The 140,771-nt window shown below is 42.8% G+C and overlaps 2 protein-coding genes, 1 long non-coding RNA gene and 1 other non-coding gene across 4 annotated transcripts in view; 1 reads left to right on the plus strand and 3 right to left on the minus strand.

Moving 5' to 3' along the window:
* Nucleotides 1-27,253: 27,253 nt before the first annotated feature.
* On the minus strand, nt 27,254-57,981 carry LOC119147658. Its single transcript, XR_005104102.1, has 4 exons — nt 57,870-57,981; nt 39,035-39,211; nt 37,560-37,761; nt 27,254-33,978 (listed from the first exon to the last, which is right to left on the minus strand). It is a non-coding gene; the product is annotated as an uncharacterized LOC119147658 (long non-coding RNA).
* Nucleotides 57,982-60,074: 2,093 nt separating this feature from the next.
* On the plus strand, nt 60,075-60,148 carry TRNAN-GUU. Its single transcript has one exon. It is a non-coding gene; the product is annotated as a tRNA-Asn (tRNA).
* Nucleotides 60,149-64,522: 4,374 nt separating this feature from the next.
* Nucleotides 64,523-80,199, minus strand: RAB18 (RAB18, member RAS oncogene family). Its single transcript, XM_037385218.1, has 7 exons — nt 80,035-80,199; nt 77,252-77,307; nt 71,431-71,492; nt 69,391-69,463; nt 67,397-67,515; nt 67,251-67,317; nt 64,523-65,772 (listed from the first exon to the last, which is right to left on the minus strand). The coding sequence occupies exons 1-7, from the start codon at nt 80,100-80,102 to the stop codon at nt 65,594-65,596; spliced, it is 624 nt and encodes a 207-aa protein (XP_037241115.1). The 5' UTR covers nt 80,103-80,199; the 3' UTR covers nt 64,523-65,593.
* A 51,469-nt stretch (nt 80,200-131,668) lies between these two features.
* LOC119147831 (hybrid PKS-NRPS synthetase pytA-like) overlaps nt 131,669-140,771 on the minus strand; it is a 13,304-nt gene continuing 4,201 nt past the window's right edge. Inside the window, exons 3-6 of the mRNA XM_037387272.1 lie at nt 140,602-140,762; nt 138,037-138,240; nt 137,752-137,933; nt 131,669-137,458 (exon numbers count right to left, since the gene is read on the minus strand). Coding sequence (XP_037243169.1) covers nt 131,876-137,458; nt 137,752-137,933; nt 138,037-138,240; nt 140,602-140,762 — 6,130 coding nt within the window. The 3' untranslated portion in view covers nt 131,669-131,875. The remainder of the gene's footprint in view (nt 137,459-137,751; nt 137,934-138,036; nt 138,241-140,601; nt 140,763-140,771) is intronic.

Here is a 140,771-nt window from a genome sequence, read left to right on the forward strand (position 1 = left end):
GGAAAGACTTTGGTCATTTAGGGCTCTTTATGAGTACAGGCTACATTTGTCTGTGGTGCCATGTATCTATACACTGGCTGTGGAGCCTTAGTGGAGAAGGAGATGCAATCAGCCCATCTAGAAGTTCAGCGCTCATAGCAACGAGAGCCCAGTGCAGCTGGGCTCCTAACTTCTGTGCCTCAGGAATGTTCTCCAGGTATACAGGAGGAGTGATAACTAAGGTTTTGGTGGGCAGTTGGCACTTTCAGGATTTATGTCCTGCTTATCTGTGACGTAATTATACCACTGTAATATCTGTGGCCATCCAACATGTCTGTGGAGGTCTGGATATTCAGTTGATATGCGAGTTCCTGAGGGAATATGTACAGCCTGACTTTCGCTGTTGGGAATGCATAGAAACACCCTCATCCTAATGATGCTGAGCTTCTTGGCATCTACTCTGCACCCAAGTCTGACATGGAAAAAACAACTCATTCTGCTCCTACCTACTCTGTCACATCATTTGCAAGAGCTGAGCACTCCCAACCTCATAAACCACTGAGAGTAAGGGGAGTTCCAATTGTGCCAAGCTCTTAGTAGTTAGTTAGAATATACGTTGGGATCAGGACTACAGTCTCCTCTACAACAGCTACAACAGAGCTATAGTTCTCACTTTGTGGCTTCATTTTATTAGTTGGTGGCCTGATGTATAAATATGTGCACCAGGTGAAGCAGTTCCACCAGGGAGACTGAGAGCAAGTCCTGGGACAACACATGGACCATTTTGAGGACATTTGTTAACTTTGTGGCTTAAGTTTTGATTTGGAGTTTGGCAAAGAATGGCAGCTAAACTTGGATGTCCGCATGCAAGTGCATGAAGTAACGGCTGCAGTGTGGGTTAGAAGGAGAAGATAGGGAAGGCAGGTTGATAGCACCTCTGTACTATGCAAGGAAGAATAGATTTAGCTTAGACCAGAGGAAGGGCTGTGTGGGCTTAAACCTGTTTCTTCATTGTCGCTTTACCCAGCTAGTTTTTCATTACGTGCCCTGGCTTTGATGAATTATGTTTTTATCCACCTAAACTATCCATCAGTGGAGATCCACAACACCAAATGTGAGATACTATTACAGGAAGCAGCCTTGATTATAAAAATGAGTGGGATCTCTGATAATCGTGACCTTCCAGAACTCACCATACTCTTAATGCCCAGAAAGTCCTTCTTTGTACCCACTGCGACATCCCCAGCAGTGGGAGAGAGGGTAGGACTCATTCTACGTTAGTCAAAATGGGACCTGCACCAGGGAAAGGAATTTCTGGCTGCCCTGGGAACGCTCTGAAGCAGCAGGGAGGTGCCTTCTCTCCCTGTTTCACCACAGTGAGCAAATACTGGCATCAGGAATCACTCAGTGCCAGTCAGGGCTGATGGGTAGCACGCCAGCAGGGTCCACTGCACCCTGCCTACCAAGGCACTGCCGAGCTGCGGGGCTGCAGCCACCCAGCTCAGACCCTCCTTCAGGAATCCATCCAGAGGTTTTCAGGCTCAGCGGTGCCTGTTTCTTTTGGTCTTGAGGAAGCTCTGGGCCATAATCTCCTGCATGGCTTCCAAGGGCTGGAGGAGACAGGTGTATCTATTGCTAAGTCCCCTGTGTGGGGTGGAAAATGAGATTATGACTAGTCATCCAGCCTCCCAAAGCTGCAGTAGATCTCCTACAAATTGAGCTCCAGCAGGGTTATACAAGTCTTACTCATAATTTGCACATTCAAAAGAGCGCTGAGGACCTCAGAGCAGCCCTGGCAGAGCCAGGATCTTGGTAATGCCAGGAGAGAAAAGCAGTTAAACCAGCAAAGCTTGTCAGTGCTCCCTGGGCTGGGTGCTGTTGCAGATGCCCACTTGCTGTGTGGCAAAGGGAAGGGTGCAGCTGTCTTCCATCACGGCTGATTTTCTCACACCTATGGATGTTTTTCGCTGTGAAATCTTACGTTCTGCTATGAAGCCTTCAACTCTGTTGTGCTTCCACTCAGTCCTTAGTGTTTTCTTAAACCCTCACCTCTTACTTGCAGGAAAATGGGACCTAAACTTGGCACAGACTGAGGACAGCAGACCCTCCAGTAGTCCACCAGACCCTCCAGTAGTCCACAAGCAGTGGGCACCAATTCAGTGGTCACCAATTCAGTGGTCATAGTGACAAGTTCAAGCATGACAGACCCCTGATTTATTCCTGTTACTATGAACAATCTGACACTTAGACAATCAGAAAGAACCTCAAAGGGATCCAGGCTCCTAACTGAACACATCCGAGCATTGCTGAAGGTCTGAGGGCCAAAGCATGTTTCCACAGCCAAGTGCAGGCAGTTGCATACCTGTACTGAGCCAGCTGGACAGAAACGTGGCCTGGTTCAGAAACTGGGTAACGAAGTTTGGAGTCAAGCCTGAGCTGCCACATCAAGGTCCCCAGCAGAGCACCACTGGACGTAGCACCGTGTTAATATATCTGTGCAGCTTTTGGACCATGGCTTGTTCTATGCCTTCACTTCCCACAGCAACGGCCTCAAATTTCTCTGGGCTTCGGAGCAGCATTGCAAAGAGGACAATAATAGTCCTCTGCACAGCTGAGCTGTTGTTTGTACAGGGACACTTGACAGCTGGGTGAGCTGTGATGAAATACCTCCCTAGTTAGCTAGGGCAGGAGAGTGAGATGAAGCATGATGCAAAGGGCTGAATTGCCTGAGAGCACCGCTTTGACAAGCTGCAAGGGACGCTACAGGAATCCAGTCTGATGAGTTCATGTTGTACGAGTCGGTTTGCCAGTGTCTGGGTGTGCTTGATCCCCATTAGCAGCAGAATTGAGACCCAAACGCACAGCTTTCACAGTGCTGGGTTGCTGAGCCAGTGTTTAGTTTTGGACCCCATCTTGAAACTCCTCTTGTTTAACAAGAAGGGAGGAGGTTGGCTAAAATACAAGTACCTTGTGAAAAAAAAGAAGAGGGGAAAAAAAAACCAAGTGGAAAAAGAGACATGAATGCCTAATGCAACAGAAAAAAAAAAAACAAAAACCCAACCCAAACCTCCTTAATGTTGCTGTTATGTCAGCTTGGGTTATTGGCAGTGGAAGTGGTTATTGGCAGCGGAAGTTAGACCTGGCTCGAGGCTAATATAACTCATGCACCTGACTTTTTAAAAGGAGTTGAGATCTGGTTTCTTTATGGATGGGCTTTTTTTCATTTGTGGTGTTGGTCCCTTCTTCAAGTTTCCTTCACTTTCCTTTCAGCCTGTTTTGGACTTGATTCTCCTTCTGTCTTTCTTGCATGAACAGTCTCTTGTTATATGCAGACAGCAATGGGATCCTTCATGCCAAAGCTCACTCTTCTGGGTTTGCAGTTTCTAGGGCCATATAGATGAAGGACGTATGATTCAACAAGCTGGTGTTCAGTGACAAAGTCTGGTATCTCCCTTCTTCCAGCTCAGGGCCAGTGAACATATGAAATCTCAAGAGCGTGCAATAGAGGCTCTTCAACCAGCAAGCTCCACCATCTATCACTTCACTCCTAACTACTACTGCTTTTGGCTATCTTAACTCCCCAAAGGACTGTCAATTTAACCATAACTACCTAAGAACTGCCAAGTCTCATTTTATGAGCTGCTGTTGAGAGTTTAGCTATTTAAGGCTGATTTTAAACAATTTTTATTGGCACTTCGTGGCATGTGCCTGATTTACAGTGCTGTAAATAACCACAAATTAGGGAAATTTCTTTCTTTACGGTAAAGGCACATTATCTTGAGCACAAGAAAGGTAGTTTGTTGGTGAAGAACTGGAGTGCAGGCTCTTTCCTGCCACACGTTTCCTGTGTGAGCCCAGGCAAGCCTTGTCCTGGGTTTGGTCCGTGCAGAGTTGCTGGCTGTCTCCCCTGGGGACACTCTAAGCACCAGGGAATGTGGAATAAGGATCCCATCTATGGGATGTCTCTCACTGCTCGGTTGCTACTGTGATGCTCTGAAGGTAGGAAAGAGCAGTGCTGTTTTGTAAGTGGTACTCTCAGTTTAATGCACTTAAAGAACTGTAGGTATCTGATGTCGTGTAATCAAAATTGCATTTCAGAGCAGGCATGACCTTTTGCAGTACTTCATCTCTTCACAGACTGCAGCAGGAGAATAAGCTACTACAAGAAACCAGATGCGCAAACCTGACAAGGCTAAAGTCAGGGAAGACAAACCGCTCTCTTGAGAAACAAGACATTAGGTACTATACCAAGAAGAGACCTCGTGGGCTCAGGCCACCACTGCCTACCTTCCTTTGTAACATCAAATGAGGCTCACACTGAAGCACCTAGAAAACCTCATCCTAGGAAGTGGTAAACATGTCTTTCCAGGTTATAAAAGAATTCTTGCAGTCCAGGAATTTGTGGATGTAGAAGTTCAGGTGTAAGATAAGATGCTTCACTGAGGACCATCCCTGTGACTTGGGGACATTCAATAAAGCTGTCTGATCTTCCTTATATGAACTGGTTTGAGGGTGAGAATCTTCACTCAAAGGGGTTTTAAGCTACTTTTTCGCACCCTTTGTAGCCTTTGCCAGCCAGACCTGAAAACAGGAATGTGCTTATCATGTTCAGAAAAAATCCAGAAGTCATGCAGCAAAAGTCAACCCTGCCAGAGGACAGCAGATCTACAGACACCTTACTGGAGGCTTCAGTGCCTTCACTGCACTGCACCGATGGATTCCTCTTCAACAGTAAATTCACATTTGATGTCTTCACATACAGAGAGAAGTGAAGCCAGCCTTCTCTTCACAGGGAGGAGTGAGGGTGTATAACTGAAATACATGGCTAAGCACTTTGGGCAGCACTTGAAATGTGAATCTAACTTTGGGGATCTTGTGAAATGGCCACAAAATATGTGGCCAGATTTTAAAATGTTCCAAGTACTCAATGGCAGCCAGTGTAGTCGTGAAAAGTGGTCAGCAGTGTTTCAGCTAGATCTTTGCAAATAAAATGCCAGGTCAGCAAAATGGAAACATTTTGTGGAACAGGACAACTGTGTTTAATATCTTTGGATTTCTTTTAAGAAAGCTTGGAGATCATCAAACCCCAAAATTTCTTTCTTTTTTTTTTTTAATGAAGAAGTCTAGTTTTCCAGATTAATTTTTTTTTGTCTTGAAATGTAAGATAATTATAGTAAAAAAGGTTGAAATCGAAGCCAAAATATAAATCATTGAAACTTATCAAAACATTGAGGTTACCAAATTATGTTTACTGTGATTTTTAAAATGTTCCTTTGGCCATTCATATTCATTTGTTTATATATTTACACTTCCCAACCCATTTTAAAACAAGAAGGTTTTAACATCTCAAAAATTTCCACAGGATGGAAAAATACACACACACACCCCCCACAGTTGCATGGAAGAATTTTTAATGCTCAATGTTTTGAAAATGAGAGCAATTTTGCATGGTGATCTGTGAATATAAAAGTCTGTATTTCAGTACTTGATTTTGAGAGTACTAGTTTTTATGCTGAATCATTTCAGCAAGCACGATGCTGCTTTTGCTGTAGGTCACCTTTGTATCAGTGTCCCGTTGCCTTCAAAAAACCAGGGTTTAAGGGAAACAGAGACTTTTGCTTCTCTCGGGGATGATGAAAAGAATTTGCATTTGGCTGGAAAATTAAGACAGTGAGCAGAGCATTTGCTATTACTCCTCATCCTTGGAGAGCAGACACCTGCTGTGGTAATGGAGGAACCTATGTGATGTTAGTTCATGCCTGTTGATTACAAATAATGGAGAAAGCAAGAGAAGGCAGGGGTGTCAGACTGAAGTTGGAATCCCCACCACTTAAAAAGAGACCGCAACAGCAATAAGAAATGCATGTCTCAGTGGTCAGTGTAATGGCAACCAGAAAACTCAAGAGTGGTCCAAGATTTGCTGCAACACTTCACTGGCAGTGAAACCATGTGCAAAAAAAATGTGACAGAAACCCAAACAGCCAAGTGTCTCTACATGCTTCAGGATGTAGAGCAAAGAAAATCTTAGTCATTTCCAGTCCTTTAAACCCCTGACTACACTCCTGAAGCTGACATCTGCTGAGAAGGGTGCCAGTAGGTGGGCAGCAGAACGGTCTTGAGAGCAACCTGCCCAGGCTGGTGTAACCCCATCAGGCCATGTCCAGGGCCAAACCGGAGGAGGCTCTGTCTGGAAAGTCTGGTGCTTTTGTCACTTTGAAGTATGTAAAGTGTTACACAGTTACAAGTTATATTTACTCACTGTCTCTCACCTTTTAAATATAAGCTTTCCTTTATGGTCTTAGTTCCCAGAAAAGCACATTTCTGTTACTGCTACCTCAAACAAGGCTACTTGCAATAAAAGTGTTTTCTGTGTATGCATTTCTATATAATGCAGTCAGTATCAACCATCTTCTAAGAAGCTTCAATCAGATTCCCTTTCAGGAACAAAAATACAAGAAGGTTGCAATTTTTTTGCAATTTCCTAATAGGCAGCTGAGGTGGGAACTCTATACCCAATTTATAACATGAAATATTCCCTGTATCTGTTTCACAAGGACATGTACCAGCATAAGAGTGGGATTTGGTGGAACCTGGATTTACAACTGGAAATTAAATACAGGCATATGGAAACATTATTATGTAAACTAATACTTAGCTACTTCTTGCTGTGTTCCCTCAACAGCAACAAAATGGTAGCATGGAAACCAAATGCCAAGTGTAATTTTTTAAACCTGTTCTATGAGAATGAGAAGAAAAACAGTCCCATGCAGAACCAGGAAGGACTTGTTACTTTTTCATCTGTGAAGTCTTAAATGTCACAGCCCCTAGGCTGAATTCTCCTTTCATCAAAACCAATGGAGCTTTGATATTGGTTTCCACTTGAGCATGAAAGATCCCAGAGACTCCGTTTTTCACCTCTTACTGAGAACCCTGGCAACATATCTCGATGTCTTTCTTTCATTTGTTTTGGTGGCTCCCATTGCTGAGGTCAGAAGTACACCTCAGAGAAGCTGTAGCTCAGAGACACACTGAGGAGCGAGCCTTCAGGTGCTGGTGATTCAGCATCGCTCTAGCCTGAGGCACTGCTTCACTAACCCAGACAGGAGGGCAAATCACAGGCAAAGTGCTCTAAGACACAAAGTCCCCTGCATCTGTGTTTCACCCACTTCTTCAGTCCCTGCAGGTCAGCCAGGACACCACCACTTGAGGCTCACCTGCACCCAGATCCTGCCTACACCTTCTCTGCAACAGCAGGTCAGTAAGAGACATGGCTGCTCTTGATCCTGTAGGGCAAGGTAAGCAGCCCCATATCTGGCTGTTTTCACTGTACAAGGGTGCCCACTGCTTCTCCAAAACAGGTTCCACCCATCCACACAGGGGACATACTGGAGAAGTCCAGATGGTTGGCTGACATCTCTGGGAACTGCAGGAACAGCCAGTTGAGCTGTGCATAATCACCTGAAAGACAGCAAGGTACTAAAAGTAACAGTCAGCACAGGCTTCTTATAAACAAATCACATAAACCAATTTAATTTCTTTCTGTGACAGTACAGCGAACTGTCAGTATGGAAGACTTGCAATGCATCAGACAGCTACTGGGAATCTAGTTAGGCTTTTAGCGACATCTTACATGAAATTCTCATAAATAAGCAGAGGAAATATTGTGGCACCATCAAGACTGTATAAAAGAAGTTGAAACTCAGAGAAGTTACTAGAGACTCATTGTCAAAATGGAAGTATTCATCAAGGGCTTTCACAGAGTCTGTCCTCGGCTGTTTGTATTTTCACCAGTATTTCATCAATATTTTCATCAATAGCTTGGCTAAAGGAATAAAGGAGAGGTTCCCCAGCTGTGCCATATGTACTATTAGTTTTATACAAAGGGTTCCTGGGGGGCATGTAGTCCAGCAAAGGCTTCTGGCTGCTGCCACCAGTGCGTGCTCCCTCTTCATGGTGGTCTTGAGCAGAAAAAAAGCGCATCTGCTGAAATGCATAATCTTGTCACATTTCTTGTTGTCAGCTTGGTGCCCCTTACAAGTACCTCGGCAGCCAGGGTTAGAATTTAAGATTACCTGATACACTGGTGAAATGGCCTGTAAAATAACAGAATTAATCAACTGTATTGCAAGGACCTGCGAACAAAAGTGATGAACTGCATAGGGCGTGGGGAGGTAGCTGGTTCCGCAGGAGCAGATGATAGCTGTTCACAAGGTGAAGATGATCCAATCCTGCTATTGTGAAAAAAGAAATGACACACTGTGTTGTACATTTAGGTGTTGGTTGGGCTATATGACATGTAACTAATTCTTCTGCTTTGCTGAGCTGTGTTGGGGTTGCACTTACAAAAAAATAGGGACCAACTGGAGGCACCCACAGTTACCAGATTAGGAGCAAGCATGAACTGGAAAGAACTGACTGATCTGGGGTTATTGAGTGTAGAGAAGATAACAATCTTCAGGTATATGTGGCCAGCAAAAGGGAATAATCTGTTCTCTGTACCATAGTACAGTTGAGTAATAATGGGGTTTAACTGCAGCAAAGGAGATGGTAGGTGAGTTACTGGGTAGAACATGCCAACAGCAGAAGGGGGATCAGATGGGGAAGCACTGGAATACATTGCTTGTGTGGGTGGTAAACCCCCCATCACTGAAGATTTTTTTAAGAACAAGTTAGGGAGATATTAATCAGGAATTAAATAGGTGTAACTGATCCTACTTTGGGGCAGGATGGCCTCTTCAGGTCGCTTCCCCATCCTTATTTTCCATTTCAGCAGTCTGTCTTATAATCATGGCATGTAGGTCTGTTGCTCAGTAGATGGTTAAAAGAAGGAATAGCAGCTGGTTTACTCCTTCAGTTTTAGGAAGTGTGTTTACATTTCAGGTGAAAGAGTGGAGAGGAAGGACAGTGTGTTCTGATCCCACCAGCCAGCCAGTGGAGGAGACTGGGCAGCCATCCACTGGAGGCTGTTTAACTTTCCCAGCCTTTCAGAGCCTAACATAAAGGACAAAGGTGGCTCCCAGATGGAAGACAACAGACCTGAAAAACATGGAAACTGACAAAGAGGGATGTACATTTAACATGAAAGTTAGAATTGCCAGAAGAAGAAAGCAAGGAAATTTCCAGTTAGGTGCAATGGAACAACTCCTGAAGGATCAGTAAGTGCTTTTGGCCTCCACAGAAAATACTTGGGCAGAAACCCTCCAGAAGGTATGTTTGTTTTGAGCAGAACCTGGAGTTCCCGCACCAAGCTTTCTGGAGGCTGCATTGCAGGGTTAGCCTATATTCCCTCTAGTCAATGTCATGGGAGACTGAACATTTTCACTGTGTTCTGGAGCCTGACACAGGCAGACAGACCACAAAGAAAAACACAGGAACAGATCCTATAAGCTGCTTCAAGTAACACTTGCTCCAGAGCCTCTGGTGAATGCTGAGAAATTCTAGTTTCACAAAAGATGCCAACAGGGGAAGAAATTATTTCACAGTTTGCCTCAAGCTTCAAAAGGGGTTGCTGAACATGTTAACTGACACGCTGTTTGACAGGCTGGTTTGTGGTCAATGACGCCAACTAACAGGAAAACAAACGCCTGTAGTTCGAGTGGGGATTCACACTCTGCGCCACAAAGCCAAGGAAATTGCTGCTGGTGGATCCCCAGAGCTGCTCTATGAGAGCACGCAGGCCAGCAGGATGTGTAAAAAAACATCAGGAATGTTCCTTATGTGACAAGACGGATCATTCAGAAGCAAGGCTCTGCTGGGAGTGAAAAGACTTGGTATATTGACTCAAAGGGACAGTTTGAATATGTTTCTAGGTATGAGCAGCTCACTACGGAAAGAAACTGGTGGATAGGGAAATGGGGAGGCGGGAGTAGGAGGCAAAGCGAAGTCAAGCTATGCACAAAGATGGAGATCGAGCCAGAAATTGAAAGGGGGGAAAGTAAACCAGAATTTAAGAGTCTTGCATACATTCATTATGATAAGATTTTTTTTCATTTTTTTTGCAAGCACCGGCAATTCCATTAGCCACATATACACAATCACTTTTGATACAAAAGAGACAAGAATTTTATTACCGTTGTATCAGATCCAGTCACTATAGCAAATTCAATCCCCTTTCTTTGCCAGCTACATGATTCACAAGGTGTTTGCTGCAAAGGCTGATGATCCGACTGTTTGTGTGTGCCGAATGAGCTATTCTTGATGTGAAGGACTTGCATAAGTGGTCAGAAACGTTCGGGAGGATGATGAAACCTGAAACAGATCCAAGCGCAGCATGATAGAAATAGGCTTTGGCTCTCGAAGTAGGAAAGAGGAATATCACAGATACTGCTAATGGGATCTGGTTATTAAGCTAGACTACCGGTCATGGAGGATGGAAATCAGTCAAATGCCTTAGATCTGAAAGATCTGACCAACATGGGACATTACCTGTTAGTGAACATGGATTCCTCCCTCTGACTCCACCTGGTGCCAAGGATTAAAGAGACCCTGATTGTGACTTGCCAGTATTTCAGTGAGACTACGAGTTTAGTTGTTTATTTAGGCCAACATCCATTTTCTTGTATTAAGATTCTGCTCCTTTAACAAGAGTTGCAAAAAACAACTTGTGACAGCATACTTACTTATGGAAATGGTAGAAATGTCTCGTGAGATCCTCACAGGAGCAATTGTGTGATACTGATACTGTTGTCTGTCTCTTGGCACCAGAGTTTTACCAAATGGCTTTTGAGAGGTCTGCCTGGAAAATATAGTATTCGCTCCATAGTCAGAATGAAAGAGCATGAGAGGTCAAGAATCTGTAGCTGGTCCTTTAAGAAACTACAGTCTGGGCATATGTAATGACAAGATTTTTCTCTATTTCTTAGAACTGCTGGACCACCTATTTTTCAAATTACCAGCAAAAGCAACACAGCAGTAGATGTTCCAGTTCCTGACAATTATTATTAATAATTATTTAATTTCTTTCTTCAAACTACTGAATTAAAGTGCAGACTTTGGTCCTCAGTTAATTGCAGGTCAGAATTAACTCTGCCTTTTAGTTACCAAGGGACAATGTAAAGCCCTAAGCCACCACAATACATTCGTCTACAATTTTCTCCCTCCCCCCTCACACTTCCCAATACATCTTTGCCACTTTGTAGATAAAGCTTTTCCAGAGATGGGTTGACTTTTACAGAGCCTGGCTCAATAGGGCACAGGGCTGAATGATGACTTCTTTGTGACAATGTTTACTACTCAAGAAGAATAAGTTACTAAATAAGAACAATCTCATAGGGTTTAAGCACACTTTGATCTTGATTTACCGAGGCACGGGCTGTGCCATACATTTCCATTGAGTGGGATCTGTATTTTTTGGATGGGGGGGTGGTGGGGGGTGCGGTGACACACTTCAAAGGCAAAAGGCTATGAACATGTGGATAAGAAGATTTGTATTTTGAGTGCTGCTGAGTATTTGTGTAGACAAAAAAGATGTTGCTTTTGAGATAACACTGGAGCTGCACAGAGAGACTGAAAAGATAAAAACCAGCAGTGAATGGAGCCCTGAAATGCAAATCCAAACCCACAACCGGCGTTCACAATCCAGCTGAGAGAGGCTTTTTATTTACTTTTCCATGCCATCGAGTGCAACAATTAATGTACTCCTGATACATAAATACATACACACATGACATTAAGTAATATCCTGCTGATTTGCAATGCTCCCCAGGCCTCACCCCCTCCCTACTGGCACCCCCCACCCCCCACCCCCCAGCCAGCCCTCTTCTGCTCTGCAGTGGCACAGCCCTAGGGTACGTAACTGAGAAACCTCTGCTTCAGACAAGGGAGAAAGCTTCATGAATCACTAAACAACACTTCTCAGGTGGGAAAAGCACATTCTTTGTTCCTCTACGTGGAATTAGAAAAATATGTGTAGAAGTAAAGCCCTGAAAGCCCCGGGGGAGCAATTGCTCTCTTTCTTTTTTGGTTTTGTTGAGCTTGTGAGTTTTGGGGTGGTTTAATTAAAGGTCTTAAAATTCTTTAACACTAACATTGAAATGCTTCATATTTTTCCCCCTGTACTTGCAGAGTTTCCGTCCTCCCCTCTCTCTTGTGTCATTTTTACTCTGCAATAAAACAATTGAATTACACGCTGGTACATAAATATTGGCAGATTTTTAGGCTTGCTGGTTTTTTTTACTCAGCCTATTGGGCAAACAGCCTAGAAAGGCTAAGTTATTTGCCAGAGTCTGAATTTCTGGCAAACAGTGCAGATCCACTACAAATCTCAAATCATATTTCAGGAATGCCGTGCTTCTACCGCACCTTTCCAACTCTTCTCTCTGTGCACTAATGACTATTATGGGGAAATGCGTTCCAGAAATGTGAAAATCAATGTAGTGGGAAATGTACCAAAACCACCTTTCCACTTATACAATCTCAGTTGTCCAAGAAACACAATTAATTAGTGTTATTGAGCTGTTTAGCTCCCCAATAAAAGCTTTTTGAGTGATTATATGAAGAACCATTGGTATGGGAGACTTCATACTGAAGTAATTAATGGAAGTTGATTATATTCTGACAAGTTAAACACAGGTTTGTTTGATATTACACACACATGGAAAACACATGCGCTATTGAGCTCAGTACCTAGGAGTTTAGATTAATGGTGTTGATGAATTATGTGGAGATTATATACTTTGCAGACATATAATGGACCTGATTTTGAAAAGCAGGCTCTCATTTTGCTCCTGCAATTTTGAGGGTGTGAATAATTGCAGGTGATTTTCTAGCAGCTAGACATCTCGCTGCCTGGTTGAATTCCTTCGGGCAGAGGTCATGCCTGGTTTTCCATGAGGCACCAGAAGGCACCAGGACAGTGCGTGCAGACACTGAAAAACAAACCTACACTTGTGCTGCACGCTGGGGCCACAGTGACCAGCAAGGAAAACTGGTTCAATGCACAGCTGTGACAGCTGAGGCGGGACTTTCAAGAAATCTACTAAGTTCAGGGGCATGTGGTGAACTTGAGTCTCAAGCCCAAGAGGGGAAGGAGGAAGCTGTCATTAGGCTTTCCCCTGCTGCCAGGCACAGGCTGGCAACTGAGCTGGCACCTAGCCCTGAGACCAGCTGCTGAAGCAGTCTCTGTGTGACATTAGTCAGGTTCAGCCCAATACCTGAGCTTACCACTTGGTGTCTTTCTCTTGACGCTCTATCTAAAGGCAACTGAATGACACTAAGATGAGGACAGAGGTAGTAACTGATGTCAGGCTTTAAGAGTTGCAGGAAATAGCCAGGAGGTAGAAGGCCAGGTTCAAATGAATGGCTTGATCCAGGGAATGCACTCAGAGTTTGGGTTTAGCTGCACTAGCCTGCCACGTAGAGCAACCTGCGCAGAGCAGTGAAGCCCAGATCTGATGTCTTCTGCAGGAACACACAGGGGTGCCATAGCCAGTATTACAGGGCATTAACTGAGTGCTCAGAGCACTGTCTGGGCTTGCTTCCTCTGGATTTTCCTAGGAATGTGCCCAGAAGGAGCTGGGACTGCAGATACCTCAAATCTAAGCTACGAAGTCAGGATGACTGCAAGCTGCGGAGAGCAGCCTGGCTTTCACAGCACTCCTGGGACTGTCTTCTGGATGGGTCCATGAACCAGCCCAGATCTGGGTGAGCATCGCCTCCCAAGAGCAGATCCTGCTGAGCCCTGTGGGCATGATTCAGTTCAAGACATCAAATCTGGGAGTCAAAATGAAGGTTTCCATGTGAGCCAGGCACTTAAACTCACATTGACATGATGGAGATTTCATCAAAATTGTCCGTGGAGCCTGCAGAGGGATTCTGCTCCCCCTAAAGCACAACTTTCTTGCTGAGCTGCTATACCTCTCTACCTCACACACTTGTGGACACTTACCGTCAGAAACCCCCATTTAGGTGGCAGTCACCAAGTGAAACCCTGCCCATAGAGATGCATAACAGCTACACCACAGCAGCAGGAGGCTGTTCCCAGCACCACTGTCATCACAGCCAGACACTGACTGCTCTGCCCACCCCTCTACTGTCCCTTGGATGGGACAGCACCCTGTAGCAGCAAATTGTCAGTGTAGAGGAATGAAGCTGGGTTAATTAGCATTGATAATATACAACTGTGGGTTGGCTTCAGGGGCGGAGGGTTGGCTGATTTAGATGAGGTGCAGGTGTGGCTGGTTAAATTAAGTGGTTGAGAGCCAATGAAGAGAGAGCAGCCGAGGAAGAAGGAAGAGGAAAGAGAACACACGCCCTGGATGAGGTGAGGAGGCGGCAGCAGAGGGACTATATGAAAGAGTGTGCTGGTATGAGATGGTAAAAGACCCTGTTGCAGCTTGATAATTTGGAGAGTGCTGCAACAGTCAGTGCTGCCCAGCTTGAACCAACAAGCAGGAGCCCTCTGAGGACTGCTGGCTGCAGAATCAAGGGATAATATTAACACCAAGGGCAAGGCAGGAAGGAGCAGACAGCCTTCCTCCTGGGATTAGCACATCTTCCTCCAAATTTTAGTGTGTTCAGAGCTAGAATATGTTTTCAGCTCAGCCATTTCAGGTCACCCAGGCTGAGAAATGAGTTAAGAAGATGCATCGTACTCCATATTCAGTGATTGTGCCCAGAGACTTGCTTGGGGTATGCTACATAGAGACAGAAAAAGAAAGATATGCAGTTCTAGCTTAGATCTTAAAGGCATGTGAGGAACAAATATGAGGCACCAGCATGTGCCTGTGGATGTACAGTAAGTGGAAAGCTAAAGAGGGCCACACAGCTCCACTCTCGGTGTTTGCAGTCTCTGAATCCAGCACTTGGCTCTCTGTCTGTGTGTCATTAAATGTTGACCACTACCATGGTCTATAAAAAAATATAGAGCATGCATTAATCGTTACAAAAATGAGATCACAAATGTGGACCCCTAAAGAGGCTGCAGCCCCAACTAGTCAAGATCCAGGTCTATCTGAGATGGTTTATGTTGGCATGTACCCCAGACAATGAGAAAAGCTGTGTGGCAAACACCCCACCATTGGTGATTGTCCACTCTTCAGTGGAGATTTCAGCATCCTCTCCACCTTGCCTGATCCTGGGGAGTCCTAGAGTATGGGAACAATGTGGTAGGCAGGGCACAGAGGGGCAGCAAGGGGTGGAAGGGAGTCAGTGAGAGGTGACCATTGATGATGCTTAGAGATGTCAAAAGGTCTTGGTCTTGCTGAACGTGGTACCCTATGGATGCCCTGGACAGTGCGGATGTGTGGAGAAACTGAGTCCCAGAGGGCCATGGCGAAGGACAAGCTGCTCTAGCTTTGTCCCTCCACATGGAAGCAGAAGACCTAACACAACAGCACTGGTGTGGGTGCTGGACAGTTTATTTGGCTGTATAAATACCTAACCCCTTCCTAACACTGCTGCTGCTCTAATTGCTCACCTAGCTGTAACCTTACAAGAAAGACAGAATTAGGGTCTAATTCTGCAATTATCTGCTGCCTCCAGGAAAAAGCAATCATTGTTGGAAAGGGCTTTTAAGTCTTCCCCCCATGCTGGCTGTCTGCTGGAGGCAGTGGATAATCCCAGAAGCAAGCCCCGAACATCGCTGTGCTGGCGGAGAGGAAGCAGCCTTTTCTGAGGAAGGGGAAAGACCTGGCTTCAGCTGCTCCTTCTTAATTAGCTGCTGCAGGTGGGGAGTTGTGCAAGACCCTCACATTGCTTTTATAACTATCACATCTTTATGTGGCTGAACTGTTTTTTTCCACTGTAACTCGGCCATTTTTGGAAGAGAAATATTTTGGGTCACATTATCAATTTTCCCCCCATGGAAAGCTTATAAAAATTAATCTATAAGCAAATTGATGTGAGGAAAAAAGTTAGCAGAAATGTTTTCAAATGGACAATCTTCAAAGGATTTGAGCTCATTCCATTTGAATTACAAAGTCAGAGCTTTGGTCCAGCCACTCTCTGGTTCCCTACCTCTCTTCCCCACCCATGCTGCTTTGCATCACACACTTGAACAGGTCCCCAGTGAGTACTTTTTTCCTAATGATTGAATTTAGCATTGGCAGAAGTACCTTGATAGGCTGTTTTTGAGGCTGAAGACTCCATTTTCTGTCCCCAGTAGGTATAAGAAGCTGCTGAGCTGCCTTTCTGATGGCAATGTGCTAATCCGTCTCAGACAGGTAGAGGAGGGTACTCCTTCCCCCAAAATTTCACATTACTGTGACTTTCGTTAATGGTCCCAAGACAGCTCTCAGCTAGGGCAGTGGTTTGTCTGTGGACATCAATCTAACCGGACTAGACTAAGGCCACCGTGAAGATACCTCTTTTATAGTAATCTTGTGCCCTTTTAGTTAGGGCTAAAGCAAATTAATGACTCTGAGTCTCAATGGCTGATAATAACCTACAAAACCAGAACCCTGCCTTTTCTTTAAAGTAAGATGCCAACTGCACACCCAGGCAAGCACTGAGGTTGTCCTCAGGACAAGTCAGGGAGGGCTGTAAGAGCCACTGTCCCTTTGGGTTAAATACAAGAAACTAAACCTTTCAAGATGTTTTGTGGAACCGGAACAAAGTGGCCTCCACGCAGAGTCATGCATACCTGTATAAATAATATAAAGAAATTACCTCTATTTACAGGTCTCATGTCTTACCGGTTATTGGTTTTGTGTGTTTATGGAAAAAAAGCAGAGCAGATCAGAGAAGCCAAGGACAAGGCCTAAACAAACATTAAGATTATGGTTCCGAAAACAAAGGCAGAGCAGGGGAAAAGAGAGATTTTGGCTAAGCTGATTAAAAGACAATTGTAGTGGAAAACCAGCTCCTAATTCCTCCTGTGTCTGGGGACGCTGCACATTGCACATTCCTTGTAGACAGACAACCGTATTAAGGAAGCCTGACTCTATCATCACCTTCATGTCCTAATCTACACAGCCCACAGCATTCTGAATTTTGGAGAGCAACCTGAAATATTAGTGTCTATGTCAGGACCAAGAGCCAGGCATCAGGAGAAGAAACCGAGGAGCTGTATGTGCAGAGGGTCAAGAGAGAGAGGGTAATGGAGATGTCACCAAAATCAACCACGGTGGAAGCAAATCTGAAAGCCAAGTGGGAAGCAAGGGGCTCGCCAGCTACATATGATGTGCAGCTGCATCCTGCAGAGCCTGCAGGTAGCCAAAGTCTTTGCTCTACATCCATCCCTCCTCCATCTTACCCTCTGCAGCGCTCCTGCCTCCCGCTCTCCCTCTCCACTCACAGCTCCTCTTGACTCAGTGTTATCCGCATTGCCAGCGTGGTGCTGGGAAAGGGCTGGGACAACTCTCAGCACATCTGAGCTCCTTCAATCCTCTCCAGCACAAAGGTCTCCCTTGACCTACAGCCAGCAGTGCAAGGCATCATTAAAGCAGAAAGCATCAAATAAGGAAGGAAGAAGCGTCCAGGAGTCTCTTGATAATGGTGGAGAGATGACTTGTAGGTGGAGACAAAATGGCCTTTGGAGCAACAGCTATGCAGTGTCTAGCCAGACCGGGAAGCCCCATAGCTGGAAGCAGAGATCTGTCTGCTCTGAACAAGGAGGATTTCCACGGAGCCAGGGAGATTCAAAGGTGTCTCAACAACCTGAAACCTGCTAATAGATGTGAGCAGCAGCAAGGAATGACAGATCTCGGAAGCTGTGTTGAGAAAGCAATGAAAGGGGCAGAGGTCAGAGCAGCCTTCGCTCAGCCACCTGGCTGCACAAGTGGGTTAGCCAAATGACCTCAGTAAAACTATTTTCTACTCCATTCGTAACCCTCAGAGGCCAGTCAGGGAGAGGAGAGATTGTCCAGTTCAAAAAATGCAAAAATTGATTTCTTTGAGGAAAAACTCCCTGACAGGCTTCTTGGCTCTGCTCAGCATCTCACCCAAGCGAGTGGCTAGGAAGAGGAATAGGAGCGGTTTCCAGCAGCCAGCCTCCACACGCCAGCTCTGTCTGTGCTACAGAGCAGCCCACAACAGACAACCGAGCGCTCCAAGTTTGCAGGAGCTGTTGAGATGTGGCGCACAGGCGGCCATCAGGCAGAAAGAGCCAGATCAGGGAATTAACAGCAAGGGGAAAGCTGAATCCTCTGGCCTGGCTGATGACCAGGCAAGACCTGTTCTTGGCATAATCTGGTGCAAACAAGGACTCCCAGGATAAATGGGCAGTGGAACAATTTATACACATTTAGCTGGACTTCAACTTGCAGGGCCAGATCAGTGAAAGGAAATCAGATACCCCAACGGCTTGGGGAATTTGCCCTACCATTTGAGTTTTTCTCTGCAGCAGCCAACCAGGAAAGGAAGCAGCTGCTAGAGAGAAAGATGGACATTAATTGCCATGAGCCCCATAGGCACAGATATATCCAATGGAAAAGGTGACTCTAGTCTGGTCTGTGGCATTTTTGAACAATTAGAAAAAGTGATGGATTTGATTTGTAAAACAAGACAAGTTGGCAATAATGCAAAAACTAAAGAAAGCAGTTAAGTGCTGGTACAGTGAAAAAGTTTGCTATAAAACGTCAACTTGCTATAATAGGAGGCTGGGCCAGAACAAAACATCACAAGAGCCTAGTAAAAAGCCTCTTTCCCAGCCTGAGAATTGCAAGGACATCATGTTAGTGAAGCCCAGAGGTACACAAATGAGGCCCCAGATTTTTGTTTAGATCCTCGCAGCTGAACAACAGAAGGAGGAGACTGGCTACAAATCATCTGCTGGTATCTGTGAAATGCATGGAAAAAGTGGACACTGCCTCAAGGATAACCATTAATAGAGCAGACATGCTAAAAACAGTAAGGAGCAGACTGTCCAAAAGTTAACCAACTAATTGGTCTCAAATGGAGACAGTGACAGGGAAATGTGCATTCGTCCAACAGTTGGGAAAGTTGGGTTTGCAAATTGGACATCTGGAATTTGAGCTAGATTTCTGGATAGGGGAGATAGTGGATGAGCTAATAAACAGTTTGGATTTCATTATGCCTAACAGCTAAGTAAGTGCCAGGAAACCATGTCTTACAGACCCTGCTTGTGAAAATTCTTTACAAATATGTGGCGCAGGTGAGCAAAATGATTTGTAGACAACTGGTTTGCAGAGAACGGGGAACAGCACCATCATAAAGTGACATGCCATGGGAGATTTCCAGCCAAAGAAATCACTTCCCAGAGGCTGAAACTTGTTTTGAGACCTAGGATCTTAAAGGGATTTTAGCTGTTCAAGTATTAGTATATTGGAAGCAGGAATCTGTTCCCCCTTGTCTGCTAGGCATTTCTGACAAGGAGCAAATAATGAGGGGAAAAAGAGTATGAGGGCCAGAAAGCACGACAAACTAAAAAGATGTAGTAAATATACAGAAGAAAACTAGTAGGGAAAGAACAGTGGAGATAAATTCGGGAGCTTGGTATTTGGTGCTGAGGATGGCTTACAAACATTTGCTGCTCAGGTTCCTGGAGTTGTCCTCCCTCTCATTGCCAAAGCAGCACAGGACCAAAATACTGGAAGATGGCCATGGAGCAGCCACTTCACTGCTTAACTGAAACCAAGTGCAGGAGATATTCTGGGCAGCTAGGAATTTCAGAAAGGCAAGACTGAGCTCTCGCATCACCTTGGTCTTCACTGGTCATTCAGAGCAAGGACAGTGCCACATCCTGTTCAAGGCTGTGAGGACCATTGCAGCCTAGTTTTCCCACTCTGGATCTGACAAAAAGTTGTGGACCTCAGTAGAGAAATCTGCTTCACGGTGACAGAATGAAGCCCTCAGTGGCCACTGAATACAGCTGCTTACCCCTGCCACAGGACAAGGGGTTACATCTCAAGCACAGCCCTGCAGAGGCACAGTCAAGTTGCTTTTAAGCATCTCCACATGACAGTGGTGCATCTGTCTTATGGATGTCCCAGCTCACCCTGGCAGCAGTGACAGGCTCTGAGGGAGCCATCTCTGGCCCCTTGGCGGGGCAGTTCTGATGCACACATCAAAAGCCATTCCCCCTACCTGATGGGTTCACAGATGGTCTGAGACAAGCTTAAGTATGCCAGGCTGCGATAAAACTCCAAAGAAAGAGTACTTCCTAATAAAAAAGCACCTTGCTTTGAGCAGATGAGAGTGAAGGAGGAATTTCTGCTGACGCTGACAGTGGAGCTGTCCAGAAACAGCAGCTCCTCCTGGGTGTGCAGGATCAGGGAGGAGTTAATTTCCTAACAAGAGGTTTACTTCTAAGTTTGTAGATACTGCACAACACTGGCTTGGGTGAGATTGTGGCATAAAACCGTTGCAATGGTCACCAGAACACAATTTAACATTTGTGGCATTACAAAGGCTTTAATGACCATTCACAGTTTGCTTTTCTGGGTTTTAAAATGCATCTCATTTAGGAAAAGGATGCCAACGGACACTGAACTTGTAGTTCTGAGACAGTATTGCTACAGCAACATCAAGGATCTGAAAGCATCCTGATTGCAGCAAAAGTTTCATGTCTCTGAGATGTTTTATTGTATTGCTGAAGCACAACTCAGGGTAAAATTTTATTTATATATCTTCACTACTGCTTGGATGGGAATAAAATCACTGGATTAGCAAAATGAAAATACTCATGAAAGAGTTGCACAATTAAGTAATAATTTATTACTTAACAACAATACTTAAATTATGGTTACAATAGATATGATTTTTTCTTTTTTTTCTAGAACATACTCTTTAGACAACCATCATTGTAGTCTCATGACATTGGTGAGAAAGTAGCAAAGGTGCTTTTATGGATTTGTGCTGGTTTGGGTCAGGAGAGTTTGTTTTCTTCACAGTAGCTGGTACGGGGCTGTGCTTTGGATCTGTGCTGAGAGCAGCGCTGATAACGCGGGGCTGTTCTCGTTCCTGCCGAGCAGGGCTTGCGCAGCCCCAAGGGCTTTTCTGCCTCTCACCCCCCACCAGCGAGCGGGCTGGGGGGGCACAGGGGGCTGGGAGGGGGCACAGCCGGGACAGCTGACCCCAGCTGACCAGAGGGACATTCTGTACCACATGGCATCATGCTCAGCATGTAAAGCTGGGGGAAGGGGGGGACATTCGGAGTGATGGTGTTTGTCTTCCCCAGTAACCAGTACATGCTCTGGAGCCCAGGTTCCCTGGAGAAGGCTGAACACCTGCCTGCCCATGGGAAACGGTGAGTGAATGCCTTGTTTTGCTTTGCTTGCACTCTCAGCTTTTGCTTTACCTATTAAACTGTCTTCATCTCGACCCATGAGCTGTCTCACTTTTTGGTTTCTCTCCCTCATCACACCAGAGGGGAGTAAGCGGGCGGCTGTGTGGTGCTTAGCTGCTGGCCGGGGTTAAACCATGACAGGATTAAATGTAGCTGCTGCCTTTCAGCTGGAAGGAGATAAGTCCTTTTGTGGAACTCAACATCAACAACCTCCATATGAAACATGGACATTGCTACACATGGGTATATGGAAAGACAAGTCTCTCTTGGTCTTGTTTTGTGAAACTTGAATGTCTGAATTAGGGACAGAAAGTAACAGAAGAGAATCTTGACCCAACAAGCTTGGTGAAAGCTTAAAAAGAAAGAAATTCTTTGGCCAAGTGTCCTGCAAAAAGGAGAAGGATCTGTGAGCAGAATGCTGACCACTTGCTGTTCAATTCCTCCTGTGTTGAGGAGAAAAAACTTCTGGTGATCACTCTGAATAAAGAGGCTAGCCTCAAAACCATATTATTTAGTGAGCAATTTCCTTAACAGAACCTACCTACAGGACTATGAGTTGTGACCATGCAGGTCAAAAAGGTAATACTCTTATTTTTTTCTTAAACCTTCTGCGAGTATCATTAACATACATGAACTTCCCATGTATGTATTCAGCAGACTTATTTATAACACTGTCTTTAAAAGACCCCTTCACCTATAAACTCAATGTCAGATTCCCTCAAACCAATTAATCTACATTATAAAATTAACCGGTTGCTGATAGAACTAGCAGTCACTTTTTTTCCATCAAAAAGAACTGTCAGACCCTGTTTTCTGTAGCACTAACAGAGGCAAGGCAGGAACTTGTCCTTTTTCAAAATGAGGTGACACGCATCTGTGTCCTAGCAGTAACCATGTTGTCTAGAAATTCTTTCAAGCCATTGAAATTCTTTCAATAAACTCTTTTAGCCATATTTTATTTCCAGCTTCACTCCCTTCCCCTGTAACAAAACACCGAATGTCAGAGTTGCTTCAAAAAAAATCAAGTACAAAGTTACATATTACCATTACCATGAGAACTACAGTTGTGTGCTGTAAGATGTGGCAAGCTCGAACCGAAACAAAAGGACTCTCTCTCCATGGCATATTCATTATTCTCCCCTACTGAGTAATTGTATCACCTGCCCTCTACGGATTCTTTATGCTTCAACAGAGATGCAATTTCTGGCCAGAGCAACTTCAATATAGAGTCTTAGCTTCCATGGATGTGTAATCATTTACACCTGTGCAAAGTAGATGTAAACTCACTTTGCACTCACTTTACATAGGTGCAAATGACTGCACAAGGTGAGAAGCAGTGGAGAATCAAGCCCATAATGACTGCAAAGTGCTTAAGCAGGGTATGATGGAGAACAACAGAGGCACATGGGATACAGTGATCAGGAGGCCAGCAAATGTCAGCAGCAGTTTGGGAGTCTATTTTCCCTCCTTGTGCGAGAAGCATCTATTATTAGCAATGGAAGTCATGCATGTGTGCCCAGAGGGTAATAAATCAGCCGCTGTGTGAATGCTGCAAGCCCACCTGCTCCAGGTTGTCTGGCACTGCTATAAGGGTCAGGCTGCAGCAGGGAACTCGCACTGCCACCCGGGCTGGAAGATGCTGAGTGGCTGTGTGCTTATGAGACCAGTTTATGTGGAGAATCAGGCTAAACCTAGGGGCTCTGGCTTGGTTGAGGGCATGTTTCTTGTAGTAAGTCAAACAAGTTATCCAAAACCCTAGCTTGATCGCTGCTGAAATAGTACAGGTGCTCCTAGCCCTTTTTGTTATATTGCCTCCTAAAACTGCCCGAGAGCCGGGGAGCACAAAAGCCCTCCAAGGAAACTTTACTTTTTATGAGCTGTTGGATAGGACAGAGTAGATAGATCTAAAATTAATCTGCTGTCCTTTGTCAGAGCTCTCCAGCCATAAGGTCAAAGGCAGTAATTACCATGATGGGCTATTTGGGGGAGGTTGGAGGAGAAGGGAGAGAAATTTTTTCATGCTGACTTTTTTAGCCTGAAGATTAGGGTTTATATGACATCTTTGCTTGGTAGTCTGAAAAAGACCTTCTGAAATATGTTCCTCTTAGTCTTACACCTGCCAGCTTTCTTCACTCTTCTCTCCCTAACCTACTAATAGCGATGGTAAATGCATCCAGAGAAATACAGTTGCTATAAAGTACTGAAGTTTCTGTGTAGCGTGACATAAAATTACTGAATCTGAAATAAAGTATGTGTGTCCTTTTTCCAAGGGACTTTTAAAATGTGCCTCTGGATATATGTGAAAATATAAAAGACTGCTTACAAAAAATTAAAGCGGAAAGCGTACGCTCATGAAGGAAAACTGCTTCATTTGTTACAGCTATCTTTTCAAGGCAAAGCAATCATACCCTGTGCATGGCAGGCTGGAAATCTACGTGTCCCCACTGATTTTGCTGTGTTTGCAGTACCTGGTGTGGGGGAGGGCTGGCCATCAGTGCAGAAGTGTTTTCTCATGGCTACAGAGTTCTGCGGAGTTGGCACCGAAGTGAAGTCCAACATTCATTCACATCCCATGACAGTCAGGCTAAATCTGATTCACAAGCAAGATGATGACAGCTAGGACAAGGGATCATTTTTAGTTGTAAAACAAGCAATTTTGAGCACATGATTGTGGCAAATAATCCAAACAGTTTCTTATTTAATGAAAGCACTTACCAATGACAGCATCAAAGACATGGTGTCAAGGGAGGGTGGGTGAAGCCTGGTACTGACCTGTTGTGGGCCCCTATGGGCTGGGAAAATCAGACTTTAGAAAGGCAGGACTGTCTCAGTACTTGCATTAACAATAGAGTGAAAGAAGCCTTTCTTTTCAGTAACAGGCTTTGAGCAAAGGACTTTTACCCTCTGTTCCTGTTTTCCTAGTACGTTATGAAAGGTGTATTTACTCCACATCAGGTACCCCCAGTGGTTTCCTCTGTAATGGGCTTTTAGGTGACTTTTCAGCATGAGCTACAATTAACAGAAAGTACATGTTCTCTGTAGGTAGCGCATGAGCACAAGGGCTGTCCTGGGACCTCCTTCCCTCGAGAGCAGTGCCAGGCAGCACTGCCTGCGCTGGCCTTCCAATGGGGTAGCACATGGGGCCAAGAGCGAGCCCCCCCCCGGCTCTGGTACTGTGCTCCTTGAGCTTGGCAGCAGGATCCCACCGTGCCACCTCTCCCACAGGCATTGCGCATGCTGCAGCCAAAGTCATAGATACGCTGCACCGGTGGGAGGACAGAGGGGAGCAGGCTCAGCTTCCCCATGACTGTTCCGCTGCGCTGCAGGATGTGGCTGGTACCTGTGGTATGGTACAAAGCCACCACTTAAGGGTAGAGCAGCTGCTCAGAAGGGAGCTGCAAAAAGCTGAAGTTCCTTCAGCCACTCTTCCTGCCTCATCTTCCTCTTTGCCTGCAGTCCTGGATGTAGCATACCTCACAGCTGCCGCAAGCGTGTGTTTCTTTGTAGCACAGGAACAACTTTGGTTGAATCTTTGGTACCTGGTTGCGTTGAAATCCCTGGAGGCAGCTGGTATAGGTTGTGGGCTACTTCGCCGTACTTGGCACTCATGGTAGGATCCCTTCCTCATCTTCTTAGTGGCAGCTGGCCTCTGGTACCTGCTGTAGTGCCCTACTAGTCATAGTCATGGTCAATGGTGTGCACACTCTTCAGCTTCTCTGAAGGATAGTGAAATACTGTGACTAGATCCTTGTAGATTTATTCATTTATCTCACGGGTCTACCCAAATGTCATTAACTATAAAGGCAGGCTTACAGCAGTCTGGTACCATCAGCATCTTCTACTGCTGCTGCCATGAAACCATTTTCTTCCTCTTCTATCCAGCTGCCATAAAATCCATTTGATATTTGCTGAAGGTGTATTTAAGGTACTAAAATACACTTCCATTTAAGTGTTTGGGTATTTTTCCTTTGGAACAGTTATCTAGAGCTGTGGTGGATTCTTTATTACCTTATGTTTTTCAAATCTAAAGCCAAAAAAGGTTTAAATAGCTAAGTCTAGAAAAGATTATCTTGAAAACAGTCCCTTATTAAGAGATGACCCTTATAGTGTCTAAGTCCCCTCTTCAGCCCCCACTTATTTTTTTGATACCCCAGGGAACTTGTGTTCGGAACCATCTTAGGCCAGCAGTCCTACCCAAAACTACTTAGGACACAGGGCTTGAGGCTTTTCTCTTCCTAAGTTCCCAGAGGATTCAGTTTGCTCTCAGAGCATATCCACAACCTAGATCGTGCTTTAGTAGAAAACCATAGAAAGTCCTTTCCTTAAAATGTGTCCAGTGATATGACCCCTGATGCTGCTACCTAACCCAGCGGTTTGAGCATTTTGCTGGGGACTAGAGGACCTCACTTCAATGCCATCACTGGCTGGAGGGGTTTAGACACAGTCTCCTGTGAGCATTCAGGGCTATCTAGCAGTGCTGTGTCACTCTGCTGGGAGGATTGCTCTTTTGCTGAAATGGAGCAACTCTTGTGAAAGGAAGGTAGGGATGGGGGTCTGGGAAGGAAATATGGAGAAAGGGAGGAGAGAATGGGGGCACAAGACAGGGAGCAACTCTGGGAGAAGAAAGGTCAGGTCCTGTCCCTGGCAGTTCCTTGCGAGGGAAGGATGGGAAGCCCATGTGTCCTCCTTCCAGGAAAGTGTCCCAATCAGTGCCAGCAGCCTGCTCCTTCCCTGCAGGACAACAAATGTCACAGGATATGCCAGCTACAGAGCCCTGTGAGGTTTCTCATGCCTGGGCATATCTGACAGCCTCTTCTGAGCATCCCACACCACCAGGAATCTGCTCACTGCAGCTGCCTTCTGCAGTGTAATGTCGTTATTTACTTTATCATTCATGCACTTGTGTACATTCCTCACATTTTAACTATGGAAGCAGAACAAATTGAGCATGTTAACCTTCCTTCCCTCCCTCCTGTCATCCAACTTGCTTTTACAGTTTTTTTCCCCCACTCTTGAAGGCTGCTATAGAGTGTTAACAGATCAGTCTTCAAGTGTTTCCATTTACATCTTTTTCCCCAGTTATAGACTTAGCAATCTGTAGGGGAAGCATCCAGCATGCTCTTAAAGCACAGTGCAGTGGAGAGTATTGCTTCTGTGACCAACTACTATGTAGGAACAGATCTGCTTAGTCTGGAGTCATCAACATTGATTGTGATGAGCACACACAAGCTACCATGTACCTGTGCTGTCTATGCCTGCAAGAATCAGGGAGTGCCTGTCCAAGATTTTGTATTGCTCTGTCGTGCCTCCTGCCCTCCTTCACTCTGCTCTGGAGAGCCACTGGGCACGAACAAACAGCCTTTTCTTTCTTGATGGGTTCCTTGTGTCTATGTGCCAATGCTATGTTTTCAGATTACAACTTCTGAAATGCCCTTGTAAGCCTGAAGCTGAGCAAATCAAATGGACACCATTAAACTCTAATGTGCCTATAAGTCAAAAGGCCACCTCTTTTTCACAGATCTCTTCTCTGTCTTAAAATACGTTTTTTTTACAAACAGGTGCATACAAGCATGTATGGGTGCAAAGGCAAGTACACAGCCATTACAAAGGCTGTACAGATCAGCACATCTGGTCCTCAGCTTGCCTGCCCCACCATCTGGTTGCACTTGCACTGCCTGGTTCTGGTCCTGCCTGTGGCTCAGGCAGGTCTGAAAATGTTGGCCTTTACGGTTTTTTACTGAAACCACTGTTGAAGTCCAGCAATCACTGACATCCAGTGGCGGCCGAGGATAATTACAAATGTTTATTTTCTGAGTCTTGTTTGTTACCTGGGGAAACCCAAGTTAAGATGAAGGTTTGTTTTTGAGCTCTACAAAAGGAGGATAAGTCAACTGAAACACAGCATTGCATTCGTCAGAGAGGAGAGGGCAGCTGCCTGAAAACCGCTATTGGAAAGCATCTCTGTGTTCCCTGTGTGAAGGGGCTCTGAGTCTGACTGTGCTGCTGTATAGTTCGGGAGTAGCCCCAGATGGCAAACCGAGTTCTGCCTTTTGGAAACTGCTGTGAGACTAGACCTGAAGTTTCCTGCCCCAAGCAGTTTGGAGTGGGATAAAATTAAGACTTCAACAACAGTGACCCCACTATGTTGGTCTAATAAAAGCACTGTGCTGCAGGGTGAGCCCTTCATGCCCCCCCAGTAAGGCTCAAATGTCAATTAAATCCTCTGGTAAGTGATCCTGCCTGAAGAAAACAACATCAAAGTTCCAGTTTTGTCTTAATTCCATTCACCACAGGTAATTAACAATTTCATTATGTTTGGAGGGGGATGGGAGGGCATTGTGTACCTTTTTTATCACTGTGCAAATACTACTTGTTCCTAAATGCTTGTATAGTCTTATCTTTTTGCTGCATGAAACTGTATGGGCTATGGTACAACTGCTGAAAGAGTTACCTAGGTGTTTGGGATTTTTATTTTTTTCTATGCAGTCACTCTCTAAAGTGTCTGACTGCATTTAGGGACTGCTAAGGAATAATAGTAAAGAAAAAAGGTCAAATCCCCATAGAAAGCATAGAGATAAAGTCTCTAGATAGCACAGCCTGTCCTAATTACTACAGGAAATGTCACTTTGTCAGTGAAAGCATAATTATGAAACTGAAACTCTTTCCAGGATACTTTGATAATTTTTTCCCCTTTTGAGGGGAGCAAGGGGATAAAACCAAAAGAAAAAGTTATCTAACTTTCATTTTTGTTTCTGAAATTCTTTCAAGAGTATTGGAGCAGGAGGTGAATTTTGACAAGCCTAAAATACTTGAAGTGCAGCAAACCTTAATGGTTGCTGACACCACCATAATTTAAACTTTGGACCTTTGTAATCAGTTTGCACAGAATGCCGTGTAAGCAATCTGAGTTCATTCCAGCACTTTCTGAATGCAAGACTTCATCTATCTCTTCCCCTTCAGCCTCCAGTCCTTTTGGTACTGTCTCTATTCCTCCTGATACCCCTCGCAGAGAGAATATTCCTCCAACTTTTTTGGCAGTCACCATGGGTCCCTTCACATTGACAGGTACTTCGGTAGTAACTCTTGAAGTTTTGGCCATAAACAACACCCCATGTTCACCTAAAGCATTAGCTATAGAAGAGATGTTCTCTGCTGCAAGGGGTTCAGAGTGAAGGATGTACTCAACAGAGCGGGGACCCATAGCTCATGTTAAGGTCTGGCTGGGGATTGAAGCTCCTTTGGTTCAGCTGTCCTGGTCTATGTGCGATGCTGCCCTTAGCAGCAGAGAAAGCTGGAAAAGGAAAGGCAGCAGCACATCCTGAAGTGGCAGATTTAAATGTAATGAAAAGGAGGAATTTCACTTCCTTGCCTTGAGTTTCATAGGTGTTGGTTTGTGCCTTCTGACCATGTGGGTAGGGATAGCTTTCTGTTTTGCACTGTATGGAGGGCCAAACCGAAGAGCCATGGCTGAAAAAGTTGGAGAAAGTGACAGCCCCTCCCTTGCAATGCATGAGACCACCCTCCGTGGATCATCTTGGTTGAGAGCGCTGGGATGTGAGCAAGGGCTCTCGTCTTCCCCTGCTCTGCCTCACTGACAGTGAGAGCCATTTCGTCCTCATGGAGAGTGTTAGGAGAAAATTACAAAGAACCAGGACATGCTCAAGAAGCTGAAGGAGCTGAACTTACTCTAGGGCTGATACAAGTCTCCATGCAGCATCACTAATGAAGGATTGCTCTGCCCACAACTGGGGAGAAAGCCAGAACCTCTTTTCTGATACTGAAATAAAGCAGTCCCCTTTCAGACCAGTCAGGAAAGTAATTGTTCATTCCTCAGGTCGAGCAGCACATATGCAATCTCTTTGTTAAGTAGCTTTCTGAATTTTTGCTCCTTGGCTCTCGCAGTCACAGCCTGTGTGATTGCCAGCCCTGAACGCTGGCCAGGAATCCCCACTCCCAGCGCAGAAGGGGCTCACACAGCACACGGCACTTACAGCACAGACAAAGCTATAAATGGGCCACCGGTTACAGCCACTGGAGAAGATGGAGGGGGTGAAGTTCACGCTTCCCAAATACAGCTTCTAAAATTCAGCACAGGTCCTCTGGTTACAAAGCACATAGAAACTTTTATTATAAGAGAAAACCAGCATGTGGAAGAGGAAGGGGAGCCTTGGTGGCTACTGCTGGCAAAGGTAGAGGCAAGATGGATGAGGCGGGGAACACTTTCTTACAAAATAACTATCAGCCACAATGTCAGCATGCTTTAGGTGAACATGCCCAGGCAGAAAGCCCAGCAGTGAGAAAAAACAGGGTAACTAGTTCAGATAGAAGGGTATTAAATTTTGGCAAGATACAACCAAAGTCAGACCTCTTTGCAGTATTGAAATAACCTTGTTACGGCCTTGAACACCAGCCTTCAGAGCGGGTGGACTGGAGCGTGCTGTGAGGGAGACTGGGTAACAGATGGCTTAGGATACCTGTCCCTCTTCTACATGGTCAGATCTGCAAGGTGGTAGTCTGTTTCTAGGATCCGGAAGTGTGGTTTAGGTAACCAAAATCTGGTTCCTACCTAACCTACAGCCTGCAAAGTCACCATCTATCTGTGTAGTTTTGATATAAACCACCACCATGCCAGCAAAATAGCATTTTATACTGGTTTGTACAGGCATAAGGGCTTCGTGGACTTAGGCTGAGAAGAAATGAAAGGTAAGAAGTCCTTCTCCCATATCATTATCGGTGTGTTGAGAGTCCTGGACTGGAGGCAGGCAAATGGCATTGCTCAATTCATTTCCATTAGAAAATGAATGTGCTTCCACATTCCTGGACAGCAAATGACAAGAGGCGTTGGCTCGTAAGGAGCTAGTCTGCAATTTTATCATGATTGGCTGAAGGACTTGGAAATAAGAAGTGCTTTTCTGCATGGGTCCTACTGAAACATGAGCCTGGAAGCTTGTCCAGCCAGCAGCCGAGATTCACACCTTTCTTTCTGTACCTGTATTTCTTGGTCCCTCCAAGGGTGGGTAGCTTTAAGGTTGGAGAAGGCCTTGGATGAGCTGAGGGGATCTGGCTGAAAGCAAATCATGGTATCAGGGTTAGGAAACAGGTAACCTTTGTTGCTGATGCTGTACTCTGATCACACGCGTGACCTCACTGTTGTGTGCTGAGCATCCCAGGCCAGTGGCTAAGGTACCAGGCTGCCAGGCATCACATTCAGGACGGGCAGAAGGGGCCAGAGACAATTTTTCTGCATGTTCTTCTTCCTAACTTAATGTATGACTGGTTCCTATTTTCTGTGACCGCAAGAACACCTGCTCAGGTTTACAGCATCTATAACTTTGGGGACATCTAAAAATTACTTCCTCAGAATGAAAAGATGGTTATTTCACAATTTATGTAGAATCAGAAAAAGTGAGCCTGCAAGATCCTTGATCCAGAACACCAGTTTTGAGGCTGTTTACCTACTCCGGGGAAGAAATGTGTTTAAGTCCTGGGTTTTTCTCAAATGAAGGGTTCTAAAGTCTTTGCCTCCTTTACTGAGCAAGAGAAGACCTGCTTACTGGCTAGTGACTGTTGTGAAAAGATTGATGGAGAGACACTTAGCTTGCAGCTTAGCTTCTGGATTTTAATCTTTCATAGAATCATAGAATTGTTTTGGATAGAAAAAAGCGTTAAGATCTTTGAGTCCAACCGTTAACCTAGCACCACCCTCTCTCCTTCAGGACTCCCATGGACACTGTAGCAACCGAATAATTTTGTCCTTGGATAATTTTCCTATAACTGAGAGCCTGCATTTCAGCTCACCCATGCCCTGCCCGCTCCTGCCTACTGCTGCAGTGGCCTGTGGGCAGAACCAGCCGCCATCCCAGGCAGGGCCTGCTGCGCCTGCCCCATGGAGCCCCCGCACAAGGATACTCCACGAAGCAGAAGGTACAGGCGGTTTTCTTCACTTTGTCCAGCCCCATGATGACCTTCTTGATGTCAACACTCTCGCCAAAGAGCTAGTGGATCTGCTCCTCTGCTGTGTAGAAGGAGAGGTTCCCCATGCACAGTGTGCAGCTCTTCCTCCGCAGCTGCTCCCGGTCGTAGTGCGTCCCCTGGCAGCGTTGGTTAATCCTTAACACAAAGCAGAACAGCTCTAGTGACAGATGATGAACATGAGAGTGAGCAAACCCCAGCACTTCTGGCAGCCAGGCCCTTGTTTGGGATTTGCCACACAGAGGAGCAACTTGAACTTTCCTCCTCCATCTGTTAAACAAGTATTATGCCCTGCTGGGCTCTTCTGGAATACAGCTGCCTCTCTCTGACCAGAAATTTTGTCATGGCTCTGAGAAGACACCCCATGCAGTCAGTATTTTCCTCTTGCTCTGTCCTGGCACTGCTAGTCTGGATGAGCAGTTTTTGCACATCAGGACTCAGTAGCAGAGAACATTCCATTCTGCTGTCCTGATCAGGACCACAAAACCGGAATGATAATTAAAAAAAATTGCTTTGGCTCAGACCCAAAGTTTCAATAGTTTTTGAATTTTCAGCAAACCAGGAACCCTGCCCCTGACTGAATGAGTCATCGTATTTCACTACATGTTTTTTAAAAATGCACGATTGGTTTGCCCACAGACCCATGCACCCTTCGCAGTGTAGTGGATGGTATCTCTCCTGCACCAGACTCCAGAGAAGCAGCCAGGTGGCTTCTGTGTGGAGGGGAAGTGGGACTTTACATCCCTACGCCTAACTCAGAACAGGGTTTCCAACAAAAGCAGGTCTGTGCGCAGTGCACCCTAGCCACGTGCCGTGGGATCAGTGGGGGCAGAGCACTTCCAGTGTCATGCCCTTGTACTTGACATATATCATCACATATCTGTTGGAAAAGGAAGAATAAGTTGGGTTTGCCATTCCCAGGCTCTTGGGTGGTTGTTTGGTTAGACAAACCAGCACACCAGCTAGCACAACTTTAATGTCCTCAGTTCCCTCTGGATGAAATTTACCTTGGAAAAGTAGAAAAATGATCTCATCACTTCCAAAATTTTCACTTCATATTGCTAATTCTTTGGGACTGGCAAACTGCTGTGTTGCTGTTTCTCTCTCTCTCTTTTTTTTCCCCCCCCCCCCCTTCTTTTTAGCAAATAAATGGGGGCTGTACTGTAGGGGGAATCCATCAGCCTACTATTTATGACTACACACAAGGCTGGGGTAAGATAGACTTGGAGGACAAGCAGTGAGAAAGACCATCTCCACAGACACACATTAATGGAGAATGTGCGTATATGTGACTGAAGGCAGGCTTTCTGGGGTTTTTATCTTCTTTCTGACCCTACTCAGTGCCTTATATTAAGCTGTGCTTGGGAGGAGGGAAAGAAAGCAAAAGGATCCTCCATCTAAGGTTTGGGGTTGGGAGGCAGCTTGGGAGTTCTGCAGACTAGAGCTCTGTGGGGTGACTGGAGCAGCATTCGAGCGGTCTTGCGTGCTCAACTTCTTCAGCATACTAACCTGTGTCCACTGGCTAGTCTTTATGAAGCATTTAATTCTGTAGTTTTAAAGCTGTTGAAAAAGCAAAGGAAAGATTTATAACAACATTTACTAACTCTAGGCCAACTGGTTTGGCACAGGAAAGAACTATGTTTTTCAGAACAGCTTTTCAACATTCCACTGTTAGCTAAAATGTATGAAAATTACAGTTTTGAAATGACCAGATGTTTTTACCGAGAAGAAATAGATGACCTGAAAGGGGAAGATGAGGCCTGAACTTGGGCTTCTATGCTACAACTGTCAACTTTTCAGCTAATGGATGACCTACTACGATCTAAAACTACTAAATTTGTGTGATTAATGCTGCTAAATTGCAGACACAGTGTATTTATAATTTTCTCCGTCAGCTTGATACCATTTGTGCAGCATCACTATAAAAGGTGAAGGAGAGAAAAGGTGATTAATCTGGTGTCCTTGTGCAGAGCAGTATGGCATAGCTCTCCTCAAAGCAGAAGTGAAATAAACTAATGGTTTAATCTGTTTCATTTCCAGCTCTATTTTTTTTTTTAATCAAGAGCAGCAGATCCTTTCCCTGCTGTCTGCTTTTCTAGACAGAAACTGAGGCTAGAAACTTTCCTGCTCTCAGTTTCAAATTGCTCACTGCAACATGACCATCCAGTACTTTATTCATGTGACTTATCAAGAGCATGGGGATCTTATTTTGGCCACCCATAACAGTCTAATTGGACTGGCCTGTGTTAAAAATCTGTGCTGGATCGATAGGATGTTTCAAATGCTTTTCTGATTGCTGTTGAGCAGTTACCAGTCAAATGAGATTAAGAACAAAGAGAAGGACTCTGGAGAGAGATGTGATCGTGTTGGGTTGCAATCCACCTCCTCTACTTTATAGCCATTGCTTAAGGTGCCCAAAAAATCCCTGTAACAGAAAAGCTCTTCTCTTTTCTTCTCCTCCGTAGCAGACATCTGTTAAGGGGGGAATTAAATGAAGCTGAAGATAGTGGAGGAATTATTGAATCTATAATTACTGCTGTGCAGTCATTCTCCAGTAAAAAGGAGCCAGTTCCCTTGCAAGGCCCAGCTGGCTGCCTCCACGTCCAGTTACCAGGGGTCCTAGCGTTGCCACCATTGCACTATAGGTGAGAGCAGGAGCACCCAGCAGCTCCCTTACCACCCCCTCAAGAGGTCCTGGCCCCACAAGGTGCAGCTCACCCCATTCCAAGTGACAGCAGGAGAAGCCAGGGGCAGTCAGCATTGTGGGGATCAAGCCCAGAAAAGCTGCTGCTTCTACTGCTGAAAAAGTATCATCAGCCGGCTCTGCTCCTCTTCCAAGAGACCTGACAAAAAAGTTATTTAAAAATCTGTTTAAAATTACGTATTCTCTGCTTTAGGGTTTGCTAAGCTCATTATAGAAGTGGAATGAAATTCCACAGCACGTTTAACATTTTTATTGTTCTTATTTTCTGAGCTTTTCCAAGCTAATAGAGAATGACTGATCCCACTGGTGATCCAAGAGGGATGAGGTGTAGGAATCGCAGCAGGCTGAGCACCATAGCAATACTGTGACTACCAGTTTGGCTACTTCATTGTGCAGGCTGATCCAAGGAGGGATTAAGAGGATTTTGTTTTCCATTTTTTAAGGTGAATGGGCTGAGACGAAAGCCTTTTACTGCATTTCTGAACAAGTCAGGGTATTTAGAAAAACAGTAAAAATGGACTGCACCAGAGCTGGACTTTGAGCGATATAAAATCATTTGCCATAGGAGATTGACTGTATGCAACCACCCAGCTTCCCCACTTTGATCCTTTAGTGGTCACTGATGACCTCCCACCTTCCTCCGTTCCTTACAGCCTTCTGCAGGGAGCCACCCGGCCGCTGTCTGGCAAGTAATGGGAAAAATGCAGCCCTGGAACATCTGATTGCCAGGATGTATTAAAGTCTGAGGGGTGTGTGGTTGCTCAAATCAAATACAAATCAAACATAAGCCACAGCTTAAATTTAAGTTGACCTTCACCTTCTGACAGGTTTGAAAATGATTGATTGTTTTTCATTTACTCCCCACCCCTGCCTCTCCATACAGATTCCTAATTAAGGGCAGAAGCAAAGGGAACAACTAATTGTTATCACCAGTTTGGATTTCCAGACTAAGAAACCTCAGTTCAGGGAAATGTTGTCCAAATGTTATGCTAAACTGACCCACGGCCAGGAATTTTCAACACTGTGCTCATTGCTAATCTATATGCATCAAATCATGCACATTTTTCCCTTTTAGCACCTACCACTTGTGCCTGAAGACCATTCAGCTCTTGACAAAAGCTCCTGCCGAAAAGTTGGTATTTATCTTTTCCACTAGCCAAAGGCGTGCAGGAGAGGAGACAGCAATCCTCATGTTTAATGACTGATATCTCATACTGGATTGTGGACTTCTAGTACCTGCCACCACCGCCAGCTGGAGGACATTTTTGCAAAACCAAGTCCTCAGTACCTCAAAGGTATTAGCTTTTGTGACCCTTTGACGGCTACTGCTACCTTATTTAGATAACTTCATCCATATATCTACTGTTTGAGACACATTTTTTCTATGCAATTTAAGCAATGCAACTATAAAGCTCTTAATTGGGCATAGTTACACAGAAATTGAGTAACAAGGCTGTACAAATGGCTGGCAATGCCAAACACACTTTTGGCTAAGCAGGTGCTCAATTTGGCTGATTGCAAAGGGAAAATGAGCCCTTTGATTTGGATCAAGTGAAACAGTGTCCAATTTGTAATTAAACATCTAGTGCAACTCCTGGCAATTTCCATGGTAGCACAAGCACATGTGGAAGGGAAGGTTCATCAGCTGGCTCCCAGAAGGCAGGAGAAGGTAGGGTTGTCATCTTTTTCTCCCTTCCCGTCTGTAGCCCAGCAGTCATCTCAGCTGGCTTGTGTTATAAAAGACACAACTGCAAATCTTGCCTGTCTAATTTGGAGGGCTCCAGAGGGTTACCCCAACTTTTAGCTTCTCTCACAAGTAATACCAGACATCTATACCAAGCAATTATTTTATATACTTTCCCTTTAGGTCATCTTGCAGCAGGCAATTTCTCCTGTCTGTGGCCCAGCCTGGGAATCACTCCAGTCCTAGCACATAGGGATTCTCAACAGGCCAACACATTGAAGTAGCGTTTCTGCCTTAGGCCCTAGCAGCAACAACCTGGGCCAATAAATCTTCTGTCCTTTACAGATGCAAAACAATCCAGAAAAACCTGTACAAAATCTTATCTCAGAGTAGGTCATCACTAGGTTGATAATCAGATGTATTAAAGACCATTTTTATGCTCAATTGTACTCATCAGAAATCTACCAGATTAAAAAAAAATGGAAAGTTCTTTTTAATATGTAGATGGGAAAGGTGTCAGAAAGACAATAGATACTGCCAGCAATTACATGTAAGAATTTGGAAGCACATTACACCTCTAAATCAAGCATGTCTATTACTATTCACACACATAACAGTGCCTGAGTTTTTAATTAGAGATCATAAATCATTATGTAGCCAAAGTAATAAAGTACATGCAAGCTACTAACCTAGAGACAGCATGACTATGCCAGTCCTAATTGTCAGGTATAGTTTACATCTTTGCAAAATTTGGGGAAAACAGACTGTGAAAACTGGATTTCCACAAGTAGAAGAAATTTCTTCTATCAGATGAGATCAGTCATAGAGCTGGATCCCATATGTGCATTTGTGTGTGTATCCCCACATACAAACATTTATACAGATATACATGCATGTGAACATACATACAAGTTCCTAAGACCAAGAAAGGTATTTTTTTTAATTTTGACACTTTTTAAAGCTAATTCAGATTTTTCTCTAACTGATGCAATGCATAAGAAACAAAGCAGTTTACATCATTATCAGGATAATCCATTACCCTTCAACGTTTTAAACTATCCATAGTTTTAAAAAACATTTAGCAAATTATGAGTGAAACACTTAAATTTAGCCTGTTGTTCAGTACACCTAGAAGCTAACATTTAGTAATACCAATATCATGCAAATGAATTACAAAGGAAAATATAACATAGTCAGATTAGTCTGTGTGAATGAGATCACATTTATAAAAACACATTCATATAATATATATAGTTAAAAGACTATATACAAAGAAATCTCAATAAATTGTGTCCAAAACTAAATCTTTTTCATGTATTCTTTGGAACAACCATACAAACTTCAGCTGTGAGCTTGATCTCAGCCAACAGAAGAGATTTGTTGATACTCTAGGGTAGCCAGTTTTCACAGTTCTCATTTTCAAACTTCTGCAAAGTGATAAATCACACCTGCAATTTCTACTTATTTGCTGTATTTCAAAATTACTTGGTTCAAAAATCCTTGTGAAGTGATAACAACGGTAGCTTGTCATTAGTTTAGATTACAATTTTGGTGGAGAGCGTTTCTGTTTGGGTGCTTTAGAGGATCACTGCTTTTAATTGTATGCATGATAAGTAAAATCGACCAAATCCACAATCGACTGGGATCGTCCTGAAGACAGAAGACGTTCCTCCACCGGCCAGTAGAAGGTCCAGGATATTTCTGGGCAGACTGTAAAGTTAATTATAACGTTAGAGGTAATACCCTAACATTTAAGTGGTTGGGCTCTGTAAAACATGCAATAATTACACCCATTCTCAATATGAATTTTAATCCTTTAGAATATTTTTTAAATACATAGATGTGTGTCTGCTGGTTTCAGTTTCCCTGTTCTGTATGTGAAGCCCTCAGCTGAGATTTTGAGGCGAGAGGTTCACTCCATCCCCTATTGAGTTCTTTCTTTCTGACCAAAGGACAAAATGCCCGCCCCTCCCAAAGCGCCGAAGGCTTGACTTCAAGGCCAGAACCCTGCAAGCGGTGTGTTTGCTGTTAACCACCTTCTCTTGGGTCTCCGTGTTGCTTTGACGCCGGCTGCGGGAGAGGGGACCGGGACCGCCATCAATCCGCGCTCTCCTGGTGCTGTCCAAGGTGACACCGCCAGCTGCCCCCGGGGCTGTCCCAGGGCACCGCACCGGCAAAACCCTCCGGGGTTCGGGGGACTGCAGTATCAAAGTCACGACTGCAACCTGCTCCTCAGTTCTAAAGGCGAGATGACACGTACAGATCAAAGTGCTGCCTTCTGAATCTTAACAGGCCCCCTCAAAACAACCCCAAACAAACAAAGGTAAACATCTGTGTTTGGAAAAACTTACGTCATTTTGGCCGTTGTCTAATCACAGTAGGTTAAAATGCATTCGGCACTATTTTAAGTTTCTTTAAACTTCCCAGAAACATATCTCTCTGCTGCCTCAGTAAACCTGGCAGCTTTGAAAGCACAGTCAAAATTACAGGGACACAGAAGTTGCATTTTTAACAGAGACTGCATGCAGCCACAGAGATCTATTTGGCAGGGAGGGAGAAAAAGAGATCTGTGTGTATGCTCGCATACACCTCCACTGTTTCAGGCAACGTATAATTTCCCTTGTGAATAGCTATAAAGTTATTGTAGCATTAAAGCTGGATAGACCTACAGTAATGGTATTTCCTGACATTTCCAAATGTTAAAAGGTCAACAAAAACAGTACGTATGGAAACAATCTCTTGTCATTACATTCTATAGCATGAATTAAATAAACATTTCCTCTTTTTTCTCCCTTCTCCTGTCATTCAATGTAAAAATCTAAACTATGACATCAAAACAGCATGAAACCAGTAAGAGCTTTAATTAAAGAAGAATTCAATAAAAGCAATCTATTCTGTTTCAGTCAGATCCACTTTTTCTTCACTTACTGACAAGTTAATGAAATTCCAGCAGTAACCACTGACAAAAATGTGAATCTGTCCAGAGAAAGTCTTTCTCAAAAGGAAGCTTCTAGTAGCCAGAGCCACCCACCCCTAACCAGTAAACATACTGGTGTCCCCCAAGGCAGCAATATTTACTGCTTTTGCTTTATGTATTGTGCAAGACCACAGCTCCCAGTGAAGCAGTAAGGTAGGCCAGCCATTGCCTTGTATGTGCCAACAAGCCCATCAACAATAACTTTTCAACTGCTTTTGAAATCAGACTAGAATCCAGTTTCTCCAGACATCAGCCTTAATCCGGATAGATCACACATTAACAGAGAGCTCAGCACTGGGATGCTCAGTGTAGCTGGGCGCTGCCCACAAGCAATGTCACAGCCTGCTTATCCGGCCCAGCAGAGAAATGCGGCTGTTTTTGCAGCATGGATCTGAGACTCCAGCTCTGCACAATGGTTGCCCTTTCTTGATAGCTTCTTGTATCGTCGGACAGCACAGGTTACGTTTTCAGTGTGTTAAGCTATTTCAGTTAAGCACAACAGGGCTGAAACAGCAAAATTGTGACTCGCCTGACCTGATACTGTGGCCCTCGGTCATCTTGCAGGCTGGAACAAGGCAAACAACCGGACTGTTGACAGCAGTGCTCACCCCCAAAGCCATGGCACTGCAAAGTTCCCTTAATCTGGGTGAAAAAGAGTACCCTTCTGCATGATGAGACTGAAGGACTTTGGACAGAAGACAACCACTGCAGCTGCAAGAGAAGTGGAGATACGCATTGGCTAGTGAGAGTGAGGGACTGACCTGGTGCAACACCCTGAAAACCCTGCTTCATTCAGAAGCATATAGACATAATGTGCAGCCTGTGCGAAGAATTACAACAATAAGAAAGGGTGAGGGAAAACATATTTTTATGAAAGCTCCTCAGCTTGGGCCACTGATATCACTATTGCTTGGGTTTGCTGAAGTCTGGGGTGGAAGAGCCAGCCCTCCTCTGGGGCAGTTACAAAAGCCACTTAGCTCCTTTATGGATCCATGTAGAGAAACCCACCCCATCACTTCTCTATTGTTTTGGACTTCCATCACCAACCCTTTAAAACCCTGTTCTGGTTTTTCCTATCCCAGTTTTCCATCTTTCACTCTTGATTGACATTGACCCATTTGAAAATGATGACAATATTCAGGAAAACACATGAGGAACACTTGCATTACGTGCAGGTACTCAGTCCCATGAATGAGGCCACCAACAGAATTCAGAGCAGTGATCTACGCTGAGAACGGTGAGGCAAGGGCCCCAGGACCATCAGTGCCATGTTGCAATGACATCTGACAACAAACATCACCCAGAAGGATGCGATTGCCTGACAAAGAGGCAATAGCAAACCAAACCTCGCGTCAAAGAATCACTACTACAAGAGTCCTAAAAAGTAGGTCTGAGGGAGCAGGCAGTTCTGCCAAAGTCAGTGAGTGAGAAAGGCTTGGAGATATCTTCTGCTGCCAATTCCTGAAAGAGTTTCCTGGGCTTTCTCTGTGTTTAAATAAATAAATCAGACTGCACCCAGGATGCTCCTCATTCCATCACTAATTTCTTCTGCAGGGAATAACCTGGTAGAGCCAAAGCCAAAACGGAGATTTCTAAATGGCACCACCATCTCTGTGCTGTCCAAAGTGTGCCCCACCCCCACCTCCACTCCCGCCGCTCAGGCAGTACAACCCCACCAATAAGTTATAATCAAAAAATAATATCCAGCTGTGCCTGTTGAGAAATACCTCAAGTGCTGTTGCTCACCTTGGGTTCTGTTGGGAGGCCAGTTTACTGTAGGCACCTCAGAGCTTTGGGTGTAGATCACCAACCACGTCTGGAGAAGAGCCTATTCAATACTGAAATTCTAGTCTGATCTCATGTTTTGTATGGCTGCGACAATAACTCCACTTGTGGCTCTCTGCTTTCACCATTAGTGCTGCTTCTCTTGTCCCACATCTGAAGTGGGGCCTGCAAACTATACTCCTCCTAAACAGAAGTTATCTGCCATGCTGGCTTTGGCACTTCTTGGCCTTCTAGACATCTGGTAAGTTATATTCAAATTGTTTTCCATACACAGAAAATGCACAAACCCATACAGCGGTTGCATCACGCAGTGTTACCTCTCTCCCTCCCTGTTCTAGGGTATTCTCCTTCTGGAGGAAAAATCACCCTTGCAAACATCTGGAATAAGGCAATCTTCCTACTTAGACCCACTGCTTCAGCTGCACAGTAGCACACATCTGATCTACGTGTGGAGGATGACACTTCCGCACCTTTCACCAGACATGTAGCCTCACATATGTTATGGAAAAAGGCAACAGCCTGGTAATAGTGCAGAGCATAAACTGCTAGTTAGATCTTCAAACACACCCAATATTCTTCGGTTTAGATGAAGACACATGAGGCTCTGAGGACAGATTAGGGTCAACTACAGGAAGTTCCATCCCAAATGTTCTTTCCAGGACCTGGACCCGGTATGAATACGGTAGGAAAAGCCTCCCTAATAAGTCAAACTCTTTCTTCTTTCACTAAATAAAACAAACATTTTTCTAACCTGTATTGTTTCTGGCTCTGCTCACTGCTCAGCTCCTTACTACAGCTTACTTCAAAATTCCTTGCTGGGTGTTTGGCAAAGCAAGTATGATCTATAGCGTGACCTTGCAATTCAGTGCACTGCTGTCATTCTGTATAATGCACCGTAAAGCATAGCTTTTATTGGAAATGAAACTGCATAAATAAACACTCTTAATTTCATGTGAAGTAAAACATTTTGCATTACAAACGTGCAGATTCAGGTTGGGATAAATTAGTTACTAGAGAGCCAAAAATCAAGCAGCAATGTGCCTTTATTATTTTGATCCTTTTAAAATGTAGACAGTGTCTAGTAATTTTGTTTCAGTTTTGTAGTCTTTCATTAGGAGGAAGATTTCTTTGCACACTATAGAGAGCTGAATGGGATTAAACCCTTCTCTGGTGCTCTCTTCATCCACATGAGCTTCAACCTTCTGCTCCACCACGATGACTATAAACAGTCACTGGTTGCATGAAGTAAGGAAAAAGCATAGTGAATCCAGTTTTGCAAACCTGATCAAAGACGAGCCGAGCTTTAGTTATCTAAGTGGAATCTCTCTGTCTCTACCATAGTATCTTAACTTGTCTTAAATATACTGACAGCTTGTGGAAAAAACATCTAGTTAATGCATGCACTCTAACACATACTTTAATTTTGTGGTTTTTCAGTCCGTTATTAATTAAGCCATCACTATTTGTTCAGAATTTAAGGCTGACTGCCTCCAGTGCTCTTAAAAAGCATAAAGGCAAAAATCATAGGCATCAGTCTTGCATACAGCACAAGAGGTGACAGTAACAATTATGTGTCTGGAAGGAGACACCCCAACCAGGCTGCAGACGGTTAGCTAATCTTATTCCAATGTGTCATTTTGAGAGAAAATAAACCTGCCCTGGTCATTAGCTATGTAAAATGCTTGGATCATTAGGCTAATTCTGGCAGTATTTTGCTGGTTGGGTTGGTTTTTTGGTAATATACTCACAGTTATTCAGTTAAATACCTGTGCCAGAACTTTCATCCACAGAAAATGCTGCTCCTCCCTTCTAAGCACCTTGGTACTTTGCTGAACAGGTCGCAGTGTCACAACTGACACCCCTCAGAGAGCCAGCACCAGCCACTCAACCTGCTCTCAACTGCAGACCAGCCCCAGGGAGCTTGTTTGCTCCAGAAAATATACCCCAAAACAAAAATAAGAGAGAACATAATGAAAAACAGAGCTATAGGATAGCAAATGCAGCTGCTTTTTCCTTCCTCCAATACTTCAAGGCCATCCCTGCAATATGGATTTCATTAATGGCTCAGAGACAGCACTGCAGAATTACAAGTTCAAGATGTTATTGGAAAAGCCACCCCATGACATTTTTATGTTGGTTTTTTGGTGTGGTTTTTTTCTTTAAATGTGATCTTTAAAACCAACTTTTAAAAAAGCAATTATTTGGTGCATTTTAATACTGCCAGCTATTGGGCTGGAAGTGAGTATACGCATACGCACATAACCAACAGCAAAGACTTTCTGTGCAGCCTTCCCGCAAAATAGAAGGGGAGAAAAAAAAGTATGAGATGTAAGCTAGGTTTGAGCAGCAGAGTACAGCTCTTGAGTTTGCTCAACTGAAAGGTCTCTGGATCTGTCAGTCACTTCATCTGTGATTATACATAGATTGATGGAGCTCCATTCCTCTGTTCATAGTTTCCTACTAAATCACACATACAATTATTTCACAGTGCCATCATATTTGAAAGTCAGCTACTATAAACAATAAAGCATAATGCTGTCAGGCAGCCTCATGTTAGTAAACTATTAAGCCACAACTTTTTCACTGAGAAATATATGGATTTCATGTTAAAGAAAGTTTTCAACTCATCCAATTATCAGTGTTTCACATATATATAAAGCAATTAAATAAAACCACAGTGGAAACATGACATTGAAGTTCTGAAACAAGCTGTAAGACACTAATTAGTGCTTGAGCTGCAGTACAGCCAGTCTCGCTTCTGACTTGGCAGCCAAATAGCTGCCACCCTCATCATGGCTGAGGCTGGCTGTGGTGGCAGAAGTGGGGCTTCCGCATGGCACCAGCACCAGGCTCAACCCCTCCCTTGAACCATACAGCCTCAGCTGTCACTGTGCCCCCCCGCATACCCAGTGCTCCAGAACAACCAGATCGCCATAATTCAAACAGGTGTTTTTTCATGCCTGGCAAAAAAAAAAAAAAAAAAAAAAAAAAATTACAGTGCCTGAATTTGTCACAAAGAAAACTCCTTGGTGTGTAGTAGGATACTATATCCTCAGCCAGGCACAGTCTGCCACAGCCCAGCTGTCCTCAGCCTCGCTGAGGCTGCCCAGCTTCTCTCATTGAGCGTGCAGGAAAGCACAAACAGAGCTGGCTGAACCTAACGGGCCCCTAAAGAGCTGTTCATAAAGCAACACTACTGGACACATCACCTGAAATGGAAAACAACAGGAAATGTTTCAAATTATGTGATGCACTGCTGCACTCTGGGACAAAATAACATCCCGTGTTTTGCCTGCTGAGACAGGAGAGACCTGCCCAATAAATGCAGGCTGTCCAATCACTTGCAGTGCATCTAGAAAGCTATAAAAGACAGCTAAGAGGCTTCTACTCCAGAATATATTTATATATAAATGCTCTACACTTTATATACTCTATACATATGTGCCATAACAGGTTTCCTTGGTCATTTGTGATGAACCATCCTCAGCTGTCCCAGTACTGCCTATTAAAGAGAACACTGAATATTTAAAATCTGCTTAAGTCTTCTCACACACCACTGGTGTAAGAATATTAAACTCATCCTTTCAGTCTTGTATTATGTATTCTTCGCCAGATTATTTTTTAATATTTTATTTTTTGTGTGTATGCACAAATCCCAAGGCATATGTGCAAATTAGGATTCCTGTCCCATGTCATTCTGGGCACATGTCTCGTTTACATGCTCATTTAAAAATGTGAGTCTTGTCATTTCAATCTGCTACAGTAATTTAGCTCTAACGCGGAACTGGTGCCAGGGTTTTGAAGGGTTATTTTTCCTCTCCGTGGACAAACTGCTATACTGAAGTGGTTACATTCCTATTTAATGGCATGAAGCCACTTAAAAGAGTTAACCTTCTTTATGCAAATGTTAACAATTTTCTGGTAAAACCATTCCACTTAAAATAAAATAGAAAACCAACTGGTGCTGTTGCAGAAATACACAGGTACTCTGAACCACAGCATGATGGCAGAGAGTGCTCTTCAGCTCACATCTATGTCACAGCAAAATGCTGGGCATAAGCTCCAAAATAACCAGATTGCTCTGGATATGTTTGCAAGTAAAATGAGTTTACTATTAGCTCCATGTAATTATGTCTCACAGCATTCCCAATTCTTTTCCCTTTGCATAGCGTTACAGAAAGCAACACAGGAACTCATCATGCACCATGGATGGCTAAAAGAGCATCAGCAGCAGTCTCAAAGACAGGTAGACAGCTCTGAGGCCAAAGCAGAGGCCCAAAGCATACCAGAGGGTAAGAAATGTGCTGGCAACTGGGTGCCACGTCTGGAAGATGTATAACTTCATCTTGCAGATGCTGAGCTGAGTGGCCAGAGCAGTTGTCTTCAATTATGGTGAGAGCCAAAGGGTGGAGAGAAACAAAGAGGGTAACAAGAACTAGATGCTGTTCTGCCAGCTCCTGAAAGATTATATGTTTATTCATTTTGTTAGTTACCAAAACACCGAGTGTTTTCAAGAGAAATCTAGACTTTGTATATGTCTGTGTGCAATACAAGTGCACAAACTAATCAGCGTCCAAGACGGTAGTTAGCTGTAGCGGATGCCAACAATACTGATGTTTATTATTTATAATACCCTCTTGGTCAAAATCCAGGAACCTGGCACATGTACTGAGGCATTCTGAATTTCCCCAAAATTATCATCATGAGTAACTTGGAGATTATTATCTGCAGAGCACCCAAGTATGTGCTTTGTAGCACACACTGTCCTTGTCCTAAATGCTAATACTCCTATTCTAAATACCACTTGTCAGAAGAGAGGACATTTGGGCAGGGAAGGTTTAGGGTCAGAAATGACATGATTTATGGCAGAAATATCATAATTCTGCTCAGTAGACATTGGCACTTCTTCAGGAAATATTGATTAGATGGTGAAAAGCATAGCTTGCTCCTTTGTGGAACAATTCACTCTAGCTGGGCTCTTCACACTGAAATATATTATATATGAAGCAAATGACAGGCAGAAAACTCAGACTCAGAGAAGACTGTCAACTCACCCACACCCTCACTGTCTCCCACTTGCAGCACTGCCTTAGGCCATGTAAACATCCCTTTGAGGCACAGGCACTGCAGCTACAAATGAAAAAATAGACCGGTTTTAGCTCTAGGCCTGTGAGTCTCCACATCCAATGCCATTCACAGCTCCCTTTCTCCACTGCCTCAGGTTTAAGTGTAACTTACTCCCAAGACTGTGCCTCTCCCTGTTGGTAGATCTGTCACAGGGCACCATCCCTCCCTTCCTCCTGTCCATCACCTGGTTTAGGTCTGAGCCACCGTTGCAGAGATGCTCTGCCACCGCCGTGCTCCTCTGTGTAGCATTCTCAGGCCACCTGCTGCTCAAAACATACCTATGAGTCACACCAAAACAAAGCTGTACCAGCCCATATGATTTGTTTTACCATGCAAGGGCAAGTTCCACTGCCGGCACTCAAGCGTCTTGTGATTAGTGTTTTTTCCCTTTACTGTATCAGGTCTGGTTTAAGTTGTAGATATTAGTAGTTGACACTGCCCTGTTACTTATACTCTAAATCACCTTGAAAACACTGGGTGGCATTAAATAACAAAGTAAGTATGTGCAATAAAATAAATGCATTGTATATACTAGAAGGATAACATTCTTTAAATGGCTGGAATCTCAAATGAAGCATGAATAAGGAGCAGCGTAACACCTTTGAAGAGGGTGAATCTGAACCAGCTAAATTATGGGTTCTCAGCTTTTCAGTATGTAAGAAATCTGTAATTTTATTTGTCATAACTTACAACAGGCCTTGAATATTTTTATCCTTCCTTAACTAAAAGAATAAATCCGAGAAATTCATGGTGTTATGCAAATGGAGATACTACCAGTTCAAAACGGAGGGAATACAGCTTAAGGCCTGGCTCTTTGAGATCTTAAACTTTCAAATATGGGGGGGGGGGGGGGGGGGGGGGGGGGGCGGGGAAAGGACTGGTATGATTACTTTTTCTACCAGTTCCAGAAAAAAAATGGACATAATAAATTACAGAAAAGAGAAATCTATGGAGCTTATACCTAATACCCATCAAATGGTGTAAGCAGCAGCACTGCCAGCTGTGCACATAAGATCACACTTTTCTGGTGGATTAAGGGTCTTTTGTTAAACCTTCAAAGTTTCAAAACTTGCTGTTCTGAATTCCACAGCCTTTTGAATAGTTTGTGAAAACAGTTCACCAACCCACACAATAGTTCAAACACTGTGGTATATAATACAGAGTATGGGCTGGCATCAGTCACACTTTTGGTGTTGAGGACACTGTGGGTTTATTATAAACTGTTTACCAAGGAGAACATTACCTGGAAAGAAAAGAGGTTGCATAGATTAAAGTTTTTCTTCCAGATCAATGAATGCCTTATGTTTGAAAGTTACTGCTACCACCAAATTGTTCACATGTGCAGGGCTATGTTATAAAAATGATACCACTGGAGTTCAAGAAGTATTAAAAAAGCAACAGGCAAAATCCTAGCCAAAAAGATATTTTATCTTTGTAGACAGAACTTGGTAAACTAAGTTTCACATTTTCCTCAAAGATTTTCTACTCCTGATGGAATACGCAGATGATAAAAAACACGACAGAGTGTTCAAAAGACGGCTGTCAAAGATTCTTACTTTTCTGCAAACATAAACATAGCCTGTGATTTGGCAAATGAACATAATGTTTTTACGGGTTTATGGTTAATTTTTCTAATCCTGACCATGATGAAAACTTTGAACAACAAATACATAATTTATACCTGCAATTTGCTAGAACTAGAACTGTTAACTAGAAACAGTATTTAGTTCTCCCTCTAGCTCCATCCTATCCTATTTACAATCTGATAATCTGGTTTAGAATAGTTACCTTATAGATTTACAAGCGTCATATGTGGTCACACGAAGAACACACCCTTTAAAATATATATTTGAAGTATTGTCCCAAAATAATAAGTTATGTTTGTTTACCTAAAATCTATCTCACACATGCAAAGTATCAAGAGTCATTTGAAACTTAAAGATCCATAATAAAGTTCTGAAAAAGAAAAATAAAGGCTATGAACATATGCTTACAACCACTCTATAATTATCAACAAGGCTTTCTTTATGAAACTCTTGTTTCCCTTAGTTGCTGCTTTAGTTAAATCCACACAGGACTACAGAAAGGGAAACATCTCAGTTCCTGTATAAAATACAATCTTTTCCCTCAATGGCAAGAGGAAAATCATGATGCATAAGAATTCTTTAATATATTTGCCTTTAGAGTTTATTGACTTTACTTCTACTGGTATTTTACCATGTAGAAATAACATTTAGTTACCAAAACTGAATCCTTGCTGACTTAAAAACCCATCCATTCAACTACATTTTTGAACAAGTTGTATTAATTTAAGCAGCATGAAGCTAGCTGGGCAGAGCAAGCTAAGTCAACCAGCTATATTTTAAAGGTTTTCTTTCTTAAAAAAAAAAAAAAAAAATCTAGCTAAAAACGCGTACCATAAATCAGGATTCAGTGACTGAAAAGTGGAGCAAACATCCCTCTGGGATAATAAATCAAGTTAGTACTTGAATTTGTATCATTTTAGAACATCTTTCAAATTTATTTATTAGGTAGCTGAATGATTTTATCTTATCCATGCGTATTCATCTAGTTCTGCCTGTATCAAGCTGTTCCAGACGGCATCTCTTTGAGCAGTAGCCTGTGCCATGTTGGAAAGGGGCTGCCATTGATGAATATGTTTTTGATTTTGGAAAAGTGAGCTGTCTGCCTTTATCATGGATTAAGGTATCATTCGAAGGTACATAGTACGCTCGGCTTGGAGCAGGCCAAGGTAGTCTCCGTCCCTGCCAGCCCTCCAGCCAGGTTCTCCATCTGGTTCTCATAACGCGCCCCAGCTACATTTCATCTCGTAAGCTGAAGAGATGATGCTAGATTAAAAGCAGGCCCAGCAGCGATAGGTTTCAGGAGTTGGTGCAGGTATTCTAATTATGTAACACATGTAGTCATTTCTGGTACATAAATTGGCTTCTTACCGGTACGTATTTTATTGGTACCGGTTTCTCCAAGAACAGGCACTTTAAGGTAAATGGCAACAGCCCCGACCAGTGCACCAGGGTAAGGAAAACTTCACAGAATCATGGAATTATTTGTGTTTTGCCTCTTCAGTCCACTTTTAACTAAATACTGGAAGACTAGCAAAGAGCAAGCTGCTTAAACCCTTGCAGTCACAAAGATGTCTTTCCCCTGGGCAGGAGATACTGCAAGAGGACTTGTATTTTCTGAATTCTACTATGTTATCAACTGCATTTTCAACACCACAGCCTCTACTTTGCAGCAGACGTCACCCCAGAGCAGATCCTCAAGCTCACACAAAGCCCCCCAGAGTTCAGTGGGATTCAGGGGCTGTAAGCTTCCTAACTGGCAGTTCCTATTACAGCAGTGGGGACAATTGTACCAAGAACATCTGATTTAGAGTAGCTATAAATACTTTTTCAAGAGGAGCATACAAAGCCGTATAGCAAGTATTACACTTGCTCAGCGACATCCTTCTGAGTATTGGCTGAAATTACTTCCATTGTATTTGAAATAAAAATGATTTATTTAGGCCAACATTCAGGAAAGCATTCAAGAATAAGTTTAAATAAAATAAGCTAGATGTAGAATAAAATAAATCATCTAAAGTGCACAGAAATATCTGGCATGGAAATTTTTTGAACCCTTTTTAGTAGATTTCTGACATACTTAAAACAGAGCAGAAGTAATGAACCTCCTGATGCAAGGAATCACATGGTTTCTCCAGCAAATAGAAGGTAAATAGCCTCTCAGTTGAAAATTGACAATTTTAAAACACACCTCTCCAAAACCAAAACAAAGTCAGTTTGCTAAAAGTGGTGCAAGCCAGAAGTGACTGTGTAAGCTATTTCTCTACCCTAATGAAACAAGCACCAGCCCTTTATGTATCCAGCAGATAATTGGGCTTATCAAGCACAACACAGAATTTCTATTGATTTGGCTGTAACACAAGCCAGCATCTAGGGCTAGTGTCATCTCAGGATCTTGCCACAAGGACAGTTATATTTGTACCAAGTGCCAGCTCTGCCATATGCCACTGCAGTCCAACCTATTAAAAACTACTGATCAGCTCTGTGACTTTTCCCATGCCCACCCCCCCCAGCCTGTGAACACCCAGTGAACTAGCAAACTGCTTGTTTTGATACACAGCAGACTTGAAAACTCCCCAATTTACCTAGGGAGATTTTTAGCAGGTTTCCTGGATTTCTCACTCTTGCTTAAACCAGTGTGTCAATAAACAGAATACCTTCATGCTTAGTATGAATTTCATATTTCTCCTGAACTGTCCTGGAATCCTGAACTTCCACCTGTCCGACATGAAAGGAGCATTTCACAGAATTTACTGTTTAGTGGAATCTACCCTACAGGATGCCTTTTTTTTTTTTTTCCCTTATCCCACAGGAGGGTAAGTCTCCAAGTCTGTTGAAAAAGTTCAGCGGGGGACAGCATTATACAATCTCTGTGTGCATTGTAGCCCTATATTTAAGAACGCATTTAGTTACAATTTATTTCCATGGCCTGTTTTCTTTTTCAGCAGCCAGTGTGAATTCTTTCAGGATGACATTAAATCATTCAGCTGCACCCATTGTGTTGGATTCAATATAGAGTGGACCAAAGAACGTATAGGCTGAATGCCACTCTGTCTCTTAGGAATTACATGCTTGCTAGAAGTAAATTATGGTGTATTATAATACTAAAATATTGTCAGGAGTTGTTTGTGGCTAAACACTAAAACAAAGTAATATGTGGCAACATCTGAGACACAATTGACTTAAAGCGATTTGCTCCAAGGAATTAGTTACTAACCAAAATGACTGCCATTAACTTGTTCTGTAACAAAACTTTGCACAAAAGACAAACAAAAGCACTTTATGTGGCCATGGAAAGCCCCATCCTTAGGCTAACACTCAGATAGACGTTGGGTCACCCCTCTCAGCCTCCTCCACTCCATCTAAACTGAATAAACCAGGTACTTTACTTTGAAGTTGATCCTCCCCACCTAGGCTTCAACTCTGCGTTGATTTGTTTCTGTGCTCAGTGCCACAAGGCAACTTTGCACCCCCAGTGCTCCCCATATGCTCTGAACTACTTTCATTTACTTTTCCCTTTTCATTTTACCCTGTTTGTTTCCCCAAGCCCACTGGAGCCGTCCTGACCAGAGTCTCTGGATGCTATCACAATACAAATAATTTGAGGTAAAAAAGGCTCCATTCTGAAAGTGAAAGAAAGTGGACCCTTGGAAAGAATGTAAACCTTTCTAGAATAAGTAAATGTTATTCAAATAACTTGCTTTTGTCTCTCTTTATTTCTTTAAAGTTAATTACAAAGAAAGAAGTCACCAGGACAAACATTCCAGGAGTCTCCTTGGTATATATCAGGCAGCACACACACTGCACACCAATAACAATGAAATGACCCCTTGAAATACTGCATTTCTTGCCAAGCATAACTTCTTCGAAGAGTTTAAACTTCACCATTGGCCAAAATTTGAGAGCTGAAAGTCCTTCTTTTCTTAGTTCAAGTTGGGGCATGATTCAGAGAAAGGAGAAGAGGCTAAAGTAACCCACCTCAGCTGATGTTTTCAGTAGAAAAGCAGCTCCAACAGTTACAAAAGATGCTCTCAGTCTCTAAACCCCCAAGTTCTCCTCTGGGATTAAAACTATCGGACTCCTGTCATCAGTAATTTGGGTGCATCTCTTTCCCAGCATGCCTGTGGAAACATCTCTCTGTGTTTGGCCAGGGATCCAGACCTGGGGTCCTCACCAGGCCAGAGTCTGAACTAGAGGACAGAGGGGCAATGTCAGAACTGGCTCGTGACAGATCCCATTTGGGTTGTACTGCAACGGTCCATCAACACACAGAAATTGGAGTCACCAAGCTGAACAGCTTAATTTAAAAACAAATGGAAAGCAAACAGAGCCTTACTCCTTCCGCTCAAGTTTACAGCTTTGTTACTGTGACTCCTGTGCACTTGATAGATTGGATACTAATGGGCCACAGGAAACAAAAACAGATGACTAACATTAGCCAGTAAGTGGAAGCACCAGGGAAAGCCCAAAATAGGCTGCTTTTAGCTCATCCATGTTATCCAGCTACTCAGAATAAGCACAAACACTGAGAAAATTATTCATAATTTGCACTTAAATAGAATCTTCTATTAGAGGGTATCACAGTAGTTTATGACTATTAAATATTTGGTACTAATGGGATAAGCATCTGACACTCATCTGCAGAGAAAAACGCATCAAAGAATAGCAGACAGTCAAACTCCATAAGTGTATTGCACATGCCACTGTGGGTGTTGCTGAAAATATGGAAAACATTTAGAAGGGCAAGTGAAAATAGCTGTAATATAAAATCCCTTCTGTCATAAGACTTCAGAAAATAGTTACTCTCAAATGTTTTTCCTTCCACACTGCTTTCTGTTATGTAAAAAAAAAATAATTTCCCTCTCTCCACAATCTCCCTCTTCAAAAGAAAATGAGTGTTTGATTCCACCAAAACAGTTCAGTGTCATGAAACAGATCACTGTTTTTGAGGAGAGGAAATCCCAGCTGTTTTCCTACATCTTCTGCTCACAGAACTTAAGTTGCTTTGGGCAGATACTAACAAAGTAACTGCACAAAGTGAAACACTTTAAAAAATCCAAAATAGGCCAAACAACTGTCACTCTCCCCACATCCTGCACACTCAACCCTGTGAATCGAAAGTGTCATTTGACACTAAAACCTCTCCTGTGGAGTTTGCCTCAGTTTCTTGCCTGTATTTAGAAAAAATAAAAGAAAATCACCACTGTATCAAACAACAGAAAACGGTTCAGCACATAGAGTAAGGTTCCCAAGTGATCTACATTGGGACAGTTACAAGGGATGTGTACCAAGCAAATAGAGATAAAGCCTGCGAAGACTGAATGCCTGTTTTGTAGGGCTTCAAGCAGATAGCCTTTCACTTGCATCTCCCAGTCCAGTTCACAAAATAAGCTGCTGCCATCTTATGGAAGAGACCTCGAAAAGCACTTGGTCCAAAAACAATTGCTGCATTTCTTCATCTCCCTTTGTTTACTTTGTGATTAATAACTGTTTTGACAAAGAATTTCCTTGCTTTGCAAAGATCTGCCTATTGTGGTGAGTTATCCTTTGTGGAAGTTCCTTTCTCACCTATGATTTCACAGTAATTTTCAGAGTATCCAGGAAGTCAGACGGAGTAGTGTACCGAGAGAGGGAACAAACCAGCCAGGCTGTTAATCCTGACACTGCCTCGGACAGAGGTTTTTTGTACGATACAACAAAAGCCAGCTGGAGCCATTCAGCCACTACAGGATAAAGTCATCATTTCTGCCCAGTCTTAAGGCAGTCATTCTGTGTGCTCCATCTCTGGCCTTCTCTACACGGCCAGCTTAAACCAGTTTAACCAAACCTGTGGGTTTTAACATGCTTACTAAAATCAACAAAAACGTACCAGCTTAAGCCTGAAGCCACCATGCACACAGGGGTTCAATTTCTCCATCTTTAAGGCACAAATAGCTACATTTGCAGAATGTCAGGGAGCTTTGCTGAGAGATTTTGCCTTTGATCTGAAAGGGAAATCTCTTTGCAAGCTTCTGTGTTACTGCACGAGAAAAAAGCAAGATTTCAGATAAGGACTGCCTGTGAGAGTGGTCAGCAAGGCTGACACAGTATTCAGGTGAATGTAGGACTCCCACGAGTTCAAAACACTTGTTGCTACCTAGGATGCAATATTCAACTTCAACATTTAAATCAAAAACATTTTTGGAATGAGTATGACCAGCATGAGAGTCAGGATAAACGCATGAGAGAAGCCAAGTGTTGTCCGTGCCTCCCACAGCAGCTGCACTGACCTGCTACCAGTGAGCCCGAGCTCCCCAGTCCTTCTGGGGCTACGAAGGGGTAAAATACAATCACTGGCCAGTCACTTACTTCCTTTTATTTGATGTGACCTCTCCTTTTTCCTCTTCCCTGTGAAAGAGTTCCCCATCCACTAATAACCAGGGAGAACATTATGAAATTCCTACTGAGAATAAACAGCTGTTAGTACCTAGATTTTTAAGCTGTATTAGCGAGATTTAGGTAACATCCAGGAATCCCCCATTTAAGCAGCACCCAAGAACCCTCCAGGAGTTAGCTGAGATGACATCTTGTCATTTGATAGCTATGTCTAGTAAATACCAAGTTCCACCAAAATTGCACAAAGTAGAGAAGTTACGGTCCTGTATCAGTGTGCAAAAAGGCAAGTAGGAAGATATGGAGCTATACAGACATTAATCCCAGACAATGCAGCAGAAAGATGATACAGTATGCCATTTTAAAATATGCTTTCATTCTTTATTCACTATGCTGTGAGGAGGCATGAACCAGAAAGCATAACTACACCAGTGATTGAAAGATTGCTAAAGGCTCTTATAACTTCCAGAGTTGCACGTAACTGCACAAAATGGGTCAAGTGAGTGACAAATGGCCCCATGAGTCAAGATCATAAGTCTTTAAACAAGATTGGCCAAAAGATAAAATAGCTGGCAAAATTAAACATTTTTAACACCATTTATTGGAAATGAGTATCAGGAACATCTGCTTTCCTTCTCTGGGACAAACACAAAGTAAGTGGTGAGGAAAATGATGCAGTTTTTCAGCTTTGACACGTCACGATCAGATAGTCTGAAGAAAAAGCCCACACTACATGGTACCCATAAGGCCCATACATTAAACTGACATTGCTCAGAAGCCAAATGTCAGCCAGGAACCTCGGACAGTAGTACAGGCATGACATGGTAGGCACTCTCTCTTCATCAAAAGTTTGTAAAAATTGTTAAGTCACAGCTAGTAACATGAAAAAGACAAAACCCCAAAACTGACAAACCGCTGAGAAGGGCAAAGAAACCCTACAGAGACATCACAATCATTTGGCAAATTGAATCCATTGAAAGAGCACATATATCCAATGCTCTACATCATCCTTTCCAAGAGCAAAACTGTAACTGAAATCTGCGCTAATCCAGAGGAAGCATAATTGCGTCCTCTCCCTTACCCAAAGCCACAGCACTAGAGCTACAGTGCACGGCCAACCTTGTACAGGTACTCAAACTAATGGCTCCTGGGTCTGGCCATAATCCCTATTTCCCCATCCTCCCAGTGTGCCTAAATGAAGCTCATATAGAGCATCACTGAACTGTTACAGGGAAGCTACAGCTACTGAACTAGGGGGAACGAACTGGTTTGGGTTAAGGACACTAGGTAAGAACTCAGGCATGTTAGGTCAAGCTGCAGGTTTCTGTCTCCTTGTGGGCTTTTACACAAATAATTTGTGCCCAAATACTCAAAGGGAGCTTGCCACCTAAATGCTTCTACAGAAATCAAGACCCATCTTGCAGTGACTCAGCAAGCCTGTCTCAAAGCACTGCAGAGGGTTAACGACTGTGGAGAGCTCACGTACTATGGGAATGGATAACTGCAGGTGCCCAAGACCAAAATACTACCTTCTTTTTCTCATATCAGCTTGGAAAGTCTAATTTAGAAGCATTTCTTAGCTATGCCCAAAAATATCTACTTACAACATTTGCATTGGTCTTTAAATAAAAATTCCAGCACTTTCATAGCCCCTTATTAACCGAGAGATATAAAATTTCAGTAAGGAAAGAGATTGTGGTTTCAAGGGTCTACTTAGTCTCTAATCACACCATAAAAGAAAGATTATTTTTTTTTACATTTAAATAAGATATGAAAAACACATTTTCTTTTGTCTTTTCTTTTTTTTTCTTTTACTTTTACTTTCCTAACAGGCTCCTCTAAACAGTTTCATTTAAAATACCTTTTCTATAGTGCCCAGTGTTTTCTTTGGCAAATCTGGAGAGCTGGGTTTTGGGATAAAAATAAATTGTACCAAAAGACCAAAACAGGATTAGGAGATTTGAAAGGACTTCGTAAAAATCAGTTGTGCACAGGCAAAGGGTGAATTTTTCAGTAGGTCATTTTAAAGATAAAAGCTCTGGAGGAAAGATTTCTGCTTGGTGGCAAACTCATCTAAACCTTGCAAAGCCTACAGGAGAGTCTGCAAGGAAGGCAGAGGTTACAGAGCATGAGAACATGCACAAATTCTCACATCTTAAAGCTATTTTACAAAAGATTAGGTAACATTTTTCGTACGATGCGCACATGCGCTTGAGCAATGGCGTAGTCCTAAAGCGAGACCTTTATGTCAATCTGTCTTACAAACAGTTTGGGGATGGGGGAGGCAGAAAGGAGCAGATTCTCTCTTTTAACATTCACAGACCTGCTTTTTCATCTTCCCCTGCCCACCCCTGATTTTCTCTCTCACTTCCCCGTATCAGTTATGCTTTAAAAATATCTAGGGATCAAGGTGGATAAAGGGTGCATCCTACTTGCAAAGATGGATGCAGAAGACTGCTTGCACTATAGGTGTAAGTCAAGCTGCAGAGGATTTATTTCCAGCCCCTCTAGTACACTGGTAGCTGATAATGTAGGATGGATTTGTCTCTTCTGTGGGAGAACACAACACTCTCCTTCAACATGGTGCACGTTTCTAGAGCATGACGTGAGCAGCAAAATGTTCAGAAGGTACATAACCCCTTGCTAACAGATAGCAACTATTTTATTTAAGAGATCCCCTATTAATCAGAGTAATTCTTCTTGCAATGCAGACAGTGAATGTCTGCAGGTAATTACAAAATATCATGGTATTTTTTAGGATAAGCTGCCATCAAACTACGTTGCTGTCTCAGTGCCATGTAATTTCTTCCCTTCCCATTTTCAGACCTGCCTGTAAGACTGACCATCCCTAAAATATTTCCAATCTAATCTCCTTTTATTACTAAATTAACATTAGACCTAGAACATTCCACTAAGTATAGGGAAAACACACCAACGTTAATCGCTTTACATGTGGTCACCAACATATTAATAGCAGCCGCTCTAGCAGGTTTCTGCCGCACAGCATTGCCAGGGCTAAGCGTGGCAGGAACGCGTGCGGAGCCATCACGCGCGGGCCTGGGTCAAGACAGAAGCATAAGCACAGAGTAAACAATAAAGCATGAATTTAAGTAACTGAACGGAAACAATTCTCAATTATATGATTTAATTAGAGATAGGAAATAAACTCAAACACGGTCTGCCATAAAAAACTGGGGGCTCTTCAGCATTTGTTTTCCCTTGATGTGTTTTCATGCATTTCCAGGTCTGCTGACTTGATTCCTGCCGCACTGCAGCAAGGCACAACCAGGGCTGATCATCCCCGAGGATTTGCCTCAGCTCAGCAGTGGCTACTAACAATACCACAGCTTTTTAGGACTCAGTTAGGAGACAAAACTCCAAGCAGACATTCTGAAATATATGTGGTATCACACGGTTGTTAAATTGAAAACTCAGGTTTCAATGAAGAGAAAAAAAGCTTTAGAGGTGTCTTCCTGTATACAAAATAAACACACACAGAGCAGTTAAGCCGCTTTTCTCGGAGTCACACTGAGAACTAAGTCTACTACCAGGTTTAAGCTTTTTTATATGGTTCATTTCCACAAACACTAATGCATTAAAAAAAAAAAAAAGAGGTACAGGCTCAGGGAGAGATTACATGACTAGTTCTATACTGTATTACCCAAAAAGAAAAAAATTGAAAAGGCATCACTTGTCAATGAGCAGCTTTCCTGTCAGTAGGAAATGCAACTGCTTCTTTATTTTACCCGTCATAAATAAAATACTGTTCAGCTTGGTTCCGTTAGGCACATAGGCATCACCTGGCAAACACAGATTTGAGCAGAAGCCCCAGCTAAGGGAACACACTCTCATTATGGCAAAGGAAATAAAGGTTAAACAGAAGGACAAGCTTTCCATTACTAAGGTTCAAAAAAAAGTGGGAGGGGTCATCTGCGGAGGCAATAAAATCTTCATTGTTGGGTTTCTTGTAAGACTATTTTGAATACATGAATGGTTTGAGTGTACTTGATCCTTCCTTAGGGTAGAGAGAAAGACTACCATGGTGTCTTAAAGTCCTTTCCTGCTCTGTTTTCCCAGCCTAAGTCTGCAAACAAAGGATGTATTCAGACTTCAAGCTAGTACGATAAAACATTCTAATCTGTATACTATCAAGTTATTTTGACTTCTATAGAGGGCATGGCAAACGCATGCTGATGCTTCTGTTGCTTCTGACTACTACTGTGAAAAACATAGCAAATAATTTCCACTAAGCTCAGAAGACTGCTACTTGTATTTTGAGGAATGCAAAAGAACGGAAGCGCTGCAGGCCTTTGGGTATCACTGCTCTGCTGTCTAGCCGCAGCTTACAGGGGAAACTTCATTGCACTTCTTGATTGCTCTAGCCTCACACAGTTTGCCTCTCCCCTCTAGGCAAAAGGAAATTGCAAGACCAAAAAATTGCTTTTTCTTACTGTTTAAAGGGAGAAGAGAAGCCAGCAGCATATTCCCAGGATTAGACTCACCTGCTGGCTCAGTCCGTAGCAATCTGTTAAGCCAGCCCATTGCGTTTCATCACATTGACCTGTGAAACAACAGAAGTCGTCTTTATTCCATGTCCCAAGAAGCGTGCAATCCTAGGAGAAAAAAAATAGCATGGTAGGAAGGTGCTCCTGCCCCTGGAGCCAGGTCAGTCAGTCAGACCTTGCAGCCAGAGTAGGTCCATTCCCAAGTACGCTCCCTGAGGCACCAAACCAGAGAAGACTCAGGAAGCAGCCTGGTTTCTGGAGGGGGGTGTTCAACCATTGAACTCTCTGTTCCTTCAGATGGGCTGCCACCGGTACCTGAACCGTCTCCCACATCTGTGTCACACCAACAGCGTACTCACACCCTTACTCGTTTACCATCTTTCTACCTGGATTGCTACATACGTAGAGGGAGGCACAGGCATTCAGGCCTGACACAAAAGGGTACTGTTACATCTTCTGGTTCACAAAAGAAACAGCAATATGCCAAGATAATAGCATTATTGCGGCCATTCCGTGGACCTGGAAAAGGATTTCCGTGCCTTAACACATGCCTTTTTCAAACAGATCTGCTAATTTAGTAAGCCTTCACTCTCCTACAAGCTTTTACACAAACAAAACCGTAAGTTACAGAAAAGCCTGTATGAGTAATGCCTGTGGTCTTGAAAACAATTTGTTAATTCAAACATTATTGCCAAAGCTTGAACACTCCCAGTGCTCCAACAGATTACCTTGGGAACTGAGAGACCATTATTAACACTTCCTAAAACCCAGAAGGTCCTGTACTGAACCAGTTTGGCTCTGCAACTTTCTAGACTCTTCCCTATGTGCCCTGTGGCTACATTTAAACTCTGCCACCTGTGAGGACATTTTAGCCCCCAGGCCCACACAGCCCAGCTGCCCTCTGATCCCAGCTCAGGATGAGACCTGGGTCTGTTCCTTTGCCTTGTCCCAGGGGTCCTGGCAGAGGGACACCAGTGTGTGCAGGCCAGACAGGAGCCAAGCACCTGAGGGGAGCAGCTGATGGGACAGGCATGCTCCACAGCTGTGAGGGACATGGCGGAGACTGCCTTAGAGTACAGCTTAAAACAGCAGAGAAAGGGAAAGGAAGCCACTCTCCCAAGCTCCATGCTAGGAGAGGCCATTTGCTACTACTGCTAGAAGTACGCTTTCCTCCACCTATCAGTCCCTACCCCTCCAGAAGAAAATTGGTCAAACTCTTTCTAAAACAGTTACCCACATGTCTTCTTGTGCTTACACCACTCAGCTACAGGAGCACTTCATCAACAACGTTGCCAGCAGTGCTGCAAAGCACAACCTTGCCAAGATTAAGCTTCCCAACTTTTTTAAAAGCAATTCAACCATTTCCAAGTCAACATATTTTGCTGTATTTTCTTTCTCAAATGAACAACCCAAAAGGCTAAGATTAAATATTAAATTAATATTAAATTAATTTAATATTAAAACAGTTTCTTTCTACCTGAAAACTAGACATAAACCAGGTAGTTTCACGAGTGGAACAGAACTCAGCCAAGTTCGCTGAACTCACTGAATGACTGAAAAATATGCACGCCCACTACAAACTGCAGTTATCAGTGCTTTCTTTGAGGCAGCACACCTATGAAACTTAAAAACATAAACCTGCAAGTTTTGCCATGAAATCTTCAGTTTGTTAAGATCCGCCCAAGAGCGCTCTCATCTCCAACCCCCAGTCCCCCAGTGCAGCGGAAATTCTGCGGTCAGCGTCTCTGATGTCTCCCAGTCTGTATTGCGAGGTGTATCTGTGTTTTGCTTCAATTGCATTAACGTTGGCAGCCACACAGGTTTTCAGACCTCTTACCACGTCCACAAAAAGCAGGTGGGTACTGCAGGGCCTTTCTGTGGCTTTGTCTAGAGAAACAGTGCTGTTAACCCACCTCTGAAACACCGGCAGATTGCCTAGCACAAGATGACCCCAAGCCTTCCCTTCCTGAGGAGTCTTCAGATCAAAAGGATCTCATTTTCCACACCCTACAGGAGGTAACAACTTTTCTTCCAAACCGCTCCCACCCCATCTCTTACAATATTCTGACACAACACCACATCAGGTTTCTTGAGCAATGTGCCACACAGTACAGGTCTGTCACTGTCCAACACATACAGCCACCACCATCAGCCGTTACCAAACTCATCAGGAATTCAGCTTCCCTGAAGTACAGCGTACCAGTCTCTGTGGTGCAGTCGGTTAGCGCGTCGGGCTGTTAACCGAAAGGTTGGTGGTTTGAGCCCACCCAGGGATGAGCCCCTTTCTAAGGGCCAACACGGAACCTCAGTGAGGCCCAGCACTGGGAAGCACCAAGTCCTGCCCCCAGGGAGGAACAACCCCAGGCACCAGTCCAGGCTGGGGCCACCCAGCTGGGCAGCAGCCTGGAAGGAAAGGACCTGGGGTCCTGGTTAGACACCAAGTGAACATGAGCCAGCAAAGTGCCCTTGCAACCAGGCAGCCAACGGTCTCTTGGGCAGCATCAAGACCACCAGTTGCCGCTGGTTGAAGACCCAGTGATCTTTGCCTTCTCCTCAGCGCTCCTGAGGCCGTACCTGGAGTGCTGTGTCCAGTTCCAGGCTCCCCAGTACAACAGAGGCATAGACATACCAGAGACAGTCCAAGGAAGGGCCACAAGGATGATTAAGGAGCCGGAGCATCCCCCCCATGAGGAAAGGCCGAGTTCAGCCAGGAAAAGGCTCACGGGGCATCTTACTCATGTATATAAACATCTGAAGGGAGGTTGCAGAGAGGATGGAACCAGGTTTTTTTCAGTGGTGCCCAGTGGCAGGACAAGAGGCAACGGGCACAAACTGGAACACAGGAGGTTCCAGCTGACTATCAGGAAACAGTTTTTCACTGTGAGGGTGACTGAGCACTGGCGCAAGTTGCCCAGGGAGGTTGTAGAGTCCCCCTCCTTGGAGATACTCAGAAGCTGTCTGGACACAGTCCTGCACAACTGGCTCTAGCCTCTATCTTAGCAGGGGGGTTGGACCAGATGACCTCCAGAGCCCCCTTCGAACCTCAACCATTTCATCAGTGTTCAGCATACTGTTCAGGACGAAAATCCAAGTCAAATCACATCTAGGCAGATGTGATCTCTGACCTCTGGCACCCTGAGTACCCAGTCAATCTCTAACTTCAGCTTTGATTTCATACCAGGCTCAACCATTACCAGTATACAAAGCCTAACTCTTCCTTCTATAGGCATCCTTCCTTCTGTTTTTCTGGATGACACCTGCCCACAGGTCATACCTACCCCGAATTAAAACCATTCATTGTGTTTGAAGCTGAAGTTCAGAGATGATACATAATCCTTAACCAATATAAAATATTAATATATAAATTAGGTTTATAAGATTATATATTTTGAAGTATTAACAAAGTATATCTGATATTTATATTAAATATGCTTACTCTGTATTATTTATTATAGTATGTGTTAGACATTAGATGTGTTATATATTATTAAAACTGCCTTCACAGTTCAGGCAGCTGCTACAGCTCCTCCCTGAACCCCAGTTTACAGCTTTGCTCCTAGTTCTTAGTAATTAGAAGCTCCAGATCTAGGTATGTTGAAGAAGTTTCATGCTGTCAAGAACATCCTGATAGCGACACTCCTCATATCAGAAAGTCCAGTCTGACGTGCACTGAGAACTGGGAACCAAGCATTGCCATCAAAAGGATCCAGACTTGTTCCCAGAACCAAGTAAATCCAGAGCCAATTGCACAGAAAACTCTAGATTTCCTTCCAAGCATGATTTGACACTTTAAGGGTTGTTCTGAGTTGTGGGGGTTTTTTACACTTCAAAAATAAAGAACTAGAGCCTAAGAGTTCTAGAATTTCACTAAGAATTTCACTATCATTGTATGTAAAATGTGCATAGATGCTATAGAAACTAGTAGTACAAGAAAAATCTTCAGTTAATCACCATGACCATTTTCACTCCAACAGAAAGGACCAGATGTTTCTCAGGCACAAGGACAAAACTTCTTACTCTTGCATTAAAGTCAGCCACAGAACATAAGCACACAGCAGTTCAGAAACCTGCCTTCTCCAGGTTTTTTCCCCTGCATAATGCCTAATTGATTTTTAATTACGGTGCCACAGGTACTCAGGAGGAAGGTACATGGAAACCTTACAAAACTTGGAACAGTTTTAATGGAGAGCTTACCTCTTCCCTCGCTCCAAAAAAAGCTAATGCTGTTGAAAAGTGATCAGGAAAAACACCTTACATTTTGCCCTTGAAGGCTCAGCTAGCTCTGAAAACCATGCGATGATTTGTCCAGCAACATCAAGAAGCCTTGCTTATTGACATCTTCATGAAGGACTGCAACATGCTGAAAACTACTGCAGGAGCTTTGAACAAGATAGCATATATAGGCTGGATGCAGCACCTTGAACATTTGTATCAATCTTCCAGTAGTTAAATAGCAGTAACTGGTGCTGATCACAACACAGGCTGCTCAAATTTTGCAAGTGTTTGAAAATGTGCATTGCATTCAGCCTGAAAACATAGAATTATTACACTAAACTATGGGGCAAGATTAGAAGGATTGCTGTTGTTCACTATATACCAGGTTACTGGCAAACAAGGGAACTAACCAAATGAAGTATACAGAGTAATTACCACTGTGGTATGTGATGGCAGCAAGACCACCTCTGTTTCCTGAAGTTCTGCCAAGGCTGATGAGACAGTCATTGGTATTGTTTGGGGACTTACTGAACTCACGTTTTCATTTTATGAAGACTTACTCTGAGCCGGCTGTTGATCTCATTATTGCAGCAGAATAGGAAAAGTGATGCTGTAGTTTGGATAAAAGCCCTGCTAGCAATAAAATAAATAAAAGCCTCTTGAAATCTCCACCAGAAGCCTGTCCCACCTCCCGATGCAACTGCTATACCATATTCTTCCAGGCTAGTGTAAAGACTACAGAAAGCCTCTGTCAGCCGCAAGTACTTAAATTTTTTAGTATTGACTACAGAGTAAATCAACTGGAAACAACTTCAGTTCAACAGTCTTCCATGATCATGTAAGATTTCTCAGTTACCTCATTCTGGTTTAGTATTTTCTTATAAGACTACCTGCCATGGAAATGGACACATTCCCATTACTTGATGGAGAGTGAACAATAGCCATCTCCATTATCCCTCAGCTACCTACTGAGGTAGACTGAAGAATTTCTTGCGCTTACTTCTCTGATTGCAATACTCAATACTCCGCAAAGACACAGGCTTGAATCAGTATTAAGCAGAGGTTAATGATACGACTTGCAATAGTTTCAGATATACTTGCATTACATCTACAACCGTGAAAGCGCACTTGGAGATGGAGATAATGGTGATAGTTCTGACCTGCAAAGTCTTCACTTTGAAAGTAAAGACAGCAGCTCTCACCCCACCCCCACAAAAAAGGGATAGAGAAGAGGAAGGATATTAAAAAAAAAAAGTAAAAATAATTGTTCTTAAACTTACTCTGACAAATATTGGAAGCACAGGAACCCAACCCTCCAGTACACTGCTCCTTGACAGAACAATGATGAAAGGAGATAAGACCCTAAGAAAAGCCGTTTTTCAGGGACATAACCAAACATGCTTAAAAGATGAAGAAGATGGACAATCAAGCTGCAACTCAATTAGAAAACATCTGCTTTAAAAAAAAAAAATAGAGAGCTGTCTAACTGCTTTGTCTCACAAAATACGCTGTTTCAGAAGAGTCCTCTCAGAAAAATTTTGCACAGGAAAGAGAAAATGACTTGATTCTTTTGCAGAACAATGCCCGCTATTCAGAGTGCCCTGCAGTTCCTCCCTTTGACAAGGGCTGTCAGATCTGGCAAAGGCAGGGCAAAAGATGAATCCAGGTCCTGTGATAAAAGGACCTTTTGTGAGACACTGAAAATTCAGTCTCTTCTCACCACAGGGATGCACCCACACTAGGGGAAAAACAGGTAAGGAAATACATTACAGGCATCTGCCAGCCTTATGATACTTGCCCAATATTACTGAAAGCTTACTAAAATAAATTATTCTGAGTTTGACTGCTCCTACAAGTTTCCTCTGTTGCTAGCCTACAAAAACCAAAATCCTTTGATCTCAATGCTAACAAACAAGATTTGCTCAGACCACATATTCTGCATGAAACAGTAATACAAAGCTAACATTTTAATACAATATGAATGTATATTTAATATTAATTACATTTACATATTTAAATTATCCTACTACATCAACAATACTATAGATACAATAATTGGTAAAAACAACTAGCATGGTTAAGTCTTCAAGTTTTGGTATTGTTTTCTAGCAAGTGTAAAACAGAATAGAAAACAGTTTCCATGTGAAGAATAAAGTGTATTTTAACAGACGCAGCCAAGACCTGCTGCGAAATACAGATCATGTATGCTGACCTTTACACAAAACCTTGCAGTAATAAGAGGTACTGTCTTTCACTGTATGTACAAGAAACTGCCCAATAGTTCAGTTACTGATTGCACTATATGATTATTTAAAAAAAAAACAAACACCCAGCATCCTTGTCTTGCCCTTCAGAAATCAGAAATAATTTGTCCGTAAGAAGTGACCTTGTTTAAACTGTTATGTGTAGAAAATATACAACTCTACAATAGGAAGTGGTTAGAAAAGTTGAATACTGTGGAAAAAAATTTATTAGTCTATACAAGTCTTCTGAAACAAACTATTAGCTTTGATACAGTAAATTCAAGTGAATACTCATTGCAATAGTATTTTTCCATACAGAGATCCAAGTTCTGTGTCTGTGACAGAAGTTTTATTTCTGAACGAGTAGCCGCACAAAGCAGACGTGAGAGATCTTCACAGCCACAGTGAGCTACAGTTTGAGATAAAAGTTATATTGCAAACATTTAGGAAAATTAGGCATCCGTACTGAAGTGTGCCAAACTGATTAACAATGAAAGAACAAAGATGTCATTCAGACCCCTTGCCAATAACAAAGCCTTTCTACAGTAAGTCTAAAGTAGACCGCATTGTAAAAACCTAGAGTGCAAGAGTACCACAAATTTAGTTTATAAATATCACAGGATTAAAACTCCAGTTAAGCCATAAACTGAAGTGATGATTAAAAAGAAAAAAGGAAAGGAAGCTTTCAAAGCATCTCTTCAAGAAGGTGCTGATACCAACAATGGCCTTTGCCAATTTGTATTTTAGACAGCTCTGCTGAAAGACAAAAATTTAGCAGATTTGTCTAAGAACTGTACAATTTTGCTGTTTTTAATACCATAAAATAGCATTTACTAGAAGAGATGAAATGTAACATTTATAGCTCACACTGGTTTCAAGATCTGTGCACACTATATAGTTCTATAATTTCAAGGGTATTTAAAAATAAGACAAAGAACATACAATGCAGTAATGTATTTCTGCTAGATGGATTTGTTTGGAATAGTTAAACAATGAATGTATACAGTCATAAAATTTTTAGTGCATTTGTTCTTGCACATTATTTATGCTACTTATAAAAACCTGAAGATTGCAAACTGGGCATGCTTACCATAACATTTTCAAACTGAAAGCTGCAGAACATTTTTCCTACAAGTGTTCACTGCCATGATACAAAACAAATATGTGCAAACTGCAAGGTCCCTAAAAATAGCATTTAATGAATTTATGTACAGAAGGATGTCACTATCTGTTTAAATACGCAAAGAATAAGCTTCCCAAAGTTTATAACATAGAACAATATCCACCACATGCTCCTCCTCCTCCATATCCTTCTTCCTTGTTTGATAACTTCACACCTCTGTTTTGGCTCTCACTCTCCCACAGTCCAGGAGTCTGAATGATTTTTTCAACAAGTTCTTCAAAGGCACACTGTACACCGTCACAGGTTTTTGCACTTGCCTCTGGAGAAGGGACACAAGAAGTTAAGTGTCAGCATAGCTTCTAGTAACTTCTTTAGTATTTCTTTCAGTTAATTCTCAGCCTAACCTAGACTTACAACTCTACATTATATTCTACAACAACATAGCACTGCCAGAATTAGTAGGTATGCTATCTGTCACCACATAAGGCAGCACCTCAAGACTCTTAATAGAAGAGCTTCCAAGTTGAATGTCACTAGAATATAGAGACAGCTATAGCTTAGCTTTATCTTAGTGTGAAACGCACTTCAGTAGGAAAGAGGGCTCTACTTAAGGTGTCTGATAAACTTGGTTGCTCTTCTGCATTTCAGTTCTGTACATTAGCCGTAACCGAAGTACCACCGTACCGTAAGAAAAAAGGATCCATACTACAGGATTCTGGGTCAGCCTCCATGATACAACTCAACTGATAAAAGCCAGTAAGAGATCACATTTCTTCTGCAGTTAGCAGAATTCTAGGTAAATTCACTCGGGAGCCTTACTCTGGCTAAGACCAAGAAATATGCTGACAGGCTATGTTATGAGAGCCACAGTTACCATCTGAAACTGTTCAGTCCCACTAGGGCTTGCCCTGTTCTTCTACACAGTCATGCACATACTTCGCATATGTAGCATGCAGATACATATCTTCAGTTAGTTTAATTTTCATGTTTCTTTCCACCTTTCATCCACTTAACAGCTTGTGCCTTAAATTTAACTACTCCTTCCATATATGACACTGTAGCCAAAAAGAAACACTGCAAAGTACTAGACAAAATACACCATTAGTCAGACAGGAAGAACATAAGTCCAAGTACAGGACATGTCAGTGAACTGCTCTGCTACTGGAGTAGTGGTCCCTGCTGATCCTCAAATGAAACACACAACAAATTTATGCATAAAGCATCACTTCACCACCCACTTTAATTTACTACAAAGCTTTGCCCACAAGACCCATCTCATTATGCAGCAATAGGAGACTAACATATTTGCTCCAGTCATGATTATGTCATTATTCAATCCCACCCACCATTTATCCATTGATTATATTCCTACCTATTTTTACATCCCAGATCTAATACAGGTTTCTGTCAAGTGCCACCTCTTTTGCTATACTGAAAGCTGGCCGCTAGTACCAATTCCCCCTCTTTCATTTTGCTTCTGTTATTAATTTAGCAAGTCAGCTGGGAAAAGAAGTCAGACAAAACCCCAAACAGGTTTTATCAAACTACAGTAGAGCTGCATTCTGCCCTTAATCCTCATGAATTTCAATACACATGTCCACAGTTAGAAGAGATATCTGGATATATTTAGGGAGAATTTAAAAAAAAATAATGGGAAAACCTATTGCCTTTCTATCTACTGCAGCTGAGAAATATCATCAATTGGATCATACATATAAAGACTATCTGTCCTACAGATGGTATTTTTCATTATGTAACAAAAATCAAGTAAGATCCCTGCAAATATCTATAACATACCTATGAACAACATGGAATGTTTTCTTGCGAATTTGAGACCTTCATTTCTGTCAACTTCACGGTTTTCCTAGAATAAGAAGCAGCATTAATATGCATTATTAACAAAATACACCAACAGATTACTTAAAGCAGTTGAATTTGATTACCTTATCAATCTTGTTTCCAACTAGCATTTTCACTATGTCATTCCTTGTGCAGTATGTTTCCAGTTCATTTAACCAGTTATCCAGCTTGACAAAAGTATCTCTTCTGGTGACATCATAAACTGAAAGACATCAGCAATATTTTTTCCACAATATTTTTCCAAGAAATACAGTTTATGTTAAAAAAGAGCAAAAATTATGTTTTTTTGAATAAGAAAACTGAAGGAGTCCTAAAGATTCCATTTTACTTACTACAGCAAGACAATAACAGGAAAAATGTTGAACATCCAACAGCTCAAATAACTGATGATACTAATGCGGAACAACTATAAGATTCAGTCATCTATTGAGAGTAGTCTAATTTATCTAATTAGTTAGTTAGTATCTAATTATTAGTAGACTAATTTATCTTGACATCCAAGCTTACAGGCTAGAGATTATCATTTTCCAAAAATATTCTAACTTGCAGACAGATCCTGAGGTAGAATACTTAACTTCACTACACAAAAGATATGCAAAGAGGATGGCATAAACTTCTGCACTGAGTTAGTGATAGTTAAGACTTAACAGCACTGCTATGCTACTGATTTGGCTAAAAAAAAAAAAAGAAAGTGACCCGATCACCAAATCTTCACAAATATTACCGAACCAGTGCTGCATTTTCAGCATTTCAGTGTTTCAAACTATTTAGCATTTGTGTGGGATATAACTAATAAGCCATGCTAGGAGCAGAAAGGGCAGACAAAAAGCAGACTTTATTAAACCTAAAATGCACTATCCAGCAACTATCTAATAGCTACCATTTCAAGCTATGAAAGTACTTTTTCCTTCATTCTCATATCCCATATGCACACAGGCATAAATAGTTGGTTTCACTCAAGTCTACAGCTTGGCCTGCATGAAACAACCTTATTTTTATGAAGTCATTTAACAAAGAAACAAATCAGGAGATTATTAAATAAAATGAGAAAGCAAATCTCAACAGCAGGACTTGCTAGCTCCCCAACAGTGCTTATTTACTTTTACAGCTTTCAACAGGAAGTGACAGGTTCAGTGCCAGCAATTAAGTGACTCAATAAGACATGCTTTGACAGCATCTCCCTATACCAGGATGATAATGCAACCCAGACTTGAGAAATAGTACATACAAAACAAAACCTACCAGGAAGAGTCATGACAGAGGTTATTCTAAATGAAACAATTTAACTGGACACAATACCTTACCAAGAATCTCTCAAGTCAGACAACTTCAAAAAAAAAAATAAATTAAAACTTACTTCCCTGCCCTTACTTTAGTCAGCTCTTCACTTCTAGCAGTGGAGAAGCAGAACTTCAGAGCTCAGTGCCTAGTTAACATGTTTCCATACACAAAAGAAAAGCAAGAGGCTTCCCTGTGAAGCTGCAGTTACGGGCTTTGGCCAGAGTTTCTCCTACACAGACTGATGCTTTTTATGCTAGCAGGTAGCCTTTTCTAAGTGATTCTGACTGTGTAATATCCCATCAGTATAGAGACACAAATAGCAAAAAATTCCAGTCGGACTCCAGTGTTTGTATTAATTTCATTAATAACAAGGAACAGGAAGAAGAAAGACAGAAAGCCATATATATACACCAATACAGAAAGAATACACCCAGGAGAAAAGAAAAATAAAATTGATTTATTTTTTACTCTGGGCTAGTAAGCACAGACAAAAAACCAAAAGTAATAAATAAAAGGCAAATTCCTGTCAGCAGGAAAAGCTCCAAGCTATCCCTTCAAATAGCAGTAGCTTTTAATCTCATGCAAAAATCAGTGGTTCTCAGGCCAGTGAGACTGACCATGTGAGAAAGAGGTCAGACAACAAATTCAGGATCCTTTAATACAGAAGTTGTTCAACACAGATACAATGATTTTTCAATACCAGTTAGGTATTATAGAAAGGTTACGTGAGTTTATGTAACTCCAATGCATGAGAAACCCACAAACTTATTCCAAATGGCATCAAAGCTACACTTACCGAGGATAACACCTTGTGCACCTCTGTAGTAACTGGGTGTTAGTGTCCTGAACCGCTCCTGACCTGCAGTATCCTAAAAAGACATTCAGAAAGTTCCATTATTCAGAATGAGCAGAATCCAGTTTAGCTCTCAGGTATTCTGTTTGTAATGAACATACAAAGTAAGATTCAAAGTACATTCCACTATCAGATTAACTGAGCTGATACTCTCCCCTGCTGTTTTACTGCATGTTAACTTTGAGTTTTTATGTAGCTTATCCTGGGAAACACCTTTAAACCGTTAGGTGCTGTAAATAACTGGACTATGTAGCAGTAAGACAACCACTTCTGCAGAAGCATTTGATCTGCAGCTAATACAGCAGCAATCCCTAAGAAAGAAGCAAAGCTGCAGTACTAATTAAGACTTCCTAACAAGCATCAAAACCCACAGCAACAAAACTAGTTCCCTCACTTTAATCACTTTGATCCAATTAAATTTGATTCAGTGCCAGGGTAAATGCATTTAACATGCTATGACACAGCAGAAGCAGAAATAAGTCAGAGGTTTTTCTAGTTTTAAGTAAAGTTGAATTTACATCCTCAAATTTAAGGTGCCAACAGCTCTGCAAAAAAAACCAGATATTAGAATGCTGTCTTCTTATCAGAGACAAGTTATAGTGCACACTCACTGGAGACTTTATGCACAGGAAGTTTAAATAACTTCATCCAGGTTACCACAGGTTAAAAGCAACACATGAAACACTGTGGATTCAAAACAGTTCCCTGCCAAAGAACCTGAAAAACTGAACTGGACTTCCAACCTTCTACAAGTCACTGAGACCATCCCAAACATCTCAAACTAGTTTTGCGTCATGATACACCTTCAGAATCTTTTCTCTTCCAGTTTACCTCAGAACAATTTATCCATATTCACCAACATGAAAGAAGATAAACCCTAAACTAGTCCTATGTAGTATTTTTCATCCCATGATTACTCATCATTCTGCCATCCGTCTAGTTTTCCTCCTATGTGTTTGTTTGTCAAGTTGTTCCAGTTATTTTCTTGTCAAACCCATTTATTTCAGCGATGATTACTTTTGTCACAATAAGGCATAAGCCCTGTTTGTCAGTCAAGGTATGAAATCCCCTCAAAGCAACAGAAGTATTGCAATATGTATTTCACATTTTCCTACTATTTCTCAAGGAAGTAAAGGTCAGGTATCTTGCTTATATATGAAACAAGGTTTTATTCTTGCTTGCTACAAGAAGTCACAACTGGGTCTGAATATTCAAAAGATGCTTCAAGTCATACAAGTGTGGGGGCTGGTTTGCAGAATGGAGAATGTTTAAAACAAGCTTGGACATACATTTTCTTTCTTCACCTGCCATGAATTCAGAAGTTCTACTTTTAACTAGAGTAGACGTTGAGCAGTCTAAGGCTAAGATTACATACACTGCCTCTCCCTCTTTTAGCTGCATCTGCTACAAGTAACACTGACCTCAAGCCTATAAAAGTCTTTATATAATGGCTAGGAAGTTTTTAGGCTAAAAATTGTTTCAAGAGGTAACATTTGAGCATGGAACAGTAATTCTTAACCTATAAATACACTACTAAATTTTGCCTAAAACATTTAGGTTAAGAAGCTTATTTTAAAACCTGTCAAGTACAGACGAAAACAATGTATACAGGGAAGTCTCAGATCAGCAACAGCTCTTTAGAAGTTAAAAAATTAATTACTCATTAAAAAAATAATCTAGGAATAGCCACATACACTGTTTTAAAGTCCAACTGACACAGTGCCATTTTACTCCTCCTTTTCTCTACTCTTACTGCAACCAGACCTGGCATCCATGCTGCAGAAGCAGCTCATAGGCAACAGAATTACCCCGTTGGCCAGCTGTCCCACAGTTCATTCCACCTTCTGAATCATTCAGTATTAACCTTCCACTCCTCCTAATTGCCCTCACATTAAATAGATAAGGATTCTATACAAACTGTACATTATACAAGCCATCACTATTCCTAAAGCAAAGAATACATTAAGAACTTCAGACACTTACCCATATTGCCAGTTTGGCTTTGTTGCCATCAACTGAAATAGTTTTCACCTTGAAGTCCACACCTACAGGAGGAAAAACATTTTAGTTCCTCAAACAGACTGCAGCTATTTTTGAAAGCAAAAGTAAAATGAAAACAAACAAACAAAAAAATCAAACACAGAAAATAAGTCATCTTTTGACATGACCTGGAAGAGTAAGTTTCATTAGTTATTCACGAACCTTGTCCAAAACTCAAGGTCTTCTTGCTGACAGGCTTTTTGCAAAAGCCTAAGGGCCTTTTAAGCCACTGAACTCAAAAATATTTCATGGAAGGCATACAATAGATATCTGTATTAAAGCACATACTCCAGGACAAAGTTTATAATTCAAATGGATTCATTTTCTGTTCATTACTCGTGTGTGTTCCCCTTGAATACATTCATGGTCTTGAGGAACAACATACTTTCAAAATAAAGAAGGAAGCTAAGTTCAGGTATCTATTTTGCCCTGTTTCCCTATCTCAAACAATCTGACCAAATCCCATCAAGGCGATCATGTGGAGGTAAACCAATACAGACAGTGACTCATCTACTACATGATTGCTATCCTGTGAGAAATAGAGTTAGATGACAGCAATTCCTCTAACACACATATCAAGTAAGGTTCAGATGATTTGGAGATACTGGAATCCCCATGAGAGATGCTGGAACATCAGAGTCTCACCAATACCACACTCAAGTGACCAAACAAAAAAACAGACAACGTGGTAACAGTTATGCTGTTGGCAAGTCATCTAGCTCAACATCTGACAATCTGCCACACACACACACTTTTTTTTTTTTTTTCAAATACACAAGAATTAACTAGCATCCTATCACTTGCCCAGGGACAAGCTGCACAAAACTCAAGCCAAGGACAAGATGTTAATGGCTACAAATTTAAATGATATAACAACACATAACAGTTTGAGAGGCTGAGCAGAGTTATGATCCCTTCTGCTGTAGTTTAATCCTTAGGTTACCAATACCAAGTAACTGGAAGTATGCTTCAATTATTTTTGAGTGATTCTCACTCGCCACCAGGCAGCAGCCCTGAAACGTAGTACTGCGGAAAGCCGATACCTTTATATGAACAACTTTCAAGTTTAACCGCAAACATTTTACACTTTGACTTAAAATGGATATCATCATACCTGCTAGAAGAGTAAGAATTTCTGGTTTAACTATTCTAACACAAAATGTTTAAGTAGGGTCCCATAATAAGTGTGCTGCACTTGTATTCCCAAGGCCATGCAGATTACAAGCAAGTGCAAACAGCTGCCAAAACACATTCAACTTAGCTACAGAGGGTACAGGGGACGCTTAAGAAACTGCACATTGCAGGCAGATTTATGACTTCACGGTAACTGAGATTTAAAAGAGCTTTATTTAAAAAAAGAATACACACAATTTTTATTCTACTGTTTCAATGCTTCAGCTCACTAGTGTTTCCTGAAGTGTCAAGTGATTTTCAGACTACATTCTGGGCTGGAAGAAGCCCATACTCTTTTATTTCAAGTAAAATTTTGCCAAAGTACATTAACTTTTGAAGTAACTGAACAGAACTGGTTTTTCAGTTAACTTAGCAGTAATATAATGCTCCACACCATGCGCAAGGATGGTACATTGATCTAGAGTTACTTTCACAGGAAAAAATAGTCACTATTAACTTTGTTGTAAACAACAGTTCTCAGAACCTTACCTAGTCATAGAAGTCTGCTACACTAGCAAATAGACTCAAGTCAATCCTAAAGAACATCTTGTCCTACCAAATTTTTTACCACTCAGCAGTAACTTTGAGATTAATAGAATCTCTTCTTCCACTGTAATTGCACATTTCTTTCTCTAAACTATAAAAATCACCATTGCTCAGCCAGGACATCCAACAGCTCACAGTGCACTCTTATCCAGTAGTCTTGACATCAAAACCTGTAACTGCAAACATTACAAGTCTGTCAGATACTTAACACAAAAGTAGTTTCAAGAAGAAAAATGTTTTTTTCCTCAGGACAAACACATTGAGTGTATCTTGAAGCCACAGAATCCTTCTCTCATTCAGTAAACAGATTCGGTATCTTGCACCTGGGCACTTCTGCAATTTCCATTCAATGGAAAATGCATATACACTTTCATGTTAGCTTTGCTGATTGCTTAAAATTAAAAGCTAATGCTTTAAAGTCTGCATGAGCAATGCAGGTAAATTAAGAAATTACTGAATAAACCCCATGCATTATAGATTGATTACTGAAAAGCAGAAGTACAAAAATTAACTAATAGCACAGCAAAATGTATCATTTAAAGTGATCAATTCTTCGTAAACCAAGGAGGTCAATACATACAAAAGCCAGTTAACAAAACAAAATCTTTTAAATAACTAGGTTTTTGTTTATCAATCTGCCATAAGAGGGCAAGCAGAAAAAATGTAGGGCTCAAGAAAAACTTGTTCAATTGAACAAACAGGGTACTTAATGTTCTCTAAATACTCCATGAAACAGACATGTTTGTGTGACAGGTATCAGTTCTGAGCTTGCAAGCACAGTATTTCCAGCCTTGACAACAGAAAGCTGGCAGTGCTTTCCGTCATGCCTTGGAAGGCAGCCAGAAACAAGACAGTACTACTAGGACTGTACTCCTGTGCGTTAACACCTACCACCTCTGCCAAATGCACTCGGCACTACATACTAACATGCTACAGACTTAATAGCTCTGTTATCTTTGCGCTGCTCATGCATTTAGGCCAGTATGCCATGCTTTTTTACAGGAAATGCAAAATCAGCTAGAATGCATTATTTGTGTTGCAGGTAACTGACAAGTCGGACAACTTTGAGTTGAAGGAATGCAAGTGCAAGGAAGGCTAAAAATTTAAAAGACATCAGATTTGTGCAATACATCACTTATGAAATAGGGATTGCACTGAACGCTTCTCTAGAATCTCTCATACAAAGAGCAAGCAAGTAAGGACAACAGAAAATACTGGGCTATATAGAGTCTGGTAAGATCCATGCGATGAAGCCTGGTGACAAATTATGCTCAAGAGAACACAAGGACGACATCTGCTAGGTTGAATAAAACATTGCAATGTTGAAATATTTGCCCAAGGCAGCTTATTCTTCTCAGAGTACCACAGGATTTTTTACAAAACTCTGAAAGAAAAGAAAAAAAAAAACCAACACACAAAACAATAGATTATGGTTTAATTTCAATTGCATCCAGTAGGTTTGTTCAAGCTATGAAGATAAGGCACATCTCAACAGGTCACTGCAAGGGACCAGCTGTGCTGGAGCCAAGGCTTTCCCCAGTGCTGTGGTTTTGCGTGCAGTTGTCTGGGGTTTTTTTAAACATACAGCATGTTTTCAAATTAAAAAAATATAGTCCCTTTAATCAGTTCAGCAGTCAGAATATAGATGACATTGAAAGATGACATTATTTGTAGTCAATCCATTCATTTTGGAAAAGCACCATACTCTGCAGTCTCAATAGGAAAGCCTCAAAATTATTTGAAAGCCTCTTCCATTCCCAAACTCAAAACAAAATAGTGTTTAATTAGCACAAAAAGAAATCCAGGTCAAGATTCACAAAGTGGCATTTCATTATCTTGTGAGTACCTGAAACTGGTATCCAGGACCTGTCTTCATGCAGTAGGAAACAGTCACCTCTTAAGAACTCACTCCAAGTACTTTCTATGAACAACAAATCTTGCCCTGAATTTAAAGCTAGTATGTTGCTTCTTAGCAATACATTCACCAGAAAAATGGCAACGCCACAGTCCAGTAGTTTAAAAAAAGGAAAGAAGAAAATAAGTAAGAATGACCCAGCTTCTGCTCCCTTTTCCAGTTAAGTGGGGGAAAAAAAAAAAAAGAATGGAGCACTCATGTGGAATAGATTCCACACACCATACTACAGGACTTTCACAGCTGGGGTCACACTAGCTCTACTGCACAATACTACTGCAAACACCAGCTAGGAGGGGCCCAACAGCTAGGGTGATCTAGGCCAGTGTTTGCTCAATCTCTAAAAACTTCCTTTTCCCGCCTAATGATGTTCATTCCAGATTAGTATATCTGTTTCAGAACTCAAACTCTATATGAAGTAATGCTCACATTGAGTACTCTTCCTCCTTTTCCCCAACAGAAACAGAACAAGGTAGAACCTGCTAGTAGATCCTACTGCTGGCAGGGTAGGATCTGCCGATAGTAAACCTTGAGTTGTTGCTATTTTACTGCCAACAATTAGTTCCATACCTGCTTTTATGCAGTTTGACAACCCCTAAGGAGGAAGAGTTACTTCAGGAAATAATTCCTTAGTTTCTCAAATAGTGCAATAATATCAGTTTTTGACATTAAGAGTATTATGCATGAGCAATAGAATGAAAAAAACCCAACCAAAATTAACAAAAAAAAATTCATATCTCAATAAAGATGCCCACACTGAGACTAATCTATTGGTATCCAAAACATCATGAAAGCTAAAGTAGCTATTCTGTGCTGACTTCCTGGCCCACACAGTTGGCATACCAAGAAGGTAATGTGATTTGAAGTATATACAATGCCAAAACTATTTAGGCTGGAATACAAGACTGCCATCTTCACCACCTGGTCTATTCCGTTCCTGTTTCCTTCCACACTATCCTTTCTCATAAACTGAGGCAGGGATACTTGCACAAGTTCATTTTCTACAAGCAATGAAATGAACAAAAATAGGCTATATTCCTCCTCTTGCCCGCTCAATGCTTTACATGAAGTAGTACTCCTGTATCTTATTAACATTAATGAAAAATAGATTAATTTATTGACTTCTTAACCAATTAGACAGAATTGGCTTTGTTTATAAACAGAGGAACTAAAAAAAAATTTGACAGAAGTCCTTAGTCAGAACTCTTCCTGCAGAAAAAGTAAAAACTGCAACTGAAATGCACTATGTGGAAGTGTCATCTCTATTTTCCATTACTTCAGTTATTAATTTGGCACAGAGCTGCATGACATTCTTAGAAGTTTCACTTTGCTTCCTTCGACAACTGTCTATATAGTATATTCTGCATTCAGGGTCACTCGCCTCCAGCACAAATGACTTCACTGTTGATAGGTATCATACCAACATAGCAATGACAAATCATTGGGTTTTTTTCCCCAGCAGCTCTAGATTCTGGCTCTCTTCCATTTTTCTCAAGAGTCTAGCTGCCAAGAAACTGATTACTAAGTAGGAGAGAAAAAGCCACATTGTAATTTTCTCCCTGTAGAAGAAAAGCAGAAAACACACAGAGCCCAGTACACTCTAGTATTGTCAACAGTTTTAAGAGCTAACATTCCCCACTAAACAAAGTCTTAAGTCTTCTTAAGATAGCTACCAAGTATCATATCACATGGAACACGAGTTCTGGACAGCACTATTACTAAACAAACAACTTGACCGCTATCTTGCAGAGATAGATCAGTAGGAGACACGACAGTAGCTCTTACATTTCTATTGTAGCCTGAAATGCTGGCATGCAGCAAACTGCAGGTTGTTCCACTAGAGCTTTTTACTGCCCATACCTATGACTTCCACCTTCACGGTGAAAGGTGACATTTATAACTGTCTTCCTAGCCGAGGATGTATTTTTGCATAAAAGGGACAACTACAGGCCAGTACAGTCAACACTCTACACCAATTAGCACCTCATGCTAAATCTGCGTCCACATCATTCTTTCCTTACAGAGAAGCAGACATGTCTGAACTTTACAACTAGTTAGGCAAGTCTGAACAAATTACAGTTCTATACTGAAGTTGTTACAATTTTTTCTAAGGTAGCATCAGCACATACTCACCAATTGTTGCTGCAAGTTCTGGGTCAAACGTATCATCTGTGAACCGCAGCAGAAGGCTGATATGGAGGGAAGAAAAACAGGAGTTACTATTACCGCAGCATATTCACAGCTTCTGAGAAGCCTATAAACTGCAACTCTGAAAGTAACAGTAAGATCACACAGCTAAATAAAACACTTCATTTTTTCCATAATTTCTCTCCTACAAAAAAAACCCAAAGATGTATAGTAGCAGTTCAAAGGAGTACAGTAGATATGCTCTGCTAGAAGAGACCTGAGCTCTTCTCTGCATCTACTACTGAGTATCTGAATACAGAAGTGATTAAGAAACATGTAGATGTGATGCTGAGGGACATGGTTTAGGGGTGAACTTTGCAGCCCTGGGTTAATAGTCAGACTTGGCGATCTTAAAGGTCTTTTCCAACCTAAATGATTCTATGTCTCTTTGAAAACAAAGTGTCACAAGTAGTTGTCAAATCAGTGGCTTGAACGGTCAGATGGTCTACGTCTCAAAGCATTTAACTTCTATCTTACGCTATTTTCGTTCTCCCAGAATTGACTACAAAAATAAGATTTTATTTTTGTTTCATATTCCCTCACATGGCATTTCTGTAAGCTTGAGAAGAAAATTGCAAGTCAGCTTTTCACCCCAGAAATAATTCCTTGAACTGGGCACACAGCAAAGTAAGGACTACAATCATGAGAAATAAAGACACAGAAGTTTAAGAGTAGAATTAGCTCACCATTGTTTTGCAGTTTTGTAGATAAGGACTCTCATGTGCACAACATTTCCTCCTATCCTGATGGATGTTTGCTACCAATAGAAAAACAGCTACAACTAAGATTTACCAGCACCTCACACTGTAATAGTAGGGTCCCTCAAAGAGCTGCCCATAATGCCACTGTACTTGTGCCAAGTATAAATATTTTGGCAAGAGACAAAGATTCTCTGCATACAGTTTTTAAAATCATCAGTCTTATGCATCTGTGGCAAGTGTATATTACCATGTGGCAGGCAGCTGCTTGCTATGACTGACAGCTTCTATTCATTTCCAGGCTAGAAAAACAAAACAAAGCCCTATTTATTTTTCGTCTCCCTGGTTTTTTTTCTCTCCTCTCTTCTCTTTTTGCATGTGAATTTAGCAGCCAAGTCCTTTTTAGCATTTGGACACAGTCCTGCATTGACAGAGAAGTGACTACTGAAATTCCTTTACTTCAGTAAGGCTGGGTGACAACTCGGAAGTTAACCACAGACCAACCTTTTTCCTGACTCTAGAACCCCAAAACCAAATGGCAGCTTTATTTACCAAAGAATAATTAAAAAAAATTGACAGCACATAGGTTTTTACTGGTACCTTCAGATGACTGTATCAGGATGCTATTTAAGAGCAGCTATTTTTAGCTAAAACTAAAACTAGTTTCACTCAAAACAAACAAAATATGGAACCCTCATACTGCCACTAGAACAAAAACATCAGGCCCAGCCAACTACATTCTCCACCCTTCTTTCATATGCAGATATTCTCTTCTACAAAGTACTGAACACTCACAGGGACCAGGTTTAAGGCAGCATTTGGTTTATAAGTCAGGACTCCAACCACTTACTACACCACACTAACACAAGTTTTAACACTTGACCTTTTCTAGTCAAGTAATAAGTGACACAAATCCAGGAACAGTTCAATATTAAGTTCCTGTACCTGAACAACTGTCATGCTATTATTTCATAGCAATTTTATTTCCTTTACGTAAAAGTCTCTTTTAAGAACTTTTCTGATGTGAAGAAATAAAGCGTTTAAATAGGTACGCAAAAACACTGTACATATTGTCTCAGGAAAAATTCTTCCGTATGGCCACATATAAAAGGGACGACCTCAACTAAAAGAAATTTGCACGGATCATGTGTCACCAGAGGCCTACCGTACTAGGTACTAGAACATCAATTCAGTAACTACCTCAAAAGAATGACTGTCAAGATTTTTAACAAAGAAAGGGTCTTTGTTCTAATTAGTAACCTACATGTTATTTAGCGTCACAGCAGAAGACTCTGATTACTGCCATAAAAACAGAAAATCTAACTTGACTACTGTTGAATGCTCCTAGATGACCTCCTGTATTTATATCCCACTTCCCTTATTAAAATCTATGGCACTAACATAAAAAGTTAAAAGAAAAAATAGTAAAAGACAAAAAAGGTAGCTTAAAAAAGAGCCGTGAAAAGGCCAGGGGATGGGGGGTGGAGTGGGGAATCAACCTCAAAGTACTCAAGAAAAAGTATAATCGGCAGAGTTGCAGAACTACTTCGCTACCTACTTTACATGTCCCTGTCCCCCTGCACACACACCCAGCGCCGTGTCACTTGTGACTCTACATGTACATATTATGGACCAGATTAGCCTCACAGTGCTACGGAGATTACAGCCGCACCCATGTCTGTACGACACAAACTGTACAGCACACAGGGAGGCCCAGATTCCCTCGGCCAGGCCGGCGGAGCGCTGCTCCCTCCGTTTCCAACTGGATCAGACAGACAGCAGCTCTCCCAGCCCCGCCGCGGACCGGCGGCCGGGGGAAGCCTAGGGAGGAGGCCGGCAGCCCCGAGCTGGGGCAGCCTCCCCCCGGCAGGGGGGCCGGCCGAGAAGGGGAGTGGAAGCCCCCCCCCGCTGGGCCTGGCCCTCCTCAGGGGAGGACGCGCCCAGGCCGGGCGGCCTCCGAGGCAGCGGCGGGGCCCGAGCGGTGTCCCGCGTCGTGGCAGGAGAGGCTGGGGGAGGCGGGCGCCCCCTCACCTGGACTTGCCAACGCCGCTCTCGCCGATGATGAGGATCTTCAGGGTAGTCAGCACGTCCTCATCCATCCCGGCAGCGCGCCCGTCCCGACCCCGACCCCGACCGACGCTCCCTGCGCAGGCTGCGGCGGCACCGCCTGCGCCTGCGCGCCGGCCGCCCGTTTTCACTGGCCCCCCCCGCCGCCTGCGCCGCGCATGCGCCCGCCCCGGGGCGGCGGGAGACAAACACCCCCGCCCCTGCGGGCCGCGCGTGCGCAGGGGGGCGGGGCCGGGCCGAGCCGCCCGGGCTTCACGGCGCTGGGGAGGGGCCCGCCCGGGCCGTCACCGCGCGCGTGCGTGCTGGGGCGCGGGGCGCGGGCGCGGCCCGGTGAGGGGCCCGGGCCGAGGGGCGGGCGGGGTACGCTCCTGGCAGGTTCCCTGTGAGGGGCTGCACTCCCGGGTGTTCAGCTTCTCTTCGATCGGGAGTCGGGATCGGTGGGGAAAGAAACGGGAGAAGCTTGCGGGGTGGGGGGGGGTGGGGGGTAGAACGCGTGAGGTGCACCATGGCAGCTAGCCAGCTTGTTGTTCCTCACAGCTGCTCGGGAACCCACCACCAGCGAAACAGCCCTGTTTGATTGCAACCCCTGCTATGTCCAGCAGTGTAGGCCAGTTGATACGTGACACTATATACTTCCCTGCCAGCGAAATCCTTCATCCTCTATTAAAAGCACTAAATGTTCTTCTGAAACTGTTTCCAGTGAGAAAGCCGCTTTATAACCAATTCAGCTAACCCGCTATTACGGCTTGAAACCTACCTCAGACCATGTGTAAGCAAGTGCAACTCCTTTAAAATTAATCAAGCACATGTCTGATGTGGGTCTGAAATAGTCCTTCATCTGTGCTACCGTCCTGGGGCCAGCCGGGCAGCCTCTCCTCTCCAAGGACTGGCTCCATAACACACCTACAAGGCCTTAGGCTCTTCTGAAGTCACAGGGAGTGAAAAAGGACAGGCTATGTCAGCAGTTTGCACTAGGCAGGTGTGCTGGTGAGGCTGTGGTGGTTTTTGTCAGAATGCCGGCTGCAGAGGGCATAGCTCTTCTAGCAAAGTCCTGATTTTGCTGGGCAGTTGCTTTCAACTGAGTTACAGGGTCAACACAGTGACCATTCTTTTGTGTTTGTGTGGTAAACATCTCCTGTGCCTTGCCTTCCACTTTCAGGATCTACTCTCCTGCCTCTTTTACCTCAAAACTAACTCCCAGGATGAGCACAATAACAATAATTATCCTATTAAATTATGGAGGCATATTCTATAATTACACATGTGCAAATGGCTGGCTGTATTTATACCAGGCCTGTTTACTAGTAATACTCTGAGATTTCTTGAAGGTATGACTCAGTTTTTGTGGTTTGGATTGTCCTTTGCAGTCATACAAGAAGCAGTATATCTATACTCTGTGGGTTTTGTTGTGTGTACGACCTGTGGGGTCTTAGCATGGAACAGGGTGAAAATTTGAATTTAGAAGGTGGACCCAACCAGCAAAGTAATCTACAGAGGATACTGGATCCCTTGAAGTCAGAGAGTATTTGTGTTCTGGGATTTTTTTTTTTCCCCATTGTAGCTGGAGAAACAAACCATTCAATATAGATACTAGTCCTGATTCAGATTATAATTCTATACCTCACTTAGAACAAAGGGTTGGCCAGGATGGCATTCAGATCCTTAGCCTGAACGATAAGCATATGCAAGAAAAAGGAGGCAAAACCTGCCCTAAATGAACAGTCCCAAAGCTCATGCTTACGGACATGGTGCTTTAGGCTTTCCTAAGGCATGCTCTTTGAGGTGTTTCTCCATGTTGTCCTCCTTCAGGTGGAACTATATAGTGCCCTTGCTCTGAGATTGGATCTGACTGCTGCAATTGACCTGTTTGCTGTCTGTATATCTATTTTAACTCTGGAAAGCCAGGCCATGTTGTGCATTTTTCATCCCTATTACAGGAGCTAGTGGTAGTGTATAATTGAAGTTGCTCAGATTTAGCTCCTTCAAAATAAGAATATTATTTGTTCACTGAAAGGTGTAGATGTATAACAATGGGGTCAAAATATGTACTTATTTTCCTGTGAAGGTTTTGTAGGGTTTCTTCATTGAAGCCATCTCTGAGTTGGGAGAGACATCTAGCCTGCTGTAATTCATCATGAGTATCTGCCTGTTTTCTTGCATGCTTTTCACTGCTCATCAGGACTCCTCACTTACTTGTGACAACTAACTCAATCCCTTTCTTTAGTAAGCCTGGGGTTTATTTTTCTTTTTATCATTTACTATCGCGTTTGATCCCAACTTCAGATGTGGGAGGGTCAAGCCATAACAGCTTGGTTAGCCCTTCCTGACAACTAGTTTTCCTAGAATAATATTGGAGATCTTTTGACTGCAGATTTTTTTATGCTCTGCTGTTACCCATTGATTTCTCCTCGGTGATCTCTGAATTTCTGGCAGAATGGCACCAAGCAGATCTACTTGTCCACCTATAATATTTGTAAATAATTATGTGTCTACTTTCCTTAATCTTCATACACTGCTAAGGGAAGCAGTCTGATGGCAGAAAACTAGCATAACTGGTTCCAAGGCAGGTCCCCATGACATACGGAGATGGAGAGAGAGAGTGATATATTAAATTTGCACTTCAGAGTTTTCCTTCTTGCCTTTACAGCTTTGCAGGAAGGCTGCCTCATTCCTGGCCTGATATAGGACTCAGAGAAAAAGAAAAATGTCAGCTCCGTGTCAGCCAGCGCAAATGTATGGCATCAGTGTTCCTAAGGTTTTCATTACTTCAGGGATGTGACAAAGTAGGGAAAACACCTTAACAATGATAGCTCCTGTATTCTCAGCATCAAAATCCCCTGTCCACTGTGCTACAGACTTGGCTATATCCTTGACCATGAAAACAGGTTATTGGGACTAACTGGGATTACCTTTCTCAAAAGATGGGGAACTATTTATAGTCCCTCCCTTAGGCTGGGATCTATAATAAAAGGGCCATTGGATTTCATGTGTCCTCAGGGGACCCTAGACCAGCTGCATAGTGCAGCACCCTTAGGCAGCTACTGAGAACAAGTACAGGCCAGAAGGACCTCCATCCATACAGTTTGTTCCTGCTGAACTGGCTGCAGTGTAACCTTAGTAACAGAGATGAGTGTGTCAGTAATGAGTCAGTAACCATGAGAGACAACCTGGAATAAACAACAAAGGGCTCCCTCAGTCTCATTCTGTGTCTGAAAGACACCTGGGGGCCTTTGGTAAGTTCACTTGAACCATCTGCCCTAGCTTCCATTGTTTAAACATGAGGATAATGGTCTTTGCTATAGAAGACAGCAGAAGCAAGGGCTGATACGCCAAAGGAGCTAAGGGTTTGTGTTTTCCCTGCCAGCACTGCCTAATTTGGCATGAACTGTGAAATTCACAATGGGAGAGTGGCTACATAACTGCATGGCTGTCCTTTCTCTCCCTTCACCGATGTCATCACAACTAAAAAGAGGCCTTGAAATGTATAGGTTCTGTTTAGGTTGTTTAGGTACACAAAAGTCTCAGGAGTATGCACATGTCCAGGTGTCAAAGTCCCTAATTCATTGGTACTTTCAAAGATTTTCTCAGTTTTGTCAACTATGCACAATGTCCAGCAGAAACTGAGAAACTCAGCCACTTCAGAGAGAAGCTGACAGCAGTCTACAGGCATCATGTTGCAAAGACTAATCCTGCTCTCCCATTTACACATTGTGAGGCTGACCCAGATGTTGTCATGGCAGTGAGTCAGGAGTTATGATTCACAGTGAAACAGGCATGATTGCTAAGCTCACCGGTCCCCTAGCAGAAATTACACACATAAACACGCTCATTCTTTTTTTCTTCTTCATGCAGTAATTTGCATAGTTTATAAAAGTGACTATTGGCATGTGTGTCAGATTCAGGGAGGTTCCTTTTCTGTGTGACATCCTTAATCATGGTTAGCACATCAGTATGATTTTGCATTCAGCAAATAATAGCAAGGACTTAAAGTGCTGCAGCAGTCCCAGAACCCTGGGTAGGATTTCTCTGGAGACCACACTGCAATGTAAATGATCCTGATGTGGCTGGCCACTCCTTTTCTAAAGAATCCAGCCTATTTTTATGAAGCAACTGTATAATAATGTTTCTTTCCTCCTCCAACAGCAGCCAGAGCTAGGCACTCCCATCTGTTGATCCTCTCAGTGCCTGCTCAGTTTCTGTGAACAGTAAGGGGGATTTAAAAGTATATTAGCTCTGTGCAATTCAAATACACTGCTTATAGTCCACATAGTTTTAAAAGTGGATTACACACAGCATTAGGGTTGTAACTGACAGGAACCAGCTATCTGAGGAAGAACAACAAGAAAAATAGTGTTTCAGCTACTCGAATAGCTATGGTTTTATGTAAGAGTGACATACCAGTATTTTTCAGAGAAAACCAACACATATTTTGAAGATCAGTAACTCTTGCGTGATGATCATGAGTAGATTCCTGATTTTGTGCTAGAATGATTTGCCTGCTGAAGATAATATGAAAAACTTAGTTGCATGCTTTGAAATGTTATTTTGGCAGATACGAGGTATAACACTCGAGACACCACATCTTCTCTGGTGGAAAACGGCGGAAAAGGCTAGCCACCTCCTTACACTGAATAGGAGTAACCCCTTCCCTGCTGTGAGGCCATCTTATCCATAATCCCCTCTGAAGGGATAATGTACCTCATCTAGCATTAGGTCGCATGTGCCGGCAGAATTAGCTGTTAGAATAGGATGGAGTGGATTAAGTAACCACTGTCTTTCCCTTTGCCCAACATTGTGTGAAGCAATTCTGATAAATCAGAAGATCTGGTGGGCAAAGGACACAATATCAAGGCAGGGATTGCCAAGTAAGCCAAACAACAGTCAGTATTAAATCTATAACAATCATTGAAAGAAATGCATGCAGAAGTGTAAATTCAACTGGGGGCAAATCAAGGCCTACTATGGCAACCAGTTTTATCAGGTCAGAGTAAAGTCCATCTGTCACCAGTGACAGTGAGTACCTTTGCCTAGGCAATAAAAATACAAATAGCGCAAGCATGTAATGATACTTGCCCAGAATGGTACTGCAGACTTAAGCAATTTGAGATCCAGGGCTTTTTGTGTGATATATATGGTGTCTTCATATACAATAGCTGTATTTCTCTTAAATAATAGTATTTCTCTTCATAGAAGAGAATTTCTCGTCCATGTATTTTGAACACAAAATAACATATAGAGCCTCCTGCAGCAATTAGTTGCACAGATTAACTACAAATGCATCCTTATTTATGCTTTATACTTTCTGCCTGCTGTCTTCATTTGATTTCCCGTCTCAGATTAGGCATGACCGTGAGCAACTGTCTATTTGCTTACTCTATACTACACATGATTTTGTAGATTGCCATCATATCCTCCCATAGTTTTACTTTTTTCAGCCAGAGGACTCATGATCTATTTAATCATTCCTCATATGGAAGTCATTAAAATTTTAATTATCCTATTTTTACTTTTCTGTACAGTTGCTTTCCTGCTGTATCCTTTTTTTTGGATGAGAAGACTAGAACTAGACAAAGTACACAAAAAATTAGTGTCCCTAGGGCTGAGAATGGAATGTTTTCTCTTTTATTCTATGAGTGCTTTCTAATATTTTCTAACAGTCTGTTTGTTTTATTGGTTACCAGTTAGCCTTGAGCTGATGTTTTCATAGACCTATGTATTATAATTTTTTCTACTTACTTCCTTTGCCTGTTTATCCCTGTACTTTTACTCCTACATTTTAAGCAGTATTTACCTGTTTGAAATCCTGCCCTCTCATTCATTCTGGAGCGGTAACAGCCAGGTCAGAGTTCTTCATTACAAATGTACTTTTAGGATATTTTTTTTAAACAGAATCACAGACTGGAAGAACAGAATTTCTTGCATTTTAATCTGTGCCCATTGCCACTTGTCCTGTCATGGGGAACTGCTGAGAAGAACCTGGTTCTATCTTCTTTACTGACTCCCATCAGGCATCAATACACATTGGTAAGATCCTCCATGAGCTTTCTCTTCTCCAGGTTAAACAATCCCAGGTCTCTCAGTTCCTCTTTGTGTGACAGTTTCTCCCAGGATTAATTACTTTTCAGTTACATATGCTGAATTTTGTCTTGTCATTCTGTCTCCCAGTGTCTCTGTAGTACAAGATCCTTGCAACTTTCTTCAATCCTCATCTTCGCTCTCCTGAATGATTCTGCAGCAGCATATTCCAACTATGTCACCTTCTGTTACCCTCCTCATTCAGAAAGGTACATCACAGGCCTCAGCATACATCTTCCTTCTCAGATGTCACTCCTTTTTTCTATCTTTTAACCTGTTACTTGTCCATGTGAAGGTCTTCTCTCTTTTTCCTTGGCAGCTTAGTTTCTTGATGATCATTGATGAAGGCTCTTGTTAAACATCTATTGAATGCAAAGTAGAATGCATCAACTGGATGTGGCTTTGGCTTTTCAAAGAATTCTGATGTGTTTGTGCAAAATTAATTAATTTTACAGAAGCCGTTACTGTAGCTTGAATGTGGTAAAGGGAGGCAGTGGAAATGAGGCTTCAACTTTCTGAAGAATCACAGAATCAATGATATTGGAAGGAACATTTGGAGATCATCTAGTTTAACCCTACTGTTCAAGCAGAGTCAGCTAGAACAGGTTGCCCAGGACCATGTCCAGACAGCTTTTGAGTAACTTCGATGACGGATACTCTACAACCTCTTCAAGGCAACATATTCCAGTGTTTGAGCACCCTCACCGTAAAAAAAAGTGTTTCCTTGTGTTCAAATGGCATTTCACATGTTTGAATTTGTGCCCATTGCCTCTTGTCTTGTCACTGAGCACCACGAAGAGTGTGACTTCTTCTTCTCCATTCCCTCTCATCAGATATTTATATACATTGATAAGATCCCTCTGAGCCTTCTCTTCTGCAGGCTTAACAGTCCCAGGTCTCCTAATCTCTCATCATATGAAAGAAGTTCCAGTCCCTTCGTCATATGCTTGGCCCTTCACCGAACTGGCTTCATGAAGTCGGTATCATTCTGATGAACTGGACAACTCGGCAGAGGGCCCTTGTTTCGGCGTCCAGCAGAGGGCTTATGCCTAGGTTAGTGTAACTGTGCTGTCTTTATTCGACTTTCTCTTAAGCACGTTCCTCACTAGGTGGCCATGGCAGCATAATAACAAACACTCTGCATCATTAGATCTTTCCTTGTGATGTGATACAGCACATCAGGATTTTGGAAGGATTTGCAGTACTGAGGTTGAGTAACTCTTTTGCACTTTCATCACATTTCTCTTGCACTTAGAATATGCTATTATTATGAAACTGTCTATCGAGGCATGCTTATAGTCTGTTGCAACTCCCTTTTCAGAAGAGGTGCAGGTAGTTGGTAGTTCTATGTCTGTCTAACAATGACAATGATTTTGTAATATATTTGTATAATCCCTTTCTCCTGAGTGTTATCTGCAAACTGTCAGCAGCTCTTTAACAGCCACCGTAGCTACTTGAGATCTAAGCCAGAAACTGTGTAACACATTAACCTTGAATACCAAGTTAGAAGAGAAAGCAAGGCAAAATACAATCCTGATTTGAAATGGAAGCCAAAAAGTAGATGGACACAGTCAAAATGTAGTGATGCTAATAGTACCCTTATACTGTTGCAAAAATTGTGATGGGAATCTACAACTCATATTCATAATCTTTTTTGTTACTTCTCATTTGATACAAAACAGTACCAGTAAATGAGCAAGCCTCCTTAATACCAAGCTGAGGTACTGATTTCCTATTATTTCTATATTTCCACTGCACAAATGTCTGGAGACTTTCATTAGAATTGAGTCCAACTGCGTTCATTTCTGTGAAATCACAGGGCTTTTGAAACTGTTGAAAGAGGAAACTGGCCCTACTTATGCAGGCATTTTCCCTGTAATGTATTGAGGTTTTCTTGGTGATACCTGTCTCCAAATAGCGATCAGGCTTTATGTCCTGGATGGCAACGTTAAGTATAATCTGCTGTCATCTCCTCATGACAACATGTAAGCCAAAACACTTGCAAACAACCAAAATATTTTCTTCTGGATCAGGAGTTTGAATTAGATGACTGAATTTTCCTGGCAGGAGAGGATTATTCCTTGTCTTTCACCTAATCCTCTTCTGTTATACAATATATATAGTTACACATAGTTTTTTGTTTCCCATGCATTTGAAAAGATTACTTTTCCATTGAGTTTCCTGCATCACTGTAATACTTCCCCTTGATTCTCTAGTTTCATCTGCTCAATGCTGTGTTTGTAGTGTGTCCGGTAACCTGAATGAAGTTACAGTTTTTAGATCTGTCGTTTAGTCTTTGGATATACTACTGGAGTCCCCAAGGTCCTGTATTCAACCTTTAATATCTTTTGTTCCATCATCCACCATCCATTGTGTCAAAGTAGGTTTTCCCACAAGTGTTTCAATTATGAATTGATCCTTAGTATTGGTAAAGACTGGAAATCCTTTGGTTTCCATTTGTCACTTGAGCTTTCCACCTCAGGTCCTAGAAGCACACTGAGCTTTGGAAGCACTTTTGCAGATCTTGTATATATTTGATCCTTTGATCTTACGTATCCTTTGCATTCACGGTTGTTTTAACAAGATAATACAGGTTTAAATCATCTCCATTACAATTTGAGCTGATGAGGCACAGTATGTTCACTCCCGTAAATGGCAGGAGATTTTAAAGTCCTGCGATATGAGTAATTTCCTGTTTTCTGTCACCTTTTTGTAATCCATGCACCTTCCTCAAACAAAATTCTTTTTCAACGCACAATACCTGTGGCTCTATCTTGACAAATATTTGACAGTGCATGAATTCCTATTGCTATTGCATTTCAGCAAACGTGTTATTTGGCTTTCCCATGGGCAGTCAGGGTTTCTGGGCTTCTGTGGGCTTTTGAGTTTCTTTGGCTGTTGGTTTTTCCATTAATTTCAGGTTTGTAGTGTTATTCAGTTATTAGTAGACAATATAGTGGTGCTTTTTCATCTTTATTACTGAATATAAAGAGTTAAAATCACTTCACATTTTGGCTTTTTTTCAGCTCTTTTTAAGATCAGTGAAATTAATCTCTTCTTGACTGGAATGTCAGCATGACAAATTTAATACAAAATTTTTTACTTCCGGATAATTTCTAAGGTTTACAGTTTGTTTCAATACATCTACATGCAATCGCAGTTGGTGAAATTAGAGAAATTCTTCACATGGTATTAAGAAATTGTTAAGTTTTTTTCCATAGGGGAAAAAAAGCCTTGCTATTAAATTGTCTTCCAGGAACCTAGAAACTTTTTATAGAACTATTTAATCATGAGCTTTTGTTATTTTGAATCTGTATATGTTTAATATCTGAATGCACACACTGAGCACGAGAGGATGTAAACCGTTAGCTGTCCGGTACCAGACTTCTTGTTTTCATTCACTACCCACTTATACAGGGCTTTGGTCCTGATCCTAGGAAACGGCTAACAAATCTCACAGTGATTTCTGTATGAGCAGAAGTAAGTCATAATGGTTTCCCTCTCATATAACATGCACTCTGTTCCCTTCACACTCTGCAGTGATTCCTTGCACGTAATCATGTAATACCTGTTTTTTTAGTCTTCTGTAGGTTTTGTTGCTTTCCTTCTTAATTTTTTTTTAATTTGGTCTCAACTGTGGTTTCTTGGTACATCACATTATGTTGCTCAGTGTTTTCAGACTCACTGAGTTACATTTTCAATAAGTTTTTGTTCATCTAATCTGATTCAGTGGGCTGTGGTGGAGAATGCACAATGCTATACATAGGGAAGCATTTTCACATAATATTTTGCTGTTCAGCATGTGTTAATGGACTTGTATAGGCAGAAATGGCCCATAGGGTTTTTTTAATTTGCAAAAATAGCTGGAGACTAACTTATTAACGATAATCAACAGTCATCATCTTGAACTATTTGACATACTCTGGTATTTCCCTCTACTCTCTAGGAAGGATGATGTAATTTATCAGGAAATGTCAGCTTCTTAATACAAAAAAATATGAATGTGGGAAAGAAATATGGTAGAGCTGTTCTCAGGGGAAGTCTTACCCAGCTTGAGGAATCCTGGAAATGGGGTAAGCTGTGGCCTGAGGTCAGGACACAAGGGTGACTGTGGAGAACAATTGGTGGAGGGGAGATATTACAGAGGAGGCTAGTCAGGAAACCAGAGGAGGCTTTTCAGCCAGACAGAAAGGTCTGAGCAGATCATAAACTCCCCCTGCCTTGAAGTTTAAGCAACCACCTAATTTTTAGCCAAATAAGCAAGCACAGGTTCTATAATAGTACGTTTTCATAAATACATGTGCAAGTCAATAGCTCTTAAAATTGCTTAGAGCTTGTTATTTCACGTTTCTGTTTAAAAGAAACAGTCTCTCCCTGAGCATGGCTACAAGTTTTTTCTTGAGATATGACTTCCCATACAAACAACAGCTGTGCCACTCTGGCTGAGCACACACAGGGAAGGACCCGTTATGTATTGGCTAGATCACACCATGGGGATTTGGTGGCCAGGGTTCAATTTTAAGGCAGTTGTCTCTATGACCTATAAAAATGACACTATGTATTTATGGTTTTATTACCTTCCTTTCTTCATTTGTATATTTGGAACAAGAAAATAAGCTCCTTTACAGAACATCTCTAGTGATGGAAATCATTGTGAAAGAGACAGACATTGCTATAGAGCCATACTGTGAGGCAGAAATAGTGTGAAATTTTAGCTCCAAATGCTGGATTGTGTCTTACAGGCACTACAAAAGCAAAGAAAGTCGATATGAGAAAGCTTCCTTTTGACCTTTAGACACCATAAGCTTTCTGCTTTCAGGGCACATTGGCAGATGGCTACTAGCCAACATGTGAAAGGGTCTTCCTGTATTACAGACATAAGTAATACTGGCTACTTCTTAATAGCTTCCTTTTATTTTAAAGCAGCATTCTTGCTACGATCATATTCTAGTCAAACTCAATGAGGTCCTACTTCTTCCTCAATACAAGCTGAAGGCATGGTCCTGCTATTCTGCCTGTGACATCTGAGGCACAGCAAAAGGAGACTTTTGCTCCTTTTGTACGTGGTCTCTGTGCTTTGAGAGCAGACAGTGCAAGGGCATGCTCTGCCAGTTGTCATTACTGCTGGGGAGAGCAGGGCAGTCCAGGGCTGCCAGCCATTCCGTCCTCACTAACTCCATGGAGCTGCAGTAGATTCACCGCACAAGCTTATGTAGCCCTGAGACTGTACTAGCAACACAGAAAAGGTTCATTTTTTCCCCACAGCTCCCATGGAAAGGCCCTTCCACCAGGATAAGTGATCAGGCTGACTGCAGGTTTCAGGATTTACTCTTTCAAGAAAAAAATTAGAGTTTTTCTTCCTTGCATAAAAATGTGCTAAATTGTGTGGCTATTAGTAAAAATATGCTAGCAATTAAACCAGTATAAACAAAATGAGCCTTATCCTGCTGTGTAATTCAAATATTCATATGTATCATGAAAGAGGCAGGCAAGCTCTGCCTAGATGTTACAGGGAACTACAGGCTGTAAAGGGTTATAAACTCTTAAGTAAAACCTAAAGCATGTTTTAATTAATAACCTGTACAAGAGATTGAGTAGGTCCAGGGCAAAAGTTGAGATTATAACCATCTGTATTTTAGGAAGAGTGTCATGTTGTTATTCTCTCACCTGTCAAAATGAAGGCCTCCTTCCTAATCAGTTTTCAGGAAGGAAATGTACTTGCCAATATGACAGATGAGTTACATGATTCAAGTGCCACAATATGAAGGAAAGAGTTTGTGCAGCTCCTACAATCTTGTTTTGACTAAAGCTAAGGAGTGGCTTTATTAGCTGTCCAAACAACCTTAATATATCCTCCACAGCACAGGCAACCAGGGAGCACTCCACAGGTCGCAGAAGCCTCTCTGAGTCCATACTGCTGCCAAAAGCAGGGACTTCATTTATTTATCTTTATTCCCACTTGCAGCTACATGCTCCCACTGCTGCCTGATCATGTCAGATCAGCAAGTCGGGCCCAGTCCCCCATGGCTGCGCTATATGGGCAGAGCGGGCGCAGGTGAAGTGGCAGGACCACGTTACCAAAGGGGGCGAGGGGGTCCCCCGGCTGTCAGTGGCAGCACAGTCTTAGGTCCACTTGAGCCGTTCCTGCAGCCCTCACTCAGTATGAAATTAGATGATTTCAGGTTATGCAGACAACAGGAAATCGGTAAGCTTTACGTCTGTAGGAAAATACCTTCATTTTCACAGCAGTCTATTATTAGTTTGCACTTCTCCATCTTAATTATGTAAATTAAGCAGAAAAAAGGACATTTTATCTCTACCAATTTTCTTCCAATTTTAGTTTAGCTTTATTTCTGGAAAATTTGGGCAAATATTTAGACGAGCAAATAGTTACCACTGAGTTCTATCTTGATTCATAAATAGAATCTGTAAGTCAGAATCTCTGTCTTGTGACAAAGAGGGTAGCCATCTGCTTGGAATACTGCTGTTGTAGATTCTGCAGACAAGTGATAAAAACTTTTAGTGGGAGAGATTAATTCAACCACGCAAGGATGATTTCACCCACCAAAGCTACGGAAACAGGATACAAAATTGCAAACATTACATCATCAAAATTTTATTGCCTAATAATACCCTTGTGTACGTGAAATAGGAACCAGCAGCTTTGGGCAGTGGATGACATCTTCTGTAGACATCACATACGCTGCTGAGCTCATTGCAGTGTCCTGGGAGTTTATAACAAGCAGATCATGTATCCACAGGTGATATAAACTTCCATTGCTTTTAAATTATTTTGGAGGTATATACAACTCCAAGCTTGTTGTCTAGTTTAATTTTTCTTGAGTGGTGGAGACTGACACAATCCAAGTAAAAGCAGGATTGTTTAAGGAAAGAAAGAAAAGTTTTCATAAAAATTATTCAAAGACTGATAAAGTCTGAGGACTTGCTAAGAACATAGACATTTCTCACCACTGTGAATTAGATCATTAACTATTATTTTACTAATAGATGTCAGAAGAAGAATTTGACACTGACTATTGAAATACTTGAAGTTTAGCAGGCATGCAGAATTCAGAAACTTTGAACTAATAAGCCTTCATAAAGTATCACATTATTTTCTGCTACAGCAGAACTCTAAAACTATTAAAAGTATAGAAATTGCTTGAACTTTTTGAACTCTTGAGGGTTAAATTGAGGAATGAATAACAAGTAAAATAAAAACTATCATCTTCTGGTAGTGCGATGTTTTATTTACTGTTTCTACTGCTTTTGGGCTTGCACTTTCCTTCTAAAGCTGGTGCAACATGCATATTGATCATGCTGCAGAGTACATCTTTGATCGGCCTCAGTATGTTGTAATCATGTGTGTTTGGATGGCAGAAAAGTACATTGCCTGAGATGAGACACTGTGTATAAATTCTATAATAATTCTTCTAAGTAAGCAATCAAGGGCTGGATGGACCTCTTTCCATGGCTCCCTTAGTTTCAAGGGCTGGATGGACCTCTTTCCATGGCTCCCTTAGTTTCATTATAGATGAAATACAACACAAAACACAAAACATTTCAGTAAAAATATGTGGAGTTTTCCTCTTAATTCCGTGAAGTCTATGCTACTTCCTTTTATCAAAAGTATCATAATGTGGATTTTTCTGCCCTATCTTTTAAAAGTCTGGGTGCCTAGTTTTTGCTCAGTAAACCTTTCACTGCATAAACAGTATCATCCTTTTTTTTTTTTTTTTTTTTTTTTTCTCTGCCCTATATCTTTGCACGTCTGAAATCTGGCTGCCTGGCACATCACCTTCCATCACAGCAAGTGGTATATACACATGTGTTGGTGAGGAAACCTGACCATATACTGTCTGTGTACTCAGTGTTCAGTCTAGTGAAAACCAGAACATGATAGGTTCATAAATTGTTTCCTATGATCTAAACTGATCTGTCTAAAGTCTGCTTTTGGGGATTGTTTTATAATTGCTGTCTGGAAGCTTCTTTCCGGGTTGCTTCCTCATCAGCCCTGGCAATGAGCCCCATCTCCTGGCAAGTGTCGTCCCAGCAGAGAAACTTTGAAGACTCTTTCACCTTTTGCTCTAAACTTCATGCTGAGCACAGAAGGCTGGAGAAGACTGCTGAGGGGGAGTAGGAGCCCTGATTGTGTCCTGTCCCTGCAGTACTCCCACCGGCTGGCATCCCGGAAAAATCAATGGCTGTGCTGTGCATCATGACACACCGGTGCAAATATTGAAATGCAGCTATGTGAGTCTAATCCTGTGTAACGTAGCCCATCTTCTGTCCCTTTTGTCTGTAAATCAAGCTAGACTCCTGCAGACTCGGTGTACTCATAGCGTAAGTAAAATAATCTCTCAACTCAGCTGCCAGGACCTGTTCCTGGTTTCACACTGGTAGAAGTCTAGAATCATTTTACTGAAGCTAGAGTTACTAAGCAGCAGCTGAAGAGGCTACTGGGGCAGCCACAGGACCTGTCTGCTCGTTTGTGGAGATTACAGTTATCTGCACTGCACCAGGGCTTACCAGAGAAGCAGTAATACCTGAGCCCAGATGGCTAATTGTCCCCTACTGCCATCTCAGCCTGTATTTCCACAGATCAAAATTTTTCTCTGCATTAAGAATTTTTTGCCCTATGGGCAAAAATTCCAAAATTATTTATGCATGTGCTGGGCCCTCTGCCTTATGGAAATTCATGATGCATTATGAAATTACTAGCAAAACCATCCAGAATCAACAGGAATGACAGGTGAAATTCACAATTTTCCTTGTTTTACTGCTCTCTTGTGATCTCTCCTTACTTTCATCATTAGCACTGCTATTGAGCTGTTACTGGCTAGCAGGGAGAAAACACTGATGGAGCTGGCAGTTTCTAGCGACATATTTGACAATCTGATGAAAGCTTTGCAATAGAGCGAACCTACCAGGTTTTAGGTTTATGGTGGGTTTTTTTCAGCAGTACTAGTCCATATCCCATCAATGGTGGTAACAGCAGGAAAACAGTAATGATAATATTAGGAAAGAGCACGCTGACTAGACGCTAGTATGGGAATCATTTTTAGGTTGCTTGCCTTTTCTGCAATCCTGCTTTTGAAGTTCTCAGCTGGTAGCAAAGGGCTCTACTGCTGACCTGATAGCAGCGGTGTTGCTGCTTGCAGAACTCTCTGATGACAGTGAAGCCATGGAATTCAGCAGCAGTGGGCACAGAGCTCACCTCTGCAGCACCCACTGGGTGAGAACCGCTCACTGACGAGATAAATCTGGTTACCAGCTGAAACTTTGCCAGGTTCTTCTTCCTACAGTAAGGAGCTAACCAACTTGAGGTGTGTGCGCTGACTTTCACCCTAGGTTTTCCTTCCTGCCATCCTTCTGGTAACTCAAAAATTCAAATGCCAAGGCCTATGCCCTTTCGTAGGACTGGAAATTTGAAGGTCTGTTCCCAGAAGTCTCTGTTCTCCAGACTTCATAATCTGGGTGGGAAGGAGCTGCCCACAGCACCTACACTCTGTGCAGGCTGTGAAGCAAATGCCATGAATGAAGAAGGTTGCTGCCAGAGCATGTTTTCAGGCAAGACCCTTTGTCTTCTCATGATTCTCAGGACATAACTCAGTATCTCCCATTTCTTTCCTATATTCACTTGGGCCACAGAGAAGATCTTTGCTGGGTCAGGATGAGGCTTTTACACTCAGTTCCCTGTCCTTCTCCATTGAGAAGCAGGACACTAGTCCAGCTACTAAACAAGCAAGTTGAAATTATGTCTCATTATCATAATCCTCAATATATTTTCAGTATAAAGTAATATTATTGAAGTTGGTGCACCGAATAGAAGAGGAATATGTGTGCCATTTTGTGTCATCCAAGGCAAACTAAGAGAGAGAGACACATGGCTGAATGATTGAGAACTTTTGCTTTCTTAGCAAAAAAGAAGCAGACTTGATTAAAAAGCTCCTTCTCCCACAACCACTCCTGATCCACCTCCCCAGCTACATTTTGGGGGTAAGAGTTCGTTATGGTTGACAGCTGACAGAAAGAAATGAGGAGAGGTCTGTGGAAAGGAAAAGCCAGACAGCATTTTCACAACACTGTTTTTAGAGTGATAACTCCCTTACACGTTTTCAACATTGTAAAGTCTATTTAGTGGCCCAAATCTGCCCAAAGTGGCAACATTCAGCTCGCACCTGAAAAAAGTTTTAGCTCTAAACACCAGTCATGTATTATAATATTTACCATCATATATCGTCATCGTACCTCTTAGGAGCTTATAAATAGAAAAGTCTAGCAGCATCATAGAACAGGAAAATTGTTAACAGATGTGTGCTCCAGAAGGGTCTAGAGACCATCTGCTCCACTATGTGGCACAAGAACAGTACTTACCAGAGGAGGCTTCCCCACCAGGGTGGCCAGGTAAGGGGTTAGTGCTGATTTCTTTTCCTCCTGCTGTAGACTTTGTATCAAAGACGCGCTGCTATAGAATGAGATCCTGCGGTTATGTATCAGTCCCAGTGCCCTTGATAACTTTGATAGCTCACTGATAGCAGCTTTAAAATCTGGCATGACTCCACAAATTGTCCAGCCTGTTCCAATACAAACAGATGGCTTCAAAGCACCCAGATGTCTGGTTTTGTCCTTGGCTTTCTCATAGCATGAGAGAGCCTTCAAGAAATATTCTAAATGTGGCATGGATTTGTATAGCAAGTGTGACATTCCTTAGCTTTTCCTTTCACAACGTCAGTGGTTCTTCACAGACATCCTGAATATCGACTTTTTCCAGAAAGCACAATGTGCCAGGCCTCTGCATTGCTGTCAGTAGAGGTAATTGGCATGGCAGTCCTTAGCAGTGTTTACTGAAAGGTTAGAGTGTGCTCCAATATGACCCTAAGAGCGTGCCACTGCAAACAAGACTTATCCTAACCATGTACCAGTATTTAAGTAGGGAGCTGTCATCTGGTCAGCCTCACCTCCGTGCAGGATTGGGCACAAAGGGTGAACGTATGGGGCAGTCCTTCTGCAATACTGGCAGGGTGAAGCAGCAGCTGGAAATGCACCTCTTGGTCCAGGAAAGTTGCAGTGGCCTTTAATATGCTTTGAAAGAGCAACATTAAACACCTCCTGCCTTGCCAGCTAATGGCATCATAGTGCTGTGGGGTCATTTCAACACAGCAAGACTAAGCTGAGTAAACCCTCTACCACCCACGTAGGAGAGCTGAGGAGAAGGAGAGCTTTTGAGGTATGCTCTGTAGAAGTTGTAAAAAAAATGCATCTGTGGAAAGATATAACAGATTTACTGATGATCAACCTTTTTTTTTGATGTAATAACAATTTGATGGGTTTTTATATTGTAAGCCCTAATCAAGCCCTAACTCTTACAATTTGTTGCAGACTTTGTAATCAGCTTAATAGAAACAACCAGCTCTGTACCCTTGGTTTCGCTCAGGCAATGTATGGAATTACAGCAAAGAATGTCGCTGATAAAATGTAAGCCATGATCAGCTTCCCACAGACTATGTGAATGTTTATAGAGAGAAACATATTGATCTGCAGCAGTAAAACATTGATTTGTACTGCTTAATTTTATTTTTTAATAGAAATAAAAGCAAGATTAATACAAGGAGGAAAATTATACTAATTTCTTTGGAAATATCATGAAAGTTAAATCTGCTTTTCCTGGGCTTTTCTTTTTTTAGAAAAAGGACTCTGGCATTTTTATCCTTTTAGTAGATCTTGATACTGAATCACAGAAGACCAAGGGACCAAGCTGTTTTATTGCTTGGTGAACCAATTCTGTACAGAGATATTTTTTTCTCCCATTTAATACAGGTAGTTTGCTTTTCGTAGAAGCTACCTATACCTCTCCTTGTAGGGTTTGTCTGAGGTTTTTTTTCAGTATTTCAGCTCCCCTACAAACCAACTTTATTTGCCCAGTATCACAGATATTCTGCTAGTTCTACAGTTGGCCATTGTGTCTTTCAGGAATAGCAGGACACTGCACAATTCTGTTTTGGATGTAAACGTATGCCGAAAAGTTCTAAACCCAATGAAACCTTTTTGTATTTTAGTGCCTGGCCATAGCTCCTATAGCTATCATAAATTTTTGATCTTGCAAGAAACAGCTGGTGCAATAACCTTTAACTAAGTTAGAAGGGGAAAATATTGATGCAGCCTGACTCTTAGAAAAGAAGATGTGAAAATTGTCCTGAAATTGTACGTTGTTAAGTTTTAACGTATTTGTTGTTTTCCAAGTGTGAACCGTATGTAAGATGCAATAAATGTTCTTCCAGTCTCTGATAGAATCTGAATTTTTTCTGTAACAATTGCACAGATGCCTTTCGTGATGTCTACAGGAGAATAACTCAATTTTCTGACATTGTAAGACAATATTCACAAGCCTTTGGGATAATAAGTAGAGATTAGTTTCAAGCAGGACTTTGTAAATGCTACAAGTTCAGAGAGCCTTGAAGTAGAAAGGCACCAGAGCAGAATTCACCCTGTCTGTACAGTCAATTTTTCAAGTGCCATAAAAGCTTCTACTCTTTCCACTGGCTTTAAAGGATGACTAGCACCAACTATGGGCATCTACCTCATAGCTGTTAATTCAAATGCATCCTCACTGCACTCACTGCTAGGCCAAAAAGGGCCAAGCACGACCACCACCCATGCCAGCAATTCCCAAACTGAGGTGGTGACCCAAAGTGGGGCTGTGGCAGCCTTGGAGTGGAGTCACAAGCCTGACAGAAATGCAGTCATTCATGTCGATATTTTGTAATTCTGAACCTGACTGATGTGAAGCTGCAGGTGGAAAAGCTGAGTACTGCAGATCGGGTCCCAGAATAGTTACCCTGACAAAACACACTTGCTTCAACTAGAATGGAAATTTTGTGGCCTTCTTTGGAAACAAAGGGCCCCCGTTAGATTTCGTTGTTGTCCACTTTGTTGCTGAATGCTTTGTAGTCATATATTAAACAGAAAGAAGAAAACAGTGGCAGCAAGAAGTTGAAGCGATCCACTGTATAAAGGAAAATGTCTCCTCTCTGAAATATTCACACAAAGAAAGGGGAGGGAGGCATTTGAAAGCACCCAGGATACACTGTACGTAGAATAATGGGACATAAATGGAAGAAAGAAATGCCAAAGCTATTAAATTATGTTTTGTCTGTCCTTGATGTTGAAAATTGTTATTATTCAGCAGAGTCCAGTCCGTATTTGTTTTGTTTTAATGTCTGGAATACTTCGCATTTCACCCTAATAATCCACTCTGTTCTAAATGTTTATACAGCATGATTTACTACAATGTGGATGTGTAATTATAGTGATGATTAGACAAAACATCTTTGACAAGAAAGGAAAACAGTAGTTAATAATGTTTTCCATCTGTTTGGTAAAACCTCACTTAAAAAGAAAGAGCTCCTTAGCATATAGCAGGGTCCAAGGCAACACCTATGTGAGTACATGACAGCAGGATAAATGCCTAATGAATTCATTCTGATCATTGCTCACACATTTTTGAAAGCACTACCATCTGTTTTATAGATAAATATTAAAGTAATTAATGTCAGCACATGTTTATATTATATCATTTCCAGAGTCTTATTTTAGAGTTAAGACCTTTTTCTTCTCAGGGAGAATAATGGCATATTTTAAGCTATTGGCAGGAAATGCAATGTTATTAGGATAAAATGAGTGCATTTCAGTAATGGCTCACTTCTTTATTGGAAAACCTTAGTGTATTTAATGCTTCTGTTCTTCATTAAAGGCCAAATACTGGGTCAGTGACTACTCATGGAAAGCCCAAAAGAAACTTAAGCACTGCTGAATGAGGTAAAACTATAGCAGATAATACCATGAAATCTCTGAGCTCCTGAAATTGGTATTTTAAGTCCCTGTGGCACCCTCCTGATGACTGGACATTGAGGGTTTATTAATACCTTGCAATGGGCACTCTGGCCCCACATTAGCAAATGATCCAGGTTTAAATTAAATGCATGGATTAGCTCACATCCCTCTAGGACTCTATTGTTTCTTGCTGTTTGTAAGGCCCTGGTATTGTTGGTTTTGTCACTAACAATGCATTTGCCTCATGTGCATTGCAAGAAAGCAAAGTATTTTCATAAAAATTTTGCTGCTTCCCCACCCAAAATGCTAGGAAAGGTGTCCACAACAGTGCAAAACAAAAGAATTAATCTGATTCTCATTTAAGACTTCTGCTTACATGATGTGCCAGTCAAGGGCTTGGTCTGAAGTAAACCGTCTGAAGTAAATTTAAAGACTTATGTTTACTTCTTTGGGCTTCAGATGAGGATTTATCTTCACTTGTGCTCCAAGAAAAATATGTTCCAGGTGCACAAAAGTGTGGGTGACAGTCCTGAAACATAGTTGTTTTCATTGTGTTCATTATATCAATAACTTTCTCTCCTTCCCAGTGAAACTGAGTCACAGCTGAGCTTTTATTGTTCTGTTGTAAATATTCCATGCACCTGTACAAGGACCTGCTATTTGACAATCTTTGCCTAGTGACTGACATTGGTGAAATTTGGTTTTTTATATGCTATATCTCTTCTTCCCTTTCTAGATTCCACGCTGCCAGTTCTATCTTTCATATGAGTATTGATATTGCACTTTAGCATGGTTTATTAGCATCTTACATTTATTTGACTTTTATTTTTTTTTTATTTTATTTTATTTTTTAGCAAGAGCTGCAGGAGATGCTGAAGTTGCTGAATCTAGCTGAGATTTAAGCATCTCTGGAGAGACTTAAATCTTCCAACACTACTCAGTACAATCTGAGCCGCCAATAGATTTTCCTGGATGTCTTCCACCATGGATTCCACTTAAGCAAGGTTCCTAAGTATCCATCTCAGTTTCCAACCAAGTAATTGCTGCTAAGATGTCTTGCAACGAAAGCTACTCCATGCTTATTTCCATTAGAAATAAAGAAATAACTGGAGAGGGCAAAAGAACTGGAGACTAAAAGAGGAATGAGAAATAAATAGCAGTCCTATCTACTTGCAGAATGAAACTGTTTCTCCCTGAATATCAGTTACCTGCTAGCTAAAACTTCACTCATTTCTGGGTGCTTGGAGGAGCTTCCTGTGATAGTATGTTTTCCTGGAGGACACAATGTCCAAAAGTTTGGTGAGATAAGGTTGAAATACACAGAACTCAATGCAGTTAATGGGAAGACACCTACAAGGATCCAATCTTCTCTTCCTGAAAAATCAGAAATGTTACCATAATTTTTAAGAAGGCCAAGAAAGCTGACAGCAATCTGCCACAGGCCACTGAACTAGAACATGGCTTTCATCCCTCTTACAGCCAGCAAGAGAAAACAATGAGCTACCAGCTTCCTGTCCCATTCTTTCTCTTCATTTCCATAGTGGTGATGGTGACTTTGGAAGAATAAACTCCAGAAAGACTGGAAAGCCAGTCTAAAGTTAGGAAGGACTTTGCTGTAGAGGTACAAAGAAGAAACAAAAACTATTTTGGAGAACAATTTATAGTCAAGATAGAGTGATGTGGTTGCCAGTGGCACCATGGGATATGTGCAAAAAGACCAAGCCACAAAATTCATACTCATACCTAGATCTGACCTATTTTATCCTCTGAGGGAAGGGGAGGGAAAATGTCAAAGTTTCAGAAAATTCACTTGTATCACGACTATGAGTCTCTTGCAAAATTCTGCTCAAGATTTAAACTGCAGTCAGTTGTGAGAGGTGTTCAACTCTGGAGTTACGGAGCAAGCTTTTAAATGCACCTACATTCATGTAGCCCTTCTGCCTCCTATATCTCCTTCCTTCAGAGTCTGTTGAAGGATGAAATATTACATTTTATACAGTAACCCCAAGAGTTAGGAACTCCCACCCCAAGAGGGAGCACAGTAGCTGCTTAACAACGAATGATTTTGAACACAAGCTTAGAACTGGAAGTAGAGAAGGGTATCATATACTTCTTTAACAGCTGCAGGATTTGGGTAGTTGGAAAGTAATGACATGTGTGGCTCTTGGCCGCAGTTTTGGTGTTGACACTACAAAAGTAGTTTAAGCTCTCTGATGACCACAAGAACTGAGGGTCTCAGTTTTATGTCTTATCTAAAATATGGTGAGTGCCTTCCTCAGAACAGGCCTTCTCAGTATAGGCCTGGGATGCTCATTCAGTCTGTTCTGATGGTAGAGCTCAATCTATCAAATCACCCATGCCATTTTCCAATCCAGAGATTTTCCAGTTATGTAGCAACTTGGATTAATTCTGCCTATTGAAAGGGCTATTTAGAGACTGTTTGTAAGGTCCCTTGGCTAGAAAGGAAGTTTATTCCCTTGCTGATATCAAACAACGTGCATGCAAAATGTATTACAGTGATCAATGTAAATATTATGGCCGTGTTTTGCAAACATTAGTGTGTGCAAATGGAACAACTGTTACAACCTTTGGCACTCCTATGTTACACACATAAAATGTAAATCAGGTTAGATTTTCTGACTATGATTTTGAGTATCCCTAATACATGAAAAAAAGAAAAAGTAGACAAAACAGTGGATGTACTCAAATTGCACAGAATAAAGGGTTATTTCTGAAAGTATACACAAACATATTAGTCAGGGAAGCAGAGTCTGGAGTAGAAAATCCAGCATTACACTTACAGATCCAGGAGAGCTTCCAATTGTTTTACCTGCTTGTTCGTATTTCAACTTTCAATTTCTCTCTTTCTCTAATAAAATACAGAGCCAGGATTGGAATCCTAAGTCAAAACTCCCATTTAACAGAAAAGTCTTAACCACATTCTGCCCAAAGGTGTTGTCATGTTATTTCATTTCTCGCGTTAAAGAATGACAAGAGAATGATCCAGTAATTTCAAGGTTAGCATTACCGACTCTTCCTATATCACAGCTGCTCTCTATTATTTTCTGAATAGGGTATGACTGTGTGCTTATTACTGGTGTATTTCTGTATAAATCTGTTGATTTAGTTTAACAGCACACTGGAAGAATAAGCAAGACATATGACAGTGGCTGAAGACTGCAAGTCTACTAACGCCATTAATAGAAAGGGTATTCGCTTAGATGTTTTACTCTTAAGCCACTGTTGAACTCACTGGAATAGGTTTTCTTGTGAACACAGTGGAAAGAGATCAGCAAAATGACGAATACAGCAAATTAAAAGGACATGTACTCTAAGCAGGTGAGACACTGTTAAAAGCAAGGCAGACATGCAGAGCCAGAAGAGTAGGCCAGTTTGGAGCAGGGGAACAGCCCACAGTCTAGGGAATTGAAGGCTGCTTGAGATCAGGACGGCAGGTACACACACATGTGATATAAAACTGCTACTTAAAATCCTTTTTTTGTAGCTGTGATTATGCTGCTATTGTTAATACAAAACAATGCTTCAATTAAAGAAAGCTGCCTGCTCCTTCTGTTCCTCACAGTTCCTGCAAAACTGAGAGGAAGAAGAGGGCTGAAACCAAAGGCACTGCACTATAAGCCAAGATCGAGTAGAGAGCAGAAATCCCTCCAACAGGAGGGAGCAGAATCCCGTTCCTGGTCTATGGTCATCTGAGCCTAAGCTGCCTGACGTTTCACACTGCCTAGATGGTGGCAGGGTGGTCTGGAGCAAACCAGGAGGCTCTCCCTGCAGAGAAAGGCAGGCATAGAGTAGGGACTGCCTCAACCTTAACGTAATAGACTGAGTTCAAGTCTTTTGAACTCTGAAATCTTAAACATACTTACCAACGGATGGCTACGGAGACACGGAAGACAATGGAGTTGCTTGTGATCTTATACACGTTGCACTTATTTCTCACAAAATATGGTGTGCCCCCTACTAAATTCATGCCGTCCCCTGGCTCAGCTGTCACAGGCCTATTATCTGTTGTAAAAGTAGATAAATTTACTCAGTCTTGTTACTCTCCACTTCCCTGATGCAAGAGGGTATTCAGTCCTCAGCAAGCCATAGTATGCTTGTAGTATTTTAACTGGACCAAATGGCACATGCAACATCTATGTCACAACCTATGCATGTGGGTTTTGTCAGCAGTTTCATCCAAAGGATTAGAAAGGCAAAAAAAAAAAAAACCACCACCCAAAAAAAACCAAAACCAACCAAACAAAAACTCACAACCAAAAATAACCCCAATGCCTTCTTCAGAGCAGGAACAGAGCATGAGGCGTGCCCTAGAGACTGGAACAAGTGTTCTGGAGCCTGTGTTCTCAGAACAGATAGTAAATCATTTAAGCCATCAAGGGAAGAGCTGAGCCAACTAAATCAGTCTGGATAGTAATACTGCTATTAACAAGCAGCCAAGAAACTATAGAAGACTGTGATTAAGCACTTGATGAGTAATTTTGCATCCTTTGTTGTAGAAACAGACTTCTGAAATGGGGCTTTTCAAAACTTCTTTTTTCTGGTAAGTTATTTTTAGACTGTACCCCCTAAATTTTCATGCATTTTCAGGCTGTTTTTCTCCATCAGTGGAGATACCTTATCAGCAGAACACACATTCTCTTAATTCTTCATATTAGAGCATATAAAAGATTTAGATTGCAAACATTAGCAGTTGATGTATTTTTTTCCTCTTATACATTTTCCACTGGTTTTCATAAGAGCAGGTTTGTATTCTTCTACTCAGATCCTTTTCTTTTGCTGAGAGGACAGGATTTAAGATAGAAAGGCTTAGTGTATTTTAATTTTCTGCAAATCACTTCTTTAAAAAGACTTGACTTTGACGCATGAGTTTAAGTGGCACAGAGGCATTCCAGCAATTTGTAGGAATTACAATCAGAGATCTACATGAGCTTCAAGAAGAAAACGTGCATCATAAATAATGAGTCTTGGCTCATTGCTGTTCTGAACATCCAGAAATAGCAAAGAGAACTTTGTACCCTATGAGTTATGCAAATGCGGTGTACCTGCTCTGACCTCAGACAAAGCATACAATACCCTATTTAAAAAGCAACTAATATTATTTAAAATAAAAATATGGCTTTCAAACAGATTAAGAGTGTTAATGCTATCATTTTTTAACTAACTGGTTGCTTTGTTTGATTTTCCATTATTTTTACAGGCCTTCTGCCAATAAATCACTAGAAATAAAAGAGAGGCACACTAGAAACCCTACTACTATGCATCTATTTTGCCACTGTGTAGCAAATGGGTATAATCCATCATCTCCAATACCCCTTTCAATAGTATCCTTCATATTTCACATAATTTAATAGTCCAAGTGACAGTCTTAATTCTTTCCTTTGATAGCCAAGATGTTTTAAAAAGTAAGTTTTTTCCCCCAGTAGCACTTTCTGGATTCTCTGCTGAAATAGTCTTTAGATGCAAAATTCCTTCCCTTTTTGGCCAACTTGAAGAATGTTGGAAAGATCTGGAAAAGACATTTTCATTTTCAGGTCTCTCCCAAAAATCTTCACAATCTTCCTGTCATTTCTATTCCTTTTCCAATCCATCTGATACTGGATCCTCATCAAATGCCTGAAAATATTTAGGTGAAATGTTTCGTCAATGGCAATCTCGAGACAGTAGATTGTGGGGTGATTCTTCTGTTCCATCCTGTCAGGATCCATTAATGGGAAACGAGTATTTATACTAGCAATGGGCCATGTATTGCTTGTTTGACGGAGCTGAGTGCCATCATCCTTAGTGGAAAGAGCATGGAACGATCTCAGGATATGACTGTATATTTGGGTACTGTTGGGACTTCTGCATTGCAAGGTCTCCCTACTAGTTTGTACAAATAACACAAACCCCACTGCTTAGTACTAGGAAAACAAACAGGGAAAAGCAAAAATAATTTAGCAACGGAGTATAATTTAGTCACTCAACAACACAGTTCATGTCACCACTTCAGCTCTCTCCTAGATTATGCCCAGAAATCAACCTAGTTGAAGCCTTCTGAACAGGTCTATGCCGAGGAGAAAAACTAGCCCTGAATCTGTTGTTTGTAACTTCTTTTCACAGCGTTGGATGGTTTAATCAAGTGTGTTTGTAATTGTGCTAACAGTATGATTGTTTTGAAATGTTATATGCTGCTAACATTCATGGTTCAACAGTGATACCCAGGGGACATATAATGCTAAATACTCGTCATTCTCTGAAGGAAAAGCAGACAAATTCAGGACAGTATGTGCTTCCCATCTGTGCCTTAGAGTGAAGTTGCTTTTCTCTATCAGTCATCAGCTTTCCAATGCCTGATAATCCAATACATTTTGCTGTTCTTCACTTAGGCATGGCGACGGCTGCAGCAAGCAAGAATTCAGTAAGAAAGTGAGATACACATTTGCTGCTGTGGCGCTTTACGTAGCTCGCCTTTATCTTTATAGTGCTGCTGCCTAATGGGGATTTCACGTGGCAGCTCTTTCTAAATACTGTACTGGAAAAATCCTACGTATCCTATTTGTCAAGACCGTTTCCTTTCTGCAGCTGTACAGCACTGGTGATCCAACTGCAGTAACTGATGTTGATACAGCAGCAAGTGTATTGTATTTATATAATATCTGTTCAGTTCAAGAATCCAGATGCTTCTCACAAAGAGGCAGCAAAAGGAAAGCACTGGGAATTGGTTTTGAAATTACGTAAGTGGTCTGACAAAAACTTCACTGAATAAATAACCCCTTTCAAGAAGGATGAGCTTGCAGTGCTTCTTGTATCAGAAAGCAAAGCATTCAAGAGGGCAAGAAGTTCAGCAGCACCAGAAAGAAAAAAAAAAAAATGAAAAGAAAAACAGGAATGGAAAATATTGCTGGTTGCCATGTGGAATAGTATTACTATGAAGACTGTCACTTTTTCACCTCTCACTTGTAAGCTAGCAGCTTTAGATTTAATCTTAGATTTTCCATTTTGAATTCTGCACGTTCTGTAAAGAAGAAGAAAAAAACCGAAAACCACCAAAACCCTTCCCTCAAAAGAAAAATTTATACTATAGGAACACAAGGTCCTCAAAATTCCTCCATAGCTAATATAATATCCTTGCTAATATTTGTGTGCTATCATTCATTCACTCATGTCACCGCTAACCAGGCTGTTAGCTACTAGAGTATGCTTTAAAAAGTCGCTGTAAATGTGTGGGTTTAATTAAACAAACGCTTTACGCGTTGTCTGAGCAAGAGCTGCACAACGGGACCTGCACAAGGTTTTACACCACCCTGGGCAAGCAGAGAACTGCTGACCCTGCACCCAGCGGCGCACGGAGCTCCCCGCGCCCGCAGCCACCCGCAGCGCGGCCGCTGCCGCCCTCGGTGCCGCGGCTCCCTGGGAAGCGGCCACCCGTGCCCCAGCACGGCCAGCACGGGGTTATTGCCCTCAGCTTCGCCTGCGTGCAGCACAGGGCGCACGCTCCCCGCGGCCCCGCTCTCCCCCGCACGCTCGGCCGGCGATGCCGGAGCAGCTGGAGGTGCGAACGCAGCGCGGCGAGTGCGCCCCCGGCCCGACGCGGCCCGGCCCGGCCGCTGCTGGGGGGCTGGCGCCCCCTGCTGCACCTTGCTGGCATTGCAGCTCTGCGGGCGGTGCCCGCCGCGGGGCAGCGACCCGATCCCCCCGGCAGCCAGGCACGGTGGCAGGTGGCTGGTACCACCAACAGCCTTCCACCCGCATCCCGTCCGGAGCCCCGGCGGGAGAAGGACACCGACCTGTTGGAGCGGGTCCAGAGGAGGGGATGAAGATGATCAGGGGGCTGGAGCATCTCTCCTATTAAGACAGGCTGGGAGAGTTGGGGTTGTTAAAGCTGGAGAAGAGAAGGCTCCGGGGAGACCTTACAGCTGCCTTCCAGTACCTAAAGGGGGCTTCTAAGACCGATGGGGACAGACTTCTAGTAGGGCCTGTTGCAACAGGACAAAGGCTAACGGTTTTAAACTAAAAGACGGTAGATTTAGATTAGGTATTAGGAAGAAATTCTTTACTGTGAGGCTGGTGAGGCACTGGCACAGGTTGCCCAGAGAAGCTGTGGATGCCCCATCCCTGGCAGTGCTCAAGGCCAGGCTGGACGGGGCTTTGAGCAACCTGGTCTGGTGGAAGGTGTCCCTGCCCATGGCAGGGGGGGTTGAAACTAGATGATCTTTAAGGTCCCTTCCAGCCCAAACCATTCTGTGATTCTGTGATCTTTTGAATGAGCAAATTTCATTGTTAAAGGACACTATATACAGGATAACACTGAACCACTCACAGACTTTTTGGAATAGATGAGCATTTAAAGGCCTGATTTGAAACCTGGTTTCCCATTTATTGTCCCAGCATCACCAGCAAGAACATTAAAAATCATTATTGAAAATTCTGCTTTCTGATATTCATGTCTTTGTCTCGACTTCCAAGCTTTCAGTAATAAGTACTAGAAATATGTTATATTATAAAAAAATTAATTCTCACATAGTCTTTACAATTCAAGAAACTCAGACCCTTAAAAAAAAAACACCAAAAAACCAAAAAACCAAACCAAATTAAATAGCTTGGTATTTGTGATAAAAGCATGAAAAACATCTACCTGAGGTTCAAAACTAATGGTAGTTATTACACGTGTCATGTACATACTGAGGCACATAACTTGCAAGTTCAAAAGTCAGTTTCAGATTTGGAAAGCTCTATCGCACTATTAATGAGCACATATTTTAAGTGCTTTAAGGAAACACAAAGATTTAAAACATTATCTACTCCATGCACATTTCTTCCATGTCCTCCAGCTGGCTTCCATTTTCAGAATTAGATATGAACAATGTAATTGTTTCTAAAATCTCCCATTACAGAAACCTCCCTGTTGCCACTCCTTCTTTTCCAGCACCAGAAACAGAGACAACAGATCCCACTCCACCCTGTTCCACACCATTTCTACCATCTCCTCCCAAGTCATCCTGCTGCTAATATCATTAATGGCCACTCAGAAAGCATGTGATGGCCTTGAAGAGTTGACCAGACACTTAAAGGGAGCAAAAGAAAGTGGCCATGGGGAGGGAAGATAATGGTGTACAGGAAGAGCATCTATGAGGTCCCTGGAAAGGGAATTACTCTTCTCCACAGCAAGAAAGTAAAGGGAAGTCTTACCCAGCTCCTTTTTGGTTTGCATTTTGGGTCATATTGTTGAAAAAACTAATGCTGAAAAGGGAGCCCAAGGCTGTGATATCTCTAGTGCTGTAGTCTTGCAACCAGTTAGAAAAACATCTGCATGGGAGCAGTTCCTCAGGCAACAAACTGACTATACTGTCGGTGGCACTTCCCCCCCCCCCCCCCCCCCCCCCCCCGCCCCCCTTTCCATGAGCAGATGAAAACGGGGAAAAGAGCTTCCTCCTAAAATTTCAGCCCAGGAAATGAAGAGAAATGTAGTTAGACAAATCATTTTGCTTTCATGTACATTTCTTCTTTCTTCTCTCCCTCTCAGCTCTGCCTCCTGATTTTCAGCTCAAAGATGTGATAGTGGCAAGGTCTGAGGTGCCACTGTCACTGGTCTGTGCAAGTGTGAGGCAATGGCACCTTTAATGGGCGAGTTAGGAAGGCTGGAGTTGGAAGTGTCTGAAGCAGAGGGAGATTCCTATTTTCAGAATTTCAGACCTTTGGGTGACATCAAGAATTCCTTTTCAGCTCCCTGAAAATTGCAATATTAGAATGAAAAAGCACCTTAGGCCTTCTAGCTTGTAGATTTGTCATCCCAAGAGGTTACTATACGATTTAGCTAATTGGAAGATGGTAGGAAAAGGTGAGAAAGAAAAATCCTTTAGAGTTTGAGAGGAGGCACAAATCATAAGGGAGAGCCAAGAAATTATGAGAGGAGGAGCTGAGGAAGATGGGTTACAACAGAAAAAGGGCATGCAGGTAATTTGAGAAGAAATTACCATCTAATGTCATCTTTCACAAAGACATGTTTTAAAATGAAAATAAGTACATAATTTTCAACTAGGACTCTTCTCTAAGTGCTGCCAAACAACAGATAACCAGTTTCTGCTGTAAGAGAACTGGGATAACTTTTCCTCAAACAGCTAAAAGGAAGCCCAGAAAATTTGCTATTGATAATGTCTTAATGTTTACTCACTTTATGATAGTCTGTAATCATTATTTCAGAGGATACTCTATAGGTGAGTTTTGTTGCAGCTTCTGTACAGGTATTTAAAGGCCAATATTTGCATATTTTAATAATTTAAAAATCTAATAAAATAAAAAATACAAATTTTAAATTTTAATAATGAAAAATATGTTAAAAATATCACCAAGTAAGTGTTGTGAACAGAGTAGGTAAACCTGTCCCATAGGGACTTGGCAAAGGGTTTTAGTCTTGTTGCAGAAGCCTTGTTGGTCGTTTCTGCAGACACCTGAAACATGGGTTTACAAATAAACTTGTGGCAGCCCTACACAGAAGTGCTCAAGGAAAAAGCAGGATGTTCTAGAGTCTGGTGTCAGACTTAGGAATTTAAAAATCGCTTGAGACGCATACAAAACCTGGGAACTTTTCTGAAAAGAAGACTGAAAAAAGCAACTTACAAAATGTAGCCTTTGCGTGGGGGTCATTTCTGACGCATTTATGGGTGATACTGATGTAGCGCCGTAGCCTGCCACATCCCACATTGGACCCCCGGCAACAGGACACTCCTTACCCAGGGGCTGCTCATCCATATGCAGTGTCAATGTACAGCAGTGGACAGCTCTAATTATAGGAAAGCTTTACCCTCCAAGAAATGCATTCTTGCCATATGCCCTTCCAACAAGCATTTAGGGCCATTGCCTGCTTGACTCTTCCCCTCTTCCCCAACCACAAACAGCATCCTTCCCAAATTCTGGGAATTTTCCCTTCTTTCTGTTGCTTCTTTTACAAACTCTCCTTCTGTTGCTTCTTTTACAAAAATCTCCTTACAAGCTGGCATTGCTTCTTTGACCTTGGAATAAATTTGGACTTTTTTGAAGGATAGTGGAGATGATAAACACTTTTCCATGGAGGGGTGAAGTCAGGGTGAGGAGCAGTGGACTTGCAGGATGAAGGGAAGGAGGTCACTTGCAGAGCCAGCCTGGATGAGCAGGAAAGCACCCGCTGCAGTGGTAGCACCGTTCAGACTCCTGTTCATTCCTCTTGGAACTGGGACATTGCTGTTTGATTTTGAGAGGTTTTCTTTACTATAACAGCCTAGCTGACTTTAGCCTCAAGCAAATCAGGTAGCTTGAGTTTAATTCAAAAACTCACAAACAGCAGAGGGAGGGAGAATGATACAGGGACATGAAGTGGGATTGGGCAGGTCTCTGCTTCCAAATCCTGGTACTTTGCTAAATTATAGAACATTATAGGATGGCATGTATTTCTCTGTAAGTATTGTAACTCTGCAGTTGAAGACATCAGCTAAAGAAACCTCTGTATTAATCATTACAATAATTTTTTTATATTTTCATGGGGATTAAAGTGAAGGGCCACCTTTGCATTTTCCTATTGTCCATGTGCCTTCATTGTATATTACTGCTAATTACTCATATCAGTACATAGACTTGAGAATGATTCCCCCATCAGAGATGAATATTCAACTTATTTACTTGCTTCTTTTTTCTACTAGATCCCCTAATGAGCAGACATCTCAAAATGGCTTGCCTTTCTTTGTGCACTCATAATGGCAATTTATAAGGGCTGCATTTGTAGGTACAGATCACATATCTGTTCACATGGAATTCCAGGAGTGAAGATGGGAACATCTGCTAGTGTAAATTCATATGTAGAGATATATGACAGGTATGAGGATTTTTAAATTCTAGCCTGAGGAAGCTGGTCCCTCAGCCTTCTCCCTCTTTCCTTTGGAGCCCAGCAGAGAAAAACTCCGGATAGGTTAGTACATCTTAGTTGCTGAATTTTTCTAGGATTTTTGCTGTCTTTAGAAAGGCATATGCACAGGACACTACACTTTTGACTAAGATTTGGATTGTCTTTGTTTCTGTGTAGAAGAATGAGCAGTCAGTGGGCTGAGAAATGACAGCACTCTGTGTACGGAAGAAGCTAGCAGAGAAAGCACAATACCTTACTTGATGTGTCCTTACAGGCACTTTGAAAGCATCACCAATTTGACTCTTGTAATTATTTTCTGATGAACTGTTATGGCAAGAAGCCAGGCATTGCCATGACCCCTGATCAGACTGTAAATTCTTCCTCACCTCAGAAAGGACTCATATGGATTTGGGCCAAGTTCTGCGATGGGATTTGTGCCTGAAGTTAAATAAGCCATTTTCTATTTTAATCACAGGCCACGGCAAGCTGTTTATGGATTCTGTCGTCCAACCGTGCTGCTGTGGCTTAGGCCTTGAAGTGCTTCGTTGCAACTGCTGACAAGAAATATATTGCAAAATCCTCAGATGATCAGTTCACAGAAGCGTTTCCTCAGCACACATGCTGGAACTGAATTGACTACATCTGGTCTAATTCATGCTTCCAGCAATTCTGGTACAAAGCTATGTGAGGACAAAATTAAGAGGCTTGACTTAATTTAAGGAGATTTATTTTTTTTAAGTAACTTTAATTAAGTCAAGATAGGAAATTCTTACTCCTAAGTGAGCGTTCACACATAAACGTGCACTGAAGTATGTGCAGCTGTGAAGGAAAAGATTCAGTTACTCTTAGAAAATAGCTCAAGACAGTGTCAGAATCCCACTTCTTGCATCTTTGCTAAAAATCCCCATGAACTTTGCTTTCCTAGTGGAGGAACACACTGGGGGGACTTCAGGCACCATGGTGTGGCCTGGGAGGAGACACTTGAAGACAGCGGAACTCAGCCCTTTCCCTGGCTGCTGGGAGCATGGAAACAGGCTGATCTCAGCATCCCCCACTACCCAGCTGAACCTCTCCATGTTGGCCCTGGGGCTGCCACAGGCACCGGCTCTGTAGGGCCATCGACCCATGGTACGGCAGCCACGGAGCCAGTTTGCCCTATCTCAGCTGCTGCCTGGAGCTCCTGCAAGTTCCTGCACCAGATCAGCCAGGATGCCTTCAGGGAACATTTCCTCGGAGACACTGCCCTGACAGTCAGCTGGATTATCTGAGAAATACCTCCTTAGTTGGCAGGAAAGTGCATATATTTCATCAGCTTAGTGCGATCAGGATCTGTCAGCTTTGGGAGATTTGCTGTGCAAATAAATGGCCGAGGCACCAGGAATTAAGAGGGGGGAAACCAGAAGTCATTGTCCCAAAACATTTCCTCCTCTCACTGTACATGTCACAGAGAATTAAATGTTTCTGTGTAGGAGAGATGCATGTGTGTGTATTTTTGATGTTACTCTTGCAGCCTGACTACTACCATGCAGGCAAGGTGACTCAACAGCAGTAAAAGAAGGATGAACTGAAAGCTTTGCATGGTGATCTCCTCGTCCCTTGCCCTTTGGCATGCAGAAGTACAGACACTGAGGGAGGCTGAATGAAGCAAGGCATAAATGCTTTTGTCAATACAAACATACCTCTCTCAGTCAATTCTGGCTTAGGGACTCAAATCACTTTGGCATGCCTGAAAACATTGCTCAGAAGATTTACCACTGCTTTTGGAAAGCTGAGGGTTGTGAAGCTGTTCAGTGGTATTGGCACAGTGCTTAAGCAGAGCCCTTAGCCATGATGCGGTCCCTTATGGCAGGATTAGTACTGACAACAACAAGAAGCAGAAAGAATACACAGCCCAGAGGTGTATGCGATGAAAATTTTAAGTAGCAAGTGCTTACAAGCATTGCTTACTAACTCATTGCAAAGCCTGGAGGATGAGAAAAAAATGGATGTTTCCTCCCTGTGCCTGATCTGCAAGCAGTAGCAGCCTGTAGAAGGTCACGGCATATTCATTCTTTGAACTGATGTGGAAAGTCGTCTGATTTCTGTTTAAGCTGGCAGTGGTTTAGGTCCTTTTCTTTCAAGCATAAGCATCAAAGCCACTTATTGCTCCCTCTGTCTCAAACTAGGACTTCCATCTTCACCATAAGCAACTTCTAGGTATCTCCATGTCCGTCAGAAAGCAGGACATTTAGTTTTCCATGCATATCTTCTGTTTGCTTTTGTGAGCCGACTGCAGGGAGCAGAACCGGCATTCTCTCTTTTCTCGCATGTAATGCCAAAGGGAGGGTTGTTACTCTGCTTTTTAGAAAAAAAAATGAAATTCTAAAAATTTCGCTTTGCCGTTGGGGAAAAGAAGACATGTCCTCTCCCACCTCACACTTTATTTTTTTTGTATCCACAGTACAGTGAAAAGAGTTTCATTTCTGTTGCTTTTGCTCATTGTGCAATAAGTGTGTTTGCTACTTCTTTGAAATGTCGGGATGAACATCTGGTTTTGGTGCTCACCAGCCTGCCAAGTCGGGAAGCTTTGAATATTTTGCCAAACCATTTACCCAGCCCTGAATTTATAACTAATATCAGGAAAATCACTAGGGGAAAATGTAAGCAGCTGCGGACTGTGTAACAGCCAAGGTCAATTCTTAAAGGATAATTTTTACCGTATTAATTTTATCAATGTGGTTCACAGACAGCTGCCTCTGGTTCACAGCAGCATATTCATGTCAATGAGCTGCTTTGAAAATATGCAACCCAAATAGTTTCATAATGAATGTACATCAGTGAAAGAATTTTGGGCAATAAAAACAGATTTTGGAACTGAGTCATCAGCAAGTGATAGATAGGAAACAAAACAAGTTGCCTCGATGTTTTAAGAAACCAAACACAGAGCTTCAAAGCTTCAGAAGAGCCACATAAAGAACACAAACTACTCCATGGAAACGGGCAGGATGACAGGGAAGGGGAAGTGCTGAGCAGCACCGCAATGCCTCAGGAGCAGCTTTCCCCACAGCTAAGCGCTGCAGCAGGTTACTGGAGGGTGCTGTGGGATGGCCACTGCTGGAATTCTTCAAGGGTCACGCTAAACCACTATCTGCCAAGGAAGGTTTCAGGAGAACCCGCCCTGCCTTGGGTTCTCTCTTAGGATCTTTTCTTTGCTTGTCTTCGATACGGTAAACAGAAGAAAAAACCCTGGAACAAATCCCTCCTGCCTTCCCCCGCACTGCCCCGAGCTAACTGGGCTTTTGCTGGGAGGTTTCGCTTGTTTCTGTTCCCAGCCCGCAGCAGCCCCCGCCCGGCCTGGGCTCCCTGCTGCGGCACTCCCGAGAGCCCGGCGCTCCGTGCCTGCGCCGCCCCCCCGCCCCAGCCCCGCGGCGCGGCCGAAGCCCCAGCGGCGCCGAAACGGGAACTCAACGCAGGCCGTGCGCCGGGACACCCGCCCCGGCACCCCCGGCAGGCTACCGGCAGCCCGAAGGCTCTCCGGCTGTCCGCCGCAGCCAGCGCTCCCCAGCCGGTGAGCTGGCCCGGCGCTGGCGGGAGGAGGGCGCGCAGCGGGGCCTGCCTGTAGCGGAAAGCAGGCGGGACCGCCCGGCGGCAGCGCGGTGGCCCGGCCGGTCGCCACGGCAGCGCCGCGGGTGCCCTGCCCGCCCCGCCCACCGCCCCCGCGGCTGCCGGCCAGCGCAGCGCCCGCCCCCTGTCGGTCGCTCCGTGCCACTGCCGCCCCGGGCACCGCGCCGCCTCCGCGCCCGGTGTCCCCCGCCCTGAGCGGGCGCCCCGGAAGGGACGAGCAGTTCATTCGCCCCCGGCGGGGCGAGGTGGCCGAGGCGCCTTCCCTGCGCTGCCGTGGCGCTGGACGGGGTGTCCCGGCTCCAGCTGGAGCTCAGTCCCTGCAGCCTGGCAGCCCCCTCCCCTGCCCGCGGAGGGCGGGAGCCCTTCCCTGCGGTGTCTTTTGATTGTCTCGCCGTGGGCGGGAACCGCTTTGCCATTAACAAATCCAAAGAAAGAGGGAAGGGAAGGGACAGAGAGGTGTCGTGGGACACCAAACGAGAGGGAAAGACAACGGGGAGAACAGGGGGAAGCGGAGGCTCGTGGCTGGGCAGCCAGGCCACCTCCCCGCGGACATTCCCAGGCACGTGGGCTGGAAGTCGGGGATGGCTGGAGCTCTGTGGTGGCACACAACACAAACTGCTCCATCCATCCATCCATCCATCCATCCCTCTCCCTCCCCTCTCAGAGACCAGCCCTCCTACTGCACTTCGGACATTTCACTCTGCGGGGTGCGTCCTTTTCAAAGGAAAGTTAGCCAAAGACATCCAGACAGATAATCACCGTATTACGGCTTCAGACGCGAAGCAGGTTTTAAGAATTTGCCTTTCCTTGCAAGACAGGCCAGAACCACGCAGGAATTAAAATCTGGCAGCACCACAGGGAATACGTGAATTCCAGGGCTGCCAGAGAATTTCCCTTCAGGTTTCCGGGCAGTTTTACTGAGGACAGTTCAGCAGAAAGTAGTTCACTGGCTGGTGTCCAGGAGAACAGCAGAAAGCTATGGGATCTCCCAGAGGAATGAGGAAATCCTCGCAGGCAGGAGGGAAGATTCCACCACTAACCATGTCCCTAAGTGCCACATCTACACTTCTTAGATATGTCTATGGGTTGTGACTTAACCTGGGCAACTTCCCTGGGCAGCCTGTTCCGATGCTTGCACGGTTGAGCACATCACATCATGCTCCTTTCAGTGGGGAGAAACAAGACTTAGTTCTGAGCCCTCTGCCTATTTCTGTATGAGAACTTTATTTGTGGTTAGTTGCCACAGAAGGTCCTCTCTCCCCCCTGCCATGAAGGGAGTCTGGAAACCTGGTTCAAACACAGAGACCTATGTGCTTAGTCAAATGAACCCATCAGGCCCAGGCAAAGCTTACTCATGGCTGAGATCCAGATTCATGTCCATGCAACAGGCCTAGGAAACTCCTGAATCATGACAAGGATAACTTTTTTGATATAGTTACTATGGGAGCTGACTAGGAAAAGTGCTGTCCTAGATCTATTCTTTCCAAATAGGAATGGTCTCATGGGTGATGTGATGATTGGTGGCTGTCTTGGCCAGTGTGATCATGAAATTGTTGAGTTTCAAATCTTTGGTGATACAAGAAAAACTGTTAGGAACGCTACTACGCTGGGTTTTGGAAGAGCAAACTTCAGACTGCTTAAGAAACTAGTAATGTCCCCTGGGAATCTGCTTTGGAGGGCATGAAGGTCCATAAGTGCTGGTAACTTTCTGAGAGCCACCTTTTAAGAGCACAGGAGCAGGGAATTCCAATGTGTTTCAAGTCAAGCAAGTGAGGCAGAAGGCTGGTTGGCTGAACAGGGATCTTCTGGAATTTGGTGGAAAAAGAAAGTATATGGACTTTGCAAGCAAGGTCAGGCTACCCAGGAGGACTACAGGGATGCTGTTCACCACTGTAGGGAGGAAAGAAACATGTAAGGCAAAAAGCACAGGAAGGGCTGCTGGCTCTGCATGTCCTGGGCTAAAGTAGCCCACCATGTATAAATGCCTTTCCCAGGCTGGCCCGTAGAAACCCTGAAAGCCTTGGATTTCTTAGAACCATAGAAGAATCACAGAATCATTTAGGTTGGAAACGACCTCTAAAATCATCAAGTCCAACTGTAAACCTAACACTGCCAAATCCACCACTAAACAATGTCCCTAAACACCACATCTACACATCTTTTAAATACCTCCAGGGATGGTGACTCAACCACTTCCCTGGGCAGCCTGTTCTAATGCTGGATAACCCTTTTGGTGAAGAATTTTTTTCCTAACATCCAATCTAAACCTCCCCTGGTGCAACTTGAGGCCATTTCCTCTGATCCGAACACTTGTTACGTGGGAGAAGAGACCGACCTCACCTGCCTACAGCCTCCTGTCAGGGAGTTGTAGAGAGCGATAAGGTCCCCCCTGAGCCTTCTTTTCTCCAGACTAAACCATGCCAGTTCCCTCAGCTGCTCCTCATCAGACTTGTGCCCCAGACCCTTCACCAGCTCCGCTGCCCGTCTCTGGACACGCTCCAGCCCCTCTGCGTCCCTCCTGCAGTGAGGGGCCCAGAACTGAACACAGTATGGAGTGCGGCCTCACCAGTGCCCAGTGCAGGGAGACGATCACTGCCCTTGTCCTGCTGGCCACGCTGTTTCACATACAAGCCAGGATGCTCTTGGCCGCCTTGGCCACCTGGGCACACTGCTGGCTCGTGTTCAGCCGGCCATCAGCCAGCACCCCCAGGGCCTTTTCTGCCCGGCAGCTTTCCAGCCGCTCTGCCCCAGCCTGTAGCCCTGCCGGGGGTTGTTGTGTCCCAAGTGCAGGACCCGGCACTGAGCCGTGTTGAACCTCATACAACCGGCCTCAGCCCATCGGTCCGGCCTGCCCAGACCCCTCTGCAGAGCCTGCCTGCCCAGCTTGGTGTCATCTTGAAATTTACTGAGGGTGCACTCAATGCCCTTGTCCAGATCATTGATAAAGATATTAAACAGAACTGTCCCCAGTTGTATTGTCCCCAATACTGAGCCTTGAGGAACACCACTTGTGACCAGCTGCCAACTGGAATTAACTCACTTCACCACCACTCCTTGGGCCCGGCCAGCCAGCCAGCTTTTTACCCAGTGAACAATACACCCATCCAAGCCATGAGCAGCCAGTTTCACTAGGAGAATGTCATGGGAAATGGTATCAAAGGCTTCTCTACTTATTTGCGAACAAATACTGAGTTAAGACTGAACCTGCGTAGCTAAATATGTTTTGAGGAGCCTATCTTTGCCTCCCTGGTGAAGGGAATGGGGAAGCTTGTTGCCTTTACAGTAAATGGAAAACCCACTTCCTTGTCTCACACTTCCACAGAAATGCCTCAAATACAGAGATACAGTCCACACCCCATTGTACTAACTGGAAGAAAAGAAAGTGACATGTCCACCACTTTCACCTTTGCTCCTGAGCATGGCCCTGTGCCATGCCTGGTGGAGCTGCGTCCCTGGAGTTTCACAGTGCAGACCCTGGCACACAAACTTAACCCTTGGCCTAACACATCCTGGTTTACTTCTTGTCAGCACTTGTTTATGATGTCATGTCCATCAAGTCTAGCAGCACTATTTTGTGAACACTGCAAAAACTTGCAAGAGGAAATACAATTTTCAGGAGACAGATGTAGGTGATGCTACAATTACTGGCAGTAGTCGCTGTTCTCAGGTTTCTGCTCTATTTCATAAAAGCATCCCTAACTGTTTAAAAAATTTTATTCTAATGCTCAGATGTTGTGCTGGTTTGGGCTGGGATAGAGTTAATTTTCCTCATATTAACTAGTGTGAGGCTGTGCTTTGGATCTGTGCTGAGAACAGCGCTGATAACGCGGGGCTGTTCTCGTTCCTGCCGAGCAGGGCTTGCGCAGCCCCAAGGGCTTTTCTGCCTCTCACCCCCCACCAGCGAGCGGGCTGGGGGGGCACAGGGGGCTGGGAGGGGGCACAGCCGGGACAGCTGACCCCAGCTGACCGGAGGGACATTCCGTACCACATGGCATCATGCTCAGCACGTAAAGCTGGGGGAAGGGGGGGACATTCGGAGTGATGGTGTTTGTCTTCCCCAGTAACCAGTAGACTTGGTTGCATCTGGCTTTCCTGGGGATGGCTGAACACCTGCCTGCTGTGAGAAGCAGTGAATGAATTCCTTGTTTTGCTTGCACTCTCAGCTTTTGCTTTACCTATTAAACTGTCTTCGTCTCAACCCATGAGTTGTCTCACTTTTACCCTTCCAATCCTCTCCCCCATCCCATAGGGAAGTGAGTGAATGTCTGCGCGGTGCATAGTTGCCAGCTGGAGTTAAACCATGACAGGTGTCTTGCACCTGTTCTTTCTGTCTGTATGACAAACATAGTAATGGAATTTAAGTTGAGCAAAATGCCAGGGTTTTTACTTAGCTTTTGTATTTTTGCCACTGCAGCCTCTGCCTTTGAAGTCCATAACTAGCAATGAAAAAGCCTTTGACAATTCGAGAGTCAATACTTCCCAGCCACAGAGATGTCCAGACAGACCATGAGGTTTTTTTGTGATCAACTGGAACGGCTGCTGGGACACTCTTAATGATTCACATGAAGAACAAATGATGCACAGATGTTCTGCCAGCCAGGATTACACTCCAGGTCAGACAGACTTGTGACATTCATTGTTAGTGCACAAGGAGGAGTAATCCTCCTTTTCTGCCAAGTGTCTGTTAGGTATCACTTAACCTCTCTGAGCCCACGTTCCTACAGATTCTTGTGTTTTCTCCTATTTCTGCACTATTGCTTGCCTAAAACCAACACGACCTCAAGTTTTTCACACATTGCACAGTGACCTCCTCTGCAGCCATCCCAGGCAGTGTTGAATCTACTTCTGTTGATTTAAATCAAACTTTTTTCCCTGTGGTTTCTAGTACTGGATTCAAGCTGTGGAACACAACAGGAACATTTAAAAAATTAAGACAGACATTCCTTCCTGCTGAGTGCTAAAGGCAATTACTTCCGCAAAGCACTAGCAATCTTGACATTTCTATGGGCAAGTAACTTGGCAAGTCCAGAGAGAACAATTGGTTTCTTGCATTCAGCTGCTCAGCTGTGTTTTCTCTTGTCTGTTTGAGGTATCAGTTTCAAGTGCAGAAAGGAGAAGTAATTGCAGTGTTCCTCTTCAGGAAGGAGCGGCCTGTATTTGCATAAGCCATTTCAGACCTCATTTCCCCTAAACCTAGCCCTGTTTATCCCCACGCTGTCCCAAACTCATCATTTGCGTAGAGATACTGAAAAAAGGAGGTGCTACTTCAGGAATCTGCCATGCAGCTATTTAAGGAGCACAAATATTGAACAATGTCTTCATTGATGTGATGTACACATCCTTAGAAGCAAATTTGTTTAAGCCCAGTTGATTTTCAACCAAGTCAGTCTCCAGAGAAGGCATGTGTGAAGAGTGCTCGACTGATGAGCAGTCAACTTAATAAATAGAGCAGAAGGAATTTTCTTGTTTGAAACTGATCTGGGTTTGCAACCAGAGTACGGACCATCTGTTGTCATTTACCAGACTAGTATTTATAGCAAATAATCTAGAAAGTACAGCTATAATAGTCATTCAGAAATGTCAATGAGAATTATCAAAGCTGTTCCTGCCATGGTGGCTAGTGTTCAACAGCTCGTGTGTTTCTATAGTTTTTAATTACTTCTATGTATTTGAGGGGATACATGCCTCAAGTTGTAAAAAAAAGTCTCTCACCCTATTGACTTTATAACCAAAAAAATTTGGATCTGTATGTTTGGTCCCTGTGTCACAAGTTTCCAATGTCTTGCTGCTATGTGTGTGAAAAATACATGACTTCTACAGTATCTTCTTCCCACCAGAGAGTGCCCTGGGAATTGCTGCATATTCATTTCTAGTCTAAACAGCAGCTCATGGGGAGCTCTCCTTTAAGGAATCCCATTCTGAGAAACATAACCTTGTGTTTGAAGACCTGGACTGTTTTATCCACTGTTCTGCTGCTACAAGAAATACCCTGTTGTTAATGACAGGCCAGGTCTTGTGGTTTTAAACTTTAGGACCCCTCCCCAGGAATTTTTCCTCACACTTAGCTGTGAGTAAAGTTATCTTGACTTCAGTAGGTCTGCTCAGTTCAATAAAGGGCTTCTGTTTACTGTTACACAGCTTCAGGAAGCAAACTAAACATATTTTCTCTAAATAACATGCAGAGCAATTCAAGTCCTTATTCACTGAAATTATTGGGAACTAGTTTTTTCAGCAGAAAACATTCCAGATACTTATGGTACATAGCCTGATATATGTACATACAGAGGTGCGCAAACACCTGTTGCAGTACTATCAAAACTAGCCGGCTGCAACAATGCTTTTATACCATCCCACACCAGGTTAACTCCAATAAGTAGCTCCCACACCCTGCCCCAGCACAGCCACCAACCCCCACAAGGTTTCAACAGTTCATCTACTGTCTGTGCTGTTTCTTCATCCTCTTCAGGCCAACCCACCCTACTTCTTGCCTCTGCTGCATGCAGAGTCTTCCTTCTCTGGGCTCCTCTTCCAGCCAGCCTCTCCTCATCCAGGCCCCTTTCTTCCCCTGGAGCCTCTCCTTGTCTCTCCTACATCCAAAACACACTCTCTCTCCTCATCAACTCCTCTTTTATACCCCTTAGAGCAGGAACCAGCCACAGCTGCACCTTGTCCACATCAGCCAACCCACCACCCCTGAAGCAAGCCCACAGCTGTATATTATCAATGTTAATTAACCTGCCTCATTCATCTATAATTCCTCTACAAACCCGCCTTTAATCTTTGAAGAACTGCTTCATGAGTAGGCTTATAGCTCGTTATCAGCTATAGTCCCATCTTGTGAACTTCTCTTTTTTACAAAGGGGTCTTGCTTAAAGCAGTGCTGACACAGCAACTATGGTATTGCTTAGAGGATGCTTGTTGATTTGGAAAAAGGTTTGCAGCATCAGCAAGCAAGTTAAAAACATATTTCAGCAGTTTCCAAAGAAGCAGATTCATTCTGCTGGATTTGCACTGAGTGATCCTGGCCATGAAGGGACTCCGCGTTGTCCCCTTAGCCACATCTAGCCACAGCAGCAAATGCAGAAGGTGAAGGCACAGGTAAGTTGCCCTGTGTGCCCATCTGCCCTTGTGAAAGAGGCTCTTACCAAATAACAGCTGAGAGATGTAGAACTGTTAATCTGGACATGACCATAAAAAGAGATGGGGAAAGTTTCTAAAATAAACAGTTCAGGGAATTACACAAAAGATACAATCTGTCATCACCACTGCTACCTATGGCCCTTCGAGGATTTAAAGCCAAGGAGCTGTACCAGACAAAGAATGGATTAAATTTCTGGAAGCCTAAGGAGTAACTGTCTACATGCTTACTGAGCAGGCTTCCACAACTCATGAAAGCCAGTGTTATTTACTTCATGAAGAACACGATTAGTCACTCCATGATAAAAAAACTAATTAAAGTTTTAGATCACAGTAACAGACTTACCCATAGGGAACGCAGCTCAGACTGGGCACATTTTTCCCTGTGTGCATAATATTTTTATATTAAATCTTTCCAATATTTCCATCATAGGAATTTTGTCTACTTCCAGAAATTGTCAGTTCCACCAACTATTGACTTCATTACTTAAAAAGCAGAATAACCAGCTATTTTGTCCTCAGTTCACATATGGAAGTAAAGGTACATTATGTCAATATGAAACATTGCCTTCTTTGGATTTCCTAATGGTTTGGGAAGAAATTGCATCGATGACAAGAAATTACAGTTCTGCACAGAAGCCTCTTCTTCATATTCTTGACTATTGAAAAGAAACCCACACCACCTGGATGAAACCTTCCTTCACTTCTGCCTGAGGAATGTGAGGGTGTCTTTCTAAACCAGTACTGTGGCTCAAGTGGTTTCATCAGTTGTCATCCGTATCACAAGCATGGACAAACTACTCTCCTTCTGAGGGCTGATACACGTAGACATGACATGAGTAACACCTTAATGAATTTTGTCTGACATTTCCCATGCTCAGCCCCTTGTCCAGTTGCCACAGACTTCTGCCAAATATAGGCCAGAAGGCTAAAGAGTTTCCATCCATCCCTATGTAGGCTGAACTTTTATGACTATCCAACAAAATCAGTTTAGATGTTTCCAAGAGCGCACTATGTGAGCTGACTGCCCTGGATTCCTCCTGCTGCCAGCAGGAAAGCAGGTATTTTAGAGAGGGCAGTCATCAGGCCTCATTCAATTTTTTTTCTTGGATAGAATTTCTTTTTTCTTGTTTTTCCTGGACGGGTGTGATTAACTTTGCATCAAGGATGTCACTCTGCTGAATCTAGCCTTGAAAGTGAGACAAGAAGAGGTCAGCTTGTTTCTCCCAGGGTCACATGCTATTGTCAAAATTGCCAAAACTAACATCGGAGCTGAAAAGAGCAGCCTGTCTGCTCTGTGAGGTGTGTCAGCTATTCTCATCTCTGCTAGGAATTTAATATGAAGTACTGTTCTCACCCTAGACTAATCTAGAATGCTTTGGTCTGAGCTGAAGAAACTAATGGAAGGCCTGTGTTTGAAGCAGTAGATAAGGTCATCATCTCTTAATGAATATCAGGTATTATATAAAGTCACAAGGAATGACTGCATGTATAGAAATTGTATTCTGTATTTGACTGATGCATAGGATTTGCTTTTAAGTTTGCAATAGAAAATGCTTTCTTAGAAGTATGAAATTGATGTCAGATTTGAAACTGAATACAATGCTCTGATTTTTAACAAAAATGCTTTTAAAAGTATGCTGGGATTTCCAGAATTAGCTTACAGCTACATAAGTATCATTAAATTTGTTTCTCTGGGCACTTCTTTCCAAAGGTCTTCCTTTAGAGCATGAAGGATGATCAAAAGGGACATAAAGAGGAAAAGGGAGATCAGTCACAGGCTTCTGAATTGATCGCTTTTTTCTACGAGGCTTTATTTAATGTGGTGGTGTCAAACATTCCCCAAGATTTGACTGATGGACATGGTCAAATCCATTCGCCAAGGGATTTCACAGAATCACAGCACGACTGAGGTTGGAAGGGACCTCCAGAGGTCATCTGGACCAGCTCCCTCCTCAAGCCAGGATACCTAGGACCTCTTTCCCCGGACCATGTCCAAAAGGCTTTTGAATATCTCCAAGGATGGAGACTCCACAACCTGTGCCTGTGCTTGGTCACCTTTACAATAAAAATGTGTTTCCTGATGTTCAGAGGGATCCTCCTTTTTTCAGTCTGTGCCTGTTGCCTCTGGTCCTGTCACTGGACAGACACACCACTGAAAAGAGCCTGGCTCCATCCTCTTTGCACCTTCCCTTCAGGTATTTATATTACATGAATAAGATCCCCCTGAGCCTTCTCTTCTCCAGGCTGAACAGTTCCAGCTGTCTCAGCCTTTCTTCATATGTGAGGTACTCCAGTCCCTTTAAGCATCCCAACAGCCTCAGATGTCTGAAGAACTTTGCTGTAGCTCTCCAAGGATCCTTCAAAATATGTACCTTGTTTTGCTATTAGCACTACCATTTCTGGTAACTGTCTTATAACTGTCTCTGAGGTCACAGGTACAAACACTAAGTAGCAGTCAGGACTACACTCCACCAGCATCATAGGAACAGCCTGTTGAGTAAGAAGCATCTTAATTTGTTGACTACATTAATTAAAACATCTACGTGGATCCATTTAGGATAGAGCATTTATACTTTACAGTGATAGTCAATGTCTTTTGCAGTAACAAGCTATGACTGAAGGAAGCCATTCTCAGCAACATTGCCACTATCATCTGAGTAGCTGCTCCTCTGGGATGTTATCTGAAGAAGAAAATGCTGGTTGGCTTCATAAGATCCTGGGGTTTGGCTGCCTGGCTTCAGGGCCAAGGTAGCTCAGCTGGGACCATGGGGAGAGGCTTCCAGAGGCACTGCAGGGAGGCCACAGCCACAGCCAGCTCTGGTCTTGGGGACATGCTTGTAAGCTGAGGCTCCACCATCCAGCCCCTGCCAGAGCTACAGCCACCGCTGTGTCACAGTCCTGCTGCAGCCTGTGGCTCCTGACCCAGGTGCAGACCTCACCTGTGGGCTGACGTGCATGTCATCAGGCATCATGCGACCCAGGCAAAACAAGAAACAGATACTGGTGTACTTACAGGAAAATGAAGTTGTTAGTTCAGCCTGCAAACTCCTTTTACACAACAGGAGGATGTTTTGATAAATTGCCTCGGGCAGAAAGCAAAAAGTACATCCATGAACACATTTTGCAAAGAAACGGTGGGGCTCTTTGCCATTAATTCTGTATTTATGTTGCTGCTCTTTAGAACTTGTCTGACTAATTGCATTTATGGTTGTACTCAGAGAAAGGGAGACAGATGTTTTAGCAGTTTGGCTAAATGTTATATCACTTGAGGCTCTGACTGGAAAAATTAATACTTTTCCAAGTACTGTGCTAGAGTCATGATTATCTTATTACTGAATATGCATCCTGCTAATTGGATCCTTCCTCTGATAACAGGATTGAGAGTTTTGAGACTGAGAGCACAGAATCTTTAAAAATATACCCCATGTACTTAACTCTATCTGAGATTAATTGCAAAGACTGAACAGCATTGTCACTAAAAGCCTTCTGTTAAACAGATACAGACTTTTTTCACAAGTGATTTATCTAATTACAATTCTTATTTTGAGCAGAACATCATTTTTCAGGAGGAAATGACAGCCACATCTTTCTTCAAATGATCATGTTTGACAGCAGCTGATGAAGCAAAAAAACCCCCACCTTTTTAAATTAATTCAGAGGCATAAGCAAGAACTGCAAGGTCCTGTTTATGTGTTCCAGTTATGATGTTTGGTACTACAGAGCAGCACTCAGGACTTTGTCACTGCTCCTACAGCACTGCGGGTTGCTTCTGTGTTTTTACAGTTCATTCTGTTGATTGTGGGTAACTTTTCCTTCTTCTCTAGCTGGTGGTTGCTTTCAGGACATCAAACGTATCTTGGAACTAACATGTCATCTGTGTGGATTTTCCAGGCTGTTTTTCTGGTCATATGTTGTATGTATTTATCGGACACAAATGAAAGAGCAGTCAGTGCTCTGTCGTTGTTGTCTTACCCTGCGTTACAAACTGCTGCTGTCAGAATGGTCAATTCTAGTTGCCCTGGCTGCAGCTGAAACTCGATTTTCCAGAGTATTTTTCAAGATCAGTTCTATTACCATACTTTTGGGGGCTGGCAATGGTTTTATTCAAGTGTTCTGGCCTCTGGAACATTTATGGCAGATCCACAGAAGCAGTCAAACCCAAAACAAATAGAAGATACAAGCTCCCTCAGCAATACCTCAGAATACAAGCCTTATTAGTAGATGATGAAAACCCAGCTTTCATAGTGCTACCAGAACAGTGAAGACCAAGAGCAGCACTGGCTGTAGCCAGCCAAAGTCGGTGCTTCAGTCTCACAGAATCAGACTTGCCTTTATCAATACTAGAATCAATAGGTTCAGTTACAACTGCAAAATGTGGAGATGAGTGAGAGATTCTCACACCTGCCTAACAACACAACCTGGCTGCCTACATGCGTCAATGTATGTACCAGCCTCAGGAGCTGGGGGTGCATGCTTCAAAGTCATCCTACTCTGCATGACCCTGTCAAGCTCTGGCTCCCTTCCTTCTCTCTTCCCCACTACTCCTCTAGTTTCACATCCCATTTCTGCTTCCATCATCATAACACAATAGTGGCTTACAAAACACAGGGTGGACAACTTCATTTTGGAGTGACAACAGATTGCTTTTTCAAATGTAGGGCATCATCAAACGTGTTCAACAACTTAAAGCAATAGTAAGATCACCTATATAAAAATTATATGAAAATTTTTGATTATGTTCTTCATATAGTTATGGCTTAATTCTTAGATTATCAAAGAAAATATCTGGGCAGAGTACAACAATCACAATACTGGAAGCTTACAGGGCAAATAAAAGCATATCTAGAAAAATACATCTAATGGCCATCAAATATAAAAACTTGTCTTTAAAAAATCTAAACAAAATATTCAAAGGTCTGGAAACTAACTGGCTGGAATATAATTTTTAAACTACATAATAATGTGCCTCCTTATGTAGTGCAGTCATCAGCCTCCAGCTTCCCTCTACACAAAAGGCATTTCTGTGTCCCAGCCAAAGCCCTGCCTTCCTGAAATCCAGCAGGCAGGAAAACCCACCTCCCACTGATCCTTTTCCAATGTCCAGCTCGTGGGTCCCTAAGCCACACTTGGACTTCTCCCCACTGCCTGCCTACCCTGTGGACCTACCCGTTGGATGCTCCATTCACGCTAGGCCTCTTGCATGGGCATCTGCCACCGTGTTGTCCCTGAGACACCCCATCCTGCACCCATGAGGTGTCTCAAGGCTGGCCACAGCCCGGAGCTGCTGCTGCTTCCCTGCAGCTGCATCAGCACTGAGCGGCGCAGCAAGCCCCAAGCAGCCGCTGGGCAGCTGTGGGCCAGCCATCAGCAGGCATCATGGCTCACCGCTTGGGTTTTTGCGTTGCAGAATATGTCTGCTCGCTTGAAGCAAGCCTCTGGCTGATGAGCTTGGGGATGGAGCAGGGGTTTTCAGGAGCTCAGCTTTAACTGCTTCATTTCCCAAACCATATGCCAGCTCGGAAACAGGCTGCTTCGTAATGACATTCCTTTTAAGAGACCAAGGAAGAGTCTTTCTCTGCAGTCCCTCCTCCTGCCGCTGTACTAAGTAAGAAACCATAGCTACCCTTGCTTTGAACTTTGATGGTGACAGTTTGTCATGGGGTGTTGAGCCTCCTTGCATCTTCCACATCTGCTGCTCTGCCGGGAGTTGACATAGATGGCTTTAGCATGGTTCAATTAACACATATATAGCAGCTCTCTGTAAGTTAGCTGCAGTGCCTGCGAGGCCAAAGAAGCCACTTTTGAGTTCAAATTGTCTTGAAGTCCCAATGATGCTTTACTGCACTATCTTCTCAAAGGGACGTGCTCCTTTGGCTTAGGTGTTGTGTTGAGTTCCAAGCACTTCAGTGACACTGTGTATTTTCTCAGCAGCCAGAAGAGCATGCTGAGCTTCCTAAAGTCCATGTGAAACCTTTGATTCCACCTTTTTCTTTGCAGAATAAGATGACTAGAGAAGCTCAGGGCTTTGCTCTCCTCCTCTCCAGAGCACTTGTCACATTTTTGTGGACTTGCTGCCATGTTTTTGCTGTTGTCTGGCACAGGTTTGTTCTTTGGAAATGATTTATGGGCTGTGCTTGTAGTCAGGCCTGATGTATTGGAAGCTGGAAAAATACTTATTAAGACTTTATAGCAGAGCTGTAATCTTTGATTTCTCAGTGGCCCTGCAGCACTTGCTTTAACAGCTGCTTTATTGTGAGATTGAAATGTGTCTCATAACACAGATTTAGTAAAAGTATAAATGTATATATCGTAGATCTATCCACGTATAGAGACACAGCAAAGAGAAGCTTAAGCAGTGTGATATCAGCCTCACGCAGGTGATAGATAATCTATCCACTCGTGGCAGTAAAGGTGACACGTTAGTAGTCATTTTTCTCTCCTCTCTCTTCCACAAGAGATTTTCTCAGCCTTTCTTCATAGCAGTGATGCTCCAGTCCTTTAATCATCTTCGTAGTCCTTCCTTAGACTCTCTTCAGTATGTCCATGTCTCTCATGTACTGAGGAGCTCAGAACTGGACGCAGCACTCCAGATGTGGCCTCACCAGGGCTGTGTAACATTCAGACAAAAAGTTTGCTGTTTTGCAGGTTGGATGTATTTGTTACTGACACAAACATTTTGGATGGTCAGGATGACACAGGGCAATGTTTGTGGTATTGCTGCCTCGGGCAAGTTGGGCGTATGGTGCAGTGCAGAAGCGGTCCTCTGAGGCAATGGGAGCCTCCGCTTCCTTCCATTACAGTGTTGCACCAGTGCGGACATTTATAGCAACTGCTATTCACTCTGGTTACTTCCCTGGTTCACATATCATGCTCTGTCAGTGCAATTCTTGTGACTAATGGCTGTGTTTGAATGAACCACAACCAGCCTTGGCATCACAGTTTCCAAGGAGTGCCCCTCAAGCCATCAGCAGACCAGAGACCGATGTCCTGAAGTGTTTTCCAGCCTCTGCGTCAATGTATCTTTAATCTACACTTTCTGTGCAAAGCAGCCCCATTACATTACTGCTTTGATATTGCCATCAGTACTGCAAGGTTCTTATACTTTTGTACAGGGAACAGCACAGGCAACAAATATGATCAAATAAATGTGTGTGATTCTCTGCTTTGTGAGTTGCCTGGCTGTTGGTCATGTTCTGCCGCACCAGAACCACTCTGGATTTAAAATCCTCCCTGTGCCTTTCTGCATATGTGTATGTATACGTATACATACAGAGTTATTTGCTCCTCACTTCTTTACCATGCCTTCCTCCAAAATGTTTGGGCATGGGCACGGGGATCTCTGCCCATACAGAATCAGAACGATTCAGGCTGTAAGGGGGACATGAATGCAGAAGTGGTTGGCAACAACCAGCATAGATTTTCCAAAGGCAAATGGTGCTTGACCAGGTTGATTGCCTTGAAGAATGGAAAAACTGGCTCTGTGGATGAGGAGAGAGAGAGAGAATTGTTACTCACCTTGATTCCATCGAGACTTTCAGCACAGTCTCCCAATGCATCCTTGTAGACAGATTGATGTGAGATAGATTGAGAAAGAGGACTATAAGCTGGACTGCCCACTGGGCTCCCAGGCCTAAGAGGTGATGATATCAGCAGTGCAAAGTCCATCTGGCATCGAGTTAGTAGCAGCATTCTGCAGGGTCTTTATTAACAGCCCAGCCGACAGGACAGAGTCCACCCTCAGCAAATTCATGGAGGACATCAAGTTAGATGAGAGCATTTGACACATCAAAGGGGAGGGCTGGTATCTGGAGGGACAAATAGCTTAACAGAATCTTCATCAATTCCAGCCGTGGTGAATGGAAGGCCTTGCGCCTAGGATGGAATAGGCCCCTGCACGTGAGACAGCCTAAGCTCCACAGCGTTGTGGGCTGGGGACCAACTGGCTGGGGAGCAGCTTAGATGAAAAGGACTTGGGGTCCCTGATGGGCAGTGGACTGAGCACGGTGTCACCACGCACACTGACTGCAACAAAGGCTAACGGCCAACTGGGCTGTACCGACAGGCGCAGGTCAAGGGAAGTGATTCTTCACCTTTACTTGTTACATCAACTGGTGGTGTAATGTACACCACACTTTACTCGTTACACCACATGTGGAATCCTGGTCCAGTTCTGGGCCCACCAATGTAAGAAAGATATAGATAATATTGAGCAAGTTCAGCAGAAGGCCATCAAGATGCTTGGGGGCTGGAGTACCAGAGCTATGAGGACAGGCTGTGGGAACGGGGCTTGTTCAGCCTAGAGAAGAGATGGTTTCGGAGGGGCTTCATTGTCCATGGATACACCATGCACTGGAGAATACTACCAGAGCTGCAAGGGACATCTCAGGGTGAATGATAATTAGATATAAAAGGGAGAAACAATACAAGGACCCTATTCCCACAGTAAGAGACTAGATATATAAAGTTTCCTTCAGTGTCTTTGTGGACAAATCTGTATTTTCTCACTAGAGTAAAATAAGGGTGGGTGTCAGAATTAGGAAAATTTATACTAGGAGAGTGGATGAAGCACAAAAAATTAAGACAAATATACGCTTTAGGTTTTGCTTTTTACACTCTTTTGCTATTCTTGTTTATTTAGGCTTTTACTGAAAATGGTTAATTAATAAAGGAGAACAGTTACTTTACTGTATGCTTTACAACTGGTAAAATTTTAATATTTTTGCAAACAAAAGGAAAAAATGAAGTTTAATGTTTTGACTAAAGAACTCTGCAACTCACAACATCTAGAAGTCTTTAAAAACAATGCCCCCATTTATACACATTTAATAATATTTTAAAAAGAATAATACTTTAAAATACAATAATGAAAAAAATGGTGACAATCCTGTGCTGTTTTACATGTGCATTCATCACTGAGTGGTGCAAACATACCATTTTCATCAAGACTTTAATATAGCTTAAAAAATGCAATGTGCATTGAACATACAAATTAACCAAATGAAAATGTGTATGTATTAACCTACCTATTTCCGTTTTAAAATATTGAAAAATGAAGATAAAAAATATTGAAAGCAACAAGTCAAACAATTGACTGGAATTCATACAGCTAGCACAACAGCAGAAGAACCTGGTGTGGGTTTTTCTGGGTTGATGCAGAAGAGTATATTTAGCATACTAAATATATGTCTGCAGTGACATATATATATATGGCTGCATTCCAAGATTCTACAAAGGGTCCAGGTATCTCCAAAGTTACACAGTTCCTGAATGAGAAGGCTCCTATAGCCAGCTCCCATTTTCTGTATTTTCAACTGCAGCATTTTTTTCCTGAACTGTTCCATTTGCATTTCTTGTTTCTTCTAGAACTACTACTAAACTTGACAGAGTTGTGTGAGGGTCAAGCAGTTTCAGAAGAGGTATGTCCACCCTTCTTTCTTGGAAGACACGGTTCTGAATTGTCATAGCTAACATAGAGTCTATGCCCAATGATGAAAGTGATGTATTCATGGTTAGTTCATCTACGTTCACTTGGATAAGGTCACTCACCAGTGAGATGATATAGTCTTCAGATTTGATTAAGGCAGTATCCTGGACTTGGGTTTCCTCAGCAGTTTCAAGCTTGTTCCCAAATTCTTCTGATAGAAGTGTTATGAAGCGACTTTTGAATGAAAAAATCCGAGAAAAAACATGATGCAATAAAGTTTGGAAGTTTAATTTGACAACAGCTTGCTGCGGGTTATTCATAAGTAAGCTCTTCCTGAGATACTCATGAATCTCAGGCACTTGCAGAACATTTATGCCCTTGGATCCCAGAATGTTCTGAATATGGTTTTGATTGAGCAGTATGCCAACATTCAAAGCACCCCAGTTAATGGACTGTCCTGAAAGCCCACAGTTTCGCCTGTAGAGGCAGAAGACATCCAAGAAAGAGTTTGCAGCTGCATAGTTGGCCTGGGTGGAATTTCCCAGAAAGGAAGAAACAGAGGAGTAGCACACAAAGTAGTCGAGCTCCTGGCCTCTGGTAGCCCAATGAAGATTTAAGGTCCCTGCTACTTTTGGGCTCAGCACTTCCCTAAAGTCGGCCAACTTCAGAACTTCAAGATGGCCATCGTGTAAAGCAACAGCACTTTGAAATACACCTTTGATCGGAGCCCCTGCAAAGATGTTTGCAATGGACTGGAAAGCTTTCTCAACATCACTGGTCGAAGTAACATCACACTGCACAAACACTACTTTGCTCCCTTTATACTGCTGCTGCAAAGCCTTCAGCTCTTCTTGCTTCTCATTGCTTGGAACTCTCCTGGAGAGTATCGCAATACAACCTCCTCCACCCTCAGCTATGAATTTCACCGTTTCAAAGCCAAGTCCAGTGAGCCCCCCAACAACTACATAAACAGCACGCTGCTTAAACAGCTTCTTCTGGGGTTCATGCAATGGTATGTCTGAAAGCATGGTGATGTCCCTCTGCCTTCTCAGTACAGCAAGTGGAACAGATTTGCAGGTAAAATAGGACGTCACAGAGTTTATCCTTTCAAAGGTCTCAGTCTGCTGAAAAACAGAACCTGACAGATGTTTAAACTGTTTTATATCCATGGACTGGATCCACGCATGCACAGTCTTTTGCAATTCTTTTAGAGGTGCTTTCTGGAAAATGGTGGCAGGCGTAATTATATGAAAGCTGATATCTTCATGATCAATTTCACTGACATTCCAGACACGTTCAGGCTGTTGGTTGCCGCACACTATCACCACATCTTTAAGAAAGTACATGTGGGCCAGATCCTCCTGAGACAGTCTGTTTACTGGAGGAAGAACAACAAGGGCATTGCATAAGTTTATATACTGGAACTTATCAGGAGTGGGCCTCACAAGTACTGTTCTCCAACCCATCTCTTCTGCTGCTGCAGAAAGAACATGGCAGAAGACTGATGATGGCTCTGTAGAAATAATACCCACTGTTCTGCCATGTTTCCCTTTGGGTAACCTCTGGCTGAAGATTTCCCATGCGATGATGAAGTATGACAGACAAGGGACATTCTGAAAGAATGGGAACTTCTTTACACTGAAACAAACTGTTCCTGGAATCTGAACTCTGGATGATGCCGCAACTGGATAACATGAAACCACGTGATCTCCCACTTTAACTTTCTTCACATCGGTGCCTATTGCAGTTACTGTGCCGCTGAAATCAAGAGCTAAAAGTCTGTGTTTTTCTACCGCTTGTGAATTCCAGTACAGTGTATTACCAAAGTTACGACTAGAAATACTAATGGGAAAATAATCTTCTGAGTGGAGACATATTTTATCCACTTGAATTTCAACTCTCTGTTTGTCAAGTTGAGTAGTGGTGGTGCTGGCTGGTAATTCAGCAGTGCTGGTGGATAATTCAGCAGACAAGTCTTTTGCTGTGTACGGATCAGAAGTGTACAAAGTGAATGTTTCTGATTTCTGGAGGGATCTTACGGGTTGGCTGTAATCTGCATCTATGAAAGGTGTGCGTCTGATTTCAGCCACATAAATTCTTCCTTGGCTGATGTAAACTTCTGGATAGTTCTCACCTTTGTATTTGACAAGAACATCTGCTAGCACCGAGATGTCCAGGGAATTGGAAGAGCTGAGGTCAATCAACTGAAATGTGATTTCTGGAACTTCAACGACACAAGTTCTGGTCATGCCATACAATGCAAACCCACAGTTAACGTGGTCTACGAATCTTTCTGTTGATCTGTAGGTGATGACTCTGATTGAAGAGCGGGACTTTTTCTCTCTTAATGCCACAACAACTTGGCGATAGGCTTCACAACACTTTGCCAATTGGTCTACCACTTTGCTTGGGAAATTTTCATTTAACTTTTGAACTCCCCACAGGAACAGAATTTCATCATAATCCTCAACCTCTGCTCTCATTTTATTCTGTGAGTGGCCTTCCAAGAGGGCTTCCCAGTCTTCACACATAACATATCTTGAATCAGGATGCAAATATTTTTTTAGCTGCTCAGCTATCCCAAATTTGTCAGCAAACACTAGGACTCTGAGCATAGCCCCCAGATGTCCAATTGTCTGTGGAAGAGAGGCTTCCTTCCACTTGTTTTCAAACATGAACTCATTGTCTCTGTAAGATGTTTGCTTCATGAAAGTGATGGCAACGCGCTTGAGTTCAGCCAAAACAGAGCCACGTTTATCCATAAAGCATCCACAGACCTCTAGGCTGTTCCCAATGGATTTGCTTGTTCTCATGTATATCATCATTTCTTCCTCCAGCGGTCGGAGCACCACCAGGCTGCCTATCCCTGAAGGAAAGCCTGCTCTGGACTGGAATGTCCTTGAGGTCATGACAGCGGTCATCTGCAGAAAACAGTCAAGCAGCACTGGGTGGATACAGTAGTTGTACATCTCTCTGACGGTCTCCTTGTTCACCTTGATGCTTGTAATAGCTTCCTTTAGTTCCTGACAGCAATGCACATCACTGAGCTGCCTGAATACTGAACCATACTGAAAGCCAACCTGAGACAGTGCTTCATAAACCTCCCCTCTGCTAATCACTGACCTGCATCTTTGATAGATGTCTTGAAAGGAGATGGTGCTTTCCTCCACCACAGCTTCAGGCCCCTTTGTAACCTGGCCAGCAGCATAAACTGCGTTGGAGGAAGAGAGTATCTCGAACACTGTCACTGCTTTTTGCGGACTCAGCTTGATACTCAAGACTTGGGGAGTCTGTGTGAGAACACATGGTGCAGTAAAACTGATACTCATCTGGCAAGTACTCAGAGGTGCTTTAGGTCTTGAGCTGTTCATCACAGAGGCCAAACCAAGCTCCACATAAAAAGCACCAGGGACTAAAGCCACACCATTGTTCTTGTGCTCATATAAGTATGATGTCGTGTCCTCAGACAGCAGGCAGCCAAACTCCGTGTTGTCCCTGTTCATGCCATAAATCAGAGGATGACTGGTGCTGACAGCTGTTTGGTTTACTTGTTGATGGATATCCAGGTGAGCCATGAGTTTTTTGCGATCAAATTGATATCGCGGAATGGCCACTGGAACACTTTGATACCCATTATAAAAGTGCTGCCAGTTGGGATTATATCCCAGTTCAAACAGGTTTCCTACCAGGGTGAAGAGTGTCTGATACTCTGCATCAGTTTGCAAAGAAGAGAAGACTTTTGTGCCTTTTCCTAGAGTTTCCTTTATGCTTCGCTGTAATGCTCGGTGAGGACTTATTTCCACAAACACCATATTTTCTCTGTCTTTAGCTGCAGTCTTGATGGCTTGAGTGAAAGCAACAGGTTCACGAGTATGCTGGGCCCAGAATCTGCCCTGAGCAAAGTCCTTTTCAGAAGCAGCCACTCCTGTCAGCGTTGAAATCACTTCAATTTCACCCTTCTGTTTTTCTAAAGGCTGTATGGTCGCTTCCAACTCCCCAAGTATTGTATCCATGCTTGGGCTGTGGTACGCAGCTGGGACATTTAAAACATGAAGAAAGATGTTCCTCTGGCTGAAAGCTTGAGCTAAATCTCTCTGGACAGCATCCATGGAGTCTGAATTCCCAGACAAGGTGCAGGAAACTGGGCTGTTGAAAGCTGCAATGCACACCTTTCCCGAGTAGGGATGCAGACGTTCAGCAATCTCTTGAACAGGGATGTTTCCAACCACCAACATTCTGCCAGCAGCAGTCTTTGCCTGCAGCCTGCTCCGGTGATGAATCAGTTTGACTGCATCTGCCAGGGAAAGGTACCCAGCAAAATGCGCAGCAGCAACTTCCCCTACCGAGTGGCCAACAGCAGCGACTGGCTTAATACCCCAGTATTTCAGAAGGGAAGCTAAGGCAACCTGCAGGGTAAAAAGCAAGGGCTGGGAAAGCTCTGGATTCAACAAATCCTTTGGTCTATGACCTCTTGCTGGCAGGAGGCTGATGGGAGCGTGTTTCTGAAAAAGCGCTTCTATTTCCTTACACTTGTCTCTGAACACTGGCTCTGAGCTCAGCAGTGCCTCACTGAACTCCTTCAGCGTTACGCCGTTTCCACAGAACACAAACACCAGCTGTGGTTCCACCTTCGACATGGTGGGTTCAGTGCTCGCTGCCGACATAACCTCTTGCTGCAAGTGTTGGAGAGAATTTGTGACAAATGCTTTTCGGTACCTGTAGCTGGCGTGGCTTCTTCTGCAGGCAGACGTATAGGCCAGACTTGGCAGAGTTACAGAGTTCCTTGTGCTCAGCTGGTCAGCTGTATCGGCCATTGTCATCTGAAGGGATTTACTTGATGCTGCTGACAGCAGAACTAATTCAAGGGGTCTCTTAAAGGCAGGAAGAGGCTCTCGCTGCTTAACCTGCCTGACTACAACGTGAGCGTTCGTTCCTCCAAACCCAAAGCAGTTGATGCCAGCTACTCTCCCATACTCACTGGATTCTTCCCAGGGCTCTACAGTTGTGGGAATTGCAAGGTTTAATTTCTCTGTATCGATGCTGCTCATGTCCTTTGAGTAATGCAAGGATGGAACAATCTTTCCATGATGCATCATCAGAAGCACTTTGATTAACGCTGCTGCTCCAGCAGCCGATTCGGTGTGGCCAATATTTCCTTTCACTGAACCAATTTTCAGAATGGAAACTTGTGAAGACCTGTTTTTACAGATGACCCTACCTAGGCTTTCAGCTTCAGTAGGATCTCCAGCAGCAGTTCCTGTACCGTGTGCTTCAACGTACTGCACAACTGAGGGATCAACATGAGTTTCATAAATGCTGCGCAGTAACTTCTCTTGCTCTATTTGAGATGGCCTTGTGATAGGAGTCATGGACCTACCATTCTGATTTACTGCACTGATGTTTATAACACCCCAGATTTTGTTGTAGTCTTCCTTTGCCTGTTTCACAAAAAAAGTAAAATTATCTTTAATAATCTCATACTTTCTCCATATAGGAGAAAAAAACCCAAAACAACAAAACCAAGAACAGACGGTATGATACTAACTTTTAAATGCATGATCCCTTTCCCATGGTAGGGGAAGTGCATACGTGCTTAATGCTTAATAAATGCTTCATGAATCTGAAGCTTGAATTGGAAAATCTTTTCTGGAAAAGTAATTACTAGAGCTAAAGATACAAAATTCAAGTAAGCAACTGGTCTTGGTTTAGGCTGCTTCACAATCAGTCTTACCTTTTGCAGTGGTTTAAGGAAAACAACACCACAGCCTTCTCCCCTTCCATAGCCATCTGCCTTTTTGGAGAAGGGTTTGCTTATTCCCTCTGGAGAGATCATTTTTGCTTTACTGAGAGATACAAAGGTGCGGGGATCTATTATGCAGTTCACTCCACCGCAGATTGCTGCCTCACAATCTCCTGGAGTAAAACAGAAACATACTCATGTTGAGATGCCCAGGATGATAGACAGAAATAATAGCAATCCTAATTTCATTGCCCAGCATCTCTTCAGCCCCATTACCTGATTTAATTGCTCGCAAGGCATAGTGCAGAGCAAAAAGGAAAGATGAGCACGCAGTGTCAATAGCCAGCGATGGTCCAGTCAGATTAAATGTGAATGAGACCCTGTTAGCAGTAATGCTCATTGCTGTTCCGGTACCATCATAATGATTTATTTCACTCACTGCTCTGCTTGTTACGATTTCATAGTCTCGATTCATAAGACCTGTAAAAATACCAAATATGTGTCATGCTAATCCAAGTGAACAAAAGTGGTGTACAGCTCTAAACCTGATGGCGTGTTTTGGTTTTCCAATAGTAAACTACATGACATCAGTGTTCCTCTGGTGAAACTTCACTTCAGCGCAAGTCAAAGGCAAAACTCTCAGCCATTTCCCTTGGACCCAAGATACACAAAAATACCTAACGTTTGAAATTTCTACCTACATAGTAAATGACAAGCCTTTCCTGATGGCTTAGCTCATTGTATGATGCAGTTGAGCTCTGTGTAGCCTGCTGAGACCCCTGTATCTCTGAGAGAGGTTGTTTTGATTTAGCTATGGGAGTATATATTAAGAAGTTACAATGAAGATAGCTGGGATATAAATGTACAAGACATTAGCTTCAATTCCTCAGATGTACCAAGTTGAAGGTCACAGCATAAGCTACACATGATGCTTTTTATTAATCTTTGGTTTGCTCACTCTTATCCAGTAAGACAGACAGAAATAGAGAAGAAGAACAACAGGGCCTGTGAGAGGAGTTGTGTCCTCTGTTCTGAGAACACATGCTTAAAATACAGTGGATGCCCAAGTCCCTGGGCATGTGGAACATGCAGGGTCTCTATTCAGAAAGCAAGGAATACTCGGCTCTGTGGAAGAAGAGCATGTCTCAGACTAAAAGGTAACCTAAAGAGTTTGACCTTATAGTTATGTGACCCTAACTATGCCAGAAAACTCCTCTTAAAAGATACACAGATTACACCAGTAAAAATGTGCTGTTGGTCTAGCTCCTTACCTAAATAGTATAGAACGGAATACAATGGTTCAGTTGGAAGGGACCTACAACGATCACGCAGTCCAACTGCCTGACCAGTGCGGGGCTCACCCAAAGTTAAAGCATGTTAAAATGCCTCTTACACACTGACAGGTGTGGGGCATTGACCTCCTGCAGCCTGTTCCAGTGTTTGACCACTCTCTGTAAAGAAATGTTTCCTAATGTCAAGTCTGAACCTCCTCTGGCACAGCTTTGAACCATTCCCACACATCCTGTCATAGGATACCCAGGAGAAGAGACAGGCACCTCCCTCTCCATCTCCCCTCCTCAGGGAGCTGTGAAGAGCAGAGTTCACCCCTCAGTCTCCTGTTCTCCAAACTAGGCAGACCCAAAGTCCCTAACCACTCTTCACAGAACATGCCTTCCAGCCCTTTTGCCAGCTTTGTTGCCCTCCTCTGGATGCCTCCTTTTTAAACTGTGGGGCCCAGAACTGCACGCAACACTCCAGATGAGGCTGCACCAGTGCTAAATACAGTGGGATAATCGCCTTGTTTGACCAGCTGGTTACACTATATTTGATGCACCAGATCCCTTTCTGCTGGGCTGCTGTCCAGCTGCTCCTTTCCCAATTTACACATGTGCTCGGTGTTACTCCGTCCCAGGTGCAGAAGAATCCAGCATTTGGTTTTGTTAAATTTCATGCCACTGAGGACTGCATAATGCTCCAATCTATCTAGATCCCTCTGCAAGGCCTCTTGTACCTTGAGTCAACAGCACATCACAATTTATTATCATCAGCGAAGTTACTAATGGTGCATTCAACTCCTGCATCCAGATCATTGATAAAAATGTTGATTTGCACTGGCCCTAGAATTGAGCCCTGAGGAACACGGCTGGTGACTGGTCACCAGCCAGATGTAGCCCCATTCACTACAACCGTTTGACCCCTTGCTGTTCAGCCAGCACCCAGTGCACCGTGTACCTGGTCATCACACAATTGGACTTGTCCAGAAGGATGCTGTGAGGGAAAGTATCAAAAGCCAGAAAGATGACATCCACTGCATTCCCTTCACCCACTAGGTGGGTGACCTTATTGCAGAAGGCTAGCAGATTAAACAGAACTTTCCCATCGTGAACCCGCATTGTCTGTGCCTGATGATTGCACTTTACATGTCTTTCAACAGCACCCAGTACAATCTTCTCCATAACTTTTCCAGGTACTGAGGTAAGCAGTTGGACAAGTGCACCTTGCCAGCATACTAATATCTACATGAGGATTTCTGCTGGTTTAAAAGGATCTTAGCTTAAGAGTATCATTCCTAGGAAGGGCTGGCTTGGGGAGGCAGTTTAATTGTTTCCTGCTTCAACTTCGGTGCCTAAAGACACTAAGAGGAGCACCTAAAGCAGATATGTGGATTATATCATGAACTTCTAGAGTAGCCTATTAATTCTTAGCAAAGGTAACCAGTAATATCATAGCACAGCAGCCTTAGATCTACAGTGTTAGATATGTATATAAAGTTTATGAAGGAGTGCGCCAACCTTTGTGAGGTTTGAACATACTCTCTTCACCATGAAATTTGCATCTTACCAACAAAAACACCTGTTTTGGTGCCACTGACAGCTTCTACAGGGACTCCTGCATCCTCCAGGGCTTTGTATGTGCATTCAATCAGTAACTTCTGCTGTGGATCCATGCGTTCAGCTTCCATATTATTAATCCCAAACAGGTGGTTGTCAAATGAATTAAATCTGGAATAC

The sequence above is a fragment of the Falco rusticolus genome, chromosome 4 (assembly GCF_015220075.1).
Source record: "Falco rusticolus isolate bFalRus1 chromosome 4, bFalRus1.pri, whole genome shotgun sequence".
NCBI classification, from domain to species: Eukaryota; Metazoa; Chordata; class Aves; order Falconiformes; family Falconidae; genus Falco; species Falco rusticolus.

Excerpts from the sequence above, each read along its gene's own strand:
- RAB18 (XM_037385218.1), bottom strand. The coding sequence starts at position 80,102 with ATGGATGAGGACGTGCTGACTACCCTGAAGATCCTCATCATCGGCGAG. Across the intron at positions 67,318-67,396 it reads TTGGAAACAAGATTGATAAG|GAAAACCGTGAAGTTGACAG; the intron begins GTAATCAAATTC and ends TTCTTATTCTAG. Across the intron at positions 65,773-67,250 it reads ACATTCCATGTTGTTCATAG|AGGCAAGTGCAAAAACCTGT; the intron begins GTATGTTATAGA and ends TCCCTTCTCCAG.